This window comes from Centruroides vittatus, unplaced genomic scaffold (assembly GCF_030686945.1).
Source record: "Centruroides vittatus isolate TY-2023 unplaced genomic scaffold, ASM3068694v2 contig_824, whole genome shotgun sequence".
NCBI classification, from domain to species: Eukaryota; Metazoa; Arthropoda; class Arachnida; order Scorpiones; family Buthidae; genus Centruroides; species Centruroides vittatus.
In genome coordinates, this window is record NW_027122537.1 from 1,157,634 (window position 1) to 1,280,529 (window position 122,896).

Consider the following 122,896-nt stretch of genomic DNA (forward strand, 5'->3'; position numbering starts at 1 on the left):
TTACTGGGAGGACTCCGGTCCCGTTCCAGGAAGTGATAACTCTTACCACCTGGGGTTCGTTACGACTGTTAATATGTGGAGGGTGACGTTCCCCACATACACAACTTACAAAGATGAGCCTCGATGGAGCACTATTAGAGTCTCTTTCGGAATTATCCGTCGCTCGGGCACTGCTAAGTTCTCCCGATCCCGTAATTTCTCGCCTTTCGGGGATAGTCCTACGTCCTCCTTAGGATGTGGCGGTTAGCTGGGGCTCGATCGCTGAGTCGGTATCCTATGAGCCGGAAGTTCAGTCACTGTCAGAAAGTCTTTCCTTCTCTTTATTGTATTTGGAACGGGAAATTGTGGTGGTGTTGTGGTGGTGTGGAAAAAAAAAACGTACGTTTTTTTTTTTCACACCACCACAGCCGCGGAGAGCACTACCTGTCGTTCACGCGCCACCACCAAGACCATCCTATCTTTTCTTACGCGTACATCTCCTTACCAAACGCTTAAACCTGATCCCGCGAAACGTTATCTTATTGGTCTCATCTCGTCACCTGGGACAATTTGAAACTCACCAGAGGGCGCGGGAAAGGTCAGCCGCCAGTTCGAATTGGATCCCCTCTTGCTAGCTCTGCTTCGACTATGGACCCATTATTTCACTTACTTTCTCAGCTTACATCTCTTTAAAGAAAACACCTCTATTGTTCTGTCGCGCGGTCTATTTTCGGGGATACTATAGATTACCACCTATGGAATTTCGGGTCTTTGAGTATATATCTGAACTCAGGAGACCGAGACGAATTCAACGATACCCTACTTTTGGACCGGAGACGAAAAATAATAAAGTTATCCTACTTTTTTCCAGCGATTGCGCGATGATAGGGAGTGCTATATCCGCTAAGTCGTCCTCGCTATCGCGATCGGAAGTCGCGTCGCTTGCCGTTAAAATTGCCTTTAGTAGACGTTCCCCTCCTTTTTTTACTTTGTTCAAGAACTACCGTGAATCAATAACTAGTTACGTTTAGCACATGGCGGCCTGTTGGCGGCTCCCCTCCGGGAGGTCAGTCGGGAGCACGAACAGTGGGAACGGCCGCCATGTTCACTGCCATAAGTAACATTAACCGAAATGGCGATCGCGCGATGATCGGAACTCACGTCGCTCTCTCCGCTCTCGTATCGCGTGTTTAACCCTACTGGAGATGACCGTAGTCCGACGTCATGGTTGCAGACTTTACCGCAAGATGGCAGTACTAGCAACTATGGTGCCGTCTTCGTGAGAGCGTTAAAAAAATATGGTAACTTAAAAAGTATGATAACTTTTTTATTTTTCGTCTCCGGTCCAAAAATAGGGTACCGTTGAACTCGTCTCGGTCACCTGAGTTCAAATATATAATCAAAATCCTGAAATTCCATAAATGGTAATCTATAGTACATCCCTATTTTCTTTGCCGCCCCCGCAACTGGAACTTTGACGCATTCCGAGGTCGCACCTCCCACCGGGTGACAATTCGGACCTCGCTCGGGTCCCCACACTAAGACGAACATTTAACATTGTTATTCTGGATTCGGATAATGCTCTTGGTGATAGGCAAGGCCCAACAGACCCGATCCATCCGATCCTAAAAAATTCTTGATTAAGCATATGAATTTTTATGGAAGTAGTCGTTTCGGCCATCCGGCTGGTAAAAAAGTTGTTTCCAATTTTAAGAGTTGTTAATTGTCTAACAAATTTGCAGACACTATTATGAAAAAATTTTCGTCATAAATTTTATAAACAATAAATGTTCTGTGAGAGTATTTTAACTACTTTTATAATACATTTATGATCATTTAACTTATGCGAAATGATCATAAATATACAGTATTACAAAAGTATCTTCAAAAGTATAATCATTCGTATTTCAAATCGTTAAACTTTAAGAATGCCGGCAGGATGGCCGAGGCAGTTAGGGCGCTAGCTTACTGTTCTGGTGACCCGGGGATAGAATATAGAATGATCGAAAAACCTCAGTAATTTTTTCGGAGAGTGGTTTGACAAGACCCGATTCCACGATGGGCCTGGAAAAAAAAAAAATAATAATAAAAATCTTCAAGACTGTTAACTGATTAGAAATTAAAAATAATGCTAACTTAAAAATAAAGTATACTAAATAATATTATATATATATCTGTAATTAAAAATGTTCGATTTATATTTTTAATATCATGTTTCGAAGAAGAGCCCCCTAGTAACAAGTTCTACAGGTAACGTATTCGTCGTGTTTTTTCATTGTTTGATACACTGTTGGTCTACGTATTTTGATGAATTCTTCGAATGATATAAAAATCAGTAAGTTTTGTAATTATATGTTATTTCAGTTATTATTTGATGATAGATGATTTTGTTACTGATTAAAGTAATCAAAGTGCATCATAATTTTGTACTTAATGAAAGGTTCCATTTGATGTTGTATATGCCGATTTTGTATTAGGCCTAACGTACTTCGTTTGGATTTTTGCTATATTAATATTAAAGCCCCATACATGTACAGTTTGAATTTAGTTTATAAAGATAAAGAATATGTAATAATGTAGTTATTGCATATTTTTGTTTGTTAGAGATTGACTCTATTATAAATGAGAAAAATTTCATTAGGGTTATTGGGAAGGTTAAATTATCACTTCCGTCGAGTTCTTTGAATTAAAAATAAAGCCAACGCATTAGTTATAATGAAATTTAAATTACATTCATTTCAATAGAATACGAATTTAGTTTTAAATTAATTTAGAACTAATTAAAAAAAAATATTCTAGAAAAATTATAAATTCTAGAATATTATGATTTTGGGTAGAAGTTACTTTAGGTAACTTGATTATGTTTATTTAGTATAAAATACCTTAAGGTAAACTCTACCCTGATTTTGTTAAACTTTATATGAATACCATACATTTAAATACTTTTCAAAAATCCAGAAATTCAGATTTAAAAAATTATCATTAATTATAAAAAATAGTGGAAAATGATTCATAAAATAATTCTTTTAATTTTTTTTTTATCTGCTAATAACGTTTTATCTGTTGTTTTTATTAAGTAAGTTTCATTTGATAAATTAAATAAACATTAAAATTGATTTTTATATTATAAATTTTTAATAAGAATTTTTCTAGGTTATAAAATGATAAATTACATACTTTTGTAAGAGATTCAGATAAAAATTTACAAGCAAAACAACAATGAAAGTTTATACTATATATATAAAATGAATAAATGTGCTGTCTTATATTTATTTCTTTTGCTATAAATTTAGAGGTATTTATCATCTTCATATCTTTAATTGCAATTATGAAAAAATGTATAATTATTTAAGAAAAAAAATAATAAAATTTGAGAGTGCAACAATATAACTAGAATATAAACAATAGTTATTGCTAGAATAATAATAATAATAATAAGTATAATCATTTACTTGTAAGCTATAAATGATATATTGCATTTTTAATAAAGACATAATTATACAAAAATTTGATTTTTATTTTATTTCAGCATGATGATGATTTGAAGTAAGAAAATTAAAAAAAATAATCATTTCAAAATACTTTGATAAAAGTCAATTTATAAAAATGAATATAAATTGTATTTTTAATCATTATTTGTATTGTTTGCTATTGACTGAAAAAATTGAAAGAAAATAACCAAAAATTAATCAGATATTATGTATGATATTATGTTGTATAGACCAGGTGCAGAATGTAAATGGTACAGTACATTATCATCTGAGTATCTTTTGTAGAAAGAAGGCACACTCATTTCAAAATGAGAAATATATGAATAAGTGAACAAATAATTTTCTAAGCATCACTAATTAATTAATTTAATGCATTTTAGTCTGGCAAAAGATTATTAAATAAAATATTAAAAAAAATTGTGCTGATGATGAAATTTTTCTGATTCATGTGATGAATGGAATTTTGCATTGTTTTTATGTAATTTGAAGTTTCTGACTAAATTGTCAATAGTAAATATTTTTCATTACTTTATAGTAGTTACTGTTTAATTGCTAAAAGTATGCAAAAGCTTAGAAGCATATAATAACTACATTAATGATAGCCTATTGATTATTGATTGCATTGATGAGACAAAATTTATATAATATTAATTTTCTTATAAAATTTCTTATTTTTTGTTGATCATGCAGGACCAAAGATAAAATATACTGTTAAATATTTTCTGTAGATTATTATTCAAAGTATTGGAATAACTGGTGGAAAATTTTATATATATGGCTGGATAAGATTCATTTGATGATATATTATGGATCATGATTTACAAATTATTTAAACTAACAAAAATTGACATTTTTTTGCATCAATATATGCATAATTACAAAATTTTGTTAAAAAAGGATACTGATTTAGATGATGACTGTGCATTGTGATAAATTTGGTATAGGTTCATAACTGTTTAAAATTATATCTTTGAATCCACTTTGAATGGTATGGCTTTGTTAACTCTTTATCTAAATTATCAAAAAAAGTAAATATCATTTGATTGAGAATAAAATATGAGATATTGGAATTTGAGTTATAAAATGTCAAAAACAACAAAAAAAGTATTTTTCTATTATAATTTTTTTTATTGACTGCAGCATTCCGCAAATTTTATTTATAAGAAATAATTTAATTTTAGAATATATCTTTATATTGGCTTTCATATCATAGCCATTATTGTTGGCCCTTTGTCAGTCATCCTGACATTATACAATGGTTGTTTATTCAAGTACATATATTTAGGATCTTTAATTTGAATAAAGTGCAACATCTTAAATATTTACTTATTTGAATGAAAGAAATATGTTTCTATTTACACAGCATGCTGAAGTTGATTATCAGAAACTGATGTATGGAACATTTCAGGATTTTTGAAATTTGTTTGATCAAAATTCATAAATCCCAGTCTGACTTAATTTAGGATTGGTTCATAAATTTATCCCCAGTTTGAATTAATTTATGATTCAATAATCATAGACTAAATTACATTACAGAAAAAAATTTCATTACCTCTTTTGAGTTTATGATAGCATTTATGAAAAAGAGAAGACAATAAAAATGTTCACAAAAATTTGCCGAAAAAATGTAGATTTTATTACACAAGTGCATAAAACGATTAGATCAGATAATATAAATGTTGAAAAACAAATATGCATACAGAATATTTTATTGACACAAGAAACAAGAACTAAGTGCAAATGAGCATCATTCACTTTAACATAAGTGGCTGTTTAATTCTAATTTCTAAAACATCCCATTTAAAATATTTATAATAATGGAAACAGCAGTTTTAATTCTTGTTTATTCCTTCAGATTAATAACTTTTATTTTGTATATATTGTTTTAAATAATTGCAAAATAAAAATACAAATTATTTCATTTTGCTGGTTTAGATGGGCATGTTAAAAATTAATTTGTTTACTGGTTGAGGAATTGGTATTTAAGAACTTATAGTTTAATATAATATAATATATGCTAAATTATATTGAAATTAAAATCAAGATTATATATGAACAATATCTTTTCCAAATAATTTGGCAAATTTTTTCAGAAAACTGATCTCTCTCTATTTGTTCTGTTGATCCAGTCCAGTTCATATAGCTCAATTTGTTATTTTCTGGAATGATAGACCATATGTTTACATTATTATAGAAACATCACCAAACAATTGCCTAAATAATTGAGCTATAATTCTGCTAATTTAATAATTAATACAAAGTAATTTTCTACTAGAGGTAGATGTTAGGACCATCACTTCCAGATAGTTCTAAATTATTAAATTTATAATTTAATTTTGTTAAGAGATGGTGCCTAATGTCTATCTCTAGTAGCAAATTACTTTGTATTAATTATTAAATTAGTGGAATTATAGCCTGATTATTTAGGCAATTGTTTGGTGATGTTTCTATATACATATATGGCTTTGCAATGATTGATATACATTATTATTAAAACTTATTAATGAATACAGTGAAATGTCAGTATAACAACATTTCACTGAAAATCAGTGAAATATGGTAAAAAATGCAAGGATAAAAGAAATTTATTGATGATAAAAAAATCACTTACATTTTGGAGTAAGAAAGTTTTTAAAAATGCACTTTGTCTATTGGTATTTATATGGAACCAAATTTCACATTTACTGAATGTAAGTTACATTGAATTAGAATAAAAATTAATCTGTAATAAAAAAAAATCATGAGCAAACAACTAAAATAACTATGTAGTAGTACTGATTAGTTGGAATCCTGCTTTTTTAATTGTTTCTGCTTGAAGCTGTTATTTTCTGTTAAAGAAGTCTAATTTTTGTATGTTGTTTCTTTTAATCAAAGTTTTTTTTGATAAAATCCAGTACTGTGACACAGCATTCCAGTCGACTCAGGTACATCTTTTTGTTTAATTCCTTTTTTAATGTTATCTAATATTTTATTAGTCTCCTTTAAAGAAAACTGCTTTCATTTTTTTATTTTTTTCCATTTTGTCTTGTAAACTGTAAAAGAAACAAGTAAAATGGCAAGGCCATATTTTGGGACAAGACTATGTCTTGGAGACTCACTACTAAGCGGGATCACTTCGACGCTCACGGCAAGTCACATTCTCATTCTCCAATCATCTTTGGTATCGCTTGTTTTGAACGCAATCATTCAAACTTTGCCAGCCACAGCTATGACCATGAGGTCTTCCACAATGCATTTTCATTGAAATTAGCCTATCGATTGTTGAACTTTCTCTTCGTTGCATGACGTCCCAGGTTGAATTTTTGTCAATGTGAAAATTTCCTGTTTTTGAAAAAATAATGGTGGCTATTGTATCATTTGCAATTATTTTTTTATTTTGCACAAACGAAATATATATATATATATATTAATAAATGTAAAAAGAAAAAATAATTCTATTTTGGAAGTTAGTTTTAATATAAAATTATAATGATGGTGCCATCTAGTTTCAAAATGTTTCGATGATGAAATGAGATATCGCCAGTCAATTGGTCAAGGTTAGCACATGGCGACCAGAAATATGTGGAAAATAACACGGGACAAGTAAATGGGTTTTTTCAAAGATTTGTTTGTCAAAATTCGATTTAGCAACATTTGCTTTTCGAACTTCCCAATGCACGTGTTTGTCAAAATTCGATTTCACAATATTTGTATTTCCAACTTACCAATGAGCAACGCATGTACAAATCTCGCACTACTGCCTGTTTGTAGAGTGTGTTGCCATTTTGTATTTTATTGTGTTTCGGTTCTTGGTCCCCTGACTACCTACAAGTCTGGTTTTTTTTTGTGTGTGCATGATTTGGGCACCTAATACTCAGCCAAATTTCAACTTCTGACATGTACTCCTTCATACTGCTAAGCTGATAAGACAGCAGGCAGTACAATTTTATAAACAAGACATAGTCTTGTCAATAAACTGTAGAATAATATCATCAAAATGAAACCATAACTAAGGAATAAAATTAGTGTTGTCAGTTGATCTAGACATTAAAATTAATGTTGCCAGACTGTTTGACAATATTTGTCATTTACTAATAATGAATGGTTTTCATTATTGGAATTCATTTACTAATAATGAATGGCATTTATAGATTTTATTGTAATGAAACTATTCTTTCATAATGGACAGAATTTTTATTACATTAGACTGAAATTTTCGTTATAATGGTATTTGGTAAACTTAGACATTTTTGCATTTAGTTGAATAGGTAATTGGCAGGGGATTCAAGATATATTTGTTATACAGTAGACTCCCCTATAACACAGGTTTATATAAGAGATTCATATAACATGGTGGAAAAATTGTGATCGTGTTTGTATAACACGGTAAAAGAATGAGACAGATTGTCATGGCCGACTCGTGTCTCAACAGGATTGGTCGAATCCAATAGTGGACGAGCAGCAGACCTACTTGAGAGCTACCAGCATAGCGAGGATGCTGATTGGATGACCGCCATCCAGCAGCTTGTGTATATATAGACAGTTTAGGCAGGAAAGTTGTGTTTTCTTGTGAAAAAAACATTATTCAACGGCCATAAAAATTGGTGTAGTGCCTTAAGCCTGATTACTAAAAAAAGTTATTTTAAATATAACAAGTAAATTAATTGCTTTGGGCTGTGAATGGCTCATGTATTTGTAAAATCTAAGTGACTCGTACAACATGGATTCACATAACACGGAATGTAACTACTGTGTTATACGGGGGTCTACTGTACTGAAAATTTTGTTAAACTGGCATTCGTTATAATGACATTTCACTGTACTACAAGACTTTCTTACATATCAAAAATTTTCATCATTGATGTTAGAAATGCATTTTTTCATACAAAGTGGCCTCTTTCTATGAAAAAATGCTACTCTATAAAATACTTGTAAAGAAAAAAGATTATAATTAAATAGATTAAATAACATGTGTACCAGTATGTTGATAACACTAAATTCTCTATGAAAAATCTGAAAACTACAGCATTTGTAATTGAGTATTATGTAATTGAAAAATTTGAATTGATTCAAATTAGTTTTTAATTCAAATTATAAGGTTGATTATTTGGCTCAGTTACATCAGTCAAACTGAATGAATTCAATTTTGATGGTATGCTATTCAGGCTACTATCTGGTAAAACAAAGACTAATGCCATAAATCACTTATTTTCAGTTTGAATTAATTTGAGATCAAACTGTCAAAGTAAATTATACATGATATAATGAAATGATGACATTTTTAATTGGAAATTAAAACTGATTTTTAAAAAGGATGAGAGAACAATTTGTAATAACTACAAAGGAATCACTATTAAATGTACGAGATAAAATTGATAAAATTTTAATGGAAAGAGAATAAAACATGTATGAAAAATTTTTGGGTAATGTAGACAGGTTTCAAACACAAATGCAGTACAGTACAGTACAGTATTTACTATTAGACAGATTAATGAAAAAATACTTGAATAAAATGAGGAAAGCTACATAAATTTCAGATTTCAGGTGTTTTTGATTCAGTACAAAAACCAGTTATGGAAGATGTTTTGAGAGCTATAGAATTTCAAACAAACTGATACAGGAAAAATATCTGCATTAATCTATAAAGACTTGAAAATACACTACTGTTTGTGAAAATTGCAACATCTTGAAAGAATCATGACATTAGCTTGAAACTTACAGGATATGTAAATCAGGGTGTGATAAGCAAATGATCAAAATTGCAGAGTGATTGCACATGTCTAGGCTCAGTAGTGATTCTTGGCTGTCTAGTTAGAGATCCTAAACAGCCTTGTATTTATATACAGGACTGTTTAGGATCATATGAGTAGTACATCATGGATAGCAAGTTGTGAAAGTGTTTCTAGTACTTTCTATTCCTCATCAACACTGAAAGTGCAATACCACAACAAATGAGAGACTGAATATTACATGATTGGCCTGCATGAAGGTGGACTTTTGTAGTGACATTGCTGCTCATACAGAGCATAACACCTTGACAAGATACAAGATGCAGGTGCATCAAAAATTTGGTAGTGGATCAAAAAATATGGTGATGTCACAGGATGACAGACATCTTTTTCATTTGGTTGTGTCAGACCATTCTGCATCAACACAAGTAGTGGAGCACTGCAACAGGCATGGCATTTTCTGACAGCACAGTCAACACAGTCTGCTTCAAAGGAGACTGGTTTCATGCATCCCTCTGCAAGCATATTCCCTTGATCCTAAACCATCAATTTTTTGGGCTACAATGCATTTATGAATACAGATAATGATGTGCTGATTGACAACAAATTGTATTTTCAGATGAGTTCCAGTTTAACTTGGACCATAATGATAGCCATATATGCATTATAAGGTATTGTGGTAAATCCCATCTTCCTGCATGCATTTTAGAGCATCATACTGGCTGAACACCAAGAGTGATGGCGTGGGGCACCATTAGACAGATACCATTCGTTATCTTGCCTGCTATGATTTGAGGGAAATCTCAACAGCAACCACTGTATCAGGAAACTTGAAGCAGAAGTCATATCATACCTTTCCTTCACAGCACTCCTTATGCTATATTCCAGCAGGACAGTACCTGACCACATGTTATCAGGAATGTTCAAAATCTCTTCAAGGTACAGCAGATATTTCTTCTCTGGCCTGCCTGCTTGCCAGACATCTTACCTATTGAACTGTCTGGGATAGGGATTGCAATTGCTGGATCCAGCGCTGCGGATCCACAAATACTCAATTAACTTTCTAAATAATGGCGCAAAAGTCTATGTTGTCAGCGTTGCCGCTTTGCTAACTACTAGACTGCTACTCATTACTTTACTAACACTAATAATTAAATTACTTATAAATAAACTATACCTTTATCAATCCAGCAAAATTTAATAAAATAACGTATTCAATCGCTTTTAATAATAATCCTCAGTTACAAAAAATTACAACATTAACTATAGAACGTAAAATGTGTTCGAAATAAATATAAAAAGAATAGTGCTTAATTACATCCCATTTTTAAACAAGATACATAGATGTACTGCTGGGTCTAATAACTTTCACATTGTATACCGATGTAATCCCACTGTTTTCAAACTTTTAAGAAACAATAAAAATAAAGAGGATTGGAATTCAACAACAATTATATATTCGGTGCCTTTACATGACCAATGTTTCAATTCCAAGCTTGTTTATGTGGGTGCAACAATGTGCAGTTTAAAACAAAGGCTCAAGAAGCACAAATATACAATCGGTAAGAACCTTGACTACACTGTGTTGGCATCATACGCAAGACAGAAGGATGTTAATGTCCAATGGGATCAAGCGGCAATTATAAAAACAATGACGAATAGGCAAATGGTCAAACATCTTGAGAGTTAGGAAATCTGCAAGGTGCACATGGCAACTGGTTGTATAAACCATAGAGACGCGGACTCATTGTCTACCGCATGAAGATCCTTTTACATTAATTAATGTTATTAATGGACAATGCTGGTTTCATTGTTATATCTTATATTTTTTTCCTTTTTACTATTTATTTTGTTTATCTATATTTTGTTCACTTGGGCATTTTCCGTTAATTTTTATATTTATTCCAAACAAATTTTATGTTCTTTTTTTTGTAACTGAGGAAGATCGTTAAAAACGATTGAAAATGTTATTTTATTAAATTTTGCTGGATTGATAAAGGTGTAGTTTATTTAACTTATTCTACTTCCAGTACATAGTTTTATATACTTATAAATAACTACAGACTAATATGTAGAGCCTATATAAGAAAACTGGTAAGACTGATAGCCACTTAGCCACTGATTATCCATCTTTACATTATTATAATTTATTAATATAAATTAATTAGTAGAATTATCTTTGCTATTATTTAACTTAAAGATTACATTATAATTATAATCTAACTAAACATTTAAAGTTAATTATCTCTATCTCAAGTGTTAAACCTAACCAAAGTTAAGTTTACTACCTAAATGTATAAGAAGTTTTACTGATTTATAGTGACCAGTCTAAATAATAAAAGCTTCTTAAGTACAGTAAACTCCCAATTATCCAGGCTAATGGTGGGGAGAGGTGGCACGGATAATCGGATAATCGTAAAACACGGATAATCCGAACTATAATTATTTATTTCTAAAATACAACATATTATACATTTCTAAGGCAGACAATTATTTTAACATGTTTAATGCTCATTATTATTAAGAAAATCTGTGATTTTGGTTTCTTTGCAGGAATCTTTTAATGATTTTTTTAATATCATTTCAAATTTTTCTAAGAGCTATTATGTCGTTATACTCAAATTCCCATTGGTTGATGTACTTCAACAAAGTGTCAACAGAATTCAGGGCCATGTTGTAACTATTTAAAAAATACATACACACAATTATTTTTGTAAAATTAAATTCATGCACGGATAATCCGCAAACCAGATAATCGGGAGTTTACTGTATTTAAAAAAATGTTTTATTTCTTTAAAAAAAAAAAAACCATAAATTTCTGGATAAATAGATAGATGGATAACACTTTATTGCAACAAAAATATATCCGTGCTGGATCCAGCTGGAATGATTTTGGTCCAGCAAAAATCCTGCTGGATTGCAATTTCTAGTCTGGGTTATGGTCACTTGGCAACTGACTTGTCAAAGTCCTCCAGCAGTCAGTACCAATGAACTATGGACATGCATACAAACTGCCTGCATATCTATCCCCAGGACACTATCCAAAGTCTCTTTCAATTCATTGTCAAGATGTTTAGCAGCTCTTATTGTAGCTTGCAGAGGCTTTGAGATACTGATTTTTTCAAGTAATAATTTCTGTATTCTTAAAATTAATATGTACAAAATTTAATCACTTGTGATTAAATTACATACCATCATATCTGTAATGAACAGTATAAATTTCATTGAAATTGGATAACTCCTTCATAATGTTGCAATTTCCACAAACAGTAGTGTGTAAGGATTAATAAAATGGTTAATTAAGGATTAATAACACCAATGGAGTCAAGAACCAAATTTAAACTTGTATTAGAAATGGCAATAACCAAAGCATTAGAAATTGAAAGGACAGAAAAATTTAAATGAAATGAAGTAACAATCAACGACACACAGATATATTATTCTTAAGAAAGAAATTTATAAAGTTAATATATATCAAACTTTTGTTTTATCAAAGAAAACAAATTATCAAACTAACTGATTAAGACTTACATGATAGAGCAGAGTGGTGAAGTAGACAGAAAATGAACAATCTTATAATCAATAACACGTAGAAAATTATCCAAAATATAGAAAATAAAAAAAAAACAATCTCCATATAAACAAAATTAAAGCATGGAATTTAATGTTACTTCCATTCTAATATTAATGTGTGGAAATGCATGTTGGGCACTGGGGGAGAGAAAGATGAAGCAGTTATTAATGATGAAAATAAATTGACTTTAGAAATTTTTGGGACTCAAAAATGCACACTGAAGAATAAGGAAATTCAAAAAATTACTGGAAAGTCCTAGATGGTATGGTGGAGGAATACATGAAAGGAGCTTGTTTGGGTATGTCACACAAATGGAAGAAAATTGAATTCTAAACAAAGCACTATATATGATCAACCATACAGGATATAAGATGAATTGAGGCACAAAAAACATTTGATAGCTAAGATCAAAGAGAATGTGAAACAAAAACTTTATTTGCAGGAGATCTTGAACTGGAATAAACTAGGATGAGGAATATGATAGTCAAATTTAATAAGAGGAGTCAAATAATTTTATCTCATCAATATATGGAATGAAATGAAGTACTATATATGTGGAATTATCAGTCTTATAAAAGAATAAATTGCAAAGGCCACTTTATTTGATGGATATTAATGGAAAACTAGTGGAGCAAATAGTCACAAGAGAAAATATATGACGACCAAAATAAAAACTTGGAGAACATGGCCAAGCTGTTTATACAAATGGTCTTCCATGTGGTGATTTTTTTTAAGCATATGAACAAACACTTGTAAGAGAAAAATAAATAATACTTGCCATCTCAATTTTTCACATTTTAAAATTGACCCTAGGCCCATCTGTGTATCCACTGTAGTTTAATTCTTTTATTTTTTTTATTTTATGCAATCCATATTTTCTATAAATTTCATTGATAATCTTTCTGAATTGACTGATTTTATTTTCTTCCACATTGTTTTTAAAATTCAATATTTCTGGATCACATTTTAATTTAGATATTAATAATGAAATATATTTAAACTTAATAGTGAAATATATTTTATGTAACTTTTATTATGGCTCTCATACAGTTTGGATTTTTATGCATATTATGAATAACATAAGTTATCTTTAAATAATTTAGCTTAGTCACTAAGAAGACAGCAAGTATTTATTTATATATTGAAATGGCACAAGGCGGCTTTTACAAGTAAATAAATAAACTAAGTAAATAAAAAAAAGATATTTCAGATTGATATATTCAATCTTTATATTTATATAAAATAAACTGAAAATTCTACTTATAAGTTTTTATTGTAAAGTTTTGAATTAATGTGTGATAGTGTAAATTATGGCTATCAACTAATTAGCAGAGTAATTAATTAAAATGTTAGAAATAAATTTTAGATTTAAAATGATTTATTAAATAAAATCAATATATCTGAAATATAGTTAGTTGGTAATTTGATTTGAGTTTAAATTTCATATTGATTTGTGCATTGAAGAGATAAAATGATCAATTTTATCTATGGAGTCCAATGATTCCTTTTGTTACAATATAATAGTAAAGAAGGACAAAGTGTCATCCTATAAAGGTGGGAACTTCTGACTGTTTTACATTCATAACATCATAGTGTAATAGAAGATGGAACAAAATGAACATACAAATGCTATGTATGCTGATTACTATAAAGCATGGATGGACTATTATAAGAAACAGACAGGTACGACAGGAATATTAAAACACTGATCCATCTAAACAATAATTTTAAGTTGTCTATAAATTAAATTTGATGTTTAAATGTTGAAAAAATATTTTTATTTTTATTATTATTTTCTTTATAGCAGTTGAAGAAGAACCAGAAATAATGCAGACTGACGTTGGGCAAGATTCTAGCACTACTGAGACTTCTACTACTAATGTTGGTAAGTTTAAGGAAAGAAAAAAAGGGAGAAAAATGCAATAAAGTGCATTCTTTATGGATTTTGTTGTTTCCAAATTTGTATAAAAAGATATTGACTTTATGAATATGTAACAGATTAAATATACTGGTTTTCCAAACTTTATGATCTATGAAATACTTATTTTTTTGAGGACCTGATTAATATCAATGGTAATTCTGCATGCTTGATTATTATTTGTTTCACTTAACAGAAAATGCACTTGGTTTGCAAAAGTTAACCAGATGTAAGGAATATTTACTATAAACTATGATGCTACAGAAGTAGGACATTGTTGCAGTTTTAAAAATAAACTTTGATTATTATATTTTTAGATCCTACCTGTATTATTAATGATCTTGAGATATTTTGCGTTAAAAGTATTTATCAAATATTTTAGCATCTTTGATTAATTATAGAGTGGTAAACTAATTCTTTATACTGTCATAAGCCTAGAATCTATGGAATTCAAGTTATGATTATAAAAATATTCTATTTTATAAGAAATTCTGGATTATTTTGAATTTATTAGATCTTTTATACTTTTATCTCGAGTAAAAGATTATGAATATTTATAAGCAGTTATATTTTTATAATCAAATATTGAATTCATTTTATACAATAGTGTATTTCTTCAGATGCACTTTTATATTCATTTTTACTTATCCTACACAGAGATGTGTTTTGTAATTGATGGTGTCTTACATTTGCAGTTTAATATTTGTTTCAGACACAGGAAAATAAAAATTAATCACTTTACATTAAGTAATAAATTACTTTAATGTTGGTTCATATGTAATTTCAGAATGATTGTTAGTATTTGACATTTAGTGAAAAATGTAAGAAATATTTAACCATTTTGATTTGTTAAATGTTACAGCATGAATAACATAAATTAGCTTTAATTAATTTAACTTTGTTAGTACTAATAAGACAACAGATATTGAAATGGCACAAGGTAATTTTTGTATAAATAAATAAAGTAAAAAGAGATATTTTAGAGTGAAAATATCAATCTTTGTTTATATGAATTAATAACTGAAAATATACTTATTTATAATTCACTTTTTGGGGTTTTACTTAACATTACATTATAAAAGTTTGCTATATTACCAATTCTTCTTTTACTTGCATTCCTTAAAGTACTTTAAAATATCACGGTTAACTTAAAGAACGTTTAATATTTCTTGTGTGTAAACAATAACTCTGTTAATTTAATCTTAAAGTACTTTAAGCAGGCAAGCCTGTAACAGATATAAAACAACATTCAGCAGTCATTACTAGTAGACTATGTGCACCAATAATGTGCCAATATTACTTTTGTTTTTGGCTCTACTGTTCAAATATTCTCATTAGTTCAGATGAGTTTTACTTATAATGATTGTTTAAACTCCTTTTTAATATTTAAAATTCATGTTGTTATATGATATGAATTTATTGTATGATATAAGAAAAATTGTCATTTATGCAGAGAGTATAGAAATATAGCTAACAAACATTATCTATTTCATAGCATTTATCATATTTACTTGCATATAAGACAAGGTTTTTAACCATTTTTCGCTGCTTCAAAAACCTAGGTCGTCCTATACCTGCGAGCAAAGGATTCCTTTTGTTTTTGTATAATTTTTGTAAACTGTGCATTTGCATTTTTTACCAGATTCTCACCTTATGGTGTTTAAAAACAAAAGTATTTTATCTGGGTCATTTGAATCGTTCTTGTGTATTGTCAGGAGTAAAGATGAATAGCAATAGGAAAAGCAAAGCCTTTAAATTGAATTCCAAGATTATATGGGAGCCTGATATAAGTTTTAATTTATTCCCATGTGAAAACAAATGATTATTTAGAAATCAGAATTCGAAAAAACTCAAGTGTAATTGACGAAGAGTGAATTCGACTGTTAAGAATTGGCAAAAAAGTTCCTGATTGTCCAGCTTTACATGAACAAATTATGTTGTTGATTTTACAAGATTTTTGCAGGATAATGTGTGCATTTATATGCATTTGATATTTTTTTTGTTATTAAACAAAATAAAATCAGAATTGTATTAATAAATTTAATTTTCTTTATTTTGATCTTTAAAGTCACACCTCGTCCTATATGCAAGATTGTCTTATATTCGAGTAAATACAGTATATTGTTTTTCTAACCTTTCACTTAAAAAAATTAATAAAATTGATTATTTAAAAATTTTCTTCCATAAAAGAAATGTTAAGATTTGATCTCAAAATCATGCTGTCTTAGAATTGAAATACAATATTCAAATTTTTTTGACCATTTGATATTAGTTGTAATGTCTGCTATTAATTTATGTATCAACACATATCACATTCTCATTGAAATCTCTTTGCTGTTAACTATAAAAACTATTTCATCAAATTTATCATTTTTAATGTTTTTTAAAATTATCTTTTCAGTTGTGCATTATTTCTTTTTTGTAAGATATTTTTATTTCATTATTACATATAAATTTGATTGAATTATTTTTATTACAAAAATCTATTGAAATAATTCAACTAAAGACTGCTGTAAGAGCTATTTATTGGGTTGTTGCAAATGAAATGGCCATTTTTTAAAATTAAACTTTTCAGCCTTGTACAAATTTTTCCATATGAACAGTGCTGTATGTTTGCAATTGGAAAAAGACACATATAATATGTGAATTTAAAAATGTTACTTATATTCTCATTTATAGTGTGTTTTCCACATGTTTAACCTATCCCATGTTGAAATTTTTCTCCATGTGTGTGGCCGCCATGTTGAATTTTTGTCGATGTTAAGCCTAATGAAAAATTTTCTTTAAATAATAATTGTGGCTACTATATTGTTAAAAATTTTTTTAATATTTTGCACAAAGTAAATATCTTGAAAAATATAAAAACAAAAGAATTATATTTTGAAAGTTCATTTTAATATAAAAATTATGATGCATAGCAACATCTAGTATCAAAAATGTTCCAATGCAGAAACAAGTATATCTGGGGTCAACGGATTAGGTCAAATGAGGTCAACACGAAAATACTCAGGAACAACACGGGACAGGTTAAGAATACCTTTCCTGACAGCATGGAAAAAAGGAAATTGAATAATTTTCTTTTATGCGTATAATTGGGGACATAATGAAGCCAAAGCAACTTGAAATCCAATAAAACTTTTGGTGAAGGTTCTGTGAGTGAGCAGACCACTAGGCATTAGTTCAAAAAATTTTATTCTGGGAATACAAATCTCAAAAATTAGAATTGAAGAACATCACCTGACTCTCTAGGACAGGGATGGGCAACCTTTTTCTATGTAAGGGCTGCATTTCAAAACTTTTGAACTAATGCAGGCCACATACAAAAGAAAAGAGGAAAAAAATGCAAGTAAATCAGAATTTTTTGTTCATATTTAATTATAAATTAGCCTAGGTATACTTAATTTAGCTTCTGGAACTGATGTAAACGTAATATATTGGAAATATTTGGTTAAATATTAGTCATTGGTAGTTTTAAATTAGTTTTGATGTGTCTGTTAGCTGGTTTCTTGTTTTAATTTTTACCAAATTCATCACGGGAAAAACTATCCACACACACACAAGTTGTAGAAAATAACATTTGAATTTTTGCTGCATACTTCCTTAAGCTGGGGAAATTGATATATTTATTCAAATTTTATGCAATGTGGGCTGCAAAAAATATTACTGCAGGCTGTGGGTTGTTCATCTCTGGTCTAGGAAATCATAGGAAGTTTGAATTATTTAACGATTTCTCAATATCTAAACGTGTTAGGGAAAGTCAAGAAGCTCATCAAATGAGTACCACACAAACTCAGTGAGAGAGATAAGGAGCATCATTTGGAGGTCTGCAGTTCTTTAATTATTCATCAGAAAAATGATAGTATTCAAATGAAATTCTTTCCCATCCATCTTATTCTTTAACAGACTATCACTTTTTTTTATACATTTGGACAATTTGGCAAGGAAAGTCTTTACGGAAGAGGATGCAATAAAGGTACTTTTAATGATACTTTGGCTTCTCATTCTCATGATTTCTATCAAATTGGTATTAATGCATTTCTATTGCATTGGGAAAAGTGTATTAATGCTTAAAATGGAGAAAATTTTAATTGAATATGTAAGTTTAAAATTAATAAATGTTTAAAGCAGTGATTCCCAAACTTTTTCAAGTCACCGCCCCTTGGTTCCATAAAGTTACACTCAATGCCCCAACTGTACCCAAACACCCACTAACCCATTTTCCTTTGTGTGAGAAAGGTTTGGAAATATTCTTAGGAAAACTTTTCTATGAACCTCACTTTGTGTCCTTACCGTACATTGTTGTCAACATCTGGAAACAATTAAACACAATGTTTCTTCTTTCCCATTTTAAAAGGGTTATCAGTGACACTAACCTTTGCCTATGATTGCTATTCAGTACCTTTCCTTCAGCACCCCCGCTGCCTACTTACTTTTTTTCATCCCCCTTAGATTTACTTACCACCCACAGGGGTGATAGCACCTACTTTGGGAACCACTGGTTTAAAGTTAGAAGCATGGTGTAAGAATATAGGCAATACCATCACACTCCATTCAAGGACATAGGCAAAGTGGTTGAGCTGACTTGAGTATCTACCAGATGTTGTGACAATATAGAAGTCCAGTTTTTACCATTGATTACCATTAGCAACAATTGCTAATTGAACTCTAATTTGGATTAATTTTAATAAAATTAGTGAAATTTACATAAAATAAAATGTACATAAAATGTAATTTAAGCTCATAAACCATTGAAAGCTCTTTAATTTCGTCCCTGTAAAAGTTTTGTGACATAGTATAACCTCTTAATGATGGCAATTGACCAGGAGTGACAAGTTTGTCCGTATTTTGATGTGTTTAATGTTTCTCAACACTAAATTGTTACATACTAGGCAATAAAAATAAGTCATTTATTTGCATCAAAAATATTAAAATGCTTGTTAATTAAAGGTGTTCATTATTTAGAAGTGTCCTTTACAAATGGTTTTATTTTGTATGCACTTGACAGCAGTTTTGGGTTTAGCATATGATTTTTTTTCTGTGACAACTTTTAGTACAGCATAATTCTTAATAGCAGATCATTCAAACAATATAAACTAAATACTATATAATATATATGTATATATGAAATACAATAAACAGCTTTATTTAGAAAGAAATTTGGAATATTTTCGTTTTTCTTTAGAAATGCCTTGCAGTTTCATGTTGTGTGTCTGGCAAATTATCTTAACCTTAAAAGTATACAATATTTTACATTTCATTTTTAAGCGTTTTACATGGAAATGCAATTTTTTTTGTGAAAATGCTGCTGCAATGTCATTCAGAATGTCATTAGTAAGCATGCTGACTGATAACTTCTGTTCAGTTTGATTAAGTAGTGAAAAAAGAAAAGTATTTGGATATGCGAGTCTGCTTTTTGTTTTGAGGTTAGTCAAGTGTGAAACAGGTTGATAACCTTCATCTTTGGTCAATGCCTTAATACAAACTTCACCTGTAAAATTTAAAAATTTTTTTGCAATAAAGCTGGTTACATAATCTATTATGCATTCTAATATATCTGCAGATGTATAATTATCAGTTATTTCATCACACTCCTAAATACATCTCTCAATGTGTCCATCGAATTTCTCTTTTAATTTTTTCAAGTTGGTAAGATTCTCTTTTTGAATGTTTTTTTTATTTCTTCATAATGAACACTCGGTTTCTCATCAAACGGAATGTGGCAAATACCAGATCTTGGTGGTTTTAATAGGAAATATAAAGACAGTACATGTACAGTGTATATATATGTGGGAATCTGGTGGGTAAGAAATGATTTTTCTTACTCGTTTGGCCTCAGATCGGGAAAATCCACCTGCAGGGTCACTAGGATGGGTTTTAGTAGTATATGATTTTGAGGACAGGAAGGCATGCAAATGATTAAATTTTAGATACTTTTCCAAGAGGGAGGGATCGTGGATCCAAGATAAGACTTTGACGTGGAGTTCAGCTCATTAACGAGACCATTTAAATTAAACAAAACAAAATTTATTAGAGATAACTATAACAGGAGTAAAAATTGATACAAAAGGTATTAGATCCCTATCTAACTGTGTGAGAGGGAAAGTTTACATCAAATAAAACTTATACTACCTCTACAGTAGATCGGGTGAGCAATCTTCTACTTCGGAAAGGGCGGCGAAATGTTGCAGCGGTGTTTGGTTGCGGACAATGATTGTGGAGGAGGATGATGATCAAAGTGGGAACGGTTGGGCACACAGAAAGTCTTGCTTTGAGAGACTCGGGGTTTGGAGCACAAGTGAAATCTTTAGAGAACTCCCTATGGCAGTGTCATATTTCTGTTGACTGTCATCTGTATGGCAAGGTTGAATTTCTATTGACTGCCTCGAATGGCGGGAAAATTGGCTAGAAATTTATCCAAATTTCTAGCCAATAGCATTAAAGGATTTTTATTCGTAAACGGGATGTAGAGGGGACATAGATTCGCAGATGGTTGTCAAAGTTGGAGATAAGAGCATGTGAAAGGGAAGTTGATTTCCCTCTCTAACACAAAAGTGACAACTTTGTCTTTCTTTTTTGTAAACAATATGAAAAAGAACTAGATATATTTCTTATGTTAATTAAGTAATAAAATCCTGATTCTCACATATAGTTCAATACATAGTTAATATAAATAATATAAAATATATATAATATATTATTTATATAATATATATCTATTTATAATATATATAAATAATAATAAAAAAAATATATATATATATATATGTGTGTGTATATATTATATTATTTATATTAACTATGTACAGTACATAATGATCATATATATATATAATCATTATGTACAGTACAGTACATAATGATTGTATGTACATGATGAATGACAGTACATAATGATATGTAATGTACAGTACATAATGATTATATATATATATAATCATTATGTAGTTGAAAAAATGTTGGAAAAGCAGGATATTTACTTTGAGATCCAGCTCTTCTAACTGTTTCATAAAAACTGCTGTAATAAAAAATATTTGGTTATAATTTGTATGCACTGCTGTAGAAAAAGTGTAGCAATTAGAAGTATGTTTTAGGATGTGGGTTGGTTAAATAGTTTATAAACTCTATAATAAAGGTAATTAAAAGACTATTTCGAAGTGCTTTGCTGGGTTTAGAAAGGTATGATGGACAATTCGGAAACAAACTGGGCATTGCATTTTTAGTTTGTCAAGGAATTTTATAAGAAATGTTGATGATTTCCTTTCCATTTTTATATACTCTCTACAAATGAAGAATCTGATGTGGAGCAAAATGCTTTTCACAAACATTGTAGAGTTCAGTCAGTTCTCGATTTGCATGTGGTATCGCTCATTTCCATTTTTTAAACAATTTCAAATCTTTCAGTACTTTAAATACACTTACTATATGTTTTTTTGGATAATAATTGCCTTTGAAATTATGCACATGTCATTTAAAAGACATGATTTTGTATGCATTTCTTAAAAACACTGTCGAATGAGTTGATAGTAAATGGTAAATGACAGTACAAAATGGACTTCCTGATAAGAGGGCACCTGGTGGCAAATATCTGAAATGTGATCATATTCCTGACAAGTTTTTGACAGTCAAACAATAGGAGTGCTATCATTTTTGCACCATAGTCAGAAGTAAAAATTGGCCATTTCATTTGCAATAATCTAATAGATTGCAATGCTTTACATATACAGGCATCTCCTGCTTAACTCATACAATGTACAGTACATAACTCTTGATACAATGTTTTTTTGGCCAATGCATATATGTGTTTCAAAAATTTAATACGATATCTTTAACAAAACAATATGCAAGAAAAGTGAAGTTACATTTTAAATATAATATGAATATGATTACTAAATGTGTATGATTCCAATGTTAGTTAAAACATTAGAATTATATGTAGATGTTTTCAAAAGTATTTCAAATGCCAAGGAATAGAATATGCATCTCAAATATAGCTGGCATTGGAAAAAACGTTATAGCATCATATACCAACACCTACTACAGCTAAAAGTTTTAACATGCTTTCATGATGGCACTAGCAGTAGTTAATCAATTCTCCAATTTATTGAAATTTCAATGATATTGTTAAGAATCTGTTACAGCTTAAAAGAATTTTCTATTGTAAATTTTTGTCTGCATTTTTTAAAACAAATCCTTCTTGCTGTGTATTATTTGTCATGCTGTATTGAAAACAGACAAAGAAAAGTAGTATAGCATACATGAATGGATAAACCATTTGGGAAAGCATTCTCAGTAACTTATTTACCCATTCAGTTAAATGTTTTCAAATTTCTGGACAATACTGAGAGGTTAACATTGACACAATGATTCTACTTAATAGGATTCATGGAAATATTGTATGGCTAGTTTATTATTGGCCACTGATAAAACTGATGCACAAAATCTTGATTTTTAGCTGTCCCTTCATAACCTGAAGCTTTTTAGTCTGAAAGTCTGAGTTTTCCCCCCAATCAATTCAAGTTACCAGGGGCCATATTCTGGTCACTTATCTCTCATCTTTCAGAGATGAATGACGTCAAAATGAGACACACAATTTCTCTCTCAGAGAAAGTGGCGATTCTGGTCGTTCATAACGATCTCATCTTTGTTGTTGACATCACAATTCTATTAGGTAGATTATACATGTTTGGGTTATCTGTGCATGCAACACAGTATAGAATTTTAACCAATGAAATTGTAAAATTTTTGAAAATGAAGAGTACGAAATTATAGCTTACGTGGTAAGGAAAGCACGTAATTTTGATAAATATGTTTTTTGTTTTGTAACGTTCTTAAATATTGTAATGTCAAAATGTCTCGGGTAACATTGTCTCTTAACAAATAAAAATTCTATTAATGTAAGTTAGAAAAGTGTACGTACTTAGGCAGAAATTTGAACAGTAATATTTCGAAAAATGCTTAGAGAGACGCATAAGGTTAACAGCATATTCAATAGTTCAGAAATTGATGCAGGATCATTAAAAAAAGATGGAGTCAGTGGTGTTCTCAAGTAGTTGCTTGAAAAAATCAGATGATGACCAGAATACGGACAGATCAGATGATCAGATGATGACCAGAATATGGCTCCAGGTTCCACTGTAACTTGCTTGGACACAATCCATGATATGTGGCACACACTCAATAAGAAGAAATTAACAATGAATGGAATTTCTATTCTTAAAGTATAGTTACTGCAAGGATAGCCAGAACAGCTTTAAAGAACAAAAGGTTTGGGGATGATGATAATTTGTGACATGCATAGTATTTCTTAGTACTTAAATCTTGTCTTGTAACACTAGTAAATGGAGGCTTGAAACTTTTTCTAAAATTTCTTTCTAAAAATTAGGGTGCAGCTTATACATAAATGTGGTAAATCTTTTTTATTAAAAAACTTTTATACTCTGTCTCAACTAAACTGATAGTGATGTAGATAACATGACATAACAAAAATCATTGAGATAGGTGAACTACCAAAGAATGCCAAAATACTTACAATATACAGGGTGCGGCGCCAAAATCCGGACAAATTACACATTTTTTTCAAACATATTTCTTATTGAAAAAATGAAAAGGTTTACAAATTTTTTTAAATCACATTGTTTGCAATGTCATACAGAATACATTTATTCAATATAGCTCCCTCCTGCTTGAATGACAGCCTCTATTCTCTGTCTGAATCGTGCGCATGTGCGCTTTAATGTCTCACGGTCAATATTGGTGAATGCCGCATTAATAGCGACTCTCAACGATGTGATGTTTGCATGTCTGGTCTTGTTTGTGACCCTTTCAACTACGCTCCATACGTAGAAGTCCAGAGGATTTAAATCTGGACTGTTGGGAGGCCAGAATTCTTTTGACCAAAACATGTCGACGTTATCCGACAACCAATTTTGCACCAAATGACTTGTGTGGGCGGGCGCACCATCCTGCTGGAAAACATACGGCTTTCCAGATGACACAGTTTCCATCCATGGCTTCACTACATTTGACAGAGCATGCAAATAAACATCTTTTGTGACATTTTCCCCTTTGTTAAAGAAATACGGTGGCATGACATCACCCTCACTGGACACAACACCTAGCACATGAACATTCGCCGGAAATTTCATTTTTGCAATAACAGGGACATCTTCTGGGTCGTGGGCAAGCCATCGGTCATTTCTTTGATTGATTTTCGCATCAACAGTAAAAATTTTCTTGTCAGAAAAAAATCTGAGTTGTCTGGCAGCATTGTTTTTTAAGGAACACAAAAGCAGGTTACAGCGTTCAACTCGCTTTGTCCTGGCAGCTTCAGAAAGCATCTGTCTCACTTTAATTGTGTAAGACTTGTAGCGGAGGTCCTCCTCAACGATTCTACGCATAGTTTTCTCGCTCACACCAACAACCGACGACAATTTTCGGATCGACTGACCTGGATCCTCAAAAATCAGCTCCTGAGCCTGTTGAATGATTTCAGGTGTTCTGACAATGCGCTCCTTCGAGTGAATTTTCCTTGCCGGTGTTGCAAAACCTTCATTAGACTTCTCCGACTGATTGTATTTTGCAACGACATCATAAACAGTCGATCTCGGGTATCCGAAGAACCGAATAATTTCTGTTGCCGAGCGCCCAGCGCGAATACTTTCGATAATCGCGGCTCTTTGGTTATACTCAGCACTTTGTTTCAACATGGCGACTGTTTCGCGGTTAAAATGGTTTAATACACATGTCAAGCTATTTGAACGCCAAACACGACATCTACCGGTGGTACAGAATGGCGGGAATTTGAAATTGAATTTTGTCTGGATTTTGGCACCGCACCCTGTAGTTCCATCAAAAAATTAGTTTACAGGAGTCCTTTTGTGATGAAATTGTTCACAATAGGCAATATGGAAAGTGTTAATTTTCAAAATCTAAAAGTTTTAAAAATAACAATGATTTTAAAATGTAACAAACACATCTGTGATTTGTCAACTTTCAGAGTTATTTACCATTTAATTTTGAGTTTATCTATGTACTGTATCTCCTTATTTGGAAGTAAACATTAATACTGTGTAAAGTTTGAATTGCTTGTTGACATTCTCATTACTGATAATGATTGATTAACCTGCACTCATATGCAGTTTTTTAAAACACAAACATACACGTTTGTATAATGTGATGATTTTCTGCCAATTTTTTACATGTAATTACACCTATATAATTGTCATTCCTCAAATTTGATGATTCTGAAAAATTCTGTAATGTCTTCTCTGCACATGAAAAATTTCAATACCATATGTTTTGTTTAGAGAACAAATGTTCTGTAAACAAAACATATGGCATATTGCAAAGTTCCAAGGCCTTCCTTGGAACTTTGTGATAGAGCAAGATAATTTGAAATGAGTTCAGATGATGATTTAAATGGATATAAATTATCTTATAAAAAAGCATTCAAGGTTTAATGATTTGCAGACTGCCATGTCATGTCGTGCATAGCTGACAAAGTTTATAACACATGTATAGCAATCGTAGTAGTTGTAAGAGACGTCCATGACAGTATTTTTGACATCATTGAGAATTTTGGTGATGACGTCAAAAAATGACTTCAAAGCAGAAAATCACTACAAACATGTGTTCGTACAGAAAAAAAAAATACTTGATCACATGTAGTAAGATAGTGATTTTCAGAAGTGGTGTTTTGAGGTCATGTGATAAGGGGCTGCCCATAAATTACATTCACATTTTTTTTGAAATTTTACTCTTTCTTGTCCCAGTTTGTCCAAGTTTCCATAATCCCCTCTTCTCTTTGTACATCCAACAAACTTCAACCCTCCTTAAAACCTTTATCACCTTATAAATGATAAATATCATAAGTAGAAATGAAACATACAAGAAATTTTTAAATCAATATAATAAAATGCATAAACTGTATAAAATTTAATGAAATACAATATATGGTCATCCACTGAAGCTAACCCCCTCCCCTCCTCTTGTCCGACTTGTCTTAACCCTCTCCACCCTTCCAGTGTGGATGTCATTTATGTATAGCCTCTAAATGGAAGAAACTTTTTTGAATCAAAATTTTTACAGTTAGTTGAATAGCATGTAGTATGAGGATATCACGGAATCACTGCCGAGAGTCAATTTAGTAAAAATAGTCTATGAGAAAACTAATATTTGCAGAAAATGGCTGCTACATTGTGATTGCAGATTAATTGATGTATTTACTATTTTCATTCCAAAACAGATACAAATGGCAAACAAGAGAAAACTAAAGACTTTGCCAATAACAGAAAAGGTATCCGTCATAAAGACTGTTGAGGAAAGCAAAAAGAAAAAATCAAATTTCAAAATAATATGATATTCCATTCTGTACTCTTTCTACAAATCTGAAAAGTAGACGGAATTTTGGAAAACTTCAATGAACAACAGAATCAGACAGCACAGTAAAGAAAGTGTAAATATGAGTATTCAGATGCTGAAAAATGTATACTAAAGTGGTTTGTACAGTGTAGACACACACATATTCCTGTTGATGGAAAACTTAAGAAAAAGCCAAACAGTTTGGATAACAGTTGGAATATAGTAGGCTCAAAGTAAGCAGCAGAAGGCTGAATTTAAGAAGAGACATGGAATGGTTTTCTACAAAATCTATAGTGAAAGTGCAAACTATCCAGATAATGATTTCACTGCAGTCAAAACAGTCTTATTTTTTAAATGTCTATCAGATAAAACATTGGTGTTCAAAAGTGATTCATGCTGTGAAGGTAAAAAAAGGTATACTCTATACACAATCAAAGTTGAAATAACAACAGTGTCAAAAGTAAAACATTTTAGGTTTTTGATTTTTGACAATCAAATTGAAAAATATGGTAAATTAATTTATGTACCAGAAAATGTGATTTTTTTTTGTTTTTTTTATTTAACAAATTAATTTGTGAAAATATTTTTTTCATATTACTGTCAATTTCATTATAAAGCTGACGACAAAACAAAAAATAATTTATAGTTACTTGTTTGAAAAAAACACACAAAAAATACAGAACTTTTAAAACAATTATATTGGTATATATTATTATGTAAAGGATATTCAATTAAATAAAAAGTTTATTCACAAGAAGTAGGGCAAGGAGTTTGTTGACACCATGAATTAGACTTGACTGCTCAGAGAATTAATTGGTAATTCTCTGAGCAGTCATGTTTGTTTCTGTCCTGTTACCTTGTTACAGAAATTTTGAAGTTTTATTTCTGCATACTCGAGAAGTAATATTTGAAACTTACTTTGAAGCCAAAATTTGATTTTTATTTCATGGTTATCCACAAGCATAATCTAATTTTTTTGATATGAATGCATTAGAAATTTCTTGAATCTCTTCTAAGCATTCTAAAATGCATAAAATAAACATTGCTGCATTTATTATATACATTTAAAATATTTCACAATTTTTGTACGAGAGATATCTAGAATGTAAAGAATGTTTGCACATTTCACTCTGTGCAGGTAAATTACTGTCATCAATTCAAAGTCAGTTTGTTCTCTGATGTGTTAGCTTAGCACATGTAGAGTTTCAGTAATGGTGGGCTTATTGTTACTGTTTTTTCAAGGGTTAAAATATATACAAAAATTGAAAATCCTGTCAAGTGCAACGTGTTGTTGGTTTTCTAAATGTGAAGAAAGTCTCTCTTATAGAAATTCATAAAGAAATCACAGAAGTGTATGGTGATCACATTATGAATGAAGCAAGTGTGAGAAAATTATTTTTAATTTATGTTTAATCAAGGAAGATAATGCACAACTTCACCCTACTGCCATTACTTGAGCTGTGCTTCAGAAATTTGACTGGGACATTTTCAACCATCATCATACAATCCCGACCTGTGCCCCGTGACTTTTTCCACTTTCTCAAGCTGAAAGAGTTTTTGGGTGGATTTGAAAGGTTTTGGAACAGATGACACAGTGAAAGCCGTCACTAACTGCCTGAAGGAACTGGCAGTGGAAGTCTATGACAGAGGAATTCAAAAAACTAGTATCATGCTATGACGCTTTAATCGAAGTGGTGACTATGTAGAAAAGTAACTGTTCTTGTAATAATTACTAAATAAAATTTTTTTTCAATCATTACTGTTTTTTCCGTTTTTTATAGCCAAACATTCTTTACTTTTTGGATGCCTTTTGTATATATCTGTCAACTCTGTATATATCATATACAGTCCAATCATAAAGTTTCTCCACAGTGGCCCATGCCCATGTGGCTTGGCAGAGTGGTGACATCATAACTTGTCACATAGGTGTCATTTGACAGACGTCTGATGCTGTAATCATATCTCTAGTGATGCTGCATAGTTTCTCTTCATGCTCACCATTGAGCAGAGTTTTTCTTGTGGAGGCTGTGTTTAGGCCAGTGACACATATACAGATGTTAAAGAAATGCTCACCAGAAGGTTTCCAGGGTTTATAATTTCCATCAAGATATTGTGTGAGATTTCATCTCTAAGTTTTGACGAACTGGCTCTGTGGCAGATGAAGCGAGAAGTGTTTGTCCCAGTGTTTAATAGATGATAAGCTGTCTGAAATCAATGACAAGATGTTGGCGAACCAAACAAAAGCACTGTAGAAGTTAGCACAGAAGACAAATATCAGTTACAGAAGTGCAAAAAATGCTTTATGGCAAAAGCTAAAGTTTTGTCTTTACAAAATGAGATGTGTGCTGAGTTGAAACCTGCAGTGTATGAGAAAAGGAAGGCATATTGCAAGTCTTTCCAAGATTTTTTATGACAGGAAGGAATTGAGATGATCAACAGAACTTTCTTTACAGACAAGTCTTGGTTTCACTTGTTGAGCAGAATCAATTCTTGGAATATTTTGTTTATGGAGCAGTTTGCATCCAAATGAAGTGCATGAGACACTGTTACATGAACTGAAAATCAATGTGTGGATAACAATATCAAAAGAGAGAATTATTGGGCCCATTTTCTTTGAGGAAACAATTGACATTAAATGCTGCTACTTAGAGATTCTTTGTTTATTGAATAATTCAGTTAAAAAAATATACAGAATGGTCACTTTCAACAAGACTGTACAACTTCTCATACCACTGGGAGTTCAATGACACTACTACATGACACTTTTGGGAGGGGACAAAGGTCACCATGATCTCCAGATCTGACAACATCAAACTTTGGGGAGTAGCAAAATGAACTGTGTACAAGAATAAACCATAAACCTTGCATGCAGTGAAACAATCCATGTCTCTTCACTGCTTCCATAACTAAGGATACTTTAACTGCAATTTCAAACATGTGCAGAAGAGTCCTGTTGTGTTTCAAAAATGGAGGACAACATTTCCAGCACCTCATTTAATAAAGTTAATGATGAATTAACTGTGTATCTGAAGGAAAACTATATAAGAGTGATTATCTCAATTGGATGTGTGTCAAACGAGAGTTTATTAATATACATGGTGACTCTCAACTAATTCTAATGAACTCTTTCTAATTAAAATCTATGATTATTCTTTCAATGCATGGCCTTTCACAACTTCATTACTTCATTCCTGGAAGCTCCTGTTTCCATGCCTATTGTGAAGAGACTTTGATTGCCCTGTAGATTTTAATCTGATTTTCATATATAAATTAATTTGTGTCATTTTGTGTAACTTATATTTAAAGTTTTTATCTCTAGAACAAAGCTAAGTATCTTAATCTATATATTTAATCTAAATTTTAATTTTAACAATGATTTAGCTGATAGCAAAGAATTTCCTTTTTTATTAGAAGATTCAAACATATGCACAAATATAATATATATATACTGTTGCTGCAAAATTCATTCATGTATTGTTAAACAAGTTATTATTTGCTTGTCTAAATAGTTTGTGTTAAAAATTTGATTAATACTAGAAAATATGTTAATTATAACAAATATTTTTATTTCAGCAAAAAAATTTTCATTTGTATTTAATAGCCATCATCTATTTGAGTATTTAACACAGAATAGAATAATAATTGGACAAAAAGAATTTGCTTCATAAACTTAATATTTGACTTTTCAATAAAAACAATTTTATCTCAAAGAGCAAAATTATTTATTAATTATTTCAAATGTTTTTAGCAGCTAAGCATCCATCTTCATGATCCAACAAAATGGAATTAGAACAAAATATAGAATGATATACTTGTAATTTGAATTAAAATATAAAACAAGAATTGAATTTAAGTTAAATGAGAATTACTCAATGATAATGAGAATTACAAATAAAAATAAAAGGAACACAGAGGTAAAAAAGGGTAAAAAAAATAGCACAGTTTGGTTCATGAATGTGAAGAGTGTGAATTCCACCACTGATTCATTGCTTTCTTTGAAGAACCATCAAAGAATGGAACAGTATTGATCATGGCTTGTGGTAATACAGGTGTGGACACACTTTAAGCAGTTGCTGCTGACCCTATGTTTCACCAGACTAAGTGGTTCATTCAAATGCTAAGTGAAATGGTGTGTTGTGATATATGGCACAAAACAATGTATGTCAGAATGATTGTTTCTCTGTTTTTAAAAATGATACAGGCTTGTAATGGTTTGTATTGAGGTAACAAAAGTCATTCAAGTATTGTAACATAGATGTTGACATAGCTTTACAATATAATACAGTAGAAAGTCGTTTATCCGAACACCGGTTATCCGAACGCTTTTCAGTCGGACTGTGTCGTGCTGAATCGAACGTTTTTGATACTAGATTTACTTCTAAAGTATAATTTTTATGTTTTTATATTCTTCAATATATTTATTTTGTTTGAACAAAATAAAGAAATAATTTTTAATGATACAATAACCTCGATTATTATTATTATAAAAATTTTCGTTAGGCTTAAAATCGATGAAAATTCAACACGAAGCGACACACAACGGAGACAAATTTCAACATTGGACAGGTTAATATATTTTTTCGTACATAATCGGTTATCCGAACAACCCCAGTCCCCAATTGATTCGAATAAACAACTCTCTACTGTAGTTCAAAAAACCTCTATCTGCTATCTGTCTTTTGTTCTAATTATTAACATTTTAAAAATGTTCTCACAGATTAACTAGTTTATAGGATTCCTAAATTCATTAAATGTTTTAATTACAGAGATGAAAGAAAATGATTCAAACAAAGAAATGGCTGAATTAGAGAAATATTGGCAAACTGTCAAAGAAAATCCTTCAGATTTTACAGGATGGACATACTTATTACAATATGTTGAACAAGAGGTAAGAATTATCTAAAAATATAGTAACTTAATTTTTAAAGTTATATTTACATGTAAAAAATCAGTAATTGACATTAGTATAGTAGAATCTGCTTATTGTAATCGCTTTGAAGGTCACCTATACCAATAACAATAACCAAATGATAACCTTAACCCTTCTACGATGATGTGATGGTATATCGCCAGTTCACCTTCAGCTGAAACATGGGAAATAACAATATTTTGTCATTTCATTTTGAAATTATACATACATACATACATACATATATATTATATTATATTATATATTTTATTTATTTAATTTTTTCAAACAAGGAAACACATGCACCAGTTGATTTTTTTTCTGTGATTCTTTTATTGTTTTACAATTCCATTTACCACTTATTGCCTATAAGATATATATATATATATATAGTGATGTAACGAATAGTATATTTGGCCTCAGCCGAATACCGAATATTCGGCTAAGAGCGTGGCCAAATGGCCGAATATTCAGCCAAACTATTCGGCTTTATTAATGCACGTACGAAAATTGGCGCGCAAACTGCATTATCGCGCACCCTGCTCTCTATTGGCCCACTGTCACTACGATTTTTTCTTCCAGTAGCTCTAAATTATTTAAATTAATTAATTAAATTATAATTATTAAAGTTTATATGAGATGGAGCCTAACATCTACCTTTAGTCCCAAATTGGTTTATAATTTATGTAATAGCCGTAAATAGCCCGATATGATTCGGCAGTTGTTGGTATTTAAATGTAAGTTATAACTTTTAAGTTATTTTATTTGCAATCGATTTTTTTAACTTTTTAATTAAGCACTAAAATTTTGTTTTTACTACGTATTTGTATACTGAATAGTACCCTAAGGATATACTTTAGTGGGGACATATGGTCTAGTTTCTCCCCAGTTGTGGAACAGTTCAAATATATTATTGGGGTTTCTATTTGTGAAGTTTTGTGATATTTTGTTGCTATTGTTTTTGTCAATATTTTTAAAATTTAACATGATTTCAAATGTTATCTTTTGTATATAATGAGAAATGCTCATTCTTTGCTTTATATATAAAATAATTTATATATTAGTTACTCATCTTCTAGAAATAGATAAATAATTCTTTCATTAAATACAATAAGTTTCAATGAAACGTTTTGTAAATCATTTTAAAATATCATAAAAAATATAAAAATATACGCGAATACGAATATAACATTAATGCCCTATACATTCTAACCTACACGCCATCAATTCCATAAGATATCGGGCTAGATAAAGGCTATAATATTATTTAATTACAAAATAATTTAATACTAGAGTTAGATGCTATTTCTTATTCACTTTAATAATTATAATTTAATGTTCAGCATTAATAAAAGTTACCAAAATGGTTAATTTACTGTGTTTTTGTAATTTCTTACTCCTGTTTTTAAGTATTCAGTATTCGGCCGAATAGTGATTAAATATTCGGTATCCGGCCGAATAGTGATTTAAATATTCGGTATTTGGCCGAATAGCGAAAAATAGGCCGAATACCGGATAGTAACTGAATATTCGTTACATCACTAATATATATATATATATATATATATACTATATTTATTTATTATATTTTTGTTCTAGTTTTGTTTTATTTACTTATTGTTTTATAGTTTTGGTATTTTTCATTTACTGCACCTAAAGTTGCCTACTGCCTAAAATGAAACATCCTACTAATCTAAAAGAGTTTATTGAAGAGAAACAGAAAACTAGTATATATAGACTGTTTTGTATAAAGTGATATTGTTCACGAAAAAATAGATAAATATGCATAAATCTTTTAACATCATGTACAAAACAATATTCTCTTTCGTGCTGGCTTGGTACCAAAAATAAATAGTGAAATTGAACAGTTTTATTTTTTGTCAAAGTAAAGTATTTTTTGTCAATTTAGGTTATAATTTAACATTTTTTTTTGTAAGTAACTTTTACTCTGAACAATTATACACCATTGTGAAAAAAACTACATATGAAAAAAAAATCACATATATTTATTACTTTATCTGTATGATAAAAATTCAGTTTTTGGTGAATTTTTTAAAATAAAATACGTAATAATCTTGAGTGACTGCAGTTTGGATTGGTATTTTGAAGGGTAAAGTACAACAAACACATCATAGTAAAAGGGTTAAGTAGAGGGTAAGTAAATAAGAATACAATTAATGAATATTCTAGTTTTATTGACTCTTAATATTAAAAGGATATTTTAAAACAATTAAAAAATGTATAACTTGAAGATTTATCATTATCAGTTAATTGGGCTACAATTTGAAAAAACTGTGGACCTATAAATTTCCAATGTTGTCTATCTGTCTTTCCTTAATCTCAAGAATGGAGTTACATAGACGAAAGCTGAGACCATATATGGAAAGCTTAGGGCCAGAAGGCCCCAATTAACTATATATATATGAACTTCTGATGGAAACCAGAAGTCGTGTTATTTCAATTAAAAAATAGTCATGCTGGTCATCTATCTAACTCTTCCCCTGAAAAAGTTAAATAGATGACTGGCATGACTATTCTAACAGGAAAAGTATGATGTATAGGAGCAAGACACTACTAATTTGAGGTAGAGAGCATATGTTTTAAATTAAATAAATTAAAAATACGATTAAAAAAAATTGCAGCCCTGACATTGTGATGATGTCACATTAAATATTTGCTTGTTCATCCATCATTTGCTTGTTGTTTACCCACCATTCTTTTTAGTGTCATCTTTAGAATAGCTAATGCATAACTGAAGTAAAGATTTCCACAATTTATACTAGCATACTGCAATTTACAATTACAAATTACAATTAAAGAATTAATGTTGAAAGCAATAATTGAGACTGATGATGATTGCACACTATTAAGTATATGTTGAGGCTGATAGCACAAAAAGACAGCTTTAAAATATCTATTTACTGAAGATAAGTTATAATTGATTTCTGATTACAATAAGCAAAGTTTTATATTTTAACTTATTAGAATTAATACATTCTAAAATTTAAAATTAAATGACTGATAAAAATATCTTTGTTTACAATAAATGAATTCTGCTGTATTTTAAAATTTATTTACATCATAATATTAAAATCTTGAATAATATTTAACATTAGTTTTTTTTTCATTCACTAACACATGGTGTGTTACCATTTCAACACTTGGCTGTATTTCATCTTTATTTAGTTGATGTGTTTTGTTGAGAAAAAACTGTCTTGATGATGATATTTTAACTTATAATGGAAATTGTAATAACTATTATAGTTGAAATATACTGATTTTTAATGTGATATAAAATAAGTACTGTAAAAAAGTTTTTCAAGTAAATACTGAAGAAAAATCAATTACTTTTTGTAGTTATTAATAATTTTATTTATTAATGTTAAGTGACACTTCACTGAACAGATTTTTTTGAAATAAAATTTCTTTTTACATTAGTTTTAAATATTTGTTTTATTCTCAAAATTAACTCTGACAAATATAAAATATGGATTTTCAAATAACTTGGCTGACTTTAGAAACTTTTTTCCTTCTGAAATCATTAATGCATATTGCCATTTTAATATTACTTTCAAAAGAGTGATTTAAATTTATGTAAATCATTAGCTAAATAATTATAACAATGATTGTTATAACTGATAATGGCCATTTAAAATGATCAAAAGCATTTGTTCTCCAAAACTACCTGCTGGATTATAAGGTTTTCGTGATTTGTTATGTTTTATTCAGATAAAGTGATTACTAATTTTGAAATGATAAGACTTTCTCTTAATTTAATGAGGTCAAAAGCAGTATTGAGACTGATTTTTTTAATTCAAAATCAGATGACTCTCTAAACTTTGAACATTTTCCTTCTTCAGAATATTATCTTCAAATTCAATATTTTTATGTTGTTTCAAAATAAATTCAAAGACATATAATAGACAATTTTGCAACATTACTTTTACACAACATTTTTAGCATTGTATTTGATATATTAAATTTTATATATCAAATATGTTATACATACGAGATCTCACTAATCTGAACTCTATGCACACGTGTGCGCATGCATGCGTGTGCACACATATACGCATGCATATATGTGTGGTATGGATTAGTATTATTAATTAGTACTACAGTAAGTAGTTTAGGTTAGTAAAAGTATACTGTAGTTCAATGGTCCCCAAACTTTTTTGATTCTTGGTGTCATTGCTAAATTCAGATTTTGACAAGGCACCCTATGTCAAATTCTAACAAGTGCAATTTGTGAAATAGCGAAATAGCCAACATCTTTTTAATTAAAGAGTTAGGACATTAAGTAAAAAATAAATAAAACACATATTTAAGGTAACAAAAAATGTAATTGAACAAATTCAATTAATTATAATTAGTGAGATGGATGAGCCTGTTTATCACCACACATTTTCTCAAACCGTAGAATCAAACTGGACACAGCCACCTTCATTTCCTTCTCCACATTGATTTTCATGCAATGCTTAGTTTTTATCACAGCGACAAACTCAGCTTCACACACATAAGAAGTTTCAAATGGAATTAAAATTCTCTGAGCTTTATCACTCAGAAGGGGATATATTCATCTTTTACTGATATCCAAAATTTAGTTAATTCCACACTGCTAAATTTTGTTTTCATTGTATTGTTGCAAGACAACTCAGTAAGATTCTCTTCTTCTGCAGCAGTAAATTCAGATGGAGCAGTGGCAATAAATGGATTTTGAATCCATGCAAATTTATTGATATTATCATTTTGAAAATATTTCTCAGACCGGATGATAAGCTGTGATAAATGTTCTTCAAAAATAGAGCTCATACCTTGAGAAATCAACTCCATTGGAAGTCAAACACTGTTGCAACAAGGGGAAATATCTTTTTCTCTGTCTTTCATTTATTTTTCTTTTCCATGGTTTTAATTTTTTTTATAAAAGCTGAAATTTTCTCAATTGACTTTAAAAGGTGCATGTTGCTTCCCTGCTGGGAGAGATTCAGGGCATTGAGCTTGAGCTTTTCAAAAATATCACATAAGTATGCTAGTTTTACCAAAAAATCTTCAATCACAAAATTTTTGGCATACTTGTGGTCTTCCTCTTTAAGAAAAGCATAAATTTCCTGTCACAGTTCAGACATACAAGACAAAACATTATCTCAGAGAGATGTCACTCTCTCGTGGTAATGTTTTAAGCTTTCTCAAAGTGCTGTAGTACAACGACGTGTGCTTGGATCCCACATTGTCACATAGTTTTTTTGAAAAATCTTGCCTTTAACGGCCATTTTTATAAAGTTTACTATTGGGTTGTTCAGAAAGTAATTTAGTTTTTATCCGTGGGGGAAAAAATTTTTTTATAATAAATAAATATTTTATTGAATTATATATTGACCATTTTGGTCAAATACCTGTTGCCATCGTTTCTGGTAGCAGCATGATTCCACGTTTATAAAAGTTTTGATGTTTGCTTACAAAAAACGGGTCCAAGTAATTTTTGACATTTTTATTTCAAGTTAACGTCTTACAGTTTAAAAGGTTTTGTAAAGACCGGAACAAGTAATAATCCGAGGGTGCCTGATCTGGTGAATATGGTTGGTGTGATAGCACATCCCATCTAAGCTGTAACAGTTTCTGATGATTTATCAAACTTGTGTGCAAGTTGGCATTATCATGGTAAAACACTATGCCTTTTTTGTTGATCAATTCTGGCCTTTTCTGTTTGATGATATTACTCAATTTGTTTACTTGATGGCCGTACACTTTCAAATCAGTTGTTAAATTGTCTGACAAAAGCTCAATAAAAATTTCCTTAAAATCCCAGCAAAGAGAACATCTCTCTTTAAGAACATGTGGAACCCATATATCAAGCTTTGAAACGAAACCAATTCGTTTCAAGTAACCGGTTCAATTCAACAAATTTAATCTCTTAGTGATTTCAAGTGTTGTTATTTAGCAGTTTGCTTCAATCAGTACCTTTATTTTGTTTTCATTGGCTTCAACTGGGCATCCAGAATGTGGTGCATCTTCAATATTGAAATTGCCAGAATGAAATTTTGTGAACCAGTTTTGGCACTGTCTTTCTCTCAACACATCTTCATACATGTACCACAGTTTTTTTCTTGGTTGAACAGCATTTTGATTTTTTGGTAATGAAAAAGCAAGCCAAAAATGATGCTTTTGATTTTCCATATTTGATGGGACAAAAAAAAAAAAAAAAAAACATTGTACAGTACCGAATCAAACAAAGTTTTTTACAAATAAGCTTTAAAATGTTCAGCTGTCAAAATATATAATGAAAATGTGGTTTAAAATGAAATTGGCTGGTAAAAATACAACTAATTCCTCTAGTAATAAAAAAAAAACGAAATTTCTTTCTGAACAACCCAATATACGTACTGCATATACTAGTTCAATGCTGGACTCAGATATTTTTATGCGCGTCTTCCCTGTGAATAACACAAAGGGTCCACAGGGCATCAGGGTCTTTGCTTTGTAAATGTGCTTGCATTTCTCCATAATATCCAGACATAGAACGAGCACCATCAGTAAAGATACCAATGCATTTGGTCCACTCCAAATTATTTTTGGAAATAAAAATATCAAGGACCTCAAACAAGTCGTGAGCCTTAGCACCAGCAGTGATACTTTTACAAAAGAGAGTCTTCTACAATGTTGTTATTATCTATAAACTGTACATAGCAAATCAAGTGAGCATCATTATTATTATCTGTGTCCTCATCCAGCTGCAACCCAAATTCCTTTCCTTCTATTTTTTCAATAACTGAACATTGGAGGTTCTTCACTATGTGTCGTCTTCTGCAACTGATAGTGTTATTGGACAAAGGCACTTTTGATAGCTGCTACCCAGTTGATAGCTGCTACCCAGTTGATAGCTGCCACCCAGTTGATAGCTGCTACCCAGTTGATAGCTGCCACCCAGTTGATAGCTGCCACCGGTCATAATGTTCACCATATCTACAGCAGACAGTAGAATGAGTTTTTCTGCAACGGTAAGAGGCTTTTTACATTTTGCGATTCTATATGCCACCTTTATTACCGAGTTAATGATTTGCATCAGGTCTGCTAGATGTTGCATCTTATCGCATTGAATTGAAAGTGGAAGTAAAATTATGAAAATTTTATATTTTGATGTGCCCTGTGAGGAAGCTGCGGCTCCCTAGGGTGCCGCGGTGCACACTTTGGGAACCACTGCTGTAGTTAGTATGGTGGTAAAAAAATATTTTATTAAATCAATGAGTTTCTGTTTTATGTGATTTATTTTTATAATTTGATATTCATTGTAAGTAACAACTAGAATGATATATAATTTTTCAAGATTTTAACAATTTAATTTTTATCAATAATACTTTTGTAAATTTCCATAATACTATATGATAGATAGTACTAATACAAAATTAGTGTTTCAGTACATTTTACTAAGAACTTGTCAATTTACTAATTATAATGTATACTGACTCTGAAAGTATTGAATTTTTGTTTTTATTGATAGAATAATTTATTGGCTGCCAGAGAGGCATTTGATGAATTTTTTAAACATTATCCATATTGTTATGGTTATTGGAAAAAGTATGCAGACATGGAAAAGAAAATGAGTACACCAGATAAAGCTGAAGAGGTATTTTTGTATTCAAAATATTTAAATATTTTAAATTTATTTATTAGAAGTAATACAATAAATTTAATTTGACTAATTTAATTTTAATCCAAATTTAATTAATAATAAGAATTTTATATAATTTAAAAATACTTATGTAAATATTTTGAAAAATTTAATAGGTATTTGAACGTGGTCTTCAAGCAATTCCATTAAGTGTTGATTTATGGATACATTATATCAATTTTTGTAAAACTCAGTATGCTGATAATGAAAATAATTACAAAAAAATAAAAGAGTAAGTTTATTTTATGTTTCATAGTTAATACTCATTTTATGTACAATCTAATATTTATCATTTTCAGTCTATTATATAGATTTGTTTTTAACATAAAAAATATGATTAGAATTAAATGTTACTAGTTTACATGTGTTTGATTTAAGCCAGTTTATGGTTAATTATCTTATATAGATTTTTATAAATGTAACAGAATCTTATTGTGCATGTATAATTTTATATTATGTACAGTACCTTAAATTCTTGCTAATGTGGCCATCCTTTGCACAGAGGAGTAGCAGATTAGCAAGAGTGGATTACTGTATGTGTAGGCCTAAAGGCAGTGAATGACATGACTTGTTGATCTTTGGTACTGATTATTTTTGGAGATGCATAGTTATTGTTGTAAAATTATGTACAGTGAACAAGAGAGAAACATAAAAGATATGCTGGATAATTGAGAGGTCAGATTAGCAAGAGAGTATTGTATTAAGAACTTTCCCCCCTTGAATTTCTCTGTATGCACTTTGAATTATTACAGCTGAGTGATCAGAAAACTTGATTATGAGAATATGCTTACATATACAGTAAAAAATAATTATAAATTAGAAAAAGTTAAAAATAATGTTTTATTAAATAGAATTTTAAATATATTGGGACTTATGTATTGAGTGTGCATGACTATTGTTTCAGCATGATTATTGTAATTTGATGCATGAACTTTTAATCAGCCAGATGGTCACAAAGTAAAGCTTATGAAGGATTTGGTCTAAACTTAAAAAAGTAGACCAAAAAAAAAAGGCTATCCAACTTTCAAATATGTAACATTTAAAAGTTTGTGAGATCAGTTATATTTAATAATCAGAAATCCTTGATCATAAGTAGTTGGAGTAAAAAAGTTTAAGTTACACTGGTATGTCATACTTTGAAAAACTGGCTTCGAATGCTTTAGAGTTTATATGGTGCTTTGAAGTTTGAACTATAAGTGCAGTGGGAAAAATGCGCTCGAAACACATATGCCATCTGTTGTGTGTCCAAGTCATCTTTCACTCTTGCGTTATACTCAGTATATTTTCAGTGTCTTTTTACGTTTTATTTTTGATATGTTTGATTATACAGTTTATAGTGTATTGTGTGTTATTTGTCAATTTTTAACAGTTTTTTCCTGGAAGTTTTCTTTGTCAAAAGCTTTTTGGCACCCCATATATTTTGTGTCTTTAGTTCAAAAATTTCCAAACAACTTTTTAAACCAGATGTTTGTATGACATTATATTCTTTCCAAAACTCATAAAACATATGTCTTCCAAATCTTCCAAACTTAAAATGTAAAGCAAAAAGTTTAAAATAAGCTTCTAAACAAAGAATACAATCTCATGTTAGAAATAGTGTGTTAAATTTTACAACCATTATAATTAATCACACATCTATGTTAAGTAATGAAAGCTTTCAAAAATAAGCAAAAACTGCTTGTTCAACCCATAATAACTTTTACTTATTAACCATGGCATCTGAAGTGTGTAGAGACGACGAATTCTAAGATTATTGTTATTAAATAACTTGAGTTAAGACAGTAGTTAAATACATTTTTTTATAATGTTTTCTAAACACTAATTGAATAAATTAAATAGAATTTCAGCATCCTATTGGATGGCTTGATGATTACTGTCCATCAGGTTGTTATCATGTGAAGCAGCTCATTTTTTGTTGAATATGCAGTTGTTGTTTTTATTATTTTTCTGTAAGGTGGTCTTATCCATTTTTTCCATTTCCCTTGTTTTATCTAAAATGATTACTAACAGAAATAAAATGAAAGAAAGAGAGAGTGAAAAACAAAAAGACAGATAATGTCATCTAGACAAAATTCATCAGTTTAAATGTTTTCATTGGAAACTTCTTGAGGTACAGAGTATGTGCTGATACAGATAAGCAGGAATTTATGGTACTTAATGTAACCTAAATTTGCAATAGAAAAAGAACTAGTCTTATGCAGTTTGTTGTTAGCTTTTTATTAATTTTGAATAGTATTTTAAAAATAAATTTGCAAACTATTAATTGACAGAAAGAATATGGGTGTCTGTTACAGAATAGCTATTTTGAAAACTTATAATAATGTAAATGCAGAAATTTAAAATTATATATTGTATTGAAAATATATGAAATTTTATTTTATAATTTGTACTTATAGTGTATTTGAAAGAGCTGTTGAAGCAGCTGGTAGAGAATTTCGTTCAGATAGATTATGGGATTTATACGTAAATTGGGAACAGGAAAATGGCAATTTGAAAGAAATTACAGGAATTTATGATAAATTATTTACAATACCTACTCAACTTTATAGTCATCATTTTGAAAAGTAAGTATCACTGTTTTTTATACCATTTTTAATACTTATTTGTATTATAAAAAATTTCAGCCTTATATAATTGAAATAATTTAGATTTAAATTTAATTTTTCTTTGGTCTCTATCATTTTGAATTATTAAAATATTTATAGTATTAATAAAGACATTTAGTTAAAAAAATATTTAAATGTTTTATTAAGAATATATTTAATTTAAAAATTTTTAATAAAAACAATGAAAAAAAACTATAAAATTTGTTTTTTAATCAAAGAAATGATCATAAAATTTAGCTTTTCTATATTTGCTATTAAAAACATTTGGTATTTAAAAGAAAAAAAAAATAATTAATATAATTCTTCTCCACATCAAATATAAGAATATGTGATGCAAATTAGGTTTCTGAAAAATGAAATTTCTACCTACATCAACACCAAGAGGTGTTAATATGTCCTTTTATTTGTATATTAAAAAATTTTTGCAAAAATGTAAATATTAAAAAATTTAAACAGCAAAATGTAAGAAAAATTATCAATGAAAATTATTTTAATTGAATAAATTGGTTAATTTAATACTCTGAGCAAAAACAAGTCTGAATTCTGTATAATTCTAGATCTTAATTATAATAAAAAAAATGTTTGAATAATTTTCATTAAGTTACAAGATAAAAGGAGGAAATACATGTTGGATTACAAGAAAGGAATTATTGAAGGCATGAGTCTCAAATGCATTGCTAATGGAAGAAGCAGGTAAAATTGGTTGAGACAAAATCTCCATTTCAAAATATAACAACAAATGCTGAATTATTATTAGAAATTTAAGTTTAGACACACATTGAAATTGAAATTGCATGAAAAATGACAAATTGTACAAGATATATAGTTTAGTGTGTCAACTACCATAGTCAATACGATAATGGCAGCAACTTCAAAAAAAAACAAAATAATAATAATAATGTAAAAGAAAGCCACAACTGAAACTAAATACAAATCAAATTGCAGCACAATTGAAATTAGCTAAATTTGTACAATTTTTTTGATGAGAAAAAAGTTAATTTGGACAACTCATGATTGCCAATATTACTGGTATGGTTTAAGCAGAGTTCATAGTTTCTTCAAAGCATGTTGGTGGTGGTTGCTCTCGTAATGATAGCTTTTGACTTAAATGGGAAAACAAATTTGACTTTAATAAAAGTTGTTTAAATAGCCAGAGATGTGTTGATGTACTTTAAACATATTGCCATTGGAACAAACTGCTGGACCAAATTTCTGGGTTCAACAAGATGTGTCATGTCTTGCATGTCACAACTAGGTGGTTTAATAGTGATCAAATCAAATTACTGGAATGACCTATATGTAGCCAGGACTTAAATTCTATAGAGAAATCTATCAAGTGGTTTAATTTATTTTATACTAGCAGACCCAGCCACGCGTTGCTGTGGCTCAAAATGTATCTATTATAAATGTATAACGCCTCCCCCGTGGGGGGAATTTCAAAAAATCCCTTCTTAGTGTACATTCTCTTGACGTACCCTATTAAAACGCAATCAAACACGCATCTAAAATAGTATAATAAAAGTCGAGTTCTTCACAGTAAGCCTTAATCCTGTCTCTCTCCCCCGCAAGGGATTATCGAAAAATCCCTTTTTAGTGTATATTCTGTTGACGTAACCTATTAAAACGCAATTAAAAACGCAAAAAACCGCATGCAAAATAGTATAATAAAAGTCGGAGTTCTTCACAGTAAGCCTTAATCCTGTCCCTCTCCGTCGCAAGGAAATATCGAAAAATCCCTTTTTAGTGTATATTCTGTTGACATAACCTATTAAAATGCAATCAAAAACACAAAAAACCGCATTTTAAAATAGTATAATAGAAGCCGAGTTCTTCACGGTAAGCCTTAATCCCATCCATCTCCCCCCAGTAGGGGGAATTTAGACGTGTATATTATATACAAACACTTGCGTATTTGAATGCAACGTTGTGTCAAAATTCAAAAGGAATCGGTAGGAACAAACAAACGTTATATTTTATTTATATAGATAGATAGAAAATGAACTGCTTTAGTCCATTCTAACAGAAAAGCATAATGCCTCACAGAAAAGCCAACTTAGGTTGTCAGAAGTTAGCGCCATCTGTTGGACATGAAAGCCTTAATCCATATATAAATATATTTTTGAAAGGGGGGAAATAGTGGTCTTCACATATGCCACAAACCTTCGCGGGAGTGTATTAAACAACTTCCCAAAGTTTCATGGCAATCGGATAAATGGTGTGATAATGCATGAAGGACAAACACAAACACACACACACACACACATTCGTTTTTATATATATAGATAAGTGAATGGAAAGCAATATAATATATATATATATATTGCTAAAATTGTAATTGTCATTACCATACCATTGTTTCTTTCTTAACCATTTGCATAACATGTTCATAATGAATTTATTCTCAGAGGAATTTCAAATATTCTCTTTAATTTTTGTTGTATTAACAACTAGTACAGATTAAAAACATAATTTTAAAATTTATTTTTAATCTAAAAACATTTTGTTAAAACTAGAGGTTTTGCTACCAAAAAAATAAAAATAAAAAAGTAAAATAAAATAAAAATAAAAAAATGTTTTCAAACTTGTGATGTTACTACCAAGTATACAGAGGTTGAATCAGTTAATATTGAATGATTTCTTATGAAAATAGTACACACATCTGCAAATATGAAATAGATCATTTGAGCATGTTAGAATCAGTTAATGTTTTAGAATATTCTGTTGACAGTTTTGTTAAAAAAAAATCTGTAATTATGGCAATGAAAATAACAGCCTATTGGGAAAGTTACATCTGGACTTTCCAATGCCAAATATAGCCTTTCCGTGATAGTAAAAAAGTGTTGGGAAAGAGGTCGTTACATAAGTAAATCAAGTGTAGGCAGCAAAAGTGCATTCAAAAGTGCAACCAGCTGCTACCTCTTCTTGTTTGTAGATATCTTGAGAAACAGAAAAGATGCTATTGCATCCTTTAGAGCAGAAATGGGCAACCATTTTCTATGTAAGGGCTGCATTTTAAGACTTTTGAACTGGTGCGGGCTGCATACAAGAGAGAGGAAAAAAATGTTGGTAATTTAGAATTATTTATTCATATATAATTATAAATTAGCATAGGTATACTTAATTTAGCTTCTGGAACTGATGTAAACGTAATATATTGGAAATATTTGATTAAATATTTGTCACTGCTAGTTTTAAATTAGTTTCGATGTGTCTGTTAGCCGGTTTTTTGTTTTAATTTTTACTAAATTCACTGCGGGAAAAACTATTCACATACATAAGTTGTAGAAAATAATGTTTGAATTTTTGTTGCATACTTCCTTAAGCTGGGAAATTGATATATTTATTCACGTTTTATGCGCCGCGGGCCGCAAAATATATGAATGCAGGTTGCAGGTTGCCCATCCCTGCTTTAGAGCAGCAGTCGGCAACCTTTCTGGCCTCAGGGACCACTAAACTCACAATTTTGAATCCCGTTGATCACTATCATAAATTTTTTTAAACAATACAAAATCTGTAGAATAATGATCATAAAAGTTCAATTTTACTATATTAATATGAAACTTTCATGTTTAATTATAACAAATTAATGCAAGTTCATTGCTGCTTGTTTGAAACAAGTTTATGGATTCTTAGGGTTTTTCCACGAAGGATGACCATCACACTCACAATATTGTTTATTGTTCATTATTTATTGATAGCAGTTGCTTTGTATTTGGTTTTAGATTCGAATAAGAAACCCCCCAATAAGTGAAAAAGTAACTAAGCATTTTGCATTTCTTTCGTAATACTTTGTGTAACCTTCTGTTGATTAATGTCCAAATTTCTCCACGGACCACCGGTTGTCGATCGTTGCTTTAGAGCAGGGATGTCCAAGCCATGGCCCACTTAATATTTTTATGCGGCCCGCTTCACCCTAAATTTTTTAGGTACTGTACATTTTCATTTATTTTGTTAAAGTATGTCATAAAAATTATTCTCATTTCACTGGATACATTTTGATGTTGTAATGATGTAATTGGTGCTAGAAAATTGTTTTATCTGGAAAACTTATGCATGTGGGGTAGTACATACTGTTGTGAACAATTCTTTTTGTGCATGAAAAACATCAAACTGCTGAAAGAAATAGGTCGAGTGATTCCCATTTAACTAACATTCTTACAATTAAGACTAGTACCATAAAAGCAGATATTGACAATATTATAAAAGGAAGGCAATGTCAAAAATTGCATTGAATTTATTTTTATTTTATGGAAGTATAATTTTTTTTTACTGTCAATAAATAATACAGTATTTTTTGTAATTATATATATTTGTTATTAAAATTTGATATTCACATTTTGAACTTTTTAAAAAATATATTTATGTAAAGTACCTTTGTGGCCTGCTGAATATATGTAAATTGCTAATTTGGCCCATTAGGAAAAAAGGTTGGTTAACCTTGCTTTAGAGAATATCTGACAAATCCATGTCAGTGTTATCAAGAAGAATCCTGTTACACAAATAAGCTTGTCCTAAAGGCTGAAAATAGCACAAGCTACAGTGGGAAGGATCATTCATGAAAATCTTGATCTTGAGCATAGGCACAAAGCCAATGGACTTCAAGCTGAATCATGTCAAGGAGTATTTTTACCAATGTGAGAAAACTACAAAAAGAGTATGGCAGGTGTAAGTGACAATGAGTGGCCACCCTGGACAAAGTTTGAGTGTACAGTACCTGGATGACACAAACATGTCAAAATCAATTTAATAATTTAATACAAAAAAAGAACAGTAACATTGTCACTTTGACTTTGTCAAGCAATGTAGAGAGAGTTTTCCAAAAGGATTCATGATAGCAGCTAGATATTGTGCCTGTAACAATCTTGAACTTCATCCATGTGGGGGAAAGAATGTAAGGATCAATGCAGTCTACTGTCAGAGTATGTTCAATCAGGAAATTTCCCTTCTTTATGTGATAAAGGTGGATCCATATGGATAAAGCATTCAGTCACATCATAAATTTGTCAGTAGCCTACTACAAGTAGGAAAAACAGTTGAGACTGGCATCAGGATGGTTCCTTTTCATTCATCTCAGACACCTCTTTCATAGATTTTTTTTTTTTTGCTAAAAAGTGGTTTCAGAAAGATGTTCCAAGTCTTCTGCAGGACTGGAAAGTGTGCCAGGAAATGTGGAATTAAATTTTACACAAATCTCTATGACAGAGCCTTCTGCAGTGGAAATTTTGCTGCAGTTCTGGTTCAAGAGGTAGAGTAACTCTTTCTCTATATAAATGTACTACTCAGCATAGTTCTCATTACTAGTGATGCATTTGTGCCATCATTGAACTCAACTCTCAAATCTGCTTTGAAAAAATTTAAATGTACACTGTTGTACCCACTTCTTAATAGTCACTTTCATTTCATCTGTATCATCAAATAAGTGTCCCCCAGAGACTGCCCTTCATTGAACTGAGTCAGAGGGTGGAGGGTGACAGATTCAGAGCTGTATGATGGATGGAGGCCCCTCACCAGCCAAATTTGCAGATTGCCTGATTTATTGCCAGAGATGTGTGTGGTTGCACATTGTCATAGTTAATATGAATTGTTTTCAGATTCTTGTTTGGTCTTTTTCTCCTCCTTACAGTTTGTCCAGTATTGATCTTTTGTTTCTGGATTAAATGCCTATATTTCGTCCCGTCACCAAATCAGACAAAGTTTTCATTGGCATCAAACACTTCTAACAGATCAAAGCAGACTTCCACTCATTTTTCTTTCGAATTGGGTGTGAACTGTCAAGGTACCCATTTTTTGATACCCTAAGTTTTCCACCATCTTTTGTATGGCATTATGACTACAGTGCAGTTGTGTAGCAAGTCTATGAATTATGACTTGTCTCTTGTCTCTGCATGAATCACTTCATTCACTAGCTGACAGTTTATGTCAGTGGTTATAGTTGATGGCTCCTACTGCATGGTTTGTCTTCAATGCTGGTTCCTCTAAACTTTATCTGTGGACATTGCTCTTATCAGTGGTGTAATCTCTAAATTTTCTGTAGCCTCTGTTGATGTTGGACAACCTGTATCCCTCCTTGATCAAGAACTCAAAGATGACACATTGCTTCTGCTTGAAATCCATTATTTACCTGCAAGAAGAAGGGTACTACAGAGGAGGATATACTCTACTAACATGAACACTTTAAGCAACTTGTGCCAGTTAATAAAGTTGTGCCCACTTTTGTACTACTTTTGGTACAACCCCCATATCTGCAGGTGATCATGTGCATATACATTACAATAATATGAGAGTATTCATCATAGGGTTAGAGAAATTAAAGAAAATAAGTAATAAGAATAAATGATCTAAATGGAAGGAATACAATGTTAGTTAATAATAGATGAAAGATTTTGTATCCATACTGGAGCAAAGATAAAATCGTACATGAAAAAAATAGTAAAAAAATAAACATGGCCGACAGTTATTTACATGTAATAAATATACAATAAATATAAATACAACTTTTTCACAAAAATAAAACCTTTGCTTCTGTTTCTCTTCTGTAGTTTCTGGAAGAGAAACAGAAGCAAAGGTTTTATCTTTGTGAAAAAGTTGTATTTATATTTATTGTATATTTATTAAATAAAATCTTACATTTTCCACTTAGCACTAAAATATTGTTTAACAGACTATATTAATTAATTTGCAGAATAACTAATATTCCATCTTTCTGAAATTTGAAATTATATAATCGAATTTTTGCAAGAGCAGAAATTTATCTACAGAAATTTTTATAAATTAAATTTTTTTATATTAGATTAAAATAAATTTAAATTTATTTTTTAAATGCTGTATTAAAAATTAAATAATTTACAAAATATATAATATGTTTGGCTATGTTTCATGTTCCATTTTTCCATCTTTTCTAAATGACATTTATGCTTGAAGTTATTCATACATAAATGAAAAGAACAGTGATTTTTCCTTTACTGGCTCTGTTATATATAACGGAGGGAAAGTATGGCGATTGGTCAAAAAATGATCTCTCAAGATTTTTACATTTTTGGACTCGGGACTTGAAATGTCAAGAAATGCAAAACATTCAGGGTTTTTCTGTGTGTATGGATGTTAGTATATGTGTGGGGCACAATTTTGTTTACCTTTTTGAAGCTCACATTTTTTTGAAACTTTGTCAAAAATTTTTGAAATTTTGCAGGGAAGTTTGTGTATTAGGGGAATTGTTGCTATTAAATTTTGATGGTAAAAGGTGAACAGGGTGGGGAGATAAAGGAAGGCTGTGTGTTATAATCTTGTATAGGGTCAGATTTAATGATGATTTTCCTCATTAGCATTTACAATTAATTTTTTTTATCTCTGTCTTTAATTTTTCATATCTGTGTATATATATACACAGCATATTGTCGACTTTGTTTATTAATAGGACTTATTACACTGATGAAGTTTTTTCAAAAAGGAAATCCCAAGTTAAAACAAAATATCTTTAACCTGTAACACACTTTTTGTGTTTTGGACCTGAAGGCTCCCCTCTTCAGCAGGTTTACATTATTTACTTTATTGTTCAGTATTAAATTAACATCAATATTGACATAAAGTATCCAAAAAAACCTAATCTAATCAGAAACTTCACCTGTATAATAAGTCCTATTAATAAACAAAGTCCAAGTAGACAATATTCACAGAAAAGCATTTACAATTTTTTATAAAACCCATCCCTACCCTCAGAATTAAGCTTTTTGCCATTTAATAATAATTAAAAATATAAAAAGTGTTTTTAGTAATATATAACAGATGGCACAACACATTCAGTTTTAAATTTTGCTGGGGAAAGTTAAGCAACTTGTTGCTGGATTTTTAAAAAACAAATTGTATCTATCTTGTTTTATTGATATATCTTTAAGTTTACTTCTTAGGTTTATTTATTTCACAAGTTGAAAAAATTATTTTTATGAAATTTTTGTGTCAATTTTCCTTAACTGTAGACATGTATTAACTCTGTCTTATTTTATTGTGATTTTTTTTATAGCAAATGAAGTAACTTATATATGTATTTTAACATTTTAAAAATTGGCATTTTAAAAAATCATAACCATTTCTTTCTTACATTAATTTTGATGTATTGTCATAATTATAAAATAATTGCATCATAGTTTGAATAATTTTTGTAATTTTCATTGGATGAATTAGTTACTGTTAACCTAGCAGAAATTAAGAAATTATCTAACAGTTTTAAATTATTGAACCAATTTAAGGATATGAATTAGTTTAAATGAAGAATGATCTTTTGAGCACATTCCTGTGAACTTCATAATTTAAATATGAATTATTTATTTATTTTATTGGTGATAATGTAATTTTGTTTTAAAAAATTTTATGTATCAAAGAGTATTAATAATATTTTTTTAAAATAGATTTCAGGAACATATCAAATCAAACATTCCTAAAGATGTGTTATCAACAGATGAATTTCTTGAACTGCGCCAAGAATTTGTAACTAGTACTAAAAAAATGGAACCACCTATAGATGAAGAAGAGGGCGTTGAAGATGCTCCACCCCCAGGAGTTGATGATGAAGCTCCTCCTGGTCTTATAGCATTTGACAAAACAGATAAAGATGCTGTAAGTAATTTAATTCTTTATATATAATGAAACAATATTAAATTTTAGCATAGATTTTTTATGGAGTGGGAATAGATGATGGAGTATTAACAATGTTAATGCTCTAATGATAATTCACTAAGTTATTTCAAATGTATGGCATCAAATTGTTTTCAGGAATGATTTTCATCACTATCTGCCATATATATGGGAAGTTATAGACTATTGTTGTGCTTGATCATACACCATTTCATACAATTTCATATCTGACATCAGATGTTTGTTTTAATGAAATTGATGTTTGAATTATTACTTTAATTTCTGGTGAGTTTATAATACATAAATCAGACTGGAAAATTTCAAATTTGGACATAAAGTACTTAAATTAATTTTATTTTTAATTATGTTGATCATCGTAATGAAAAATTGAAATATTTTCAGACAAATGACGATGAAACTAAATATTTGAAAGAAAAAATACTTGAAAGAAGAAGAGCAATATTTGTCATTAATGAAGAAGAAGTTAGTAAAAGATGGGCTTTTGAAGAAGGTGTAAGTAAATCTTTGCTGTAATTGTGTGTGTGTGTTGTCTCTGTCTAATAAATTGGAGATATAACATTTAAAACTTTTTCAGGTAAAAAGTAATATAACCATGGCAAAAAGATATGAAAAAATCATTGTTATATTCTTTAATATTTTATTTATTTAAAAAGATACATTCATCTTAAGACTTGTATTAAGTTATTTGAAAAATTATTTAATAAGATCAAACAAAATTGCTGTTTTTCTTTGAGTATATGAATAAAATACAAATAACTACTAAATTAAATATTTTTTGTTTATTGAAGATCACTGTACACCTAACTCTTTTTACATGACTTTGAAATAACATGATGAAAGAAATAAAACTGACACTATTTAAAAACTTAATAAAGTAAAAAATTATTGTCAATGTGAGCAAATGAAACAAAAGGAAGAGAGAGAGTTGATGAAAAGTAATTTATTAGTTCATATAAGGTTTTCAAGTATTGCATCACTCAATCAGTTCATTTTTGAATTATCTTTAGATTATAACATTTTTGTCAGAGTGAAATGTATAGGTTGTACTATTAGGTGTATGAAAGATTAAAAAGGTAGATATGACTTTTTTACAAGTTTGTGGTATGTCTAATTTACAAGTCTGATTAAAGTATTTTAATTAGAATTTTTACAGTATATTATAAGTTTAAAATGTCTAAAATTATAAAGGAAAGGAAAAGAAATGCCATTTTGTTAGAAACAAAAATAAAAATATTGGACTGCCTTGTGAGTGGTGAAGGTTCAACATCTGTGGGCAAATGTTTTGGTTTGAACAAAGCAACTGTCAGAACAATTAAGAGAAAATAGATTTTCATATAGAATTCTCATATCTGTGGATCACAACTTAGCTCAAAAACGTCATTGTTCAGTAGAGATGCCATCTTAGAAAAAAAAATGGAAAATTTTTGAGTGCTTTGGATTGAGGATTTGGTCCAAAAGAGTGTATCTGTGGATGGAAATATTATAAAGCAGAAGGCACTACAAATTTATTTTAAAAAAAGATGACAGGTATTGGAACCAACAAGTCTTCAAGTCACTCTAGGTAAAAAAAAAAAAGGAATTTTCTGCTAGTGAAGGATGGCTGACAGGATTATTAAAAAGAAATGCATTTCACAATTTTAAAATTAAAGAGGAAATTGTATCTGTAGATAAACACTGCCAAGGGCTTTCCAGAAAAACTAGCCAAAATAATAAGAGAAGGTATTTAAATTTATGTTCCTGACTAGATTTTCAATGCTGACAAACAGGTCTGTACTGGAAGAAAATTTTCATACTTTTTTATATGCGTTTTTGAATGAAATATGATTACTTATTTCATTTTACAGTTTTTTAATAACTTCGAACGTATCTCCCATTTTGCTATAGAAAATGTATTTTTTTGCATGGTTTTTTACATGAATTTTTCAAGAATGTATCTTCTGTATAAAAAGAAAGAGTTGAGGGTAATTGGTTTGGATTGTTTTAATAAATGAAAAAACAATTGATATAATTACTTTCTATAGTGATATAGAATATTTAGCATCCCATTAATGCCATCAAAAGCTGTATTCTTGCTCATAACATGTTTTTGATATTTGCTGCATATATAACTATAGTTTTTTTTAAACCTGAAATAAATAGTTTTCTCAGTAGTTAGTTAGAACTAAAAGTTACTGTTTTAATTAAATTTGTAAGACAATGCTCATGAAATAACTTGCAGGAGTAGATGAATCATTTTTGTGAAAATTAGTTTCTATTGGGTCATTGTAAATGAAATGGCTGTTTTTTTAAATTTAAACTTCTCAAACTTCTTAACCTTGTAGTTCAACTTTTTCCATGTGAACAGTGCTGTATGTTTTGCTATTGGAAGAGCACACATATATGTGAATTTAAAAATGTTATTTATATTAATCTCATTTATATTTTGTTTTCCACCTGTTTAAGAGTACTTTTCCTCATGGCATGGAAAAAAAAGGAAATTGAATAATTTTCTTTTATGAGTAGGGGTTGCTCTGGCTGCATTATGCAGGAACATAATGCAGCCAAAGAAACCTGAAATACCAATAAAACTTTTGGTGAAGGTTCTGTGAGTGAGCAGACCATCAGGCATTGGTTCAAAAAATTTCATTCTGGGAATACAAATCTCAGAAATCAGAATTGAAGAACATCATCAAATCAGAACATCACCTAACTGTCCAGGAAATCATAGAAAGGTTGAACATACTGAACATTAATCACCATTTCTCAGCCTCTAAACATGTTAGGGAAAGTCAAGAAGCTCAACAAATGGGTATCACACGAACTCAGAGATATAAGAAGCATCATTTGGAGGTCTGTAGTTCCTTTAATTATTCATAAAAAAAAAATTATAGTATTCAAATGAAATTCTTTCCCATCCATCTTATTCTTTAACAGATTATCACTTTTTTTATACATTTGGTTTGGACAGTTTGTTTGGCAAGGAAAGTCTTTAAGGAAGAGAATGCAAAAAAGTACTTTTTATGACACATTGGCTTCTCATTCTCATGATTTTTATCAAATTGGTATTAATGCATTTCTATTGCATTGGGAAAAGTGTGTTAATGTTAGTGGAGACAATTTTGATTGAATATGTTAGTTTTAAATTAAATTAATAAATGGCAGAAGTAAAAATCAACCATTTCATTTGGAACAACCTAATATTTCTGTTTTGACTGCAGTTTTGAGTCCAGTGTGTATAGTCCAATATTTAAAACTTAAATTCTGAGGATGATACTTAAAGATTAAAAGACAATATTTAATTTTGAATAGGAATACTTAAAAAGGGTTAGATACTGTGTGTGTGTTTTGTAGTCTTATCAACAAAAAACTTGTCACTAAGAGAGAGGAGTATGTATTATCAGGTCAGGGAGTGAATAGCTATTTTTAGCTATTAGTCTCCTTTTTTAGGAAATGGCCTCTAAAATTAGCCAGTTTTGTGTACTATCTCCTTTTTTGTACGACATTTTGATTTTTCCACTTATGAATACTTGAAAGAACGACAACTTTGACAAAATATGTCTTACAAATTGGAGGATGTCGATCTTTTATTATATAAGGCACTAATTGGAAATTGTGGATTTAAGTAATTTTAAGCTGTAGTCATAAATTATCTTATAATTTTCTATGCCATTTCATTGTAATGAGTAAAGAATCAGACATAGAAAATTTTATTTCTGATTCATCTGACATACAGTCTGTTGAATCAGAAGAGTTGACAGAAGTGATTCTTAAACATCAAGTCATTGATTGAGCAAAAATTGCTGAATGTTGCTGTTAGTGAAAGTAATTTACATTTGTCAGTTCAGTGTGTTTCTGTTGGTTTTAGTGGTAGAAACAAATGCAAGAGGCTGAAGGAAACAAATCCTGCAGCTAAGAAAAGATTGCAAAGCATTTCCAATTGCATTTTGCTCAAAGATTACAGAGAAATGCTACTATCCAGCAAAATTGTGAAAGGTGTTTCTTTCTTGTCTTCTGAGGTTAAGACAAATTTTACATTATGGGCATCATGTATGTGCTATGTTTTGGAGGATTTTGTTAAAAAGATAAATTTCAGCAATGACACTGTGAAGAACTTTACATGTCCACCGTTGTCAATAAGTTAATGACAGAATTCAAATAAATTGGATGTCTGTTTAACAAAGATTCTAGAAAGAACACAAGCAAGTAAAGTGCTGGTGAAATTTTTACAAAAAGATTTAACTCTCACAGAAAAGCTGATGGTGAAAGAGCTTTCTCTACAAATAAAATATTTTTTGTTGAGAACTTACATTAAGACTTGCTTGCAGTGCAGAAATCAGGACATTAACCACTCAGCAGTGAGGGACATATATATACATCGAGGGGCGATTGTGTGGCAGTGGTGAGGGACATATATATACATCGAGGGGCGATTGTGTGGCAGTGGTGAGGGACTTATATATCCGCTAAATTCTTTTGGGGTATCGCCAAAAACTACTGCCAAAAAAAAATTCACATAAAAAATGAATTATGTAACAATAAAAAAGGTTTTTTTTTACTAAACATAACTGTTTACAAATACTTTTTCTGAAACGGAAATGAGAAAAATTGCATGAAAAAATACTTCAAAAATTTTCCAGGTATATTCTCCACTACTAAGGGATAGAACCATACCTGACTCTTCCACTGCTGAAAGTTTAATGAGCAATTATTTATTGTAACATGTCAGAATGTCAGGCTGAAATTTTTAATCATATTTTTAATCTATTTAATTTAAAATATATACTCTCCATCTCAAATTAGTACTGTAGTGTATTGCCCCTGTACATTATACTTTTCTGTTAGCAATGGATTCTCTGCTAGTCATCTATCTAACTCCTTTCAGGGGAAAATTTTTGAATTGAAATAATGTGATTTCTGGTTTGCATTGGAAGTTCATATATAGTTAATTGTGGCCTCCTACCCCTAAGCTTTCCATATCCAGTCTTGATTGATTGCCAATAAAAAATGGGAACTTTATTTTGTGTTGGTCAAGAAGTCCATGCATTTTCTTAGTTGAAAAGAACACAATTTTTTCATAGAAAATAAAAATTTTATTCAGTAATATATTGACTATTTTTATCCAATGCTTTTTGCCATCTTTCAGGTAGCTTCATAATTCCTTGTTCAAAAAATTATGGATTTTTTATTTTCTGGTGAAAAGCTGTTCTAAGTGCTGTTTTACATCATCATTGGAATGAAGCATTGTTCATTTAAAGAACTTTGAAGAGAGTGAAACAAGTGGTAATTGGAAGAGGCAAGGTTAGGTGAATATGGAGGATGAGGTACAACATCCCAGTCAAGATCCAACAATTTTTGCTGGGTTTGCAACAACACACTTAGTCGAGACTTATTGTGGTGGAAGAGGATGCCCTTGCAATTCACCATTTCTGGGCATTTCTCCTGATTGCTACATTTAGAGTACGTTCATTAAGTCGAACGAGTTAAACGCCTTAGTAATGAATCGTTCGAAAAGTAGTAGTCTCACTCAGTGCGCATGCTCTGTGGTGATGACGTATCGAACGAAACTCTAACGAAGCTCATGAAGGAAAGAGTTAGTTTACTTCGTTAAGAAAATGGCGCCTGACAATATCGATGTTTCTAGATCTACTCGAGTGTTTAAATTGTGAATTAAAAGGTGAAATGATTGAAATAACTGTCCATCCGAAGCAACCTAAGAAAAATATTTTGGATAAGGCTGCGCTAGCAACATTCGTATCTTCGATTTTAGAAACAGCCATTTAGTTATAACGAATCATTCGAAAAGTCTAACGAAACAAGAATAACAATGACGTCATTCTCATTTAACTCGTTTGACTTAACGAATGTACCCTTAATTTGTCCAGCTGGACACAGTATACATCAGAATTGATCATTGTGTTTTGCAGAAACAGCTTGTAAAACAAAATACCTTTCCAATTCCACCAAATTGAGAGCATGACTTTGTTTAGGTGAATCCCTGTTTGTGAAGTGGTTTCTAGTGGTTTACCATGCATCTGTTATGATCTTTTGTATTTAATGTTGACATAAATGATCCATTTTCACTCCCTGTCACCATTTGATTCAGAAATGGGTTGCTTTCTTCATGTTTTTTAAGTAAATTACAGATAGAAATATGAGCAATGTGATTGGTTTCATTAAGTTTGTCTAGAACCTAAATATCAAGCTTGAACATCTGCTACATCCTAAAGCATAGATTACTATTGACTAATTATTTTACTTGATTGCTGTCAATTTCAACTGGCTGACCTGATCGTGGTGTACCTTGAACAGAAAAATCTCTGGAACAAAATTCCGCAAACCACTTATATAGCATACACGTTCTTTCACAGCATCCTTATCATACACCTCACATGTTTTTTTGCAGGTTTGCACTATGTTCTTGCCATTGTTAAAATGAAAAAGCATAATATGTCGAAAATGCACGTTTTGTTCAGTCATCTTTTGAATACTGACAAATGAAATGAATCTAATTGTCAAGCTTTATTTTTGACAAGTGTCAATGAAATGTCACTTGTCATACAGTCACTTGTTTTCAAGGTTTAAAACTATTAATAATTGTTTTTCATTGTCTAACTCTATCAGCAAAAACTGCATGGACTTATTGGCCAACCCAATATTTTTGAGCATATTTTAACTATTGTACAACAAAATAGTCATTTTCAGTACTTGTGGTTAGTTTCAAATACTTGAGAAGTCAGAAATTGTCAAAAGATTCAATGTTGGTGTTTTTAAGATAAATGTAATCAGCTTGCACACTAATCTATACTATGAGAATTAAATTTGTGATAATGATAAGATCATGATTCTAGTTTAAGAGAATTAACTTGTGATGAATACTGATTTCAGCTTAATTTGTGATTTAAATCTTTAAGTTCAAATTTGTCAATAATGGCTGTATTCAACATTTTAGAAATAATGCTTTTTTTTTCTTTTTTAAGAATTTGATCTTTGATTTTACTTTAATTAGCTCTCTTTAACTTGAACTTTTATGCTTTTATAGTTTATCTGGAAGATTATCAATTGTTTATTGGTCTCCCTAGGCCCTTGTGCCACAAAACCCCAAGTCCAACAAACAAATTGTAATGATGGAAATTTCATTTCATTTTTCTAGATATAATAATATAGAAAAAAGATCAATAGATTGCATTTACTTTTTCTACATATAATAAAATGCAAATTTATTAAAAAATACATAGATGTGTAAAAATTTTCTAATGGATATTTATTTGACAGTTTTTAAAGAAATATCTTAATTCCTCACCAAGAGATTCAAATTTTAATAAATTATATTTGAGATTTTTGTTTAGAGAATCAGATATCACTATGAAATATTTGTTCTAAATTATTCTCTAGTAATTTTTTTGTTTCATAAGTTTTACAGTACTTGAACATTGTTACATCAGTGAAATTGAATGTCTGACTGAAAATAGAGTTGCATGACTGAATAAATTATTGATTTTATTTTTTATTATTATTTTTTTTAAGTATTATTTGTACTTGTTTACTTGCAGATTAAGAGACCATACTTTCATGTTAAACCTCTGGAAAGAGCCCAGTTGAAAAACTGGAGAGATTATCTTGATTTTGAAATGCAAGAAAGTCCTTATGAAAATGTAGTAGTATTATTTGAACGCTGTATGATTGCTTGTGCATTATATGAAGATATGTGGATGAAGGTAAGAATGACTGTCTTTCTAAATTTGTTTGTATATTGTTAAACTATGTTTAAAAATGTAAATGTACAGAAGCATTACAAATTATATTATAAAAATATTTGCATTTATTGTTAGTTTTATCTTTCTTTTTTTTTAAATATGAATAATTCAGATGTGATTTTATTAAGTTCAATACAGTTAAGCTAATTGTTTGATTCTTATTTTAGTAACCATTATTTATAATTAATTAAACAAATTTTGATTACTTGAAACTTTAAAACAATATGATAGAAACTTTTCATCTCTGTCTTAATGCTTTTATATTAATGTGTAAAATATGAATTGTTGTTTGCTGTTAGGTAATTCATGCATCTTTTCCCTCTCTTACATATAACTATTGGCAACATTGTAACAATTCACTGGCAATTGCAAATAAACAATTAAATAATTAAATATATCTTACATAAATTTATTTTATTTTATTTTATTTTATTTACTTATTTATATTAAGAAGTGTAGCCATAGGGCCGGTATCTCTTTGATACCATGTCAGGATGACACCACTGTATCTTTAGATTGATACAGAGAATCAATTTCGTGAGCGATTACGTATGGGTTAGGCCCGGAATGAAGCAAGTGGAAAGGATAACGGAAGGAATACACTTGGAGATTTTTATATATAAAAATATACCTGTTTATTTTCTCATAGATCCCAATTAGATACATACGGTTACTTTATCATGAGATTGATAAGATACATAACTCACAATCTGCGACATGTAAATTCTACGCAGAATAGAGAGAGAGCTTATAGATATTCACGGGTAGGATAAATACCTTAGGATATATGCTGATCATATCGATGAACGTCTGATAGATGATATAGTATCTTCAATTCTAGATTTCAGTCTAAATGTAGATTAATCCAATTGTATGCTAGTCCGAGGAGGATGAACAGTGGAGGGAGGAGCTTGACAATGGGTAAATCCACACACACACACACACACAGCACACAGTCAAATGACAACTTCTTCTGTCTTACTCATCGTACTCTCTTTTTATATGGAGAGGTGGTTTGCAGGCCCTTCCTTGATTTCGTCAGAGGAGATGATCATCTTGGACCAATAAAGTGATGGGTGACATAGTCGTGACACAGAAATTTGACTCATCTTAACAAGGAACTCAACTCGTGGGAATCGAGTTTAAACCGATCTTATCAGAAAGTTTTATCAGTTGATTTCCCATTAACTAACCTTTTTTGGTCTACTTCGTTCCATGTTTGTATAAAATGTAGTTAAATATTTTGGTTAAGATTATATAAAGATGATATTAAAAGATTATAAAAGTACATAAAAATGATAAAGTTCACAATATAAAGATCCTGATCTTCACAGAAGCAATAAAAATAAAATAAAATAAAATGAATGAATATAAATAAATAAAACTTTAAAAAAAAATTGTTTCAAATGATGTTGAGCTTTGATCCTTAGTGCAAAAATTATTAGCAGCAGAAAGCCCATATTCACTTCAAATTGATATCAGCTGAATAAGAGATAATATAGCAAGACAGTTTTCTAAATTTGATAATATAGTGTCAGTATATATTAAAAAATTGAACTGTTTTTATCATTGGTTATAAGAATCAAAAAGGTGTATTTTCATACATTTCTTGAATTAAACTTTTTGATATTGATAATGACATGAACTTTAGTTGTAAGCTTTCTCCTGAATTTGTATTTAACTTTAACTATTTAACTTTAGGTGAATTTAAATTAAATGTTTGAACTTTAAATATAAATGTTTAAAAATTGATAGAAATTTTATTTTTACTTTTGCATTAAAAAACCATTTAATTGAAACAAATGAACTGGTTTTCAAATAGTAAGAAAAATCTGGTTAGTCAGTTATAATTAAAACTGATTTATATATCTTAATAATAGCGAGGTTGAGGCTGAAGTTTTAAACGCGAAAACGTGTACCTCGGACGTTCAGCGCTGCTTTTTTGTAAGCCCAGAAGTTTGACAATGGTGTTTGGAAAGTCAGTGGAATCATGCTCAACATTCCAAATGCCATTGTCAAACTTCTAGGCTTATGGGAAAGCTGCGTTGAACGTCTGACGTACACGTTTTAATGTTTAAGACTTCAGCCTCAACCTCACTAATGTTTTAGAAGTTCATACTCTTAGAATGTTTCAAACCATTTAAGACAAAAGATATTTAAATCTAGAAAATGAATCAACTCTGAGCATTTTCTGCCATTAGTGATAGTAAAATCTGCAGAGCCAAAATTACAGTAAAACTTCACTTTATTGTCACTTGAAATTCATAAGTTTTAATATAAATCAAACTCCATGTTGGTGGCCATTTTGCTTAAGAGGACAAGACAGAAGTGTTCTAAAGTGACATTTATCCCTGTTTGTGGTCAGCTAAGCAGGAAAACTCCTATGCTCCTGAACTCAATGAATAGTTTAATGTGCTTTAAACAGAATTGAGCTTTGTTGCTATAGTTTTGGAACAATTTGTTGAGATTCCTCTCACAGATGATGATCAAATAAATCTTCATTTACACTCAACAAATTAAATTTATCAGAAATTTAGTAAGAAAAATGACAATTATATATTTGTTCAATAATTTTATAGAAAGTTTGATCATATTTTTATAAAATATGACTATGTAAATCAGCAATGATCATTTTATGTCATTGATACATCATTCAATAAAGAAAAATATTGATATGCTCGTGACATAAAAGCCAGTTTTTAAGTACAGTACAGTGAACCCTGTATAATGCAGGGGATATGTTCTGTGTTATACAAATTGCATGTTGTGTGTGAAAATTGAGACTTGATACCAAATTCACAGTTTATATATAATACATGTTGGCTCATATAACATGTTTCCTACAATGCAGAACATATCCCCTCATTGTACAGGGGTGTTTACTTTATTTAAATAAAATCTTTGTTATCATTTTATAAACATTTTGATTCTGTTTATAGATACTAAACAATTCCATTTAGTAATATACTTTATATGCAAGTGTTTTATGAAAATTGTCATTTTTAAATTTGTTTAATTTTAATGAGAAATTCCTATCCTAGATGGCAGTACTCTACTGCAGTCATTCTTAACGGGGCTGCGGCCCCCTGGGGGTCCATAACAAGTTTGCCGGGGGCTGCCAAATTATGCAAAATTTCTTTCAGAATATAATAAAAAGAAAATTGATGTATAACCGAATATCGTGTTGAAAAGTGAAATAAGAAAGATAAAATTTTCCTATTTAGTTTTTTTTATTTGTTTCTTATTTCTTCCTACATAAAACTTTGTTAGTACAGAAGAAATAAATGCAAATATGCTACTTATACCACAGTATTTACTTTTTTTATTCCAAAGCAATTCTAAGAAACTATTAATGCTTGGAATTTTAAAAATAATTAGGAAAAATAGTAGGCTTTAAAAATTTAAATATTTTTGCAAGATATGCAAAATCTTTACCACAAGATATGGGTGTTTTAGTTTAGTTTTAGCATTGACTTTGGATTGATTTATCAACATGTTTCTTATTTTTTGTTAAAAATTAATGAGTTTTCATGTTTCATTGTGAAGTTTATTATTTCATTATCTATTTAAATAACATTCAAAGTTATGATTTACATTTATTATATAAAAAAATAAAGTAATAATAAAAAATCAATTTATTATAGATAATTTAACAAATATAAATTATTATTAAAAAAAATGGGGGTCACAAAATTTATGAAGTATTTGGTGGGATGCGAGTATAAGAAGGTTAAGAACCACTGCTTTACTGTATGAATATCTTCAGACTTTGTTTTGCATATTTTTAATTAGATGATAGTGTTTATCAGTGTATGTATAATTTTTCCAGGCATAAGAAACACTTTTTGTTTGGGTGTTCTGTTGACTGTTTAGTGATTTTAACTTAATACACTGGACGACAAAAAAAATAACGCACCATGAAGGACTTGTTGGATTTGAATAAAAATTGGTATGTTGCATCATCATAGCTAGATATGCAAATGATTAGCTTTTGGGATCAGGTTCTTGTGTTGTATCGCCACCAGAGGGTAGAAAAGTGCTTCCTCTGTCTGGTATAAAAATGTACGCTGTGACAACTTGTGCATATGTCCCGCTCTTGTGTTGATGGTTGTGACTTCGTTGAGTGAAAGACATGCCTTTACGACACATTCGACGACCTTACACTCAGTTAAGTGAGTTTGAAAGAGGCTGCATCGTTGGATTGAGAGGAGGAGGATGGTCATATCACCGAATTGGCTGCCATCTGAACCATTCTGATGGAACTGTTAGGATGTGTTATGAGCAGTGGGTATGTAGGGGTACGCATGAACGGCAAACAGGCTCCGGACGCTATCAACAGACCACCAGGCGGGAGGATCGTCTCGTACGTCAAGCACGGACAGCGCCTACAGCTTCGTCGTCTACCATTCATGCAGCAGTAGCACCTGCGTTACGGAACCGTGTATCCAGCCGCACCATTTCCAGGTGCTTAGTAGAAGGCGATTAGTCTCCCGTCACCCAGTATGTGTTCTACCATTAACAGCCACCCACAAACGCCTCCATCTGCAGTGGTGTCTTGCACGACAATCATGGACAGCTACTGACTGGCAGCGTGTTGTCTTCAGCGACAAATCCCACTTTTGTTTGGGGGCTCACGATGGCCGTGTGAGGGTATGGCGGCCCGCTGGTCAAAGCATCAACCCAGCCTATACTGTGGAGCAGCACAAGGGCCCAACCCCTGGTGTTATGGTGTGGGGAGCCATAACATACGACAGTAGGACATCTCTAGTTGTCATGCGTACTACCCTCACAGCCCAACGATATGTGCAATACATCCTCCGGCCACATGTGTTGCCCCTCATGGCAGGGCTTCCGACAGGCATATTCCAGCAGGATAATGCCCGGCCACACACCGCAGCAGTCTCCCAAGCATGCCTACGTAACATTGCCACACTTCCTTGGCCTGCACGGTTTCCAGATTTATCGTTAATCGAACATGTGGGGGACTACCTGGGACGCCAGCTGTGACAGCCGCGGGATCTGACGCATTTTGAGTCCCAGTTGCATCACGCGTGGACAGATATGCCACAGAACATTATACGCAACCTTTATGCCTCCATGCCAAGGCGTATCACAGCTTGTATCCACGCTAGAGGCGGCCCAATGAGATATTAGTGCCTGTTTTTGCTTTATGGTTGCAATCATATACCTGTCTAGCTATGATGATGTCATGTACCAATTTTTATTCAAATCCAACAAGTCCTTCATGGTGCATTATTTTTTTTGTCGTCCAGTGTATATTTCTTGCATTATTTTTTAAAATTATTTTAAATCTATGTGTAAGATATATATAGCGGTACCTTGACTTGCGAGTATTCCAACTTACAAGCTTTTCAAGATATGAGCTGTCTCTTGGCTGATTTTTTTGCTTTGAGTTGAGAGCTAAAATTTGGGTTATGAGCCTGCTTCAGATACCCCAGCACTAGTTGGCACGCAAACCATAAATTAAGAAGAAGAAGATGGAAAACTGCCATAATTTTGTCAGGCTCTGTTGCATTATGTTAGGCTAGCTGTCACCTGTAACGGTTTAATCATGTAACATGTAACTCCTAGCCATACTGTTGTCTACTGTATATACTTTAACTCTGGTTTTAATATTTCATACATTTTATGTTTTGTCTTTGTAACTTGTATTGTTTTTGTTATGTATTGTATCTGTATTGTTTTGTTCTGTTATGTATTGTATTTGTATTATTTGTTTTTTCTGTATTTTGTAGTGCTTAGGTTTGTTTTGTGTATTATAATTATATTGTATATTACTCTATTGTATATTCACTACTTTGTCACATATCTGTGGTATTTCTGTATTCTACCTTAGTCATGCTTAATGCGACACCAAGTATGTACTTTGTACTTAAATAATACTGACTGACTGACAGGCTAGCTTATAAAAAAAACTTGTGATCAAGTGTCAAGTGATGTAGGCATTAGTTCACTTCCACGTTGTGTGTGTTGCCACTGTATCGCCTCTCATTTCTCGAGTTTTCCATCTTTTCTTTCTTTATCTGTGCAGAGAATGCCACAACATCTGCAAGGCTTAGTGGGTTTTTTTTAATAGCTGCTCTCTTTTTTAGCTTTTTCTGAGGCAAACTTGCTTTTCTCACTTTTTTCACTTCCCATGTGGAATTTTTTTTGTAAATGCGCTCGGGTGCGAAATAGTGACCAGCACACCCCATACACCTTATCATGTGACCATGCATGACATGATAAGGCACTGTAATCTACACATGTACAGTACATGTATATAGGCTAACATAAGGAGCTTCCCAAGGCTTGCTACTCTGCACATGCTGTAGGAATTTGCATGCGAGTTCTCTTTGCTTATATCCTTGTGAAATATAGGATCTCCTGGGGTAACACTGAAGCAAGGAAATTGCTGCATTGTGAAAACAGCTGCAATGACTTATTTGAAATGAATTGGGATTGAAACCAGGAGAGAAAGATAGAAGGTATAGCATTATGGTAAAGGTTAAATATTATACACTGTTGTGCAACAATTGTGATTTAATAAAATAATTGTGAGAGTACAGCACTCTCATACTGTGAGAAAATTTACTGCAGGTGGTAGTAAAGTAATGGTTTTTGTAAAATTTCTCTGGAAAGAAGGTCATTGAGTTTAAAAACTACTGTGGGAATTGCTTCAGAACACATCAGTTGAGGAATACTAGAAAGCCTGCAATTCAACTGTTATTTATTTTTGAGAAATTTAATAAAAAAAAGCCCCATGTATTTGCTGGATACATACATGCCTAGATGCGAGTTAATAAATGAAAATTCTTTAATTTATATATTACAGTCTCTCTGCATTTTTACATTCATAAAATTAAAAAAATTCAAAAATTATTAAATATTAAACATTATTAAATATTAAAATTATTAAATATTGGACATGGTGTCATAAAACTGTATAAAATGATTTAAAAATACCAATGGAAAAAATTAAATTATTTCCAGGTCAAATTAGAATTTTTTAGAAGTTATTTACTTTAAAATAACATGATTATAAGCACTTCTTTCACCTGAAGATTCTGCTGGGATGCCAAAATACCCAACTGTTTCTAAAGTAGTCAAAGGGTTGTTGGCTCTCAGTCATGGCAATGCATATGTTGAAAGAGGGTTTTCTATTTCTGGATGGATTCTGACAGAAAACAGAGCCTCTGTCATAACAAATGATGAATTCATTGTTGATAGTAAAAGATGGACTCCGTGCATACAACAATAATGCCTTTTTGGTGCCAATGGCAAAGAAGTTATTTGGGTTGGTCCACAATGCATATGCTACTTACTATCATACTACATGTGAGAAGCATCATAGAGGATCAGTTATGGTTGGCCATTGAATGCACTATCATCTTCAGGTTTGCTTAGTTAAATTCTGTACCATCAGAATCTTACCAATAAGTTTACATGTTACGTATTCAAATAAACAAGCACATATAATTCATTATTTAAATAAGTAGTATACAGGTATACCTCATAAACGTATACAGGTATACCTCGAGTTACATCATTCTCAATTATACGTCATTTGTCAAAAAAGTATATGGAAAAATAAAAATCAAGTTTAAGTCATTTTATTCGACTTTACATCCGTCCACCACAAATATTGAAGTCGTAATATCCCTAGAAAAGCATTAAAAGCATATAAAATCATATTAAAATATGTACATTTACAGTAAATGTTAATATAATCATCATTAAATCCTAGAGAACGAAACACGAAAACATCTGTGTTTCTGTGCTGTTGTCTTATTTAGCAGTCTTTAAGTGCTCATTATTGGCGTTTTCTACTGTAGTTTTGACTTGCGTCGTAACTACACAAGTAAATTCGACTTACGTCGCCTCTCCTGGAACCAATTACTGACATTAGATGAGGTATACCTGTAATAAGAAAATATATACAGATTTTAAAAATCATAATTTTTCTGTTATCAAGAATAATTTTTATTAAAACTTTTGTAATTTTAGTGAATATTTAGAATAATGAAAATTTTTAACTTGTAATAGATTTTTAATAAATTGTAATAGATCAGAATGTTAAAGCATACTAAAATGCTTTAACATTCTGATCATAAAATATTTATATCAAGTTTGATATATATTTAATTTTACTGAAATACTTTTCTTGTTATATCCAGTATATTAAATATGCAGAAAGTTTCAGCTCTGAAGCAGTTCATGACATTTATAGGCGAGCATGTACAATACATTTACCAAGAAAACCAAATATTAACCTTGCTTGGGCAACCTATGAGGAACGTCAAGGTATGGCTGTAAATGTTAAGCAACATGAATTCATCTTAACCTGCTGAATCCATTATTTATACTTTGGTTTAGATTTTTATATAAAAATTTGGATTTGCTTTCAATGTTGGGATCTAGCCAAATCAGCTATCGAGTCTTGCTGTGCTCCATATTAAAATTTTGAGAAAAATGTGAATGTCAAATATGTTTGCCAGGAAATAAATATTTTTATAAAAATATTTTGCAATAGATTTTATTTCAGTTAATTTATTAATAAATTTCAAATCTGTAATTAAGACTATATGAATTATAATTATTTTTATACTTTAATATGTATTGTAGCAAATATATTTGATATTTACATGTTGAAAGCAAATCTAAATATTACGTATAAGTTATAAAAGTTTATAATTTTTTTAGTTTTTGTTCTAAATAATACATATATTTAATAAAATAAAACAATATTTTGATTGTATATTTTAATTATGAATTAGAATAATTATTGTAATATGTATTTAATTATTCTTACTTTATAAAGGAATGCAGATGGTTGATTGTTTGAAAAATATTTATTTTATTTTTTATTATTACAATTTTTGAAAAGTTTAAATTATTATTACAAAATTGATTAATTGATATTGTTTTATAGCAATTCATTTATTGTAAATTGAGAACTTTTTCATACCTATTCCAAATTAATACTTTCAAAAATTCTTTCGAAGACTTTGAAAACTTTCATTTTAATTCATTTAAAATGAAAATGAATTAATAAATGCTTTTTTTTTTTTTTTTTTTTTTTTCAGAAATACAAATGTTATAAAATTGATATACAATTATCTTGTGCATTTGAACCAAAATTTTATATTGATAATAGAAATAAATCTTTTTTCATTATTTTATATAAGTAATTATTCTGAAAGATAGTCTCAGATTTTCAGATTAATTAATCTTCAGATAGACTGTTTACTGACAAGTTTTATATTTGCTGTTTTCTAAATAGTCTTGTGTGGTTTTCAGTTTGAATATAAGCTATCTTATGATGAAAGCTGATTAAGTATTAATAATCAGTTACACCAATATATCATAGCTATCTTTAATAATTTTTTATTTTATGAAATGTGAAATCATTGTTGACATAAGATCCTATTAAAATGAGATAACTGAAACAAGTAGTATTTAGTAGCCTAAATTTAACTTTTTTTTCTTATAACAACTATGCATACTGTTTTAATCCAGAACATGATTTTCATATATTAATATATTATGAAAAATATGATTCCTATAATCATTAGATATGTCATAAGACATTAAAAACTCATCACTTTTCTGCATCTGCTTATTCTTTATATAGATATGGTTTTTTGCTTTTGAATTTACTTCACAACATATCAATTATTTTTGGAAATAATATATTTGGTAAGCATTATTAATTCAAAGATATTTCAAAATTTTCTTTATTTGAAAGATATTTATGACATTGCATTTGTAATAAAAAAAATACTTTCAATAGAATTTTTCTCAAAAATTTATAAATATTTTAAACTTCATAAAAAGGGTTTTTTTTTTTATTTGTACAAAAACATTTAAAAATTTCAGCAACATATAGCATCTATTGTATTTTGAATTGCAATTCTAATATTTAAAATTAAGGGCTTTTTTAAATTAAACATTTTTAAAAATCTTAGTTGTCAGTTTTATTGTCAAATTTGATTTTTTCAATAATAGTTAATAGTTCTGTCAGGGACAATTTTTAGAATATTTACTTACATGAATTATGGTAGCAAAACATCAGTTTATTTTTATATTATGATTGTTTTAGATGTGCAAAAACTTGATTTGAAATATTTTATTACTAAAAAGTGGCACTGCAGGTTATAACATATAATTCCGATGATCAAATAATTTGAAAAGAATTTCTGTGGTTTCTTATCAAATGCTGATTTTTAATTTTAAATATTGTTAGAAATGTAATTTAATACTACAAGTAATATTAAATTGTAGTCAGGAGACTACAATTTTTATTTAAATTGTTTTATATTTGAAGTAGCAAATAGTACTTAGGTAATTAAGTTCTGTTCTTAAATGCAAAATTTTAATTTGAAAAAAGCCATGTTTTTGAAAATTTAATATAAATCTTACATATAATTATGATGATTATATATATGTACTGTATGAAAATTGAACTTTATTATTACGTTTTATTTTATCTATTTAAATACATCATAACAACAAAACTGATTAATGTTGTTTAGAAGAAAAGTTTTTCATAATATTCATTGTTTATAAAAAATTCATGAGACAGTTCTTTAGATCAACGTTTCTCATTTTTCTTTTTTCTATGATAAACTTCTGTTAATTGATTTTGTCACTAAAAATTAAATATTATTCTGTAATGATGTAGAGAAACTTAAATATATTTGTAATTGCACTGTAAGCAGAGGTTTTGTGTGTAGCACATGTATAGTCTATTGTCATTTATTGTCACAATGTATTAGTGCTTAGGTATAGTGTGTTAAATTTTACAGTTACATTAAGAGGCACAATAACATTTTTATTTGCTTTAAGATTCAAGACTACTTCATTTATAAAAGAATATTTTGTATTATAAGTTTTTAATGATTAATATTTCAACTTTTATGATGCAGAATTTTTTATTGAGGTATCAAGTTACGTAGATATATCAGATTAATGATCAATTCATTGATTAAATTTTGTGAATGTTTTTATAAAATTCTTTTAATTAACTTTAAATACTTTAAAACAACAATAACTTTAAATAATTTATATACCTCATGTAACGCAGTAGTTACTTTCTGAAAAAGTGTTGTGTTATGTGAATCTGTGCTATATGAAATAAAGGACTAATAAAAAACGTGTTAAGTTCCAAAAGTTAACAAAAGTATACATTCTTTTTTGTTACTAAGAAAAATGTGTGTTTTAAAGCAACCAATAATATATTTCCAATCAATAATTAACTAACAATTACAATTAAAAGTACTGTATTATGCATTAATATTAATTTTATTTAAACAAGGGAATTTTCTTTTTACAAAGTATCATTATCTGAGGCCTTTTGTTGCTCTTTATCAGAAATATCAGCAACATCTTCATTTTTTAAATTTTTATCATAAAAATTTTTTATGTATGACAAAATACAAATAAAAAAGTGTTATTAATTCAAATTTTGTTCATTTGTTCAATCGAGAACTGAGCAAATTTTTTTCCAGAATTTGTGTTAAAATATGAAATTGTTCGAGTTGGGAACAATTCAAGTACTGAGATATTGTCATATTTCATTTGTCATTTTTATGAATGATTACTTACCCATGGCTAAAAAAGGTTAATAACACTTACCTGAACCTGTTTAAATAAACTTCACTAAATACAAAGATTAAACTATAAAAACAAAACACCGTGTCAGTCTTAATGGCTAAAATCTGAAATCAATGACACCTGGTTGATAGAAAAGCTAGAACAATTAATAAATAAAATTGTACTATCAGTTTTAATTTAACCTGACAAAAGGCACAAAACAAATTGAAAATTTCAACATTCTAAAATTCATGGGCAAATTTGAGATAACATACATGCTTAATTGAATAAAAAAAATTATGAATAAAGGAATGTGCACTTAAAAGGTATGAAATGTTGCATGGAGGATTTCCCAAATTCTTGAACACTGTTAGAACGAAACTGGAAACCATATTGTAAGGGAGATTTCTCCAGTTTTCCAACCGTGTTAGAGTGAAACCATGTTATAGAACTGCCATATTGTATGAGGTTATCTTTACAAATATTATGTTTATTTTTTATACAATTTTAAGAAACATAGTTTTTTTTTTTTTTTTGATAGAATACATATAGTTTTGAGAGTAAAAAATAATTGTGTGCATTTGCATTAAGTTTACTGAGCTTGCTATGCTATATCATCAACTTTTGCCCACTGCATACAAAGTTAAATTTTAATAGACTAACAACTTGATTTTGAATATAACGACAAATATAGTTGAATCATACAAATATTTTAATCAATTTTAATATTTGATTATTTGTAACTTGAATTATGTGTAGTTATTGTTTGTTTATTTTCATTGACACGGAATAATTTATTTTTAAATTGTTTTCACTGAGACAAAAGTGCTAGCATTGAAGTTGAAATTATGTGTCTCTCAATGTTTTGAATTACAGCTAAGTTATAATGACTATATTTTTATCAGTGATATTATGGGATATTAATAAATTAACTACTATGTTTTTTTCTTCTTCTTAGAATTGATATCCATACATTTTAGGATCTGTTATAAAAAATATTAAGTCACGTATGTTTATGCACATACAGTCACTCAAAAAATAAAATTTAATATAAAAAATTAAATATTTTAATCTTTGAATGCAATTTGGAAATTTTAGAAGAGATTAATTTTTCAGTGTCGTATTTTGGTTTATATTTTGGAATGGTAAGTGTCAGTTTGTTTTTTGGTAATCATAATAAGATAACAAATATACCAATATTAAAATATCATTAACTTGAATTCTAAATTATATCTGACAATATTTTTTTCCCTTAATGTTTAATGATTACATATTGCTAATAGAGCCGCTTCATTTTTTTTAATAATTAAAAATTTATATGTAAATTTTGGCAACTTTTATTTTAGAAAAATTTAACAACAGAAGTCAGGACAATACATTAATAGATAATGTCTTATTTTTTAGTTATAGGAAAATGGAATATATATTAAAGTTATAATTATCATTATTAAATAATGAACTGGATATTAAAAAATATTTGAAAGTTTTATAATTATGGCAAAAACTTGTTTAGTATATAATGATTTTGGAATTTTAATCTAGTAGTATTTTTATTTAATTGGCATCTGTTGTGTCATAAGAATCAATTAAATAATTGAAGCATTTGCAAATTACTGTAATTAAATAATTTAAATTTATCTAATTAAAGTATGTTCAATAATTCAATGCAAGTTGAGACTAAAAATAGAATTGGTCTACTGTATCCTGTAATAGATTAATGATTTATTAATTTAACTAATTTTTGATTTTATACGAAAATTTAGTATACAAAACAAATTAAATCCATTTTCATTTCATTTTGAATTATTTTTACACTTTGAAGTAGAAGCATGCTTTTGATGTTTGAAACAAAATTCTGGTAAGTGAAATTTACAGAAATACAGGGAATGAAAGGTAAGTGTTTAGTTTAAAATAAATTCAGCTACATCTATTTAAAAAGTCCAATTTACCACAGATTATACTTCTTGCTTCATTATAATTTTTGCACTAGTTTGAGTTTTTATATATATATAGTTATTTAGATTGTTGAGAAATAAATTTATTTCTCAATGAACTAAATAATAACTAAATAATACTGTTGTTTAAGTAGTAAGTATAAAACTGATTAATATCAATTTAATATTTACTACTCAAACAAGTGTGTAAAGGAAAAAGTTTTAAGTTTATATTTTGAATCACTTAAATAATTTTTCAATCATATTTGAAATTTTTGATAATTGAAAGAAAAGCAAAGAATAGATTTGAGAAACAATGGATAAACTATAAATTTTTAAATAAGTTGTAAATACTTTAAAAAATTTTTGCATTATGTAGCATGAGTGTTGCATGTACATGAAAAATTTATTGATATTTTATCTGTTATAGCAATAGTTCAAATGCTTAGCATCAAAATTTTTGAATAAACAAATATTTATACAAAAAAAAGACATTTATAAATATTTTGGTTAGCATTTCTTGAAGTTTATAGTAGATAATTTGATTAATATAGAATTATATTTTAATACCCAATTGGCATGTTAGTCATAATTATTAGAATATATTGGTCAAATATTCATAATAATTATTCAAATTATGAGAATATTTGAAGACATCTATCAGTGTTCTGTCATAATCTCAACCTCCATTACCTGATTATTTATTTATAATTTGTCTATTACCTAATTCTTTTTAATTATTAGTATAAATTTATAGGTGTTTTATCATTTGTCATTTCATCAAATAGTTTTTTCATCATATAATTTTTGATAATGTTGAGAATATATATTTTTAAATGGTCTGTAACTAAACAATGCAATAAATATGTTTGAAATATCTTTTTTAACACAATTCTGCTGAAAAACTGAAATTACTGGATGTTAATGATGAATGGTCATTATGTCTTCAAGCTTTATTTTCCCAAATACTTAGACAGCCATGAAATTTGCTTTCATTTGTATATTTTGTGCTTCAAATGTCAAAGGACTATGGCTGTTGTATAAGGAGTCACTTTTTGAAAATTTTCAAAAAATAACAATTTGGAAATTTTTGAATTAGCACATCTGGAAACAGATAATATTTTCAGGATTGATGGAATATTGCTGTATGCTTGGTGTACCAAAACCACAAGGTGGTTTCATGGAGAAATGCATATACGATATTGCTGGAGAGAAATAGAGAGCATATGCACAGTTGAAAGACAAGCAGCATAAAATAGTGAATATACGTACTTAACACCTTACTCTTGCCGAGAAAAAATGGAAGTTTATGGTTAAGAAGTTTAATAAGGGCTCTAACCAATCAATATAATGGTTTTATTGTATGTCTTAGAAATTTGCATTTATTAATGCTTACGTATTCATTTGTTACATTTTTATATATTTTTTGTTATTTTTTGCTTTATGTTAGTTATTCAATATTTTATTTTGATTATACCTTATTTAATTTTGAATTTGAATTTTTGTATTCCATGGATGGAATTTTAATTTCAAATGTATTCCAAGCCTGAAGATGGCCTGTGAATCAGGCTGAAAACGTTTGTTTGTTTGTTGCAAATAAATATATTTTTTCTCGGCAAGAGTAAGGTGTTAAGTACGTATATCTATAATGATTTGCTGAGTGCTTTATAATATTATAAAATAGTGAAGAAGTACTTCAGCTTATAAATGAAAGAAATAATGGTTTTTCTTTATTGATGGATCTTTAGTTACTGGAAAAACATTTATAACAGGACATTATGTCAAATTATTATGCCAGAAAAGATTGTATGATTTATGGTGTAGTTAAACTATTGGATGTTGAGAGTACACATTCTTTATTTAAATTGTCAGTATCATTATTTAAAACATCATTATCTAGAATTCGAGAAAATTCAGAAGCAAATATTTTTCATAAAGCATCACTCATAATACAGGATGAGATATCCATGATATCCAAAGAAGCTTTGACAGTGTGTGATAAACTGTTGCAAGATATTATGAACAATATACTATTTTTGTGGAAAAGTTATTGTTTTTGGAGGTGATTTTTGACACATTCTTCCTGTTGTTAGGTAGGATAGTTGTGTACACATTGTTGAATTCTGTGTAAAGGGCAGTAAGCTTTGAAATACAGGTAACCCCTGTATAACATGGGAGTTATGTTCCAAAAAATTGCCATGTTATGCGAAGTGTTATACGAAACAAAGAACTAGTGCCAAAAGGGGAGTTAGGTTCCAAAAATTAAAAAAACATGCTGTTAAATCCTTCTTTAAATCAGATTTATTATTCACAAGTCGAAAGGCCGGATGCAGGCAGGCATCGGGGCATGCAAAATTACAAATAAAAATAATAATGTACTGAATATTATACTGTAAAAATATAAAATAAATATAAAATAATTTATTTTGTTATTTTAAATTAATTTAAGTAGTAGCCAGGGGTGCCCCTAGTCACCATTTTTGGCATACATTGATAGAATCCGATTTTTGAGCTTTATATAGTAGATTTTTTTCATGGGTAAAATAGTTATTTATTATTTAAATAAATATTTTACCAGAGGATTATTCATCCTATATGATGATCTCAGCATGATCATCATCAATTGGTAACAGTTTTTATTACATTTCATGCTGTACTGTACAAGTGTTTTACCTAATTCCCAAACCATGTTGGAGTGAACCCATGTTATACGGGGGATGTTCCCAATTCTCAAACCGTGTTAGAGTGAATCCATGCTATAGAAGTGCCGTATTATACGGGGGTTACTTGTATTGTTAAAACTAGGAAACTTGCTTAAAATATATGATCAGTGGATTACAGTTGTGGTCAGTGGTTATTGAAGTTAGAAGGCATACTATCCTTACATAGAATGTATCCTGAATGTATTGAAATACCATTTCAGTGTAAGAGTCATTACAATAATTCTATTCAACTTATCTTTCAAACTGATCACATTAATGCTACTAATATTTACAATCTAATAAACACTGCTATACTTTGTCCAAAGAATGTACTGAAATAAATAATTTACTTGTGAATAATTTAGTCCAAGGGGATTCCAGGATGCCCTGTACTATAGATTCTGTACAACATTAACATAGGTTCACAAACAGTGGTATCTTAGTTTTTAAAGCAGTTTGTCACCATGAAGTTTGCTACTATATTCACTTCACTTAAAGATACACTATTATAATGTTAATCAGACATTTAAATGAAATTGAGTGATTAGTGAATTGAACAACAACGATTGTAAAAGACATGAATCTTCCATAGAAGCAGAAGTAATTCCCAGTAAGAAAAATGTTCTCATACTAAGGATTGATTTATGTCCAACAAATCTTACTGTACTTTTCAATCTCTTTAGAAAACAATTTTCAATAAAAATAGCTTTTGCTTTGTCAGTAAGGCCTAGGGACAGATTCTTAAACAGGCTGGACTATATCTTTATTCATTTGTTTTTTACTCACGGGCAATTTAATTTATTTGTCATTTTCAAGTGTGTTGTCATTCTATAACATTCATGAAGCAATTCATGAGGGAAACAAAATTTACAGAAAACAATAACTTAATGTCAAACATTGTATCAAGAGATATTGTACCATGAATTGTTTTATATCAGGTTGATTCAAACGTTCCTGGACACAGACACAAGATACAAAACTTCATTGATACTAAAACACAAAGACATGGTCATTCCTTGAAATAAAGGTGATTGTTAGCTATTATCTTTATCATCTTTCTGGAAGTTAGTGGATTCCTTGTAATACCGTTAGGCTGGTTTTAACGTCAAAACTCACAAATCCCATTTTGAGCATTGTGCACTGTGTTGAAGGAACATCCTCGCAGAAAATGTGTCAAAAACCAGAAGAGATGAAAATCTGATGGAGAAAGGTCAGGGCTGTATGCTGTGTAAATGAACATCAATCCCCTCCAGCACCTCTAACTTTTCTTGGACCACTCTGGAACAATGTCCCAGAGCATTATTGTGCTGTAGCAGTGTATGCTTTTGATTAAACAATGCTGCATAGCAAATGCACAGGACTTCAAACACCCACCCCAGTTGCTCAGCATAAAGGTTGCGATCCATGGGCCAGCCATTAGGAACCAGCCTCCAATGCACTGGACCATCCAACTTCCTCCAAATGTGCAGCATGATGTTTTGTTTGAACCACTTGTGCTGGCACTTCACCTCATCAGAGCCACTGGTTTCCTCTGTTAGGATTTCTGAAAACGTTTCATTTTTCATCTCCCATTACAATTCTTCACCAGAATCTGTCCTCTTGGATTTTGCAACATGTGTTTGCAAACTTGTATCCTCCTTTGTGCCTGCTGCTCCGTCAGTTCATGTGATACTTCTTTAGCTCTTCTACTGGAGAAGCCAAAATATTTCAAATGCTGAACAATGGTTGATTGTGAAGGCCTGAGTTTAGCAGACAGTCAGCGAGGGCTGCTGCTTGTCACCTGTTAAACAGCTTGGAACAGTGTTTCATCATCAATGGTTGATGGTTATTCAGACTGATGCTTGTCTATGAGGCTGGTATTCCCAGAGTGGCAGAATAGTTCAACTGTAGTTGCCTTTCTCATCAGGCTTATGCCTTTAATTTCACAAATTTTCTCTGCTGCCACTCTTTCACCGAACCTTTGTTTCCAGTAATGAAGCAAGATGCCTCAAATGATGAGTCATTCTTTTTTGTGGAAATCAATATTTGCCAAGGGAATGAATGGAATACCTCTATAAAATGATACTATGTGCTTTGATGATGATAGAAATACTAACTCATTTACAGCAGTGTTGCCAGTGTCTGGGAACTTTTGAATCACCTTGATATTTATTTTGGAATTTCCTAAATAAAAACTTAATTGCATTCAATATTTTGTTTTATATATGTGCAATTAATCACACAGGTACTGTACAACTAGTAATTAATAAACATGCATACAAGACAATTATTGAGGCGTGTAATCTAAGTGTTCAGTCTTACAGGTTATATTACTATGAACAGCTGAAAGAACTGTTGATGTTGTAGTTCAGGAAATAACTGCATCATGGTACATTGTGATTTGCAGTTCACAGTGACATTACTTTGCTTATAATTTATGAACTAATGATCTTTTTTATCTTGAAGCAAAGCTGACTTATAGTGTTTCTTTGTAAAAGGGGCTGGCAGAATTACAATTTAATAAAAAGTAAAAATACATTACAAATGGATACTAGTACTATCTTCACTGCTTGCCATGTCATGTCCAATCACCAGGAACATCTACGGACATTTAAAACTATTTTACATATTTGTGCAGAGGCATAGCCTCTAAAGAAATGGAAATAGTTGTTCCTGGTGATTGGACATGGCAAGCAGTGAAGATAGGACTTAGTATCCATCTGTAATGTATTTTTACTTTTTATTAAATTGACTAATAGTGTATTTGTATTTTTTATGGTTAAAAAAATAAGAAAAATGAATCGGAGCCTGCTTTGAAAAACATTAAATTTTTATTGAAAAATTCAAATTTTGAGGTTATAATATTTAAAATTTTTATGCCAATATTTGAAGATTAAGGAAAAATCACATTAAAAAAGATATTTCAACATATTTCTACTAATAACATTGTTTAGTTACAGACCATGTAAAATCCAGTTTTCAAAAAATATCAAAAATTATAATAAATTATATAATGAAAAATAGTTGATGAAACAGAAATGCAACTGCCTTTTGGCATTATAAAGGGTTTAATTGAACAAAGATTTAAATTTTTGGTCCTATTAAATATATGAATTTAAATTATGAAATTTATGATATAGAAGTACTAAAAATTTATAAGATTTTAAGATTTATTTTAAAATTTACAAAGTTTTTATTGTTTTCTGTTCTAAATGTTTAAAAGAAAAAGTTTGTTATTTTTTCAAATTTGTAATTTGTATTCTATCTCCCCAGGTATTTGAAACAGTATCAAGTTTTTATGTTCTATGTCAGAATTTTCTTGCCTGAGAACAGTAATATTCTGTCAAAAGTGCTGTGTGAATTTTGTTTAATTAAACTTTGTAATGTTGAAACACAGTTGAATTTTCTTTGTTGTTTTTTTTCCTGTGTGATTTTGGCATGAGTTCTTTTGATGAAACACCAAATGCCAAAACATATTTTTTTTTAAATGCATTAACACCAGAATAGAGGAGCATAAAATATCTTACTGAGTATACTTTTGTGCTATTTTTTCCAAAAAAAAAGTTATGGCTGTTCAATATAATTGTGATTTCATTGTTGATGAACGTTTTTTTTCCCCCTTGATTTTTAGGTGTGTTGTGAAATTGCAACATGTGGCCTGAATTATTTTTTTTCTGCTCATGTTAGGCCATCTTTTATACTCATCAGATTCTAAATTCAACAGAACTTCTACCACAAAAATGCATAAATTGTAGGTTGCATGAATGGACCGATACAAATTTTAAAAAATAATAAAACTAAAGATTGTTTCTCAAATATTTGTTTGGATTTTATATTTTTATGATATTGTACTTATTCGTGTTCATTGTGTAAGAAAACATCAGAATGCTAATAGAAATTTAATATTTTTTCTCTATAAAATATGTTCTAACTACATTTGTTACATTTATTTGGCTAACGTGTTGCTATGACATGTTGACAGCACAGATTTTAATGTATGGTGTGTGTTGCATTTCTGCAACATATAGTGCTTAATGTGTTAATAGAGAATGATTTAAACAAAAATATCAAAATTTAAATACTTAAAAAAAAAAAGCAAATGGTTTCAAGAATTTATCATGACTTTAAATGTTAAAATAAAAAAATATATTGAGATGGTCATGAAAATAAAATTGTTAAAGATTTTAACTATTAATTTTTATTTTTATGATTTTTATCGAAATTTCAAAATATTGATGATTATAATTTGTGATTATCTTTCAAATGAATTTTGTTTCAAAATAACTTCTATTTTATTTGCATTAAATAGATGGTTAATATTTACAAAATTAAAAAGTGCATTTGAATTCATAAAATTTTGATAAGGAATTTCTTAGATTAAATGATTATTTCAAATTTATTATTTTTGAAAAAGGATTTAACTTGTTTTGCACTCTTGCATTAAAAGAAAATTGTTTGGGATATTTTTAAAAATAAAGTAAATAAAGTAAAATTAAGAAAATAGTAATTTTTTTTCATATTTTATTTTTGAAAGGTTTATTTATGATAAGTACTTTAAAACATATAGTACATTTTATTATTAGAACTTTAATAAAACTTCAGTTTTAATTTTTGTTGTGAAGTAATTAAATGTTTACTAAAATAAACAAATGTATAAACAATCTGTGATTTTAGTAAAATGAGTCTTTGGGTTAACATAACTAATTTTCATATAAATTCCATAATTTTCTTTTTATTTCTGTTCTGTTTCTCTCATTTATACTTTTAATTTTTCTTCTCATTTATACTTTTAAAATTTATACAAATTTTTAACTATGGTTGCCCTCATTGTTTTAATAGCAGTTAGCTATTTAAAATGTTCTCTTATGTGAATTTGGAATGATGATTTATTATTATTTGTTTATGAATTAATACTTGTAAAAACAAGTAAAAATCAAAATAATTATTCTAAAACTTTAATTGAAATGAAATGCTTTGGTAAATTCTGATAAACTCCTATTGTTCTTGATATAAGAGGTAAAAGAAATTTGAAAAATATTTGCTGTTTTAAATTTTATTAAAAATATTTAACTAATAAATAAAATGATAAAATAAGAAATATTTATTATTTATGCAGGTAATTATGATAAAGCATCTGAAGTTTTGCTGAATCTTGAGTACAATATTCCCGAACTGTTAGAAGCTACTTTACGGAGGATAAATCTGGAACGCCGTAGACAGAATCATCAGAGAGTGGAAGAGTTATATCAGGCGTGTATGGCAAATGCCAAGACTATCCATATGGGATCGCATTTCGCCATCAAGTATTCAAGATATCTTTACAAGGTACTAAAGATATTCATTCAAAATAAAAAGGCACCCAATCTGTAAGGATATTTAAGTTGTAATGTATGACCTTACTTCTTAGTATTTCAAACCCTTTTCACTCACATGGTAATGTTGGGGTTTTTATTGTGTAAAGGAGCACAGCATCTCTCGATAGTTGATTTGGCTAGAAACCTGTCCCTCGAAACAAGGCTGGCTTCCCAAGGTAACATTGCTCGAAATTTCATTACCGTTGCCCCGAGAGAGAAAACATGATTAATTACCGTCTGCTTTGCTATCGTTTATTTTAAAAATGTTAATTCGTATGTTTTTATTTTCAGGTCCGTGGTGAATTTGACAGAGCAGTTCAAGTGCTGAAGGAAGCGATCCAAAGAGATCCGGTAAGATTCGTCGCTTTCTTTTTATCAAACGTTAAGGCTAGGCTTCCCCCTGACCCCCATACATTTAAATTAATTCCCAGTAAGTAACACTTCCACTGCCTAAGTGGAGTTAACAGCGTATGACTCTTTCCAGCCTATCCAGGCATTTGGTCCATCCCGCTGAACGTGTTTATGTAATTATCTGCAGAGAAGTTTGGATACTAAAGTCTTTTTACAGTTGAGGTTTGATTCTTTATTATACTTTTAGCATACTTTCCTTACTGCTGGAATCTGACAGTCCTTATAAGACGCAAAGTTACTCTCGTTTTTTTCCCCCTATGCAGGCTTTGATTGGATAAAACATTCGTCGAGTGAAACATGTTGCGTTGGCTGTCAGCCTGAAGAGGGTATGCTAAAAAGAACAATGGTTTTAGTATAAACTTTGATGTTTTGTTTTTTTTTCTTTTGTATGCAGACAAATCCAAATCTTTATATGCAGCTGGTGGATGCTGGTTATCAGAGTTCTCCCATGAATGAACAGCAGATTACTGAAGCATTTGATGAGGCTTTGGCTAGTGAGATGGACAGTGACCAGAAGATGCTGTTTTCTCAAAGAAAATTGGAATTTTTAGAAGATTTTGGCAATGATACAATGCAGTAAGATTTTTAAATATTACTGTGTATAATTTGTTAATTTCATTTTCAAAATTAAGAAAATAGAAAGAAAAAGTTATATATTTCTCTTTAGAATCAAAGAAGCTTTTGAAGAATATTCTAAAATGATGAGAAATCATATACCTGGAACTAAAAAAAGATTACCAGATAGCAGGTAATTTATTCTAACACTCTACATTTTCAATACTTTTATTTTGAAAATATAATAGCTAATTTTATAAGTAATAGCTTGATATCAGTTACTAAGAGTACGTTCGTTAAGTCAAACAAGTTAAACGAGAATGACGTCATCGTTATTCTTGTTTCGTTAGACTTTTCGAACGATTCGTTATAACTAAATGGTTCTAAAATTGAAGACATGAATGTTGCTAGTGCAGCCTTATCCAAAATATTTTTCTTAGGTTGCTTCGGACGGACAGTTATTTCAATCATTTCACCTTTTAACTCGTTCGACTTAACGAACGTACCCTAAGCATTCTTGTTAAAATAATGTATTTTGCATATTGAAAAATGATTGGAATCAAAATTTATGTAAAGGGAATTCATAAAGTTAATTATTAAACTAAGTACAGAATCTTGGTTACACACAGTTAAGTTCCTATAAGATCTTGTATAATGCAAAACTGTGCTATGTGAGATGAAAAAATAGCATGAAACAGAAAATTAACTTCAAATGCTAGCAAAATACTTCATTGTAGCTTTATAACAATTGCAGCTTCATTTTTATTAAAAATAATAATAGATGAACAGATATCTTAGAAAACTGTGATACATGTATGTCAGATAAAGTATGATCATTTAATTTTCTTCCTCTATCACTGATAAGCAAAATTATATATCAACCTTTTCCTTCTATCAACTGAACAAGTTCTACTTTTGCACTAATTCCATTCCTGCTGGTTCAGTCTCATTTCCTTAATGAACTGGCAGAAAATGGAATTAGTAGAACTCCATACATTTTTTCAATGTGCATTTAATGGCAGCTTTATTTCTGAGTAATAAAGCTATGATTCTGATACAATCCATAATTGAATATTTTCATGCCTTCATCACTTCAATAAATTCAGAATTTATAGTAATAATTTTCTGATGTAATAAGTTTTAAAGGTAGTGTCACGATTTACCTGAAAGTGTTGAAAATATCTGACATAATAGCAGGAAATTCTCCATACAAAAGGTCAAAAATACTGTTTTGTACAAGATTCTAACCATCTTGGAACAAAACTGTATTGAAGTACTATTATATGGGAGGTTGCCTGTCTACAATTTTTAATTTGAGCAACAATTGTGAAATGAGCATTCAAAATACTTTTTTTACATTGCTTATCTGGAAATTGATATTTTATTTAAATATATGAGGGTGATTCAGAAAGTAACCTTAATTATTTTTTATTGACAAATACTTATAAATATGAATTAAAACATTTCACTACTTTTTCAATGTAATTCCCTGCATGTTCAATGCATGTGCACCAGCACTTCACTAATACTTGGATTCCACAAGTGGACTCCATAACCACTGTTCTCACATTAACACTTGTACTGAAGTTTTTGCCATCAAGAGCCTCCTTAAGTGTGTGAGGGCCTGGACTTGACAAAAAATTTTATTCAAAAGTTTAAAAAGAAAAAAACCAAAAGAAAATAAGTTCAAATATTTCCTGATATAAAATTGTTTTTCTCACCTACAATTAGCAAGAAGTGATCCTATTTCCCATGGACTTGCTTTCTTGTCCAGACATGACACATCTGAATTGTGTCACTTTTGACTGTATCAGGAACATTAAAAAATCATTGTTTGATTAACCAACCAACATTACCTAAAAAGAGCATTGAAGTTAAAGGGGAGGACCCAAATAAAAGAAGAAAGATCAATGACGACAAGGGAGTTCGTCATCATTGAGTGTTCACTCTAGATTTGGATACACTGGCTATCAACTCCTCACCACTGATTGCCACCAGGGACTGGATCTGACCTGCCAGGTGCCCATACCAACATCTTATTAAGCGAAGCTTATTCTACCTGCCAAGTAGCAAAACCATTTTCCTATGGGACAAGTCTGCCTGCAAGTGTACAAATCTCCTCAAGTAGCTTATAACTGCAGTTATTTAGCAACTCTTGATCACTTGTAAACTCTTTCTCGTGGTTGGGGATTTGCTGAGATAGACCAATTGACTTACAGAGTATAATTCTCCTATCCTATATATATATATATATATATATATATAAGCCTCTATGTTAATAAACAAGTATTAATTTTGCTAAATGAGTAATGGAGTGCAACTTCTTTCGTGTGCACAGTCTCTTGGACCACCTCCATCCCAAATCTGACTGCCTACAAACATGATCATTTGCACATGAACATGAGCTAAGGTTTCTGTGTCTACCCAAAAGACAGTGGTGTCAGAATCTTGACATAGGCATTACAGACTTGGTCCGACCTTCAGTCAAGTGGTGCGGAAGCATAGGGGTGCTTCTTGCATTACCACAAGTGGTCCAAAGATATGATAATCATTTGATGCAAGATCAGGCAAATAAGGGGTATCAGACACTCCATACACAGACTGTCATATGGCCATGCATTATTAAACTATAACAGTATACTAGAACTGAGCAAACCACAGTTTTTGGACCTTATTGTGAATTTCAAATGATTCTGAATCAAGTCACAATATGTTGCACTGTACCCAGTACAGTAATGTTCCAGAATTGAAATCCTTACAGTCTCAGAAAAGTTTGAGCATTACTTTGCCAGCTGAAGGAGTTGTGTGAAATGTTTTTGGTTTTGGTGATGTGGATGTTGCTACTCCTTGCTCGCTTAGTCTCCTTCTGAAAGTAATGAATCCATGATTCATCACCAGTAACTATGCATTGCAGAAAGACATCTCTCTCAGCTTCATACCATTATATCAGTGTTCTACAAACATCTACATAATGTTCTTTGATTTCTGGAATAAGCTATCTCTACTCATCTAGCAGAGACTTTTTTATACTTGCTAATAATGTTGTGCACTGAACCATAACTAATGGACACTATTTGAGTTACTTCATTGGTTGCCATCTGCTGTCTTCTCTTATGACTTGTTCCACTGCAACAACAATGCTAGGTGTAGTTGCAATCTGAGGCTGACCAGAGTAAGCTGCACCAGTCATAATTGACATACCACTTTTAAATTTTCTATGCCATTCATACACTTGGGATAACCATGTATCCCTGTACTGCTGTTTCATCCTCCAACGAATATCAGCCAGTTTTTCACCTTCACTACTTAAAAAACCTGATAACTGCATGCTGCCATCTCTGTTAAGGTTTGACGACATTGTCCATTTGATGTCTGGCTTACCTGCATGGACTGAATCTGCATGTTTGAAAACACATCTCTATCTCAGAGAGATTTAAAAGTTTTTATGATCATATTAAGGTTACTTTTTGACCAACCCATGTACTGTACATATTAAAAATTTAATGATTACCAAAGTATCATAAATGAAGATACTGTAATAACAATAAATAATTCTGAAAATTAACAGTCTTTCAAACTTATTACAATATTTAATATAAAATACAAAATTAATATTTTATCAGAATTTCATTTCCAAGTTATATTTATAGGAATACCGAATTAACTTGCAGTTTGAAAAGAATGAAGTTATATTTGAATTCAGTAAAAATAGATACATAGTGAATAGAAAGTATTATTTAAAATGGAAAATAAGTAAATAGATTTGTCATTCATATCTTTATCGCAAGATATTGGATTACAGTATTGTTTTTTAGTCTTATATTTGCATTTAGGCATTCTCATTCTTAATATGTCATTTTAAAATCTATTGCTCTTGTTTCAAAAGTTGCTACTTTTATTTTAGTCTTTACAATGAATTTTCTTGATAAGCTCGCTTTATAATATGTTAACATCATACTGTTGTAATTACAGTATAACCTTGTTTTTGAATTTGTACATCCATACCTTAATGTGTATTTTAGGTATTTAGGTTAGGAATTATCTAATGTAATTACAGTAGAATTTTCTTTTAATAGATTGTTCGGGCTGCCAAAAATCATCATTGTTGTGAGAATTTGTTATATCGCAAACAACAGATTTCCTGCATATCCAGGAAAATATCTGTTGTTAGAAAAAATTTTCATTTTGTAACCACGTACATGTAAGAAATAACTGTATTTGAAATTTAATGTAATGTAAATAATGTTATTTAATGTAATTATTCAGTCTCTTAAGATATCTATTCTTTATTCTATGGAAAAACACGTTACAAGATCGTATCAATATATTTATGCAGTATGTGTATGACAAAGCTGACAGAAACCAAATATATTGTAAGCTCAAAAGAGGCAAATTACCTATTCTCATTAGCACTTTACTTGACTTCAAAGTTTGTTAAAAACTTGTCCATCTTGATTTGTTTTGATGCTGTTTTTCCACCTAAATACAATAACTGCTTGATAATAGCAATGTCATGTACTGCTTGTTTGTTTATTTGTTTATGCTCATCAGGAAGGTCTTCACAATTTGGAAAGACTTGATTAGTCTTTCCAAATTGTCTCACTAAATTTTGGCACTACACTTAGGGTGCAACTATGCAGATGCGAGCAAGCGAGAATATGTGGTGAGAAGAAGCGAGACACGATAAATATCAAACCTTGTCAGATATGTGTGAGAACCAGAAATTCACTCTCGCCAGCAAGATTTCTCACTTCTCGCTTGTGCGTGGTTTTTCTTTGCGAGAACTATATTTCTCACAAATAGTTGAAATAGTTGCTATATTGAAAATCATAAATTAGAAGTGTGTCTAGAATTAAGTAAAAAATTGAGAAATGTATTTTTTAAAAGCTTATAAAAATAAAAGGAATTTAATTAGTAAAATGAAATATTAGGGAAAAAATTTAAGTATATATCATCACTTACTGGATACCAAAATTTATTTATTTATTTATTTTTTGTAATTTTGCACTATTCATTTGGTTTACTTTACATGTGTAATATAAAATACTTTATCTATCTATCAATATATAAAGGTATATTTTTTAACATCAAATAGCCTATACTGAAAGAGCTGGTTTTATAAGGACTTTATTAAATGCTTTCTTTAGTGACTAGAAAACATTATGTAATTTTATTTTAAAAATTAGTTGTTCATAAAACAATATTAAAGCTTTATAAAAAAATTAATGTTACTAACAATTTATTTTAAATATTATGCTTTAGTGATGATATTTATCAAGATAAAAAGTCAAAACTGGATATAAATGGTACTGTGAACAGCACTGTTGCTACTACTGTTCAAATTCCTTCAACTCAAGATACTACAGCTTACGCATATCCACAGTCTTGGCAAAGTTATGCACAGGTATATTAAAAACTTATTGATTTTAATAAAATATAGATACAATTTGTGTGGGTGTGTGTGTAGATATATACATACTTAAGTTATTTAAACTTATATGTGTTGTTATATTTCTTTGTATATTCTTCTCAGCAGTATTCTTGTCTTGTTTCTCTGGGATAATTACAATTTTTTACTGAAATACATCATAATCTCAATATAAATTATGCTGTAACTAAATTTGTCTAGATAGAAGTTTACTCAACCATATTTGATGATATAATTAAGAAGTTATGTCTTGGCGTATCCAGTTTGAATATAGGATATAGGTAACTTGTTATTTCATACTTAAAATTAAATTTTTAACAGAATCACCAGCATTTGTAGTTGCAGTCAAAATATATTTTAACTCATTATTTATTTTTTAAGTAATGAAAGAAAGTTTTGCTAAACTAAAGCAGAAATTATTATAAAAGACAGACTGATATGAATGCTTGGGTATAATGAAAACTCCAAATACTTAGCCTGATGATGATGATGATCTGGTATTGAGATCCAAAATGAGATGGAAATTTTTTTTACGAAATTTTCTTTTGAAGGAGGAATTGAAGGATAAATAGAATTCAACTTATAGAGAAACTTTAAAAAATCATTCTTAGAACTATCCAAGATATCAGTGCATCATTTACAGAATGTAGATATAAAATAAAGAATTTAGGAGAGAGATGCCATGAAAACTTTCTCTAAATTTTTTATAAGTATTTCAGCTAATACTGTGATGATGGAGTTCCTATGGTACTCCCTACTTTTGGAACTAGAGTACTGTTAAAATAAAAATAGTTATTAGAGACCAGCAGGGCATTCTTTTTAATCAAGATTGTATATTAAAATCTTTATCTAATAATAATGCTTTTGGTATCATAACAGCTTCAAATGATAGAACTGATGGCTGTATAACTTAACATCTGTGTTAAATAATTTATAAGGATGAAAGTTCCAATATCTTTTCTATAATATGTTTATTAGCTTCAAAAGCAGCAGCAGTAGTAAAACTGTAAAATATTCTTATGACCTAAGAATAGAAACAATTATATGTTCCTTTTTTGTTTGTTCATTATGTGAAGAAGATGAATTTGTATTTTTGTCAAAAGTACTTGAAAATATAATTTTATTTTTGTGTATTTTAAAGTAATTCAAGTATGTTAACACCAGAAGAGTTATACTTTCAAATCTTAACTATAAAGTTTCTTGTGCATTAGCATATTCTTAAGTACTGTACCTATAATAAACAAATTACATAATTAAAAATTAAGCTAAAATTGTGTAATTCTTATGGCATTTTAATTTGAATTCTAGAGAGAGATTATTATTGCATAATGAATGCAAGTTAATGAAATAGAAAATTCATGGTACTGCAAAGACCTGTTACATTCAGGCTGCCACAAGTGGCATACAGGATATGCACCACATGCAGGCATTGTCATCAAGAAGGCACCAAAAGACATTTCTAATTAAGTGCACGATTTGAATTAGGATATAACAAAAAATGGAACAAAACATTACATCAAAAAAGCAAGATTGCAAGCTTCAATAGTTACTTTCATTATATATTTACAGCCAAACCCCCTTAATGTCACCCTCCAGTTATTGATACAGAAATTTTTATCCCTCATCTAACCTTAGGCAATTGTGGGAGATTAATCAATTATTGTAATTGATTGCTAATTGCCATGAGATATTTAATACCTTGATTAATCGGTTAATAATAATTGATTAATTGTAACAGGTCATTTGAAATAAAATGGTACACATTAGCATTAAAATAATAATTGTATTTAAAGCAAGAATAACACAATGTTCTTATCTTTATGATTGTTCTATTCAATATTTCTTATCAAAGAGCTGAGGAATATAAATTGGCTTAATCTTTTACTATGCACTCTTGTTCATTTTTGCTTCGCTGTTGCTCCTGCTTTTGAGAACAAATATCCCGAAAGAACACTTGTGACCAAGATTGACAGATATTTTATTGATATTGCCACAAGATATAGATTTGAAATGTTTGCTTCTGAGTTTTCCAATATGCAAACTGGGCAAGATTTTCTGTCTATTAAACCTTGCAGCAAATACAGTTGGAGTTCAAGAGATACACCATCTGCATTGTCTATTCCATTTTTCATATTTGCCACCATGTGATCATAAAAATTCAAACACTTTTAACTCAATCTGAGTTGTTGCTGTTTGGAGCAAACTGTGCAGTTTTGTTGCAATTACTTGTCTCATTCCTACTACCTTGCTGTTCTTTTAAATAATTTGCTATGTAATTCACTGCAATAGCAGCAGCAACTGGACTGACAAAATGGCATATTTTGAATTGCTGATTCAAAAGTGTTGCCACTGCCAGAATTTTCATTTTCTCAGCTTTCATGGGCCTTTTCCCTATTGATGATCCAATGTTGTTTTCAAGTGTTGGCCAGTAGGAGTGCTTGCATTATAATATGCTATTGTTTCAGTCAAGCAGTGAACAAATAGAATGATTTTGCTTGAAGTGATATTCTTCTCCACAGTTCCCTGGTCACCTGTTATAATGGACTCAATAATGAAATAGTATCCTGTATACTTGCTAACTCATCTGTGCTTACCATGGTCAGGTTCCCTGGCATGCACAATAAGATGTTACCAACAAAATATGAGAGACTGATAAATCTTTGTAACAAAACATGTAGAATTATATCTAGTTGGACATTTTTGCTTGAGCTTTAGAAACTTACTTTCACTTTTTCCACTTAATTAAGCTAAAGCTTAATTAAAAAGTGGAAAAGTTTATTTGTATTATTATTTTGCTTGAAAAAAGAAACAATAGACTTTCAATGACTGCAGAAATTACAGGAGTAGCTTCAATTGCTCTTTGTGCTACTAAATTTATTGTGCAAGCAAAGCAGACAAGATGTTTTGAACTACAAACCACATTAACAATTGCAGCCCCAATATTGTTTGCCCCATCTGTTACAACAGCTATAACCCTCTCTGTTTCTATTTTCCAGTCATTTGATAACTTGTTGAGATACTCTAGTGTGTGCACTTTCTAATTTAGTTACCCTACTTGTGACAGAAGTTTGCTTCAGCTTTCTGTTTTCATAATTCACAGTAAATCCTAAGAAGGACCTAGGTGTGCAAGTTTCGGTCTAAATATCTGTGGTAAGTTAGGTTATTCAGACTTCAAGGTTTTCTTTGCAACACTATTGAATTCCTCATACTTTCCATCCACAATTTTTTTTCATAGTTTTTCTTATTGGGAGCTTATTATGGGGAGCAACATTCTTAACAAAATGCTGGAGTTCTGGTTTTAAACAGAGTGAAATGGAAAATTGCCCTTTATAATCATATATGCAAGAGCATTTGTTGCTGTAGTATGCTTGTTACTTCCTACAACATACCTGCTGATCTTCAAAAAAAGCCTTATTCACTTCTGTCAAGTTTTCTTTCTAGGTGGTATCAAAGTTATTGTTTTATATATATGCATGCTTTCAAAACAAAGAACACTGTTGTGCATAATGTACAGTTTAATCTTACCAGCAATAGTTTCAATGTTAAATGATAACTATACATTAAGTAAGCAATTGCAATTGTGCATGAAATCTACATTGCAATTGTAAATGAAGCTAAATTATGAGATATCCACTTATTGCATCCTCTGTGTGGTAACAGATAGCAAATTCTGCTGATGTTTGTGCTACAAGTAATTGGCAACATTGATGGTGTATTCACAGCATTTGATCTCCTTTGTTCAGTACTTGCAAGAGACTAAGTTGCTGTCTGTTTTTGTAAAATATTTCAGTACCTCTCTTCTTGTTGTTGACCATTGTTCACTTAGCAGGCACAGATTGTATATCAAGTGTAAAATTGAGAAATGATGCAAACTAACAGCTCACAGAAAACAATGACTGCCTTAGTGCTACATGCTTGCTTCCTTCCCTTTAGGCATCATTGTACACTGCCAGCATTGCCAGGTTTTGGGAAAAATAATCAATTAAAAATAATATTACTCTTGCAGCTTTAATTAATTTTAAGGTCTGCAAACAATCAATTGATCACCCATTGCCATCCCCAGTTAATCCCTAGAAGTAAATATTAGATTTTATCCAGTTAATGTCACTTTTTATATTAGCAAAAACTGGTTAATGTCAAGTATTTGTGTTCTAAGTGAATTTTAATAGTCCATTTTAATATCATACAGTTTGCAGTTATAAACAGCTTAGCAAAGTGTTATCAGTGCTATCTATTGATGTTTTTTAATTATCAATAATTTTTAATTTATAATGAAATATATGATTTATAACTTTTAAATAGGTACTTTTTTAAATGATTATTTCTTAAGTGTAAAATTTAATTATTTTCTTGTCCAAAATTTTGTTTTTGAGAGCACTGTAACAGTTTTCAGATTAAGAATTCACACTATATTCTTATTTGGTCATTCTTATCAAATAAGGATTTATCCAACTGTGATAATTTTCATTGCAGTAAAAAGTGGTGGTTAGTTTTTTTTATTTGATTTTATGATTACAGTACATGTAATAACTAGGGTTTCTCATTTCCCGGGAAATTTGCCTTCAGCAGGATTATGGGAAAATAATTCTTTTTCCCGGAATCCCGGGAAATTCTGGGATGAAATAATAAAATAGAATTTCATATGAATAAAAAATATCATACAGGAATATCATAAATTTGAATAATTTAATTTGTTTTCTAGTAAGTAACAAAAAGTTTAGGGCCAATCTCACCCATACGGACATGTTAGGCTCAATTAATTTATGTTCTCCTACATTATAAGATGAAAGTATAATACAGTGATAACTCGGTTTTCGTCGATAATTCGTCCGAAAACAATCGACGAAATCCTAAACCGACAAAAACCGAAGCAATTATTTCCATAGGAATCAATGTAAATCCAATTAATTCGTTCTAGACACTCCAAAATACATACCAAAAACACATTTTATAGAGAATTAATATAGCATTAAATACTAGAAGCAGTAAGAAATTAACATAAAAAACTAATTAGCATAAAGATAAAAGCATTAAGATTAAAGATAAGATAATTAGCATTAAGATGAAAGCAATGGAATTGTTTGGCTAGACACGTGGGTTAATGTCTTGTAGAAGCTAGTTGGATGTGAGCTTCTAGCCTATATTGCCCTGTGGTAAAGTGTGACATAATTGTCATATAATAGTATTTGTATGCATTTATGATGGTCGTATTACGAGGAATAATGTCTTCCGGGAAATCAATTTAAGGATAACTGGCCCCTATTAAGGCGTTACAGACATGAAGAAAATCTGGAAAACTTTACATGGCCAGCCCACCTTGGTGAAGCACAAACCTACGACTGAACTCCCAGTGTTCAAGGAACAGAACTGTTGGCCAGTGGTGGGCCGTCACGGGGTAATGTTCACACAATGAGAAATAATGCCACACTGCACCGAAAAACGCGTGGGTTACCCTTTGTTTTTGCAAAATTAGCAGCGAGGTCACTTGAGCACGCCGACAAAATCCGAGGCAATCAATGAAAACCGAGACAAATTTTTCGTGAAAAAATCGACGATAACCGAAGTCAATAAAAACCGAGATATCACTGTAAAGCATTTCATTGGGAGTGGAATGGTTTTAAAAGCTCTCAAAAAAAGAGAAATTTTCTGAGATTTTTACACCTGTCTTTTTGAAGTTTGTTAACTCAGTTTCTAACTGCTCTTCAGCATTTAATTCTTTGTTTATTGCTCTCTGCTCTTGTTGTATTCTTGATCTCTTGGATGCTTCAAGATATGCATTTAGCTTGTCAGCTAAAGTCATTTCATTCGGTAGTATGACACTCTGTGATTCTTGTACATATTTGAGTTCATTACCTTCACTAGAATGAGAAATAGCAGGTTCTCCAAAAAAGGCGATCGAACATTTGTTTTGCTGATGAAATTATAATTGCCTCAGATTGTTGGAATGCACTCTCAAACTTTTTATATTTGTTTTCACCAGTGAGGTTAAGTGACAGTCCCATCAATTTTTGTTTCTTCTCTCTTTTATGTGGAGAACAAAATATTCATGTACTTTTTTAGAAAAAGCAGTGTTGAATTGTTTCAGTTCATTCAAAACAAAAGAGGTAATATCCTCTGATTGGAAATAGAGTAGATTTTCTTCTACCTAGCTTTTCAACAGCTATTTTTAAGGGTTCTAGTGATTCCACGATGTCGTGAATTACGTCAACTTCTTGTTTTTCAAGGCTAAGAGTACTATTTTTATCTTCTTTGAGATCAATGAGAGCTTTCAACATGGATGGTCTTATCTTGATATACCATTCTAGCATAGCTAAAAGACTGTTCCATCTGGTTTTGCTTTCAGCGAGTGCTCCGCTGCTCAATGATGCGCAAACACAATACATAGATATTACATGAACTAACAAGTGGAGACTTGTAAAACATAGGTAATAATATGCAGCATGAAACCTCAAAATTTCTCTCTTAGGTGAGTCTTCAAAATGCAACTTTTCATATAATAAATGGTAGAAATAAAACCTGAAATGATAAATTATTATTGAAATGTGAGATTTCCTGGGATTTTTCTCATAGGGATAAACGGCGGGAATCCCGGGAAATAAACCCTAGTAATAACATTATGCATTTAATCTGTCAAATGTATGCTATATACTCATACAGTAGGTCTACATGTAACTTACTAGTGCAATAATCATTGTTTTATATGCTGTTACATTAGAGATTACATATTACAGAAATGATGCTATTCTTTGTAATGACAGAGTAAAAAGCATACATGAAATTTTGTTATATTTTTGGCAAAAGAAACTGTCAAATTGATAACACAAATACTATATATTAATGCTGATCTTTTGCTGACAAGTTTTAGTTTGTTTGTGAGATTTTAGGATGGCCATGAGGATTTTGGAGAGGACAAATGCTGTGGATAGCCAACAATAGCTTCATATTCTAGAAAGGGAAAAATAGTTTGTATAGTGCCTGTGATCATCAAATGATTCTTTAGATATTAGAAAAACAAATTAACATAAAGTTAGAAACAATTTATAAAATTTTAATGAAGTTTCTGTCACACAATACAGCCTCATTCTGTAGTGATAAATAGAAGTTTTTGGAAAATTATATTAATGCTAAAATTAAATCAATCTCATATTATTTCCTTGATTTATCTCAAATGATGAAGTGCATTTTATAATCAGTGCACTGTAAACATTAGTAGTAGTATGATTACCTTCAACAGTATTAAAAGCTTTTTCTTTCTAAAGGAAACTACATTTTCTAATGTATAGTTTTCTTTAAATTTCTGTAACATTTTTTTTCAATATACAAATTTTAATTATTAAGATTCTAAACTTAAAATGCTATGCTTTTTCATTGTTTTTGATTACTAATAATCTTGCTTTTATTTTCAGACTGCTTATAATTATCAACAGCCTTGGAGTGCATATCCAGCTTCATATTATCCAACTCACTGAAGATATTCGTAAATACCATATTTTTAGGTTTTATTAATGGACCATTATATCATTCCAAATAGTTTCGTTTTAATTTAAGAAAGAAAGTTTTAATCTTTCACCATAGAATATAATCACAGTTCCTTTTCATTACAATTAATGATAAAGAATTATACTTGATATGGTAATTGTCATTACGGCACACTACAAATTATTTTTGAAAGAATAAAGTGTGTGCATTCATTTCTTGATGCTAGATAATTTGGAACTACATATAAATAACTTAATGCATAACTGCAATCAAAATTTTACTGTCTTTAGCTCCCTAAATTTTCTACATCACTATTTTGATTTTTTCTGTTCATAGTTTATCATGTAAAAATAAATAAAAAATATATAATGTATATATTCTGTACATCCTCACTTCTGAATCTATAGACACTTTTTAGATTTCTTACCATATAAATATACGAAAACTGTTTTAAATTACTATGGATAGAATGGGAAAGCATACGAATTCAGGTTTAAATTAATAAAACATTTCAATTTAAAATTTTTATAGATGTAGAGGATTTTCAATCTTATTCAGTGTGATCAATAATATATTTTTAATGAACAGAGAAATGAAAAGTTTGCAAGTTTTGCTAATAGATATGGAATTTCGAAAGTGACAACAAATTTATAATAATTTGAAGATTTGCTAGAAATTAAACTTCAATCTTGATTAGTTTATAGGTTAAATAGTTTTTTTTTATTTTAATAAATTTAAAGACGATTTTTTTTAATGCAGTTTTAATGGTTTTTTAGATGGAAGCATATTATAATTGGTTTTTTTGTGAAGATGCATATTTTATGTAATAAAGTAATTAAAAGAATGAAAATGTCGCTTCATAAAATATTAATTTTACTCAGTTTATAAAAGTAAGTTATAAAATTTAGAATAACTATATTAATATTTAAAATTTGAAAGATATGTATACAACGAATGAATGAATGAAATATCTCTCAAATTACATTATTTAAGAATGTCTGGACTTGAATGTGTTGGTTCAGTTTTATTAATACAAAATATAATTCATTGTGGAGACGAACAGATTACCATATTAATCATTTCTTATGTGAAATAAAAATTTTTTGTTTGCTTCTAATTAAATATGCTAATTTTTTCTTATCCTATATACATAAATTACATGTAAATATGGAAGTTAATTTGCATTACTTTCATTATATGAATTCAAGCAGATATTATTTTAAAATTTAAAAATTATCAGAACACCATGATTATAAATTAATATATTACCGCGTTAAAAAAATATACCACAGACTATTCAATTTTGAGCTTAGAAGTTGCTTCATAAAAATCAAAAATTTAAAATATAAAAGCCGCGTATAAATTATATTAAAAGGCCATTGCTAGATGAGAATTCTAGTTGTCAAAATATTAAATAGCAATTAGATCAATAGGTTTTTCGTATACAAAAACTGCTTTTTGACGCTCGCCAATACTGACACCTCTTCGCCCTGCCAAACCTTTGAGTTCTTTGACGTCCCATTTGCTTTTCGATCCTTTGCACTTATCCATTTTCGAACGAACGTATTCAGCTTTCTCCACTTTTTTTCCGTGGTCTTCGCGGAGGTGGTTTTTTTTCTTCTATTTTTTGAAGCTTGCTCATTTTGTTGCTTTTGTTTGGAACGAAAGAAGCAGAATAACAGAATTCGACATTCTCGAACAATGTTTCGATAAAATTTTATTCGAATATTTAGTGATGAACGACTATGAGTCCAAATCCACAAAATTTCTGGATTGAGATGAGACTCAACACTTAATATTATGTCAAAGCAATGTTGCCGTTGAAAAAAATTATAATGCTAGGTAATCTTAACAATCAGAAGCCTATCTGCAATGAAAAGTTTCAGTATGTTACCGAACGACAAAAGTAGAAACTACGATATCGAGGAAACTCCAAATAATTCGTATACGGTAATAATGGTAAATTTAAAAACAAGCAGAGTGAAGCGTCAAAAATCCGGATTCGAACGTTGTTAATATTCTAACACTGGTTCTTAATCTTTTCGAAGTCGGAACAGTTTTTAATATAAGAAAATTTGCAAACACCGAAATCACCAAAGTCATAAAATAAAAATAAAGATGAACATATCCTTTTATTCAAAATAACAGATTCCATAACAGTAAAAAAACATTAATTAAAAAAAAATATATTTGTGAAAACGGTAACTAAAATAACAAAAATGGAAGTTCTTTAAATCAATTTTAATCCCGATACCTGAGCTTGTTCAGGTATCGCATTATCATCAATTCAGCAATATCCGATCTAATATGTGATAGCTGTCCTCATTTCTTTTACACTAGTTAGTCGTTCGAGTTATTTTTTTTAGTTTTTATGTTTGTTAATGTTGAGAAATCGAGCTCACAAATATGATGATGAAAACTAGCAAAATTTTCAGTGCCTTCGTAGAGAGTGCTGGATTTTCGTCTTGGACAAAAATCCTCAAGACTTGTTTCAGAGGATTTCATTTTTTAAGTGCGATCCGTTGACAAGGTAACCAATTGTTCTTGTAATAAAAATTCACAACTCGATGTATCAGTTGTGCCAAATGGATTTCGTTCGTATCCAGTCATAATTTTCTATAAGGAAGGAAAGGAACTTGCAATCTTTTCTTCCAATAGTGTTAAGTGTTCTGTTTTAATGGAAATTATTCCCTCGACATTTTTATTTTGAAGGGACGGAAACATTTTTTTAAGGAATCTACTGCATTTCTTTCTGATATGCGATTTTTCCAGAGATACTTTTTTCTGAAATGCTGAGTTTGTCAGTGGATGTCAAAATATTTTCATTTTTCCCCTGGATACTTGTATTAACGCTATTTAAGTAATTAAAAATATCGGCCAAATATGCCATTTTAGCACACCGAATATCATTTCTAAGACATTTTACAAAAGCATCAATACCTTTATTTTGGAAAAAGGCCAACAATTTATTCTCAAGTTCTAAAATTCGGCATAGCAGTATGCAAAAGCAAAAGATTTTAAAAAGGCGTGTTTTTAAAGGTCTCGACTTTATGTAATCATCAATATCAATATACAGGGTGGGCCAGCGAAAACGAAACGGCAGAGTGTTCGTGTTCGTCCAAGCAAAGCGCTCGGACAGGTCGATTTTATTCTCGAGGGGACATCTTTTGCAATAAAGTTTTTGCGATTCTGAATACAACAGACAACAAAAAATTTTAAAAACTCATTTATTTTGTATTAAGTAAACAAGCATTTATTTCGAAAAAAATGTTTGTTTAGTTAATATTCAGAATCGCAAAAACTTTATTGCAAAAGATGTCCCCTCGAGAGTAAAATCGACCTGTCCGAGCGCTTTGCTTGGACGAACACGAACACTCTTCCGTTTCGTTTTCGCTGGCCCACCCTGTATATTATAAAAGTAAGTGTACAATGTGCGTGCTGCTAAAACTCAAAAACGAGTCCCGGTACGATCAAGGGAGTTGTGTGGTAGCCCTCTATCCCCCATCCATGAAGAAAGTTCCGTTTTTACCTGAAGGCCGTGCTGTTGAAGATATAAGGGCTGGAAGTTTCGCCCTATAGAAATTTCGAGAACAGTCCAGAACATTCGAGAACATCCCAGATCATTGTGGAACATTCCAGAACACACTCGAATGATGTGGAATGCTCTCGAAGCATTTATTCGTGAAGTTTTACAACAATTATAATCAGAAACTAATCTTATAGACGAGATGGGTTGATGATGATGATAATAATAATAAGCGCAGAGCTCAAACGGTTAGGAGTTGAAATTTGGTACACAGGGTACGTCATGAGAACGTACACTAAGAAGGGATTTTTCGAAATTCTCCCCCCCCGCGGAAGAGAGGGGAATGGATTAAGGTTTATCCTAAAGAACAGCTTCTACTGTAGTATTTTAGATGTAATTTTTTATTTTTAACTGCGTTTTAGTAGGGTACCATGTGGGGATGAAAGAAGTGTATTCCGTAACAAAGGAAGTGTTAAGAGATAGCGATGTGCAAGATTTACAGGCGCAGATGCAGCTTTTTGCGTTTTTGCAGAAAACCGAATATATTTTTAGACCCGTTTAAAAATTCTCTAATTAGTCGGGAAACAGGGAGGACCTAATTCTTGCATTCTGTGAAAACGGGTAAGATCGACTATAATGTAATAATCTTGATCTTCGATATCTTTACTTTTTGCCCGAGCAACGCCGGGCTTATCTGCTAGTTTACTATATTTACAACTTGGCCTAGTACAGGCTTTAACGTTGCCGTCAACGTTTTTGAAATTATGGATTATGCAAAAAAACAGTGCTTAGATATAATAATTGAGTTTCTTGTCTTTGCAAGGGTAACAAATCCTTTAATAGAGCTTGTCAGTACAATTCCTACACACTTCTTTCGTGGTATATTAAGTTTTTCTAAGGGTGTACTGTAGATTGCACCCTATGGAATTTCGGGACTTTGAGTATATATTTGAACTCGGGACCGAGACGAGTTCAACGATACCCTACTTTTTGACCGGAGACAAAAAATAAGAGCGTCGTCATACTTTTTAAATGCTATCATGCAGACGGCACCGTAGTTGCTAGTACCGCCATCTTGCGGTAAAGTCTGTAAACCATGACGTCGGACTACGGTCATCTCCCGGAGGGATAGGTTAGGTCGGGTGGCCAACTTTTGTGTACATAAGATCTACTTTTTATCTGAAAAATGTGTCGCGATCGACTTGTTGTCATAGGCATAATCTAAGTGGGGCGGGGAGGTGTGAAATACATACTATGTTTATACGATGTGTTTCAGTACGAGGTGCACTCCCGCGAGCTATGGGTAGATAAGCAAAATATATGTTCAAAACTACTTTTTATTTTTTAAATCACTAAGTTTTCGAGATATAGGCTCATAAAGAAAATAAGTTTCCAGACCCAACTTTTGATATTTGCAGCTACGAGTTCATTCCGTACAGGCGGTACCTAAAAAAATCGATTTTTGGATACTTTTTCAAGATAAATTATATTTTAAGTAACTAAAAATCTAATTTTTTTTTATCAATTACAATGTATAAGTTGTGGTACTATTCGTTCGTAAACATGAAAAAGTTGTTATAAAAATGCACAGTATGGCTGATAATTTGATTACAAGATTTCACTTTCGAGATTTTTTTGGGCCAGGATAATTTATCATGGAAGAATGATATAAGATTTTTAGACTTTTTGTTAATCTGTCAATAATTCACTGGAGTCCACCTCGTACTGGAACACCCTGTATATCTACCTACGTAAAAAGCAACATAATTGTTTAATGGGTCAAAAAACTCACCCACGTCCAGGGGAATTAAAACATAATTTGAATTAATATTGTTAATAAATACTTAACTACAGATAAAGACAGATTTAGAATTTATTTTATTATCTTAACATTAATGGGAGGACTGAGTTCACATGTCTCTAACCAAAAAATCATAATTAGGTGTATATCCTGACAAAGATGATGATGAGTCTTCAGTTTGGGAATCAGTCAGGACAATGTTGTTTAGTCTTCGTTAACTTTAAGTATGAAAATGCCAATTCACACAGGTATGAAAATCCAAAACAAGAATAAATATATTCGCTACATTTGGTGATACTGGGATATTTTTTCGGTTGACGTATTTCCAAAAATAAAGAGGTCTGTTGCCGAAAACGCTCGCTTATCAAGTAAAATGATAGGTAAGAAACGCCACACTTTAATTTAAAACATAAAGAAAAGATACATTTTAAACAGAAGAAAAATTGAAACAACGTTGTCACCGTGGATAAATAATAATGATTAATAATAATAATAATGTTAATACTAAAGAAAAGAAGTTACCGTATGACAGTACGAAATATTCAAGCTAAATGGCTGTTTTCTACGAGTCCAGACAACTGCATGCATATTGTTTTTGCGCGTTACGTTCACGCGTTGCGTTCAGTTACCAGTGTAACACATTAAGTCAAAACATCGCGAGCGATCGACCGAAATTGGCTTCGCGATCGACTTGTTGGTCATCCCTGGGTTAGGTTTGTTGGACAAGCCGCGAAAGCGGCGCGTAGTACTAGCTGACCGCGAGCGATAGCGAGCGTGTCGGCGGCTGAGAGGCTGTAGGCCCCGAGATCGAGGAGCGCGAGGGTGTGCGAAAAGGACTTAACTCCAACTGCAGAAGATCAGTGTGCTCGTGGATCAACATCTGCCTCTGTTGAAGGTATATATGGCCAACTTGCCGGACTTCCTGTTAATATGTATATATATATTAATATATTATTAAATATATATTTATAAATAAATCGATTCCCCTCCTGAAAAAATGAGTTTGCACCACACGTGCAGAGTGAATTCATTTTTTTCAGGAGAGGGTGACGACTTATCAGAGTGTGGGACAGCAAAAGTATGTCGACTTATCCAGTGGTGACGAGTTAAACGGTGTCGAGTAAACCGGAGTTTTTTAACATTAATGCCTATGTAAGTCGGCCGGGACCACAGAAACTGACTACTTAACCGATGGTGTCGACTTATGCGGACTCGACTGTATATGTAAATTCTATAGGCGCTTCACATCACTTGCTAAAAAATTGAATAATTAAATAATTTCTGGATGAAAATCGTCTGTTTCTTTACAATATTATTCGTAAATGCTTAAATAATCATTACTTTAATAAAATAAGTCATAATTTTAACCACAAACAAAAAAAATTAAGTTTAAGCCGATCGTCTACTCGCCATTCTAGACGTGGTAAACGCCATTATCGACCGTATAGAATTGCCAGATGGCGGTGCTTGTCCGTCCGCCGTTCACGTTTTGGGCTGAATACGTGCACCTCAACCTCTCTATTATAAAACAAAATTCAAAAATTACAGGAAGCAAAAAGCTAATCTAACTTTTAATATCTAATTTTCAGATAAAAAAGATCCGTTTTTGATAATTGTAAAAATTGTAATTATAATGAAATGAAAAATTATTTAAGGTTATATTACATTAAAACATATAAATATAACAATTAAAATCAAGAAGAATATTGACGTATATATATATATATTATATATAGTATAATGTGTACATAAACACATTTCTAATTAGAATAACATTTGTAATTATTCGGCTATGAACGTCTTAATCAGTATCAAAACATTTTTCAATTATAATTCCAATTATGAAATTCAATATACATAAAGATGCGATCATTGTATAGCGAAAATAAGACGCTGATTGAGTTTCTTTTTTTATTGAAACTTCAAGAGTGGTGTTTTCTGCCTTTATACCGCCAAGATCTTGGGATATGCTCGTATTCTCGTGTAATGATTCTACTGCCGATATCTGTAAGAATTTACATGAATTATACTTTTGTTCAAATTTACATATATTCATTTTACTAACTGAAAAGCAACGAAAGGTTTTGCCATAAGCATGACTACAAATGATATAAATTTAAATACTTACTTGATCTTCATCTCCATCTCTAGAAATTATACGTGATTTTAAAAATGAAAGTTCTGTCTGTATGAATAAAATAATTTTATTACTTAAACAAGCTTATATATATATATATATATATATATATATATATTGTGTGTGTGTGTGTGTGTAAAAATATATAACATAATTCAATATCATCATTTGGAAAAATCATAAATCTAAAATCTTCTTTATAAACAAAGTTCCAAGGATTAATTTTGTTGATTTAATATTGATTTAATTTAATCACTAAAATCTTCTTGTTCCAACATTATGGCTCAGACTTGATATATATAAGAGAGCTATCCATTATGAACTGAGGGTTCGGAATGGAATTGAAACAGATGGTTTACTTGTCTGTTTTCTTTTGTTTCAGCTAATCAATGAAACGGATATATTTCGTTTTTAATGTACCTTAATTATTTGTAGAAAGTCACAGCCGAAATTACTCATTAAATCCTAAATAAATCAAAAAAGTGATGTCGGATAGAGACGGATTTGTAAGCTGACTCGATTTCATTCAACGTGAATACAGTATCGCGGGCATATTTTAAATTAATTATTTGGAATGGAAGGAAAAGGCCTCTTATATATTTTAAATGACCGGTCTAAATCTGGCCATGACATCGGATCAACAACGTCACCTTTAATTCATGATTAGACTTTTTCAAATCTCCCATGCCTTCTGTCAGCTTAGCAATATCAACTCTTAAATTTTTAATTTCGTCTTCCTAAAAGTACAAAAATAATTCAGGAACTACAGTACATTCAAACACTTTTATATTAAAAAATAATTTTAAAACAAACTAACCGTAATACTGGACATATAAATCGACTGCAAATCTGACATTCCTTCCGCAACAGTGGTTAATGAAGTCTAAAAATTTATACAAAAAAGTTAAGCACACAATATAAGTTTAAATCAATTCGATTCTGACAAGTTACCGAGAAGGGTGCGTCAGGAAAGAAACATAACAACTTTTTTTCTCGGATGCTTGTTGGATCCGCTTTTATCCACTGTATACATAAAATAAAATGTTTATTAAATGTATTCACTTAAATAAAAATAAGAAAAAAAAATATATATATATATATGTAGAAAGAATACCATTTTTTGATGATCAATTCCACTTATGGGTGGATGCATGGTTTGTATTAAGAATTTGTGTGCCATTTTTTCTAGCGAGTTGGACTCATCTGGCAAGAGTATAACTGAAAAGAATTATTTTGGAATCATTTATTAATGAATGAAAAGGTCCATAAAACCAAAATATAAACAATAAAGCATCTAAAAACGCCGATTGTAAGTGCTTACTCTTAATGGAAACTGTTTCACCAGATTCAACGTTTCCAAAGGATGGTGAAACTAGACATTTGCTTGGAACTCTTGCTTTGATTTTGAAACATACTGTTTCAGTTTCTTTATTCTTTAGCAGAATTTCAGTTTCTGATCCAATATTATACGGACCTGAATAAAAAAATGTTATGTTCATTCTGATTTCGTTCGACTTAACTAAAAAAAATTAATAATTAAGAAATTTACTATTTTTCTCTCGACGTCATTTGGTAATTCTTAAAATGACCAATAAATAAAGCGAAATTTGTATATTTTTAAAATGAGCTATGTTTATTTTAATTATTTATAAATCATCGGGTAGTTCGCCTTTAAATCCATTGATGATTTAATTTTTAAATAGAAAATTAATTATATTTCAAGAATTATTATGCTTAGATGCCACGATTATGTTTGAAACCACAGGTTTTATCATATTTGTAATTTTGGAAGAATTAATTACTTCTTTCCAATATTCTGCAACAATGGCGGATGTACAGTTTAATTATATTTTTGTTTTTTATTTATTTTCACTCACCTTTAAAAATTAGACAAGAAGGTGAAATTTCTAAGTGACCACTCATGTTTATATACGAGTTCAAAGTTAAATCTTTATTTTCCAGTTACGAACTGAAAATATAAATTCTAAATTACAAATTTGAAAATGGCGTTCGTTTTGAAAACGAATTTTAAAATTCAAAAATTTGCGTCTTTGCGATTAGGTGGCGCTTCGGTAAGTAAATTTTTTAATCGTATTTTTTAAATTTAGTTATTTTTTGAACAATTTAATTAAATGGAATTTAATAGGTGATTAATCGATTAAATTAAAAAATATTATAAACAAAACAGTCACATTTTTTACTTATTGTTTAATATATTCGTGAAAAAATGTTATATAGAGAGGTTTTGATTCGACATCACGAGTGACGTCATGAGCATGCGCAATTGTCCGGCGCCATCTTTGTGGTTTGTTTATGTTTTATTCGTGTTTACGCGCGCTTTAGCTGGGACTCTTGTGTTGTTTATTCGTCGCGACTATCACTGTGGTGAATTGTTGTGTAATTGGGTGTAATGCTAGTTCAGTCGAGAACAGAGGAACGTCATTTTTTAAAATTCCCGGCATTATTTGTCATCAATGACCACAAACCGAGGAGCTTTCACCACGAAGGCAATTTGCATGACTCTCGAGAATTAACCAGAAAAATTTCAATGCAGATAAAGTGAATATCAATACTAGAGTTTGTCAAAAGCATTTCATTTCAGGTAAGCAATAACATTTCATTACTACTTATCAATAAATAATTAGATAAACTTTTGCATGAGTGTCACAAGCCGGTTGCATAAATCCCTTTGTTAATACGGACAAAATAAAGTTAAATCATTTTAACAATCGCAGATTTTAGTTTGAATAGATAATAATTGTGTTCTAACTTTATTTTTCGCCTTTCAGTTTGTTTTCTTAGTCTCTTCTTGTAAAAGATATACAGTAAAGTTAATATTAAAGCGTTAAGCAAAGATAATCACTTAGCAGATGAATTAAAAATGAATTTTGAACCAATTGTCCTTCCAGTCTAATTTACATAAATAAAAGTGTGTGTTTTTTAAAGATAAATATATTATTGAAAAAGTTTTTTTGGTAAAATTTACTTAGGTAGTCCCTATGGAATCACTTCCGGAATCTCGACAACATGCGTGCTTTGAAAATTAATCTAGGTTTCGTTGTCTTTTGTTTACACGGTTTCTAATGTCATTTCAGTTCTACATTAATTTCCTAACATTTTATAACTTTGTTACAAGTAATTTAAGTTTTCAGGTTCAAAGAGTTATATATTCTCTGTATCTGGACTGCTGTATGTTACTATGTATATCATTCGTCTCTGTAATCCAAAAGGTTTCTGGTAGACGATCTCACAGCAAACTTTAAGTTAGGAACTCTCTTTATTTCTTAAAAAATGACATATGCATTTCGGGTTGGTATATTTAACCTACCCCTCCTCAGTGCTAATTTTTCAAAAAACATAAAAGAGAAGGTATAAATCTCAGCACATGACACAAATACATTAAACGATGTCACATTTACTTACTCTTAAAGTAAAAGTTGTGTATGAGCTACCACTACAACAACACATCCAACCATTTGCTTTCCATTTAAAATGCACTTGAAGTGTTTGCATAACATCACTATTAAAAACCATTATACATTATAACATTATTTGTAAACAACCAGTATAAACAATAACTAATACGATACATACCGTTAAAAAATAAATAGCTTGCAAACAATCAAACACACTAGTGATACATTAGAACACCTCTTTTAACCAATCGCAACAACATCACACTTCCATCACTTTATAGCGCCCTCTATCACTCTATACCAGGGGTGGCCAGCAAGTCGATCGCGATCGACTCGGTCGATCACGATGCCAATTTTGGTCGATCGCTCGCGATGTCTTGACTTAATGTGTTACACTTGTAACTGAACGCAACTCGTGAACGTAACGCGCAAAAGCAACAATATGCATGCAGTTATCACTGGACTCGTAGAAAACACAGCTATTTAGCTTGAATATTTGATACTGTCATGCGGTAGCTTCTTTTCTTTAGTATTAACAATATTATTATTATTAATCAATATTATTTATCCACGGTGACAACGTCGAGTTTCAATTTTTCATTTGTTTAAAATGTAAGTACCTGTTCTTTATGTTTTAAATTAAATTATGGCTTTTCTTACCTATCTATTTACTTGATAAGTGAGCGTTTTCGGCAACAGACCTCTATATTTTTGGATTTTTGGAAATACGTCAATTGAGAAAAATATCCCAGTATCACCAAATGTAGCAAATATATTTATTCCTGTTTCGGAACTACATACCTGTGTGAATTGGCATTTTCATACTTAAAGTTAACGAAGACTAAACATTCTGTCCTGACTGATTCCCATACTGAAGAATCATTATTATTATCTTTGTCAGGATATACACCTAATTATGTTTCCTTGGTAAGAGACGTGCAAACTCAGTCCTCCCATTAATGTAACGTAATAAAATTCTAAATCTGTCTTTATCAGTAGCTAATTTGAATTAATAAATATTGTTAATAATTACTCGTGTTGTTTTAATTCCTCTGGACGTGAGTTTTTTGGCCCGTTAAATAATTACGTTGTTTTTTACGTAGGTAGATATACAGGGTGTTTCAGTACAAAGAGCACTCCCGCGAGCTATTGATAGATTAGCAAAAAATAAGTCTAAAAATCTTATATCATTCTTCCATGATAAATTTTCCTCGCCCAAAAACAAATCGCGGAAGTAAAATCTTATAATCAAATTATCAGCCGTACTGTGCAGTTTTATAACAACTTTTTCAAGTTTACGAACAAATAGTACCACAATTTATACATTGTAATTGATTTTAAAAAAATTATATTATATTTTAAGTTAATAAAAATCTAGCTTAAAAGTGTGGAAAAATCGATTTTTTTTAGGTGCCGCCTGTACGGAATGAACTCGTAACTGCAAATATCAAAAGTTGGGTCTGGAAATTTATTTTCTTTATGAGCTTATATCTTGAAAACTTAATAAGTAATTTAAAAAATAAAAAATAGTTTTGAACATATATTTTGCTTATCTACCCATAGCTCGCGGGAGTGCACCTCGTACTGAAGCACAGTCAGGGCCGGATTATCGAATAGGCAATTAGACAAATGTCTAGGGTCCGTAATTCGGAGGGGCCCGGCTTCAGTGCAGAAGATTTCTCTGTTTCAAAACGAGTTAAAATTATTTAAGAAATTCGATAGGACAGAAAAGGCTGTATTTAACAATTCCTACTAAGCTCCGCTCGACTAGCCATTACCTAAAAAAAAAAAAGGTCAACAGCCACCCGTGCGTCAGAAGTAATATATGCGACCAGATCTCTCGCACCATCCAGAAATATTCGTAGGGCCGCTTCTCGTGGTAGTACTGATGTATGGTTATGATTTATATTCTAAATCTACACTTATACGTCGCGACATCGCATATTCGATATAGCGGTCAAGTTGCTCGAGTGCAAAGATATTACAATTCAATAGTGTTTTATAAAAGAGTTAAAAAGGTGACACTACGGTGTGACTTGGGGTGACACCACGATATCCGCATCGGGTGTCAGCCATGCTAGCTACGCTAATGTCACATTATATAAGATTTGTTTAGAAGCAACTTATTTAAACGGGGCCCCAATTTAAATTTTGTCTAGGGCCCGCTAGAGGCTTAATCCGGCGCTGAAGCACAGTGTATAAACATAGTATGTATTTCACACCCCCCTCGCCACTTAGACTATGCCTACGACAACAAGTCGATCGCGACACATTTTTAAGATAAAAAGTAGATCTTATGTACACAAAAGTTGGCCACCCCTGCTCTATACCATCTAGAATCGATTTGCATCCCATCAGAAATATTTATTAAATTATTTTGGTTTTTCTTAATTTCTAAATGTTCTTTAAATTTACGTTTGTATATATCCCTTTCATGATGTAGAATTTTAATATTATTGCGATTTATTTTACATTTATTATTTTCCGTGTGTTCATACCAAGGTGAATTTTTATACCTCAACCTGATAGCTGCTTCAGGTTCCTTTATTCGTATATCTAATAACCTGCCAGTTTCTCCTATATAACTACATGGATTCCTACAGTCACACTCTATTTTATATACAATACCTGTCTTTTTTAACTGATCTATATTATTAAGGTTACTACTATTAATATATCTAGAAATATTATCTGTAATCTTATTTTTCAAAGTCGGGGCCAAACATATATTGTCTTTCTTTAGGATTTTACTAATATTTTCAAATATACCTTTTATGTATGGGAATTTTTTGTACTGTTTTTCAGATTTAAATTTAGTATTAAATCTATTTTTTTAAAAAACCAGCTCTCCACTTATTAATTTTAAATTTTGGATAATCATTCAAAATGAATTTATTATCTAATTCTTCTAATTTAATGTTAATATTATAATCATCTGTTATACGTGTGTAAATCTTTTTTAATTCCATCAGGTATGTATTCTTATTTATATAATCTGGTATGTAAGAATTGAAATTCGTAGTTTTTTTAACATCACAGGGTTTTTTGTATGTTATAAATTCAAATTTTTTAGTATTGCTTACAATAGTGATATCAAGGTAATTAATTTTTTTATTCTCTTCAAGTTCAATGTCAAATTGTATTTTTTTATTTATACCATTTATAAATGGATGTATAATGTTTTCATTAGTTAAACTACTATTATATATAATTAAGTAATCATCTACGTATCTCACTATTAATTTTATGCCGTTAATGTTATTTATTTTCTTATCTATATTAATCATAGCTATTTCTGCTAATATTTGTATTTATAACATACAAAAAACCCTGTGATGTTAAAAAAACTACGAATTTCAATTCTTACATACCAGATTATATAAATAAGAATACATACCTGATGGAATTAAAAAAGATTTACACACGTATAACAGATGATTATAATATTAACATTAAATTAGAAGAATTAGATAATAAATTCATTTTGAATGATTATCCAAAATTTAAAATTAATAAGTGGAGAGCTGGTTTTTTAAAAAAATAGATTTAATACTAAATTTAAATCTGAAAAACAGTACAAAAAATTCCCATACATAAAAGGTATATTTGAAAATATTAGTAAAATCCTAAAGAAAGACAATATATGTTTGGCCCCGACTTTGAAAAATAAGATTACAGATAATATTTCTAGATATATTAATAGTAGTAACCTTAATAATATAGATCAGTTAAAAAAGACAGGTATTGTATATAAAATAGTGTGTGACTGTTTAAACAAACGTTTTCGGCGCTATTGCTATAGGCCATCCTCAGGCTAAACAAATCGAATAGAACCGTTCCATAAGAACGAATACAAATATTTAAACTTAAAAATTAACAACGGATTAATACAAATATTTAAATTTAAAAATTAACAACGGATTAATACAAATATTTAAATTTAAAAAAATTAACAACGGATTAAAAGATACATAATAAACTAATATCGTATAAAAATTAAAAAACAAAATAAAAACAAAATAAAAATCAAAAATAAACTCAGAAAAAACTTCTAAACACAATCATAGAACCATAATATAAACATGTAAATTAAGAGTTCCTTGCAGAGTTTTTAACCATATACTTCCATGGCCGATGGAAGGCCCTCAGCGTCCCTCGCATTTATACACGCCCCTTCTAGTTTGCTCTTGTAAATCTCTATCTTCTCAGCGGTCCTTGCCAACGTTGGGGAGCTCACGGGTTTTATAATGTCCGCTTCATCCCATTTAACTATCGAGCTTTCGGTCTGAGCCATTTGGGATAGTACCGTGGCGTTGGAGCTTTTTCTGATGTTATACTTGTGCTCCTTGAGTCTTACACTCAAACTCCTTGTCGTAACGCCGATATAATCTTTCTTAATTCCCAGCTGTGCGTTCTCGTATGGTATCCTATACACACCTGCTTTTTCTTCCTTCCTAATGCTATCCTTGTCATTCCTTAAAATCTTATAAAGGTTCGGGGCTCTTTTCAGAATTATTGATGTCTCATTGCGGTTCGCAATTTCTTTCATAATGCTTTTGGCATATCTGTTATAAGTGAATTTAGTGATCTTAGCGGGACGTTGTTTAGAGCCTCTTGCCACGTTCTTCTCGTACCTTTTAACCATTCCTGTTATTGCGCTTTTCCTGTATCCTAAGGTTTCGGCTACCTGTAGAATTCTGTTAATTTCCTTTGCTCTGTCCATAACGTTGTCACAATATAGAAAGGCCCTTCGGATTAGAGCCCGGAATGCCGCCATCTTATAATGATACGGATCATTTGATTGCGAAGGGATATAAAGCGGACTGTGCGTTGGTTTAACGTAAACACTGGTAGATAAATGCCCGTTCTTGAACTGGATGTTGATGTCTAAAAAATGAATTGTTACGGAACTTTTCTGTTCTAATTTCAGTTTTAGGCCGTCGCTATTACGATTGATGCCTTCAATGAACTCATTAATCTTACGGTTATTCTTCCATAATATAAAGATGTCGTCTACATATCTTTTAAAATATACTATATCCTTACGGAAGTCAAACAAAACTCTTTTCTCCAGTTTTCTCACAACCAACTCACAAGAATTCCTGAGATCGGACTTCCCATTGGAATCCCCCTTTTTTGTCTATATGCTTGTCCATCATAGCTGAAGATAGATTCGTAGCATATCAGGTTAGCCAGTTCTACTACTTCGTTGTTGTAATGTAACAATTCAGGGAATCTGCTGAATGCTGAGTATGCTACGAATCTATCTTCAGCTATGATGGACAAGCATATAGACAAAAAAGGGGATTAAAAAAGATTTACACACGTATAACAGATGAATATAATATTAACATTAAATTAGAAGAATTAGATAATAAATTCATTTTGAATGATTATCCAAAATTTAAAATTAATAAGTGGAGAGCTGGTTTTTTAAAAAATAGATTTAATACTAAATTTAAATCTGAAAAACAGTACAAAAAATTCCCATACATAAAAGGTATATTTGAAAATATTAGTAAAATCCTAAAGAAAGACAATATATGTTTGGCCCCGACTTTGAAAAATAAGATTACAGATAATATTTCTAGATATATTAATAGTAGTAACCTTAATAATATAGATCAGTTAAAAAAGACAGGTATTGTATATAAAATAGAGTGTGACTGTAGGAATCCATGTAGTTATATAGGAGAAACTGGCAGGTTATTAGATATACGAATAAAGGAACATGAAGCAGCTATCAGGTTGAGGTATAAAAATTCACCTTGGTATGAACACACGGAAAATAATAAATGTAAAATAAATCGCAATAATATTAAAATTCTACATCATGAAAGGGATATATACAAACGTAAATTTAAAGAACATTTAGAAATTAAGAAAAACCAAAATAATTTAATAAATATTTCTGATGGGATGCAAATCGATTCTAGATGGTATAGAGTGATAGAGGGCGCTATAAAGTGATGGAAGTGTGATGATGTTGCGATTGGTTAAAAGAGGTGTTCTAATGTATCACTAGTGTGTTTGATTGTTTGCAAGCTATTTATTTTTTAACGGTATGTATCGTATTAGTTATTGTTTATACTGGTTGTTTACAAATAATGTTATAATGTATAATGGTTTTTAATAGTGATGTTATGCAAACACTTCAAGTGCATTTTAAATGGAAAGCAAATGGTTGGATGTGTTGTTGTAGTGGTAGCTCATACACAACTTTTACTTTAAGAGTAAGTAAATGTGACATCGTTTAATGTATTTGTGTCATGTGCTGAGATTTATACCTTCTCTTTTATGTTTTTTGAAAAATTAGCACTGAGGAGGGGTAGGTTAAATATACCAACCCGAAATGCATATGTCATTTTTTAAGAAATAAAGAGAGTTCCTAACTTAAAGTTTGCTATGAGATCGTCTACCAGAAACCTTTTGGATTACAGAGACGAATGATATACAGAGTTATATATTGTTGTGTGAATCATCGTTTTTCGAAGTTTACATTTGATAATTTGTCGTATATTGTTGTAATGGCGCAGTTTGGAAAACATCAACAATCTTTTTGGTAAAAGTGTACTTCAAGGGATGATTTTTTTTCATTTTTTAGTATCGGAATATCCTGAATTTAATTTTGACAAGGGAATCTCATCAGTGGTATGTTTGCCATAAATTTTAGTATACAACCTGCAGATGCAGATCGTTCGAAATGTGATTGTCGTCGTAAATTAAATTATTGAGAGGACCGTGTTTCTATTTCTTTTAGATGTCATAAATGCAAGATGAACAGTTCGTAAATTGAAGGGTACAATTCTAGGTCCGAATGACGCGGTTGTAACTTTAACAGAGCTGTAGAGCATACTGATAGGAACAAAAAAATGATGAACCATGAACCATAATGAACCATGGGTGTACGAGCGTGCCTTCGCGAGATATAGGCCCTCCAAAATGACTATATGTGAACTTTTCGAGACCCTCAAAAATGGGGTAAAATTTAAAAGTGAAAATTTTCGCAAGTACAACTAAAAATTGCGTTTCGAACGCTTTCTGTTACAACTGACTAGAGACTCCTAAAAACCCCCTAAACACGAGGGTGCCACCTCTCGACCGCCACTTCCGGGGAGCGCCGTCGGGACTCGCGCCGCTCTCTCCGCTAAGCCTGTCGCGCGTTTAACGGCCAGCAAGACCTATTCTAACGATAGTCGTCGGCAAAGGCCAAAGAAAAGCCCGATTAACAAGACTAATTAGGTAACGCTTTCTCCGACGCCGCTCCTACGTAAACAGAGCGCGCTTCTTCTATTTTGAGCTATCTCTAACACGCTCTAACTACCGAAAAGGCCAAGAAAACAGATCCTGTACTCACCTTCGACAGTGTCTCCTCTTCTCGCTACATGACGACGTCTAGCCTGTTTCCGATCTTGTGTAGAACGGGGTGAGGTCGCCGTCCTCCTCCTCGGCTATGTCCCGGAGTTCGACGACGACGAAGATGGTGTCCGAACAATCACATATAATCCAGGTTTCGCGTACAAGTATCCTTCGGTAACGAGCACTATGCACACACACACACACACACACACACAAGCTTCACTGTTCGCTGGGCATTCTTCTTGTTGGTTAAAAGGCTTGCCCGATGTGGTACAAATGACGTGGATGTTTTTTTTTTTTTTTTTTTTTTTGTAACTCTTTCCGCCCTGTGGGCACTAAGAGGGCTTCTTACAGCAAGCCCATTATGGGTTCGGCCAGGCCCACAATGGGGCGGCCGGGTGGTGAGGGACGGGAACCGACGTATCCGGATGCACCACCCCCCGAAAAATTCCTGGGGATTTTTCGACCCGTCCGGATTCGATCCCGGGTCCCCCGGGGCGGCAGGCTGCGAACCTTGACCGCTCGGCCATCCGGCCGCTTGACGTGGATGTTGAGATTAGGCACCCACGCCATTTGCACCACGTCGGGCAATCCTTTAACGAAATCCTCGGCATAAAAACTTTTCCTTGCGTTAACACTCAAAGCTGCAAAGAGCAATGCTTTTCGAACATCAGATGTCTTCTTTCAGCTTCGATCTAAACCCGATTGCGCTTCTTCTATTTCGCTATCTCTAACACATTCTAACTACTGATGGAAAAGGGCAAGAAAACAGATTCTGCACTCACCTTTATCAGCGTCTCCTCTCGCTACCAGGCGACGCCTAGCCTGTTCCTGATGTTCTGTAGGTGAGGACGGGGTGAGGCCGCTGGTCCCCGCCTCGGCTAGGTCCTGGGGGTCGATGACGAAGGTGGTGGTGGTGGTGCCCGATGTTGTCTGGAAAATCACATAATCCAGATTTCACATCCGCCAAGAAGTATCCTTCGGTCGCGCGCACTACACACAGGCTGCACTACTCACTGGGCGGTCGTCATCCCCTGCCGTTCCTCTTTATCGCCCTCGTGCACGGGAACATCGAAATAGGGCACGTCTCGCGGCAGATGTTGATCCACGGGCACACCGATCGTCTGGAGTTGGAGACCCTGGCGACCGGGGCCCGGGTAGACGGCCACGATGTCCCGTAGAAACTGCCGGAATTTGGCCGATGTTGTTGGCCACTGGGACAGGAACCGCGTCCTGTACACGTAAGTGCAGGTATAGCTTTGCAGGCTCCTGTCCGTGCGGAGCGACTTTATGGACTTCTTCAGCCAGCGATTTCTGCACTCGATGTTCTGAGTATGGGCCTCGGGATCATCCGTGTCCACGAATCTACAAAAAAAAAAAAAAAAAAAAAACAGATAAATGTCGCTTCTCCATAACGCCCGTCCATTTCTTTCAATTAGCACATAGCACAGTTTCATGCTTCTTACCTCCCGGGGCCCCGCCGGCTGTGGTTGACGATCTTATGTCCAGAGAAGCCCAAAAAAGCCGCACAACCGCGATACTGGGCCGCGCTGACGGAAACGATGATGGAACTGGGAGCGATGTATCTGAGCATGTGGCTCCACAGAACACGTCTGCTTTTGTTGTCCACCTGAAAGAATACGAGAAAATATAACACGTCTAAAATGCGCCAATGTCTGCCGGACAGTGTGCCTTCCACGATAACTAAACAATAAAAGGAAGTAATGTTTCGCTACTACTTACATGCCAGTACATCAGCTCTCGCGTTTCCCGACAGTAGGCACCAAATATTGTAATTTGGGTACCTACACCTACGCGGCCGCGGTTGTATTTTCGCCTCCGGGTGAAGGTCTCATCGATCTGAAAGAAAGAAAAAAAACATTAATATAGAGAGACATTTCGGCAAAGTCAGCAACGTGGGTCGACGGTCACCTCGACGTGCAATCCTTCACCGCCAAGCTGGATGTTCTGAGCATGGGAGACGAAAACTTCCGCAACTTCCCGGCAGAAGTTGTACCAATCTACCGCTGTCGCGAGGGCCACGCGGCATTGCTCCGCGGCGATGGTGACCGGCAGCTGCATGACCCACGAATATACCAAAGTCAGCACCTGTAAAATACAAAGAAAACACATCTGTTATACATACGTCATCGTAATCGGCACGATCAAATTACAGAAATCGGAAATCAACTGTAATATCATACTTCTTGCGCTGACAGTTTCGCCCGTTCAAAGAATGTGTTGTGAGTGCATGACAGGCTACCGGTGCACACGACCCTCCTGACGGTGCTGCCTGTCCGTCGTTTCACTGTTTTCTTTTGTTTCAGTTTTTCGCAGCGGTAGACGAATCCGAACCTCTCAGATGGAGCCGGTTCCTTTTGCATGGGCCTGCAAAATTACGACAAACACATTGAAATTGCTTAGAAACGTACCGAAACGCTGCGCTGCGAATATCGGCTGCTCCTGTACATGCGAGAATCAAGCGATGCTTACCTCCGCAACGAGGACACGGCGGTATGGAACCGGTGAGGTCCGGATGTGGCACGAGCCCCACAAGATGGCAAAATTTCTGGGCGGCCTCTTCGGTAGGGAGGTAGGTACGAAATTCGTAACGTGTGATGTTGTTAAATATGTCGTCGGGATCCACGACGGGAGACGCTGACGTGTCGCACATAAATGACATTCTACAAATACAAGCTAAATACAAATACTCCAATTACTGTAAAATACTGATTGTAAAATACTGATTGTAAAATACTGCAAAGACAGTAGAGCGCCGTTAAGCCGCGGGCCAGTAACACGCGAATTGGCTGAAGCCGCGGAAAAAGCTTGGATCCCAATTTTGCACTATCGCAGATTAAATATTTAAATGCTGGCTTATAACTTCAAAGAGGTATTTATAGAAGATTAGTCTTATATTTATCAATAACAAATAAAATAACATACAATGAAATTCAAACTAGAATAGCGAAGATCGAGAATAAGAACTAGAATAACGAATATCGAGAATAACGTAAATCACTTCATTTCCTGTAATTTATGCATTATCATAAAATCTTTCAGTCGCGGACCACGTAAGCCGCGGCTGAAATATTGAACCATGGGTGTACTGTACGGGCGAGCCTTCGTGAGATCCGGGCCCCCCAAAATGACTATATGAGAACTTTCGAGACCCTCAAAAATGGGGTAAAATTTAAAAGTGAAAATTTTCGGAAGTACAACTAAAAATTGCGTTTCGAACGCTTTTTGCAGTTTGGACCCCAATCACCGCGGGTTAACGGCGCTCTACTGTACTGTAAAAATTGTAAACATATGCAAATACCTGTTAACAGTTGTAAAACTAGGAACAATGGCGCCAAGGCGGCCTACAGGCTTATAAAACTTCGGTAGGCCGTACCGCGGTCACGTGACTCGCGGTCGGTTCGCCATTGGCCGCGCGAGGGGCCCGCTTCAACTTCGCGGCCGAGGTGTGGCCGCGTGGACGGCCCGTCATGCGCAGTGCGTTCCTCGGGCTCGCATGCCTGAAACATGAGTTCCCAATAGGTTCTGGCAGAGCGACCTGGCGGGCAGTGCGTAGAGAAGTGGAGCGGCGCCTGCCGAAACGGGGGTTCGAGTCCCCGCTCAGGTAAGAGGTGTAATAATGATAGATACTTGTATTTACAGGCAATAGATGGCGACTCCGGACGACTGCAGGCGGGAGACTTGGCCCACGCGCCGCGTGCGAGGGGGAGACGGCGGCGGCGGCGGCGCGGATAGGAGGGGAGGCGCGCGCGGGGGGCTAGGAAAGGGGGCACGCTTTTTTTAAACACTGAGAGGTGGAAAAATCGAAAAAAAATATTGGGTCACATGACCCGGCTTTTTTGCCCGCGAACCCGCATGACGTAGGCGCATCTTTCGAGGGCTATATCTCGCGAACGCGCATATATACAGGTATGGTTCCTTTGACTTTTTTGCTCCCGGGGGGGTCGACAATTTGCCCCCTTCCCCCGCGTCATTCGGACCTAGAATCTTGCCAATTGAAGGACTTTTTAAACGCAAATTTGAGGAAATTTCTTGGGAAACTATTTTTTCGTTTAATTGGCATCTAATTTGCATTGAATGTAAGTTGAGCGTCACCTGTTTGGCTGTGGACGTGAGTAGTCGAACAGCTGTTGACTGGGCAAATTTCATACGACACATTATGATTGTTTCATAGTCTAATTTTACTGAAATGAAAATTGGGAGGACCTGGAAAGGTTGTCGAAATCGATGAGATTGTTGTGAGCAAAAGGAAAAAGGGTTAATGTTGCCTGTGGTTCCAAAATGGTGGCTTGTCTCTGATTCCAGCAAATAGAAGAAGGGAAACAGTGGGGACGCACGTTCTAACCTAACCTAATAAATTACCATAATTATTACCAACAAAATTATTATTATTATTTTTTTAACTCTTTCCGCCCTGTGGGCACTAAGAGGGCCTCTTTTAGTAGGCCCATTATGGGTTCGGCCAGGCCCACAATGGGGCGACCGGGTGGTGAGGGACGGGGCCCGACATATCCGAACGGACCACCCCCGAAAAATTCCTGGGGATTATTCGACCCGTTCGGATTCGATCCCGGGTCACCCAGAGCGGTAGGCTGCCACCTTGACCGCTCGGCCATCCGGCCGTCCCAACAAAATTATTAGAATAGGTTAGGTTATAACGTGTGTCCCCACTGTTTCCCTTCTTCTATTTGCTGGAATCAGAGACGAGCTGCCATTTTGGAACCATAGGTAACATTAACCGGAAAAAGATAGGAGAAAAGTTTCGACTCAACATACGAGTAAGTTTTATTCAGTAGCGGGACGTGTTTTAGTTTGGAAAGTGCCAGATATTGTATCTTCAGTCCTGAAAGTGACTCTAGATCTACAACAAAGACGCTGACTTTGTATTGTTCGACACCTTGATATAATGAAACGTTCTCTTCATATAAAGCACCATCTTGTCCTGTCAGACTGCGAGAATAACCCGCCAGAAAAGTATTTTTTTTTTAACTTTGTCTATGATATAAAAATACTGCAATTCTGTTAAGTTTAAATTGAAAAAAGTGCTGCCAACCTGTGAAATAAACCACGTGCAAATAATCAAGCGGAAGCTAGACCACAAAACATGGCGAAGGGACGGAGCAAACGTACGTTTTATCACGTGACATGCGATCGTGAAACCACACTATATACACTCATGGGGGAACCGCTTATAGAGCGGGTGCAGTCATGTGATATAACGTCATCGCTCCCCCAACAAAAACAATCGTCCGCCATATTGGTTACTCATTTCATTCTATGTCAATGTGGAAAAAAGGAATCTTAACTGGCTATGCAGCCGATTTGAAAGTTAAGTTAATGATTTGATAAAATGTAAAGAAAAGATTTTTATTGGATGGGACCCATAAGAAATGAAACCAACAGATTTTTCATCCAACGATTTAATCACGTGGTCCACTCTAGAGCATGGAAACAGAAAATTATTTGCTTTTAACAAGTAACGCTATCACACTGGATCAGATGAAGGCATACAAATCACTTGATGCTCATAATTATTTGACAAGCGGATTTATTCATCCTGATATTTCATCGAGAACCGTTCGTAATGAATTAATTTTGCTTGTAGGAAAGGTACTTATCTTCATGTGAGACTTTCCATTACTCATAACATAAACTGCGTTATGTAAAGATGAATATAATTTTATATTTAGTCACATTTTAAGTTGATTAAGTTGCATTTATAGTTACCATCAAATTTTTTATTTTGTCACCATGGTTTTGTGTTGTGCAAGTTTCTAACAACCTATTATTAATTAGCCTAATAAATATGGCTATAATAAATTGGAAGGCTTATCACGTAAGGGACTGACCGGCGCATAATTGACTAAATTTTTATAAAAAAATAGCCTTTAGTTAACCACAATCAAATTTTTATTAGAATGCATTTCGGTCACAAAGACCTTTTTTTCATAGCACTTCCATATCGTTCTTGTCTTGCTCTTTGATCTGATACTTTCTCCCATGTTTATTGTTGGGGCTGAATCTGGAGATTCTAAATCGTACAGCTTTGCTGGTTTTCCTTTAAATAAAATATAGTTTCACAATAAGTTTTGCTCACATACACTTGTGTTTACAAGTAGAGAAAAATGGAGAGCAAAATTTATAACAAGGAAGCAACTTTACAAGGCAGCGTTTCCATCATTAGCCTTTTAATTCATTCTAATATGTTCTTTCATGCCATAACAGTCTGAGAAAATGTAAATGCATATTATTTTCTTCATAAACGTTACTGTTCTATTTAACTAATTTTTTCCTGTGTAATTTGGCTTTAAAGCATTAAGTCCAGGTATGAAAGAGATATTAAGATAAGAAGTTTATCTTTTCATTGCCCTTTTTACTTCAGTTTAAATATTAAGTAAAATCCTACATTTTATTTGTAACCTTTAGATTAAAAGTTAATTGTGTGTCACTGTATCCATTCTGAAGGAAACAGAGGATTTTGACTTCACGAAAATTCAACCAAATACTACGCAATGAACCATAATAAATTAAAATTAATCTTGAAAAATATGAGTTAGTTAGAGATATCGAGATCGACAACCAAACTAACAAGCAACCAATATGGCGCATTCTTTTTTGCGCAGTCTCTGTATATGTGAGTGGCGTCATATGACTCCACATGCACCCCTCTAGGCCGGATGGCCGAGCGGTCAAGGTGGCAGCCTGCGGCCGGATGGCCGAGCGGTCAAGGTTAGCAGCCTGCCGCCCTGGGGGACCCGGGATCGAATCCGAACGGGTCGAATAATCCCCAGGAATTTTTCGGGGTGGTCCGTTCGGATATGTCGGGCCCCGTCCCTCACCACCCGGCCGCCCCATTGTGGGCCTGGCCGAACCCATAATGGGCTTGCTATAAGAGGCCCTCTTAGTGCCCACAGGGCGGAAAGAGTTACAAAAAAAACATGCACCCCTCTATAGAAGTAGTAGTTGGAATCGAGCGAAATTTTACTACTTGTAATGAGTAATTAAAATATCAAAGCATAGGGACAAATTTCTGTGGTAAAATGTAAAAGAAGTTTTAGATCCTACAACCAGCGAGCTAGAATATACTATAGAGTAGCTGTAGCACGTCATGTTACGCCATGTTTAAAGAAAATTGAATACGCATCCGCCATTTTCCTTTTAGTCAAGAGGGCGTGCTATTTGTGTCGTGTAAAGTCAATGAGCTAGAACATTCTAACTCGTTGTGTAAAAGATAAAGAGAGGTTGTGTGTCGTATCTCGAGTAGGGTCGAACTTAATGACGATCTTACTCGTTATTAGCATTTACAATTTTTTGTAAAACCACCCCTATCTTCAAAATTAAGATTTTTGCCATTTTACAATAATTTAAAAAATGTAAACAGTTTTTTAAATGAAATATCATAACAGATGGCGCCACAAAAATTTCAAATATTGCCGGGAAAGTTAAGTAACTTATTGCTGGATTGTTTTTACATTTAAATGGATTCACATCACATTTCTGGATTCCTCGTCTCAATTAATGTAAAATGGCAAAGTTTAATCAAAATCTATCAAACGGTTTTGAGAACGAACACAATTCTGTAAGCCTCATATAAGAAGCTTTGCTTCAACTAGATAATTATTTTTGTAAACGTAATAACACAGTAAAAAAAAAAAGTATATATGTTACATTTTGAATTTTAAAATGTTTGATGATTGTAAAATATAAAATAAAATGCAGCAGCAACTTAAAATTACTCATGTTTTCGTTCAAAGAAAAAGTTTCAATGTATGATTCTTTCCCAAGATTTTGTTGGGTACTTTGCTAAATTATGATATTATATATATATATATATATATATATATATATAAATATATATATAAAACCAGCAACGAGTTGCTTAACTTTCCCGGAAACATTTGGTGATGGCGCTATCTGTTTTAATATTTTATTTAAAAACTTTATGTAATTTTAACTATTATAAAATGGCAAAAAGCTTAATTTTGAGGGTAGGGGATGAGTTTTATAAAAAATTGTAAATACTAATAACGAGTAAAATCGTTAGATACATACGACCCTCTTTATCTCCCCATCCTCTCGACCTTTAAGCACCAAAATTTAATAGCATCGATCCCTCTAATAAACAAAACTCCCTGCAAAATTTCAGAAAGTTTCGACAAAAAGCACAGGAGTTAAGCTTCAAAGAGGATGAACAAAATAGTGCCCTCACACACACTAACATCCATCCATACATACAGAAATTACCCTCCCCCCCGAATTTTTTGCTTGTCTCGACGTTTTAAGGTGTCCTGACTTCAAAAATATAAAAATGTTGGGGTGGTCATTTTTTGACCGATAGCCATACTTTTCCTCTGTTATATAATTATAACAGCCGGAAAAGTAAAACGAAAACGAATTCCATATATGATAAATGCACTACTGAAAAATCGAAGTATATATTTCTGATTATCTCATCTTACAGAAAAACGATACAGATCCGAAAAAATGCTTAGCATTTGTTTCAGGATCTGTCTCGTTTTTCTGTTCACTTCTTGAAGCGCTAGCACATCCTTTCTGTTAGCGCTTCAAGAACATTCTGAAGCAAGAAAATTTTGAAGCAAATGCTAGGCAGTCTTCCAGAAATGGCTAGGAACTTCTTCAAAAGGCAAATTTCAGCACGTATCTTCAATCACACACAGGCTATATACAGGAGTTATTGATGGAAAGATATATTTAAATTTAACCGAGAATAGGCGTAATTACTGTTAAGAAATAAATTTGAAAAAAATTAAGTGGTTAAAAGTTATTATGGATAGTAGTTTGTATTTCGATTGTTTTATATGTAACGAGGAATATATGACTTCTGAATTAAACAGCATGTTTTAATGCTGTTTAATTCAGAAGTCATATATTATCATACTATCAAAACTATCATATTTGAAAAAAAAGCTTCTCCTTTTTACTACAGAAATTTTAAGTTTGGGACCTCAATAAACTTCGGGACGCTTTTAAGAGAACGTTTTCTAAAATGATTGTTGATAACTCATGATATTAGCCTATATCAGGGGTGTCCAGCGCGCGGGCCGCACTGCGGTCCACTTAATATTTTTATGCGGCCTACTGCACCCAGCGCCGTAACTAGCCTTTTATGCGCCCGGTGCGAGCATCTGTAACTACGCCTCAAAACTATGACCCAAAACTTGGTCCAGGTCATTTCTGCGGCCCGCAGGGTCTATTCCCTGTGCCTGGGCACCGCTGGCACCGCCCTAGTTACGGCACTGACTGCACCCTACATATTTTAGGTACATTTTCATATATTTTGGTAAAGTATGCCGTAAAAGTTCTCGTTTCACTGGATACACTTTGATTCACGTAATTGGTGCTAGAAAATTGTTTTATCTAGAAAACTGTTAGGCATGTTGGATAGTACATATTGTTGTGAACAATTCTTTTCGTTCATGAAAAACATCAAAACTGCTAAAAGAAATAGATTGAATGATTCCCATTTAACTAACATTCTTACAATTAAGATTAGTAACATAAACGCAGATAATAGCGAGGTTGAGGCCGAAGTTTTAAACGCGAAAACGTGTACGTTGGACGTTCAGCGCCGCTTTCCTGTAAGCCTAGAACTTTGACAATGGTGTTTGGAAAGTCAGTGGAATCGTGCTCGACATTCCAAACACCATTGTCAAACTTCTAGGCTTACAGGAAAGCGGCGCTGAACGTCCAACGTGCACGTTTTCGCGTTTAAAACTTTGGCCTCAACCTCGCTATTGACAACATTATATATATATATATATTTACTGTCAATAATACCGTATTTTTTGTAATTATATATATATATATATATATATTATTTTAAAATTTGATATTCATATTTTGAACTTTTTAAAAGCATATATTTATATAAGGCACTTACTTAGTGGCCCGCTGAATATAAGTAAATTTCTAATTTGGCCCATAAAGAAAAAAGGTTGGACAACCCTGGCCTATATCATGAGTTATCAAACTCCGGTAACTTCGTGTAAGCTATATCTTTTCACGGGTGTATTCAATTCTGATTTTATTTCATAGGTGACATAATGCAGGAATACAGAGAATAATGAAGTAAGGCCAAAGAATAATTCTAAAAAAGAAAAATATACGAAAAGAGTGATTAATCTGATATGAAACCTAATACTTGTAGGGTGTCTCTTGAGATGCTCAAAAAATATATAAAAGTGCACATATTTAGGTCTAATCTTATTCAGAATGCTCTGTAGAAAATAAAGATTCTCTCTTTTTAAAAAAGAACAATCAACTGCATTGATCAATCAAATTACTCTTGGTTTTAGTATAGATCACATGTAAATCTGTAATGGATGATCCCACACTATTTTTATTATGCTGAATAAATGTAAATGATATTAATTTAAGTTTGAAATAACCGTTGCATATTTAAAAAACATCAGTTATTTATTAATATATATTTTATTCAGTCATTTGTTAGGTCAAAATTTCATTTAATTCATACAAGTATATTCTTCGAAATATTTGAAAATTTAAGTTAGTTTCTCGATTTTTTACAAGTACATATAAAAATTTGGTTAATTAAAGCTCAGTTAATAATCCATTAAACAATTAA

At 31.3% G+C, this 122,896-nt stretch overlaps 3 protein-coding genes across 5 annotated transcripts; 1 reads left to right on the forward strand and 2 right to left on the reverse strand.

The window, feature by feature from the left end:
- Positions 1 to 2,199: 2,199 nt before the first annotated feature.
- Positions 2,200 to 95,039, forward strand: Prp39 (pre-mRNA processing factor 39). 3 transcript variants are annotated; one of them, XM_067278855.1, is made up of 17 exons: positions 2,207 to 2,314; positions 14,277 to 14,435; positions 14,557 to 14,637; positions 31,797 to 31,918; positions 39,435 to 39,560; positions 39,722 to 39,837; positions 42,002 to 42,169; positions 50,614 to 50,821; positions 51,242 to 51,352; positions 58,390 to 58,554; positions 66,771 to 66,897; positions 79,920 to 80,128; positions 80,449 to 80,508; positions 80,963 to 81,144; positions 81,236 to 81,316; positions 86,386 to 86,527; positions 93,958 to 95,039. In XM_067278855.1, the coding sequence occupies exons 2-17, from the start codon at positions 14,357 to 14,359 to the stop codon at positions 94,018 to 94,020; spliced, it is 2,040 nt and encodes a 679-aa protein (XP_067134956.1). In that variant the 5' UTR covers positions 2,207 to 2,314; positions 14,277 to 14,356; the 3' UTR covers positions 94,021 to 95,039. The 3 variants fall into 3 exon arrangements, with proteins under 3 accessions (XP_067134957.1, XP_067134956.1, XP_067134958.1); XM_067278856.1 differs by lacking the exon at positions 14,277 to 14,435 and having other exon boundaries at positions 2,200 to 2,314; XM_067278857.1 differs by lacking the exons at positions 14,277 to 14,435; positions 14,557 to 14,637 and having other exon boundaries at positions 2,214 to 2,314.
- A 7,257-nt stretch (positions 95,040 to 102,296) lies between these two features.
- On the reverse strand, positions 102,297 to 103,515 carry LOC136982405 (vesicle-associated membrane protein-associated protein A-like). The gene is made up of 5 exons (XM_067278897.1): positions 103,372 to 103,515; positions 102,816 to 102,968; positions 102,609 to 102,712; positions 102,446 to 102,517; positions 102,297 to 102,377 (listed from the first exon to the last, which is right to left on the reverse strand). Exons 1-5 carry the CDS (start codon positions 103,415 to 103,417, stop codon positions 102,297 to 102,299), a joined length of 456 nt encoding a protein of 151 aa, XP_067134998.1. The 5' UTR covers positions 103,418 to 103,515.
- A 9,558-nt stretch (positions 103,516 to 113,073) lies between these two features.
- On the reverse strand, positions 113,074 to 114,398 carry LOC136982413 (uncharacterized). The gene is made up of 5 exons (XM_067278904.1): positions 114,202 to 114,398; positions 114,013 to 114,129; positions 113,736 to 113,899; positions 113,287 to 113,634; positions 113,074 to 113,202 (listed from the first exon to the last, which is right to left on the reverse strand). Exons 1-5 carry the CDS (start codon positions 114,349 to 114,351, stop codon positions 113,151 to 113,153), a joined length of 831 nt encoding a protein of 276 aa, XP_067135005.1. The 5' UTR covers positions 114,352 to 114,398; the 3' UTR covers positions 113,074 to 113,150.
- Between the last annotated feature and the right edge of the window lie 8,498 nt (positions 114,399 to 122,896).

What these genes read in the sequence shown, in the direction of transcription:
- Prp39 (XM_067278855.1), top strand. Translation starts at nt 14,357, where the DNA reads ATGGAACAAAATGAACATACAAATGCTATGTATGCTGATTACTATAAA. An exon ending in GACTTCTACTACTAATGTTG is followed by an intron (nt 14,638 to 31,796) that starts GTAAGTTTAAGG and finishes TTTTAATTACAG; the next exon opens with AGATGAAAGAAAATGATTCA. An exon ending in CACCAGATAAAGCTGAAGAG is followed by an intron (nt 39,561 to 39,721) that starts GTATTTTTGTAT and finishes AAAATTTAATAG; the next exon opens with GTATTTGAACGTGGTCTTCA.
- LOC136982405 (XM_067278897.1), bottom strand. Translation starts at nt 103,417, where the DNA reads ATGAGTGGTCACTTAGAAATTTCACCTTCTTGTCTAATTTTTAAAG. An exon ending in GAATTGATCATCAAAAAATG is followed by an intron (nt 102,518 to 102,608) that starts GTATTCTTTCTA and finishes TTATGTATACAG; the next exon opens with TGGATAAAAGCGGATCCAAC. An exon ending in TTCCTGACGCACCCTTCTCG is followed by an intron (nt 102,378 to 102,445) that starts GTAACTTGTCAG and finishes ATAAATTTTTAG; the next exon opens with ACTTCATTAACCACTGTTGC.
- LOC136982413 (XM_067278904.1), bottom strand. Translation starts at nt 114,351, where the DNA reads ATGCAGCTGCCGGTCACCATCGCCGCGGAGCAATGCCGCGTGGCCCTC. An exon ending in AGCCGGCGGGGCCCCGGGAG is followed by an intron (nt 113,635 to 113,735) that starts GTAAGAAGCATG and finishes TTTTTTTTGTAG; the next exon opens with ATTCGTGGACACGGATGATC. An exon ending in CAGGGGATGACGACCGCCCA is followed by an intron (nt 113,203 to 113,286) that starts GTGAGTAGTGCA and finishes GTGATTTTCCAG; the next exon opens with ACAACATCGGGCACCACCAC.